Raw genomic sequence first — 144,179 nt, 5'->3', positions numbered from 1 at the left:
GGGGAAAAAGAATAAAAGTAAAGGAAAGATTGTATTCAGAATGAGACATTGGATAACTGAAGGATATAGATTTCATCATGAGACCCAAAGCAAGACAGCTTTTAAAAATTATCAGAGAAAGGTGATCAATGACCCTGCTTTAATCCACCCCAGTTAAACAGCATACTGAAAACCATCCACCTATATTCAAGGAAAGCTAAAGCAACCAGAGTTGATCCATGTATCAGAAAGAAGTCAGAAAAATAAAATGATTTTATTAGAGATAAGTTTAGTTATTTTTTGTATTTTCTGATGAATTTGTCCCATCAATATTTCAAATGAAATAAATATTCTTATTTTGTTTTATGTAACAAAATTAAGTGTACTATAATATTTGCAAGGTTAAAAAAAATCTTTAAATAGACAATTAGGTTGATTTTCTCAATGAGAATCTAATATTTTATTTGGTAGTGAGCTATGCTTTCCCACCTCGAGGGTGCCATTCAAACAAGCAAATCCATTCACAGAGGTCAAAAAGTGAAATATCTACACCAGCAATAAAAGCAACCATCTCCCACTTTATGTTTACAGGGTTTTTAAACCATAATGAAGTTTAAATCACCCTCTCCCCAAATACATGATTATGATGCCAAAGCACAGTGGCAAGGAAATAAACAATATGCCTAATTTGTTTCCTTGTACAGCTGATCTTGTGGAATGTTCTAGAATTGAAAATAATCTCTGCTACTTGCCTTCCTGCAAATACGCTACAGATTAAATAGTTCTCGTGAGCTTTTCATGAAAGATGGATTTTAATTATATTCACTTACTATGCAAATTAGGCTTGAATCCACCAGTTCATTAATATCATATCTGAGGTAGCAAAATAAATACACCACCTAAATTTTATTAAACATGCCTAGAGTCCTGAGATATTACAGAATGTGAATTTTTACTTTTGATACAAATTAACAGATTGTCTTATTACTTGATATAATATTTGTTGTTAGCTGATGTAAACACTTGCAAATATCGTGCATATGCAGGATTTCTTTCTTTTGTTGACATTAACAAGAAAAATCTCTTTATAAAGTTCATTTTCATTTACCATCTTAGATTAGTCCTGAGCGTTTTTTCCTCATTATGTGTGAATCATTAATCATATAAAATGAATGCAGCGTCACTTTTTGTTCTCCAGAATGATGTGCATTGTGATGAATACTTATTATCATAAATCTTTCTAAAAGAGCTCCTAATAGCATCCAGTAACTTGTAACATCAGTGAGTAAAATTTAAAGTATACTCTTTTCCACCAGCTTTTATATCTGAAGGCAGCATCATCAATTTTCACAAGGACAATTTAAACTACAAGCATGTAAAAACAAATATCCATACCATCAGTAATGTAAAACACATTTTCTACTGCTTTTCTCCGAACAGGATTTCACAACGCCTTTGCTTTTTGTTTTTGGCTTTGTCCCCTGCCCCACCCCACACACTTCTAAAGTCATTAGAGTCTGCTGCTCAGTGATTAATTCCTTTAGCCTTGGGAAAACAAAGTTTCAGTAATTTATTGTTGTTGTTGTTCAGATCTAGAGTATTTTCAAACATTGCCCACACCCAAAGTGAACCTGAACTAAACATTCTTGTGTCCTTGTGAGAGTGTCCCAATGAATATAGTAAATATTTGTAGATCAAAACACAAAAACAAATTTAAAACAAGACCAAAGGGAATATAAAAGCTATCTCACAAAATTTGATTACAGGGAGGGTGGGAGGGAGACACACAGGGAGGAGATATGGGGATATATGTATATGTATAGCTGATTCACTTTGTTATACAGCAGAAACTAACACAACATTGTAAAGCAGTTATACTCCAATAAAGATGTTAAAAAATTTTTTTGATAACAGTTATTAAGTGGCACTTTGAAGTCTTTAAAATGAAACTCCTCTTACAAATTACTAAATTTTGACCTTCCACTTTAAGGTCAGAATATTTTATACAAGGCATAATTTTCAGGAAACATTTAGATCATTTAAGGCACAATATGGAAGACATTTTCATATATATTTCATCTATTGATTTTTGTTGCTGTCTTTGTTTCAGCTTGAAGTAGTTTTAGAATCATCATAAAAAGATTAAAATGTCAGGTTCTAAAATTTTCTACAATTGAGACACTTAGACCGAAATAATTGTTGCATCTTCCACTGGTGAAAAAAAAAAAATCATGAATAGAAAGTTATTTAAAAATTTAAGCACTTCATAATTATTATAACAATTGTAATAATTTGCTGAGTTTCTGCAACTGTGATCTCAGGACTATTTCAAGCTTTAATTCCATTGATCTCATTGAGTCCAGAAAATAGCTTGTAAGGAAGGTTTTTATCGTCCTATTTTATAAATGAGAGAATGAGGCTCAGAAGGCTTATGTGGTCGCCCTCAGAACACTTTACTGGATAGGTGGCACAGGGCAAAATTAGAATGCAAAATTGTCTGTATTCAAACCCAGCTTCTTTCATCATACATCTTTTTATTGGTTATCTTCATTTGTCTTAGCTTTAAAATTACAGGTGTGGTTTTAGGTTCCTTCTACAAATAGACGTGAGAGTGTATACTCAGATACATAGTGTAGATATAGTAGTTCATATAGGTCTACAGCTGACCAGAAGACCCACATCACAAGGAATTTGCTATGTGTTTTATAAAAGTAACTTCTACCTTTATATAGAAACCAACTCTGAGAGAAATATATTGTTATTTCTAATGTCATCACTTTTTAATATTCTGGAAATATATAATATATAATAATAAGTAAAATTGATTTAAATATATTATTTAATGCTTACTATGTATTTTCAGGAGAATATTTACATTACCAAATAACTCAACTGGTCCTAAGATTTTCTATGGAACAGTGAATTGCTAATATTATTTTCTTAGCTATGAAAAAGTATACACTAAAATATAATTTGAATCTCTTAAAAACACATAAAATACAACCTATATAACATTACATATGTGTGTGTGTATACACATATATGCAGATATATAATTAATGCAAATTTTAGGAATTATAGAAACCTTTTGAGTGTTTAGCTCTACAGTTCAACTCATCCTTCCTAATACGTGCATAAATTGCATATGTATCTTTTAAATGGTTGAATTTATTAATTGTTTTTGGATATACAATGAACAAGGTATAATACTGATTTAGTTGAAGATATTGTCATGTTATAAAATCAAATCTAGAATTGATATCATCAACAATATCACCAGTGGTAATTATGGCATGCAATAAGGAAAAATAGAAACTTAATAAACATAAAAGTTTAGATTTTGAAATATCAGGAAGAAGAAGTTTTAAAGTATATTAGCTACACACTACTATGGTGATAACAATCTAGTACTAATCTCTAAGCAGGTGATTGTCACTCAGGGAATAAATGCTGTTATGAAAGCCATTATGTTCCTACTCTTAGGCAAGGTACTTGAGGCTGTATAAACATAGTAAGAATCTCTGTGTCAAAATGGAAGCAGAGTTTCCATCAGTTTCTCCCAGCTAAAATCACCTTGGCAAGGAATAGAATAGAGGATTTGTACACCTGCCTCTTTATTCCCATGAATAATAGAGAAATAGCCTTGGATGTATTTGTAATGTGCAATTCAGCTTAAGCTGCTTACTACGTATAAGTACCTGTATCAGCAGAGGAGGGTGGGCACTTATCTCTAGGACTTGGTAAATGGAGCCCCAAGAGACCCAGGAAACATAGTATTTCTGTGAAGCCTTAACATTTATCTAAAATTTCATACCATTCTGTATTTAGGTAAATAGAAACTATTTAATGTAAAAACAATTTTAAAATTTCCATTAAAGGCTTAATCTTCCCCAGTTTCACCACTGATACTTCATAAAGACACACTTATGAAAATCTATATGTGAGAGATATTATCTTAATATTTACTTTCAGATATCCTGAAGCTTTGTTTCAAGGTTTCCAATGTTTAATAATTCACTATGGTTTTCGTAATTTAATGTAAAAATGTAAAAGTTACAGTGTAAACATGGATATTTGCAAAATATAGACTACTCCCAAAGATTCTTTTTTTCTTTTGGTAAAATTTTATGACTACTTTGTTGAATAAGATGTTTGGCTTGTGTGGGTTTTATGCTGAATTACTTGATTGAAATCATTTCTTAACGTATCTAAACTTAGGAGAAAAATTATTAAAATACCTATGTAAGTAATTTACAAATGTAACCTACAGGCATGTCTGAAATCCACATAACTTAAAGTCAAATTAATTCTTTTTCTTTATGTTTTTGGATTTGAGTTAATCTTGATGCTATTATGAAAACACTTGAGGAGAAACAGCAGATTGTGAATCTGGAATTTTCCTCTTTTAATATTTATCAGTTTCCATTATATTTTCATTTTTGCAGGTCTTCATGATCTGTGTTGATAAAATATTCTCTTCAAAATATGTTTTATTGTGGGTACTAGTCAGTGGCAGATGATGTGGAGCTATGCTAGTGCTCACGTATAAGCCTTGTTTATCCCTTTTAAACCTTAAAAACAATAAAATGTAGATGTTCTCCATGTTTTTGTCAAACACTGTATTTTATATGTTAATAGGCTCCCTAAATCCATCAATAATTTTTGAATGCTCCCACCGTTATTCTAGCTAGTAGATTATTTAAATGAATTAAGCTGTTTAATCCCCTCTGTGTTTAAAATAGTAGACTATTTCACCATAACATAATTTTAATCTCTACTCTATCTTCTTCCATTGAAATAAATGTGTAATTAGACCACTCACAGAAGGCTGTAAATAGCCTTTTCTTAAAGGGCGTGTCTTTCATCTTTTCGGCTTTATAGTTCCTAGAATATGGGAGAGCCTTTTTCATTCATTTAGTCAGTGAACACCTGAAGGCTCTCTGCTAGGTCCTGGAGAGAGAGATTTTGAAAAGGAAAAACAGCAACAACGACAACAACCTTGTCTTAAGAAAAGAAGCAAGTCCCAGTCACAGAAGGTCACCTAACTCTAGCTCATCCTTGTTACTCTACACAAGTAACAAGCACCTTGTATGAGGTGGCACTAACTTGAGTCTCATGAAAGTTGGAGCCAAAAATCAGAGAAAAGCTGGCCCAGCATGCATGGCTCTTCACTGCTGTTGTACATACCAGCAGACAGTGGCCATGGAGGAAGGGCATTTCAGACAGAGGAAATGAAACCTAAGTTTTCTGCAGAAGTCCAAAGAAATGCATTGGCGTTTTGTTCTGGAGTAATGGGGCAAGTGACATATTATTTTCATTTTAGGAAAGTTACTTTGGCAACACTTGAAAATGGGTTGTAAGAAAGAAGCAGGAGCCAATGAAACCTGTTCAAAGCCTGTTATATTCTAAGCAGATAAAAGCACCTGAAAAAAGAAATGATAGTGGGAATGGAGAGGAGGGAATAATGAGGAGATATTCTAGAAAAGGATTTGATGGCCCACTGATGCAGGGAATAAGATAGAAAGAAGAATCTAGGGTAAGCATATGCATTTGGCTTGGATGAATGGCCAGCTGGTGGTTCTCTTCACTGAGCTGGGACAAAAACAGATTGAGGGTCTTGTAGGAAAGTAAATGATGAGTTTCATTTCAGTCATGTTGAACTTGAGTTATTCGTTGGAGAAGTCCAACAAGAGGCTGGATGTATTTATTGTAAAATCGAGAAGAAAAATGTGGTATGGGGGCATACATTAGATAGTTATAACAGTGATAATTGTAGCCAGTGACAGAGCTTAAATGATACAAGGGACATCAAATGAGAAAAAAGAGAGCAAATGGCAAAACCTTAGATGACACCCATATTTAAGAACCTGGCGAGGAAAGAAGCTGCTGTGAAAGAGAATGAAATGTATGGAAGCTCTTTTTTTTGCGCACACCAGACCCTGCTTCCCTGAACAAATGAACATTGTCAGCTACACAGAATTTCCTTGGAAAGATGTCCATTTATTTCAGTGATGCTGTCATTGCTCAAAGCATTTTATTAGGTTCTCTTTCATCTTCCCTCTGAACTAGCAGCATTTTCTTTTTAATATCATCAACGGTAGCAAAGCTTTATCCTTTGACAATAACTGTGTTTCTTTAGAAAGAGCTCAGGCATCAGCAAGATGTAACTATCCAGTAATGATACTTATTTTCCCTCAAATGCATTATAAACTGACTGTGAAGGCAATTTCAGTGTGAGAAGTTAAAAATTAAAAGTAAAAAGCTACATTTTAATCATCTTCAAAAAAGTATATATTCTCCCAAAGTAACTTTTCGGAAGATATTTTACTGGGTAAGTTTATTATATTATTTATAGAAATACAATCAAACCTTATATATTACTATGTTAAATAACCTGATCTTTAAGTAATATTACTGAATCTACACAAATTAATGTGGCTTCTGACTTTTATACAAACCTATCAACTGTCTTACTGAGATTAGTGATTCACTGTAAATGTAGACCCCATTTTCAAGTTTCATTAAAATTCTTAGACGCCCTTACATTTTTAGACATAACAGTCGGCCCTCCTCACCTTTGGGTTCTGCATCCTCAGATTCAACCAACTGCAAATTAAAGATTTTTGAAAAAATAATTCCAAATTCCAACAAGCGAAAATTGAACTTGCTATGCTCCAGCAAATTTTTACATGTCATTTACATTGTATTTAAAACTATTTACACAGCATTTACATTGTATTAGGTATTATAAGTAATCTAGAGATGATTTAAAGTACGTGAGAGGATGTGCATAAGTTATATGCAAATACTACATCATTTTATATAAGGAACTTGAGCATACACGGCTTTTGGTATCCGCGGGGGTCCTGGAACCAATCCCCTGTGGATGCTGAGGGAGGACTGTACTTTCTTGCTTGTGTACTACTGGCTAATTTGAATTTGTGTGAGTTGTCTGTCTTATCAAGACATTGACGAGCAGATATGCCCCAGTAGTTAACAGCTCCTGGCAATCTATCTTATTTCTTCCTTAAATTGTCTCCATGGCTATAGCTTAAATGCATTTCCAATACAATTAGTAGTCAATCTAAGAGATATTTATTTATTTCAGAAACACTAAGGTCCAGAGATTACATGTTATATACCAAGATATAAACAAATTGTGTTCCATGATAAGAGTAAAATAGAGTGAGTTATGGTTTTTGTCTTTGATCAGCTCATGTATGTTAGAAGCAACATTTGACTGTAAGTCCCCAAATCTGCAAATAAATGAATCGGACAACCAAGACTTTATTTTCCAATGTATCATGTTAAAGAGCTTCATAGTTGATATCTAAGATACCTAGACTTCCAAGTACAAGTTTAGAACAGGCTTACAATACTAATGCTCTAACTTTATACTCTTAGCATAGAGTATATACAAATCTATTACTATTATGAAAAGCCTTTAGACCCATACATTGGTCTTCTTAATCCTGGACTTTTGTCAAATTAATTTCCAGGGGGAAAAAAACATCTAATCCAATTTTGACTTTAGCTCTTATTTGTATTTTTGGCATGTAAACATTGATTGAATTCAGCTTATTAAACATTAAGAAACATTTCTTTTTAGTATGACTTCAAATAATATAATTAATGTATCTAGAACCTTCTTTGTATCAGAAAGAAGACTGCTAAATGGAAAAGGAAAATTTATTAAGGTTAATAAATTGCCTGGTGAGCATACCACAAAGCTGGGATATGATTTAGTCTCAAGTCAGCATTTAGAAATATTCAAATGAAGGCTGTTTGATCTTGCACAGAGATTCTTGATTGGTTAAAAGATTGAACTAGGTGAATGCTAAGGTTCCAACAAACTATGATGTTATGACTGCTCTCCACATAATTTAAACTGGAACTGTTAATACTCAGTTCAGCTTTTGCTTTTTTTCTAAAACTCTGTGCTAGGGTAGTCTTATACATTAATTTAACTGTCGTGCTTAAACTCTGTGAACTCCTAGACAATGCCTAATTCATCTTTTTAGCCCTGGTAGAGCATGGTCTTGTCAGTCCTTTTCCACAAAAAAAAAAGAAAAAAAAAAAGGAAAGGCAAGGAAATAATGAGGCTCTGGTGGCAGTTACTGGTGAGTTGTATTTTATCTCGATCATTGGATACTTGACTGTGACAAAACTTCAGGTTTCCACCCTTTCTACTGCAGACTTTCATATGTTTCTCTACCTGCCCTGCCTTGTGATTCCTCTTTTGGTTGTCCATACTCAAGTACTGGATGTTATTCCACAATTTTTGATACTCTAGTTTCCTAGAAGTTGGATAAGTTATCATTATATATTGCATAAAACATGCCACAAGCACACATTTTAATCACATGCACAGACTTTTCCTTGCATAGCCCTTCACTGACTGGATAGTCATCACAGTTGATTGCTAAGGTATATTAATAGTGTCAAAGCATCGGCATCCATATAGTCACTAATGAAATGCTTTGATTAAAAACACCCCGCAGATATCCATACAAATGCAACAACAAAGGAATAAAACTTTATGGGATGAAGAAAATGTTTGGTGCGTTTACTCTTCTAATATAAAAATTATAAAGTCATGCCTTGTTCACTACTGCATAATGAATGGATACAAAAGAATAATTCTGGATATAATAATCTACTGCATAATTCTTGGATACAAAAGCATAATTCATTTATGCTTGCATGTGAAGTACTTAATTATAGAAACACTAAGTTGCAGAAGTAAATCATTATATGGGTTGCATTTTTAAGGTTATTCAGTTCAAACAATCCCAACCATTTGCTAAATAAATAGCAAACACAGGATCTTATAAAGGAAGAAGGAAAAAGAAGATTCATAATGCAGGTAACATTTGTTGAGCTTAAGTTATATGCCAGACACCATGCTGGTCCCATCCCTGCATCTTAAAATGAGATTAGTATAATTAATGGTCCTGAGACACATGTATCAGTCATACCAGGGGGACCACACAGACTGCCAGTGGTTAGCTCAGGTCTCTCCCAGCTTACTGTTGTAGTGACTTTTCTTTGGGAACAAGAATTCCTGATTTTGTGTCCCTTGAGTTTGGGGACTATTGAATGTCAAGTTGCCACTCACCTTTCAGTGACCACTAGCTCTACTTTTCCTATAGCCCCACGTGAGAGACTCCCTACTCCAACCCCAATTCCATGAAACCCCATTAACAGCCTACACTCTGTTTGACTCATGCATCAGTTGGGATGGGATAGGTTATGCTTCAGTGACAACTTCCAAATTCTCAGCGGTTTGTCTCAGCAAGAGTTGTTTTCTCTCGCATAGTACAGGCCCAGCAGGAGTTGGTAGTGGGGCTGATAACCATGCAGGACCCTGCAGGATATGGAAGTTCTACCTCCATAGAAGCCTCCATAAACAGCGGAGCAGAGGGGGAGAGTGCTGTGGGTCTTATCCTGATAATTAAATGCACCCATTTAAAGCTACACACATTGCTTCTGCAAAAATCTCAATAGACAAGCCTGCCAATGGCTATGTCCTAGTTCTAGAGAGGAAGGGAGTGTAATCTTCCCATAACCCATAAGGAAGAGGAAAACTCAAATGTCGTGGACAGCCCTATCAACTGCTGGACCCAAGCACCCTGACAACCACTAAAACCACCAGCACTCCACACCTACATCCAGACACGCACGCTCTCTCTGCTCCTCCTTTCTCTCTTGACTAGGGGATAAGGGATCAGGTATATGTTACATATAATTGTCTCACCACTCACAACAGGTAGTGAGGTTAAGTATTAACAACCTGTGCTTCTGAAGTGAGAGAACTGAGACTTAGATGCAAGGCCTTGAATATAATCACACAGGTTATTGGGCTCAACGTTCAAACCCAGATATTTTTGGCCTAAAACCCCTACTGAGTATCCAATTTCCATAAGAAAAAAATCAAACTCTTCCCTATGGCTATGCTGAGTCCCTCAAGACTGGCTTCCTCATCACTCCGTGGAGTCATTTCTTACTGCTCTCAACCCTTACCCTCGACTGTACAGCCGTAAGAAACCCCTTATGGTTTCTTTGGGCATCATTTCAAGTGGCAACTCCATTTGTACCATTCTTCTCTCCTGTCCTCCTGACAAACACTAATCTACTTTAAAAACACAGTTCACAAGTCCATGCCCTAGATGAAGGCTTTTCTGGTCTTTACTTTTGCACAGAAGTCAAATAAGCTATCTGTTCTTTATGTTCCCATTGGATCCTGTGCATACTTTTATCAAACTAATTTCTGTTGCATTTACTGTCTTTGGTACCTGTTATTATTATACGCAGGGTACCTTGTGGATATCTCTCACTCATTTTTATAACTGAGTGTCTGTGTTGATGGCTAATACTTGAGCATTTATTGAATGCTGAGTGGATACAGAATAAACACGTAGCAGAGTGGTAAAGCATGGGCTCTGGAAACCCGACTTTCTCAAACAGAAAACTGCCTCCTTTCCTTCCATTGCCTGACATTGTCCAAATTAACCTCTTTGTATTTCCCTTTCTTCATCTGTAAAAGTAAGGTAATAATATCATCTCTCTATTGTTCTGTCAGGGTTATTGTGAAAATAAACAAGAAAATATGTGAAGGTTTTAAGGTAGTAATGATTGAAATTAGAGGTGGTCGTGGTGATAGTAGTTGTACTAATGCTACTAATAGAGATAATCTGTGACACCCCTCTCCACTAACTTGAAACTGTTATAAATCTATATCTTTAGATCAGACCTGTTCCAAATGGTAATAGATCAAAGTTACACAGAACTGGGTAAATAATTACAATTATATCACTCATGTATGCATTCAGAAGACACTACGTATGTCATGTGACAAACTTATACTAAAAAATATAACTTGGATGTCAAATTGGATGGGTTGGTTGGTTCAGATAATTTTTTCCTGATTTCCTATCTGCTCATGTAGAATAGAATTACCACCTCTTGTAACTTAATCCTGATGGATATGAAAGAGTTAAACCTAAACCCTCAAACCATAAGCTTAGAAACTTAGAATTTTCTCCCCATCCATTACAACTGCAGACAGGCAGGGAACAGCCGTAAAAGAAAGAAAAAGTGCTTGAGTGATGGAAGAAAGTTACTTAGCCTGGAAGATACCACTTTCTCCTATCTAACATTAGGGTGTTCTTTGAGAAAATGCTCCAAGGGAACTACATAAGCTTTCATAGATGATTTACAGGCATTCTAGGTCCCTTGAAGAAAGTCACTCTTGAGAGTTTACTTCTTGTGGTTTCTCTATTATGTGAGCTGTTTAATAGCAGTCAGGAACAGAAGTAGAAATAAAGAAAACACGTATAAACATATATATATATATATATCTAAGGCAGAAAGCCTGTTCTACAAGGACTCAATTTTGAATGAATAAAAAAGAATTTTCGGAGCAAGGTACAGGGGGTACAGACCATTGGAGGATTACAAAAGTAAAAAGAAAGCTTCACAAATGAGTGAAGAAATGAATAGGATAAGGAAAGATATGTCAACTCATCTTCCTGGCTAGTACTTCCCTGGTCTACAGGTGTGATGGCATCGGTGGTTAATATTAGAATGAGTATTATAGGCACGGCCGTTGCCTACATAACTAACATTATATTTCTCTACTATCCAGGACCCAATGATTTGTAACCCCATCACTTCAAATCAATAAACATAACCTATATAATTCATATTTACTCAAATTACTAATGGCCATGTAATAGCAATGTTAATATTAAAGCCTAAAGGTATATCCCTTCTGGAGTTTGCATTTTATTGTCTCATTCTCCTCAAATACGGTGATGGTTCTTGATATTCTTGAGTCACTGGAATGCTCTGGGAGATAGTTTCATCCATGTGCCCTTCTAAACCGTGAGAAAATGATCCAGATGAAAGAAATCCTCTTGACTGTGAGAAAATGGGACAATTAAGACAACAAAAATTTGTTTATTAGAAAAACTTTTTTCACTTTTTAAAAATATTTTTTAAGAGCAACTGCTCCCAAATACACCACATAAATTAAGTTCCTCTTAATTAAAAGAATTTTGTTATGATTATAGGAAAATTTTTAAGGTCACAAAATAAAGGAAAGTACCCAGCAATTTGCCTTTTCATTTTAAACTCTTAAGTTCAAGCAGTTGTTGAAATCAAGTTCAGTATATATTGCTCAAAATTTACCTTTTAAAAACCCTGGCCTTACTGGAGAATTTCCCAATGGTAATTTGGATTTCTACTCATTATATATCTATGCCTAAAGGCCCTCTAGTGAAATTTGCAATGAGGATCTGGAGAGAGACAAATTCATTTTATTATGAATTAACTGTTTCATGAGCTGTTCATGACTAAATTGAACTAAATCTTATCTAATTTTCACGTGTAATCAAACAAACTAGACTTTAACAAATGACCAAAATTTCTTGCTGAAGAATTTGAAGGGATAAAAACTGAAGGAAAGAAATTGATAAATGTTTTTAGCATCAAATCGAAAATCTCCATTTGGTGCCCCATTTTTCTAATACAAATATTATTGTGAAGCTTGTAATTTTCATGTGTACTGTTTATAACCCAGAAAGCAATTCTTTCCTAAGGGGCATAGAGTTTAACAAAAACTTTTGGAAAAAATCCATTTATGTCTGCAGCTTTGTAAGAATTCTGGAAATTATTTCTTTTATTTCATACGTTAGAGATATAGGTAGATTTTTTCTAATGAATTTTTTCTTTCTTCTCTGTTTAATGAAAGAGTCAGGAAAGCTAGAATGCGTGATGATGGAATCCTTCATTTGGAGGGAAAAAGCTAAATATAATAAATATGGTTTGATCTGTTTGAGGATTTCTTGGTGGAATTATAAATTGTTACATTAAAGAAACTTTGGATTTTATAGCTATATGCTCTTATATAATGAAAGGAACTATTTTAGGAAGGCTGATGTCAGATGCATTAAACCGTTTATGGATACTACTCATAAGAGGATGACTCAAATTTTTTTTTTAACATCTTTATTGGAGTATAATTGCTTTACAATGTTGTGTTAGTTTCTGCTTTATAACAAAGTGAATCAGCTATACATATACATATATCCCCATATCTCCTCCCTCTTGCGTCTGCCTCCCACCCTCCCTATCCCACCCCTCTAGGTGGTCACAAAGCACCAAGGAATCTAAAAAAATAAAAAAAGTTTATGAAGAACATAGGGGCAGGACAGGAATAGAGACGCAGATGTAGAGAATGGACTTGAGGATACCGGGAGGGGGAAGGGTAAGCTGAGACTAAGTGAGAGAGTGGCATGGACTTATATATACTACCAAATGTAAAATAGATAGCTAGTGGGAAGCAGCCGCATAGCACAGGGAGGCTCAAATATTTTTAAATCTAGATGTACCTAACAGTCCAATACCATGAATCAAATCTTAAATTTACAAACAATATTGCATTATAAGGCTTACCCATTTTCCTAGAAATTGGCAACATTTAACAATAGCAATTCCAATTATATATGAAGACTTTCTTGGTCCCTGAAATCATAAATGATCTCACGATCCTCTAATTTCCAGTAGGACATTGTATTTCTTTTGCATACCTCTCATTTAATGTTGTAATATACACTTAGGTGTGTACCTGTCTTATCGCTTCTATTGTATTGTACCTCCTTAAAGATGAGAAGTAGTATTCATCCTTTTTTATACCTCACAGCATGTGGCAGTGTCTTGCCTGCAGTGAACGCTCAATAACTGTTTCGGGCATCAAAGACTGAAGGAGAAAATCATCAAAATTCAGACTGCTGACCTGGAGAAAACTGAATGTAACTCCCTGGTAATAATCCTCTACATTCAGAGCAGGTTTTGAAGCAAAATAGCTTCTTGACTAGGAAGAATCCTAACAGACAGAAAAGTACTGCCACTGACCTTCAAAAGTGATGTTTCATTGTGCACACGTGTGTGTGTGTGTAGGGGTGTCAGAATCACCTGAGGAGCTTTTCCTTTTCAAAATACAAATAAACCATGCTCCCTACCCCACAGTTCTTTGTGTGTTGAGAGCATGGGGGGTAAGGCAAGTGGTGAAAAATCAGGATATTTTTGAAAAAATTCTTAGGATGATTTGAAAGCTCATTACTTCTTCCCTCTGTTTAGAATTAACTGCCCTAGAATTTTGGCTTAACTAATAAAGTCATATGGAGAATTAATTGAATGCAGATTATCTGGAAGTAATGCATTTTTTTCAAGGGTCTTTGTGACCTTGGTCAACAGTGTACACTTTCAATATACACTAGTAGAGTTAAATCACTGACACACCCATTGCTCTATAAATATACATTTTTAGAGTAGCATGTAGCATTTGTACTGTCAGTGTCATCTTGGCCATAAATTATATAGGGTAAGCCCAGTGGAGCAGGTATAGTAAGGCCTCACAGGAAAAGCACAAAATTAACATAATACTAATTATATCAAATTCAAAACATACAAATATTTTCATTGAAAACTAAAAATTGTAATAATGCAAAGAAAACTATATGACCCCCAAAGAGCAACATTAAAATAATGGCAATACAAACATGAATATGAATGACATTTTCATCATATCTTCTCATTAATTTACTTGAAAACTTAACCACTTTAGTGTTTAATTTCAAAACATTTTTTTCAATTTTTATGGCTGTAAAATATCTGTTCAAAACGGACTAGTCAAGTCAGTCAAAAAAATAGTCAAGAAAACTGAAGAGAATTCAAATATATTGAGTAACTACTACTCTTGAGAAACTATGATAGATTCGTTGAAATACTATGCCTCATGTAATTCTACCGACAGCCCTCCAGGATAAATATTGCAACCCCATTTTATAGGTGGGGAGTTGGTGAACTGATACACAAGTTCATTTATTTAATAGTGATAGACTCAAGATTGAAAACAAGTCTGAATACAACTCATATTCTTTCCACTGTTACTATACATCAGAGGTTTGCAAATGATAGCTCACAGGCCAAATCTAGACTGTTTTCTGCTCTTGTGAGCTAAGAATGACTTTACATTTTTAAAGGATTTTTTTAAAACACAAAAGAAAAGTAGTATTTCCTGACACATAAAAATTATATGAAATTCAGATTGCAGTATCCATAAATAAAGTTTTATTGGAACACAATCACATCCATTCATTGAACTATTGACTATGGCTGCTTTCATGCTACGGCATCAGGATGAGTAGTTACAGTAGAGATTATGTGGCCTGCAAAGCTGAAAGTGTTTTCTATCTGTCCCCTTACAGAAAAAGTGTGTAGATCTCAGCTATCTATTCTTGCTTCCTCATTAATGTATGTCTATGCCTAGAGCTTAAATAGAAAGTGGAACCATAGGAAAAATAAAGTGAAAAAAGTATTATTCCAAAGATACAGATAAGTAATATTTTTAGAGAGCAATAATGCACCAGATACAATCAATCACTCTGCATTTTCCTTTCCACACAATTTAGAGTCCATTGGTTTGAAAGCTTCTTTGAAGGGCTTGCAGCACTTAATTCGTGCATCCATTAAACCTCTCAAGTTTATTTGGCCTGAGTGTTGTGAAAGGCATCTTGGAGGCACTTTATTACATAAGAATTTGTCACTGATTAACTCTTTTTTAGATGTGTCATGGAGCAGAAAGATGAAGTCACAAGTGACAGTTTTGACAGTATTTCCACCAAGGAGTTGAGATTCTGCCAACTGGTGCTAAAAGGATTGTCTCACCACAGCATGTCATTTCCTGAGGCCCAAGCCCAAACTCCACCCCACCACCCCCACCCCCTCCCCACACAGAAACCAGGTTTTGTGGAGCCTGAAGCTTATAAAATTTGACGGGCCCTTTTTAAGAAAAAGAATACCAAATTGCAAACACAAAATTAGACATAAAGTCTTGGAAACAGCCCAGACAAGTGAGGGACCCTGAAAATTAACTTTCATTAGCTTTAAGAAAATCATCTTTTGCTTCAACAGAAAAGAGAGACTGGAGGCATCAAAGAGAGGGAGTGGCCATATTCATCAATATGCTTGCGATGCAAAAATACAAACATTAATAGATTCAATCATAAAGTGAATTTTCGAGATTTCAGTTGCATTCTGAATTATGAAAGTATCTTTTATATAACTTTAACTTCTTAAACAAGTAAGGTCCTGCTAGATCTCCCCATTTTCTCAGAAAAATATCCAGCTGTGGATACACTAAACTACACCACAGCAGAGGGTAACAGCTACACTACTGCACCAAAGAGATGCTTGCAGAAGTGTAATTCTGCCCCGTTGCACTTCAGTTCACTCCTGCTCTGCTTTCTTCCCGTTCTTTTTGAGGTTTCAACTCAGAACGGCAAACTAGGGCAGCCATGTGCTCTCTGCAGGGCTCACCGTGTGCCCGAAGCTGCAGAGCAGCAGCCCAGGCTCCCTGGCAGTTTCAACTCCACTGGCCCACTTCAGAAGTGCCAGCTCTTTCGGCGGACACTTGCTAGCCTCTTTACTTACTTCCAGTTTTTTCTTTCACACTCTTCACCTTTGATTCCAGATTTTTCCAAACCCAAGAAGATTTGTGTGTGTGTGTGTGTGTGTGTGTGTGTGTGTGTGTGAGGTGGTTGACTAGAGTCTAGGGACTGGAGCCAGAAAAAAAAAAAAAAAGGAAAGAAGTGGACCAGATGGTAGGAAAGTAAAGTGAGGACCAGGCCTGGGTTGAAGCCAGATCTGAAAAAGGAACAGACTTGGGAGGTCTGAAGTAAAAGGCCACAGTGACAATCCTGCTGACAGAAGTGGTCACTGCTACCGCCAGAAAAAACGATAAAGGGGTTTTGCTGCCTATTTTTCTTTAAGCTAAGCAAACACTTTCAAATGTCAAAGGGAAGCATGGTGTAAAGAAAAGAATGCAGGCTGAAGATATGATGAGAATTCAGCCTGAAGACCAGTCTCTCTACTTACCAGCTATTTAAGCTCTCAAAAATCAGGGTTTTTTGGTTTTTGGCTGTGTTTTGGTTTTTTTTGTTTTGTTTCTTTGGGTTGTTTTTTTTTTGCTCTCTTTCTTTTTTTAAAAATCTATACACATTGGTAATGATTCCTCCCAGAACTGGGTATTATCAATATGAAATAAGACAAAAGGTTAAAAGGGCCCAGTATTATTCCTGGCACGACCGTATTCAAGGCCAGTACGCACCATCGGTTTCAGAGTGTTACCTCTCCAAACAGAGTTACTTGGAATCTCCAAGTTTCTGGACATGCTTTTTGAGGCCAGTCCTAGGCACACTGCCCGAGGTTATCCTGGAGACCTTCCCAGCCTCTCTGGATTCAGATCTGTGCTGAGCATTCACCGTTTGCACCCTCCACTCAGATCCTTTCACGACCCCTCTCTGCTCTGCTGGGCGCTCTGCTGGCTGCATCACCCAGGGTCCCTGGCTTGTTGACGTCTGTTGAGTTGACCCCTACTTGGCATCGGCAGATCAGGGCGTAGGAGAGAGATACAGGGTACTTACTCTTACAGCTTGCTCCCTGCAAGGCCCCATCCCTCTACAACCAGAGCTCCTACTGGGCAACCCCTCTTCAGCTGCTGCATTGCGCTCTGGCCTCCAGGATGGACACTATCCTATCCTCCCTTTGCCCCTTCAACACCAAGGGAGGTGATGGCTTCCAAAGATGCTACTCCCTGGATGCTTCACTCAGGATTTACTTTTGTTCTTTTAAGTAGTCCCTTCATTATAGCCCATGATTCTTTTAAACAGTTTCTTCATTAAATTATCTTCATTCAAGCCATCGGAATTAAATTCCTCTAGTTGGGCCCCTGCCTAATACAGATTTCATGTCTAGAAGAGTTGGGGTTTTTTGTTTGTTCCTTGGTACTCTATAGTCAGCCAGACTGCATTTAGGTCAATGTATCCATAATGAAGTTACGTTGTAAATCACTGCCTATCAGGAGAAGTTCCTTTCTTTCTCCAAACTTAGATTTTAAACACATTTAACCAAGAAGGAGTCGTGAGGAAAGAAATAGGACATCCTTTTAAGGGGTCAAACCAACACTGACCATCACTGGGTCGTAGATGTTTCAGTCACACCCCACTGCCATTGAGCATTTTATCTTGCAGAAATAAGGGTTATATTTTATATTCAATGACATAATAACATATCACCTCTTTAATTATACATGATGTATGGAAAGTAATCTAGCCTACGCTGACTTCACTATATACATCGCTACATTTTAGACTTGTTAGCAAATTCAATTTATTTACCTTTCAACTTAATGAAGTTATTTCAAATTTCATAGATGTGGAAATAATGGAAATGCAGACATTAGAAATCTTATTTTAATGTCAAATCTCGTTTGAAACCTCATTTATATCTTATGGAAATGAGGACTCTGGTAACCATAATTCTTAGTATTCCCATAAATATAAAGAAATAAGAAATATTAAAAAGTAAAAAAAAAAAAAAAAAGGATGTGCTCACCAAACTATAGTTTATAATTTCAGGGGGTGAATCTAATACAACAAAAGAATCAAATATTCAGTCACATTCTTGTATCATCTCTCTCTCTCTCTCGTGATACTAATGCATGTCAAGTAATTTTAAATCCAAAAAAAAGTTACACTTCTAGAGCCCTAACTGATGAGCAGTCTGTTTGTAGCTGCTAGAAACACCAAAAATATTATTTCAAAATCTAGATATAGAAGAGCAGAAATGATTTTGAACTTGACATGTGTACTGATTTAGTCAGGTTTTCCGTTCAAATTCTTTCTTTGTCAACCTCCTCCAAAGTCTAATGTAAATTCACATTGACAGACTTCCCTCATGCTTTTAACGTGCATTTCAGATACTAGCAGGGGAGAAAGAGCCAATGTACACACAAAGCCACCAGTCTAGTGTCAAGTCAAAGAGGGAATACTTGGGACTTCCAGAGAAGGAGTCATGCTTCAGTTGAGGTCACTGCACCATCCCAGCGGCCACAATAGACATCGCAGGCCTGGATCTGAGAGTAGATTGATACAGGGTTCCCTGGTGTGCATCCTGGTAGAGATACAGGCTGTAGTACAATAGCGCTGGCCACCTAGTTGAGGAGATAATCATGTTATCAAGGATGTCAACACATTTTCTTGTACTTGGGGGTACGTCTGGTGAAATTAGAACCAGAGAAGATGAAAAAGGTTTTCTTCTTATGCATTACGTAGAACAAGCAGTAAAATAACATATAATGGGGCCTGTTTTTGCTCATGTGCAAATCTTTCCCTGGTGTTAAGACTATAACTACATTTGATACTCTCATATATAGAGTAAGCCCTACTAGTTGTCAATTGAATTGAACACTTCTGGTTGTAAAACTTCAGTAGTTTTCCTTGTTTCAGTATGTCCCTGTTTCTGGCTGTACAGTGTTTCAATACCTGCTGAATTAAGAATTATAGCCAAATGTTTTTGCTAATTTTCTAGATGTCTGATTAAACCAAATAGCTATCACTGTTGTTTACAAATCTTGGTATAAAACAGCCTTTTGATTGAGTTTGTACAATTTTAACAGTCAATCTTGATTTAAAAATTGAAGAATTTTACATAATCTAGGTTTTTGCATTTTTATAAAATCAGAAGATCTCACAACACAGGGTCTCTATTCCCGTGGACAATTAGCTTGAGATGGGGGCTAGCCACCACTCCATATTCTTGAAAGACTCTTTCTTTGCTTTAAGTAATGTCATACTTTGTTTTCTTCCTGATTCACTAACAGTTCTTCCCCCATTATTTTTTCATCCTCCTCTAATTTTAAATGTGGGAATTTCTCAGGACTCAGTTAGTTCTAAGTCCTGAAGAAGGTTCTGTGTTCTCATTCTAAGTGCTCTCCCTAGGCAAACTCATTCAGTTATTACATATATATCTATATCTATATCTAAATATCTATGTATCTGCCTATCTATCTATCTATCTATCTATCTATATCAGCAACCTACAAAGGTCTTTTTCCAAACCAGTCTGCTCCAGTCTGCTTTCACCAATCCCCCTATTCTTTTTTTTGTACACGTTTTCTTTATTTTATTCCTTGAATGTATCACAACACTTCTAGTTATCTAGCTTTTGCAAAACTAATTCCACTATCTGGAAGATTCTTCCTCTGCCCCTTTACCTGCTTCCTACCTATCTTTCAAGTTTCTCTTAGCTTATATCTTATTCTTCTAGAAAAACTTCCCTGAACTTCAGATAAGATTACATCTTCCTATTATCTTCTTTACAGTAGCTTGAATGCCCCTCTTTGTAGCACTTATCAGACCATAACACATTACTTGTGTAATTGCATGCTTAATTTTGATCTTAATATAGTCTGTAAAGTACATTCAAACAGGTCCTACTTGTATTTTTCACTATGTGTCTTTGCATCTATCACAGGCTTTGACACCTAATATGCTCCTAATAAATATTTATTGACTTTGACATAGGTGTTAGGGTAAAAGTTATATGAGATCCTTTAGCATCCTTCAAGAAATTAAAAAATCTCTCTTTCCTAATCAAACTTAAGGATAATCCAGATAATTTTAAACAGGTGGGCTAATTAAGCACTTTATGGACTGTAATGAATAGGTTATATTTCTCAGCACATTATTTTAGTCTGAAAAAGCTATGTTATCATGGAATTAAAAAACATTCAAAATCTTTGAACAATAATTGTAAAGCACTAGCCACTAACAGTTTCTTTTAAGTTAATAAGTATTTGTAAAATGATATTCTTCATAATAAAGAGAACAAGCCTATTTAGAATGAATATAACATCCACATTTGTATCTAGCCGTTTTTGGGTAATTCTCAAATGATTTTATTTCCTTTTTTTTAACATGAAATGAATTGAGCATGTTAAATGTTTTGTGTCATTATCTTAACAGTGCAACTGTTTCACCAAACACATGCATGGCCAGGTTATCAAGTGTCTGAAATTATTTATTTCAAGAAGTAGACTAAAAACAAAGTCATGCGTTCATGTAGTTGTTTGTTGATGACTGAGAACTAGAGATCTGGAGGCTTTGTAGAAAAACAAGGCACAGAGCAAAAAAGTTTTGCATCTTGAGATTATCTGTTGAGCAGAAAGCTGCCACCCCTTTTCTGCTTTTGCCTAAAGACCTGGAACATTCGCATGTTCACTTGGCCAGAGACAGATGGCTGCCCACACGTTCTCCCTAGGCTTAACACTTGTTCTCCCAATACCAACCACCAAGGAGTTTGGCCCACCATCTGTGGATCTGTGGCTTCCTCCTCGCTGTATGAATTTTATGACAAGAAGCTGAGTGGCTTTGGACTCTACATTCTGGGACGGTTCTTTTTTTAGTATATAACCATGCAGGTCACCACCTTTACTAGTCAGGATGGGCTAGGTCAGGCAGCAATAACAAACACCACCTTATTCTGGGTGGCTTAACACAACGAATGTTTACATCTCACTCATCCTAAATGTCCAAATGGAGCAGTGTAATATTCAGCCCCCGGAAGTCACTCAGAGCCCCAGGCTCACGGAGGCCCCCTCTCAGCTCTTGCTCCTGTGATCACTACCTGAGAAGTAGAAGTTTAAATCTGAGTGTCTACAATTAATTCCTCCTACAGGGAACTGACACGTTTCTCTTCTGCTCCTATTTCACTGGCCACAGCAGGTGAATGGCCATGCCGAGCTGAAGTGTGGGAGGTGGTAGGGAGAGGATGATGCAGTACAGTGCGACCACGCATCCAGGAGAAGAACTGGAATAGAGGTGGACGCCTCTCTGAGGAATACCGGGGGAGAGTAATGTTCTCTATCTTAATAATCAAACTTAGAAAAATTATGTATTATACTTCTTTCACCCTTTCAAGACAAAACATCTCTGTATCATATCCTTAAAGTTTCTTGCCTTTCTCACTATTTCAAAAAAGTTTTTCTTTAGGACAATTAACAGTAAGACTATCATGCAGCTCATCCAGATAGCTACGCACAGTCCGTAAAACCAAAAAGCCTGCCATTTCTACAGGTCTCTGCCAAATAAAGGTGGTTCTTGTTACCCAAAGATGTCATGCTCTTTGCCACGTGACCCTGAAAGCCAGATTATCCCTTAGCTGTAAGAGGTCATGACGTATGGTGTGATATATGATATGATCATATGTCATATGACATATCAGGGACATATGATAGGTGTGCACATGAAGAGCTATGATAAGCTCACACGAGAGTTACTTACGGGTTGGAGATAATAAGAGACATTCAGAGAATAGCACCTTTGAGGATACAACAAGAGTGGATCATTAGAACTGCTAATCCGTAAGTGATTTATCCAGTTTTCTATGAGAACAGCCGTGCATTGCTTTGAAAACAGTGGTTGAGGAGTTTCCTTTATTTAATACCATACTTTGTGTCCTTACGTCACCATCATAACCCAGTATCCCCCTTCTTTCTTCATCAACATCACCATCATTATTGTTGCTTCTTCCATTGGTGGAGTCCTGATTATGTGCCAGGGCTTGTATATGGAACTTAACTGCTTATCACATTTAACATTGTATTCAATATTTCAACTCAGAAAATCAAGAATTGTCACTTTCTTTTCACCTAAAATAAAGCATAATACACAGCCCTGGTTAAGGCATCCCCTTTTTTTTTTTTTTTTTTAATGAGTTTTGCTTAGCTGAGTTTCGCACTCCAGACATCAGAATTGAAATTGCAATTATCATTGAGATCTTCTTACTTGGTACAGAAAACAGCCAATAATGATAGTTGAAAGGACATAACAATAACTTTTATAAAGACAAAATTAATGATTCAGAATTACTAAATCCATTCTATACAATAACCACAATATAATGCTACTGTATAGAATAGCCTGAGTGACATGCTAAGATTTATTAAAAACCATGAGATAACATGCCACAGCTTCTTGAAATTTTATTATTAACCCAAAGTCCACAATTTAAACACAGTATATTAAAACTGCAAAATTGAACAGAAATACAGTGGCTTTCTACTGTCAAGTTAGCCAAGCTGGAACTACATTTCCCACATTTGTCTTCCATACAGATGAATATAGAAGGTTCTATATGAATATAGAATTGGCCACAAGTGGAATTTGCATATATCTTGAAAGATGGCAGGGCAGCAGCACCGACGTTTATCCTCAGAAGGGGAGTGTGAGTTTGGGAGCTGCTGTAGCTCATGCGCTTTGTCGCCCATCTGCTGGTTGATCTTGTTGCAGTAGCAGCCAGGCCTTTAAACTCCTCTAGTTCCTGCCATCTCCTCTTTCAGCTTCTCTAGCAACTGGACTGAGAATATGGTGTCATGGTCAAGGGCACCCACATATTTGTGGGGCACCTGCATCTAAGAACGGAGACTATGAGAAACATCTTTGTCAGTCAGTTGCTTTCCCCGTTTCTCCTCTATCTTTTCCTTCCCAGCTGACCATTCAGACCTAACCCAAGAAACAGAAACAACAGCCTTCAATAGACTGTTTAACAAATACCCACAAATGCTTATGGTCTCTCCCTCTAATAAATCCTTTATTTTATATTATTCACTGCGGTTCTGTTTCTGTACTCCTCTGATAAATGAATGTTCAAAATAAAACAGACTTCCTATAAATCCCCAACTGCTTAGTTTCCTCAGTGGAATCCCTGAGAAGGTACATTAACTCTCTTCTGCTTTAGGGGTGAGAAACACTGATAAATACATACAAATTCAATTGCCTGACATCGTTTTTAAAGGCTCACAGCATATTTGATTGAACGGGGTCTTGTCTCTTATCCTCCGCTGGAATAGTGCATGGTGTAGCCTTGTTCTCTGCCCTAACATGGTCACTACCCACCACTCTCAGATCTGCCCTGAGCCTCTGCTGGCCTCACTGAGACCCGTGCTCTGGGATTCTGGCACCTCTCTCCTCCTTAAATACAGTGCAGTTACAGTGGCCTCTGCAAAGACAGATGCAAAAAAGCTCATCCTTCTTTTACTGCCCCAACACAAAACTATTTTGAATGTAATAAGACTTCACTGGAGACTGGAGCAAGAGGGGATTACAGCATAGGACAAAGCAAATATGAGTTAAATAGTACAGTTGTCAGAGTATGAAGAAAAAAATATTTTTAATTGCACCAACCATATATAAACCTCACATGATCTGATCTTCATTCTTGCATTCTTGTGTCAAGATTCATCTTTCTCTCTTCTTTCTCCTCAAAGAGAGTGGTTCTTTCTCAACGTCTCATTTTGCAAATCTTTCACCTTTTTAAAGAAAAGTCCATTCCTAAATCACAGGTATTCGTTTCATTCATCCAGGGGAATACAAGGAATACAATAATTCACGGTGCTGCATTTTCCAAAGTCTGAGATAATGTGCCTAAAATAATATACCATGGGTTCCAGCAGAAACACTCAGGTGCTGTCTGGTGCAAGAGACTGGAAGGGGACTACCATGCGGTAGGTCCACATGAGGTTAGCTGTCTAACATGAGGTGAATAAAAGCTTTCCAGCTCTTCCTGTGGTCTTCCTGTCTCCTGAGGACAAGTTTTAGATGGAAAAAGAAAACCACACACACACGCACACACGCACACACACACAATGCACATGCACAGATTCAAAGTGTATATCCACATTGTGGAAAATAATCCTGAAGACGAAAAGAAAAATCTCTTAGATTTCCTTTATCACTGTCTATTATCATTGCACTCCCAGGGGATATGTTTTATTTTTTTATTCAAGCATGTTTGTATAAATTTGAAATGTTACCAAATATTATATATTGGAATTTTAAAGTTAACTTTTGATATTTTTAAAGCACTAAATTAGTTAATGATAATGTGTGTGGTTAGAATTCAATCCCAATTTCTCCCTCTAGTCTGGAGTTTGCATTATGCAGGCACCTCATGTTTTTGTAAATGACTTTCCCATTCTGTGTTATTTATAAATAATTATATCACGAATCAAGGCATTTATAAATAATTTAAGTGAAGTACTAGTATCTTGATCTGGGATTACTAACAACTCATATATTATTATCAATTAGATTTTAAAGTAAGTGTTATTTGCCTTCTCTTTGCTGTGCAAATGCTCACTACTAGACACTTACTACTCCCCAGGAGTTTGGTAACCAGCCTCCTTCTCTCTGACCTGGGAAGTCTGCTGATCCGTGGCCTGTGTAGGTAGCATTTGATCCACAGTGGAAGCCTCTCATGAATATTTCCAACATAATTCTATTAAAACTCCTATTTTATATCTTTTTTCCTTCTTTTTTGTACTTTTGTGTATGTACTTTTATATATTCACATGAAATCTCCTACATGTACTCAAATAAAACCACCTACATAACTTTTTGTGCTATAGATTGTCACAACAAACCAGGTGTTTAAATAATAGAGGTGTTTAAACAGAGCTTTAGATCATGTGCACACGTGTATATTCATGGTGTATTATTCACCCTACCATCCCACTTGGGGGTTTGAGAGAACTAAAAAGATGTAAAAGAGAAAAATGCCTAAGTAATCATTCAAAGTTACCAAAAAAATTGTGTATTATTTTTTTCTGAATCCCTGTTCTGTTTTCCCTCTCCCTTTTATTTCTGACCCTCACCCTTAGTCCAGTCATCCACAATTAACTTGATAGTGTACAACTTCAGATAAACCTTCTTTTTTTTTTTTTAACATCTTTATTGGAGTATAATTGCTTTACAATGTTGTGTTGGTTTCTGCTGTATAACAAAGTGAATCAGCTATACATATACATATATCCCCATATACCCTCCCTCTTGCGTCTCCCTCCCACCCTCCCTATCCCACCCCTCTAGGTGGCCACAAAGCACCGAGCTGATCTCCCTGTGCTATGTGGCTGCTTCCCACTAGCTATCTATTTTACATTTGGTAGTGTATATATGTCCATGCCACTCTCTCACTTTGTCCCAGCTTACCCTTCCCCCTCGCCATGTCCTCAAGTCCATTCTCTACATCTGCATCTTTATTCCTCTCCTGCCCCAGCTTCATCAGAACCATTTTTTTTTTAGATTCCATATATATGTGTTAGCATATGGTATTTGTTTTACTCTTTCTGACTTACTTCACTCTGTATGACAGACTCTAGGTCCAACCACCTCACTACAAATAACTCAATTTCGTTTCTTTTTATGGCTGAGTAATATTCCGCTGTATATATGTGCCACAACTTCTTTATCCATTCATTTGTCGATGGACACTTAGGTTGCTTCCATGTCCTGGCTTTTGTAAATAGTGCTGCAAAGAACATTGTGGTACATGTCTCTCTTTTTTTTTTTTTTTAAAGAAGTGTGGCTTGGTCATTCACATATATATATATTTTTTTTTAATTAATTAATTTATTTATTTATTTTTGGCTGTGTTGGGTCTTCGTTTCTGTGCGAGGGCTTTCTCTAGTTGCGGCGAGCGGGGGCCACTCTTCATCGCGGTGCGCGGGCCTCTCACTATCGCGGCCTCTCTTGTTGCGGAGCACAGGCTCCAGACGCGCAGGCTCAGTAGTTGTGGCTCACGGGCCTAGTTGCTCCGCGGCATGTGGGATCTTCCCAGACCAGGGCTCAAACCCGTGTCCCCTGCATTGGCAGGCAGATTCTCAACCACTGCGCCACCAGGGAAGCCCCCTACATGTCTCTTTTTGAATTACGGTTTTCTCAGGGTATATGCCCAGTAGTGGGATTGCTGAGTCATATGATAGTTCTATGTTTAGTTTTTTAAGGAACCTCCATACTGTTCTCCATAGTAGCTGTATCAATTTACATATCCACCAACAGTGCAAGAGTGTTCCCTTTTCTCCACACCCTCTGCAGCATTTATTGTTTGTAGATTTTTTGATGATGGCCATTCTGACCGATGTGAGGTGATACCTCATTGTTGTTTTCATTTGCATTTCTCTAATGATTAGTGATGTTGAGCATCCTTTCATGTGTTTGTTGGCAATCTGTATATCTTCTTTGGAGAAATGTGTATTTAGGTCTTCTGCCCATTTTTGGATTAGGTTGTTTGTTTTTTTGATATTGAGCTGCATGAGCTGCTTGTATATTTTGGAGATTAATCACTTGTCAGTTGCTTCATTTGCAAATATTTTCTCCCATTCTGAGGGTTGTCTTTTCGTCTTCTTTATGGCTTCCTTTGTTGTGCAAAAGCTTTTTAAGTTTCATTAGGTCCCATTTGTTTATTTTTGTTTTTATCTCCATTTCTCTAGCAGGTGGGTCAAAACGGATCTTTCTGTGATTTATGTCATAGAGTGTTCTGCCTATGTTTTCCTCTAAGAGTTTGATAGTGTCTGGCCTTACATTTAGGTTTTTAATCCATTTTCAGTTTATTTTTGTGTATGGTATTAGGGAGTGTTCTAATTTCATTCTTTTAAATGTAGCTGTCCAGTTGTCCCAGCACCACTTATTGAAGAGGCTGTCTTTTCTCCATTGTATATTCCTGCCTCCTTTATCAAAGATAAGGTGACCATATGTGTGTGGGTTTATCTCTGGGCTTTCTATCCTGTTCCATTTATCTATATTTCTGTTTTTGTGCCAGTATTATACTGTCTGGATTACTGTAACTTTGTAGTATAGTCTGAAGTCAGGGAGCCTGATTCCTCCAGCTCCGTTTTTCTTTCTTAGGATTGCTTTGGCTATTCGGGGTCTTTTGTGTTTCCATGCAAATTGTGAAGTTTTTTGCTCTAGTTCTGTGAAAAATGCCACTGCTAGTGTGAGAGGGATTGCATTGAAACTGTAGATTGCTTTGGGTAGTAGAGTCATTTTCACAATGTTGATTCTTCCAATCCAAGAACATGGTATATCTCTCCATCTGTTTGTATCATCTTTAATTTCTTTCATCAGTGTCTTATAGTTTTCTGCATACAGGTCTTTTGTCTCCTTAGGTAGGTTTATTCCTAGGTATTTTATACTTTTTGTTGCAATGGTATATGGGAGTGTTTCCTTAATTTCTCTTTCAGATTTTTCATCATTAGTGTATAGGAATGCAAGAGAGTTCTGTGCATTAATTTGTATCCTGCTACTTTACCAAATTCATTGATTAGCTCTAGTAGTTTTCTGGTAGCATATTTAGGATTCTCTATGTATAGTATCATGTCATCTGCAAACAATGACAGCTTTACTTCTTCTTTTCCAATTTGGATTCCTTTTATTTCTTTCTCTTCTCTGATTGCTGTCGCTAAAACTTCCAAAACTATGTTGAATAATAGTGGTGAGTGGATAACCTTATCTTGTTCCTGATCTTAGTGGAAATGGTTTCAGTTTTTCACCATTGAGAATGATGTTGGCTGTGGGTTTGTCATATATGGCCTTTATTATGTTGAGGTAAGTTCCCTCTATGCCTACTTTCTGGAGGGTTTTTATCATAAATGGGTGCTGAATTTTGTTGAAATCTTTTTCTGCATCTACTGAGATTATCATATGGTTTTTTTCCTTCAGTTTGTTAATATGGTGTATCACATTGATTGATTTGCATATATTGAAGAATCCTTGCATTCCTGGTATAAACCCCAATTGATCATGCTGTATGATTCTCTTAATGCGTTGTTGGATTCTGTTTGCTAGTATTTTGTTGAGGATTTTTGCATCTATGTTCATCAGTGTTATTGGCCTGTAGTTTTCTTTTTCTGGGACATCTTTGTCTGGTTCTGGTATCAGGGTGATGGTGGCCTCGTAGAATGAGTGTTCCTCCCTCTGCTATAATTTTGGAAGAGTTTGAGAAGGATAGATGTTAGCTCTTCTTTAAATGTTTGATAGAGTTCACCTGTGAAGCCATCTGGTCCTTGGCTTTTGTTTGCTGGAAGATTTTCAATCCCAATTTCAATTTCAGTGCTTGTGGTTAGTCTGTTTATATTTTCTATTTCTTCCTGGTTCAGTCTCGGAAGGTTATGCTTTTCTAAGAATTTATCCATTTCTTCCAGGTTGTCCATATTTTGGCATATCGTTGTTTGTAGTAATCTCTCATGATTCTTTGTATTTCTGCAGTGTCAGTTGTTATTTCTTCCTTTTCGTTTCTAATTCTGTTGATTTGAGTCTTCTCCTTTTTTCCTTGATGAGTCTGGCTAATGGTTTATCAATTTTGTTTATCTTCTCAAAGAACCAGCTTTTAGTTTATTGATCTTTGCTATTGTTTCCATCATTTCTTTTTCATTTATTTCTGATCTGATCTTTATGAGTTCTTTCCTTCTGCTAACTTTGGGGTCTTTTTGTTCTTTCTCTAATTGCTCTAGGTGTTAGGTTAGGTTGTTTATTTGAGATTTTTCTCGTTTCTTGAGGTAGGATTGTATTGCTATAAACTTCCCTCTTAGAACTGCTTTTGCTGCATCCTGTACGTTTTGGGCCGTCGTGTTTCCATTGTCATTTGTTTCTAGGTATTTTTTGGTTTCCTCTTTGATTTCTTCAGTGATCTCTTGGTTATTTAGTAGCGTATTGTTTAGCCTCCATGTGTTTGTATTTTTTACAGTTTTTTTCCTGTAATTGATATCTAGTCTTATAGCATTGTGGTTGGAAAAGATACTTGATACGATTTCAATTTTCTTAAATTTACCAAGGCTTGATTTGTGACCCAAGATATGATCTATCCTGGAGAATGTTCCATGAGCACTTGAGAAGAAAGTGTATTCTGTTGTTTTTGGATGGAATGTCCTATAAATATCAATTAAGTCCATCTTGTTTAATGTGTCATTTAAAGCTTGTGTTTCCTTATTTATTTTTGTTTTGGTTGATCTGTCCATTGGTGAAAGTGGGGTGTTAAAGTCCCCTACTATGATTGTGTTACTGTCGATTTCCCCTTTTATGGCTGTTAGTATTTGCCTTATGTATTGAGGTTCTCCTGTTAGGTGCATAAGTATTTACAATTGTTATATCTTCCTCTTGGATTGATCCCTTGATCATTATGTTGTGTCTTTCTTTGTCTCTTATAATAGTCTTTATTTTAAAGTCTATTTTGTCTGATATGAGAATTGCTACTCCAGCTTTCTTTTGATTTCCATTTGCATGGAATATCTTTTTCCATCCCCTCACTTTCAGTCTGTATGTGTCTCTAGGTCTGAAGTGGGTCTCTTATAGACAGCATATATACAAGTCTTGTTTTTGTTTCCATTGAGCCAGTCTATGTCTTTTGGTTGGAGCATTTAGTCCATTTATATTTAAGGTAATTATCGATTTGTATGTTCCTATTACCATTTTCTTAACTGTTTTGACTTTGTTATTGTAGGTCTTTTCCTTCTCTTGTGTTTCCTGCCTAGAGAAGTTCCTTTAGCATTTGTTGTAAAGCTGGTTTGGTGGTGCTGAATTCTCTTAGCTTTTGCTTGTCTGTAAAGGTTTTAATTGCTCCGTCAAATCTGAATGAGTTCCTTGCTGGGTAGAGTAATCTTGGTTGTAGGTTTTTCTCCTTCATCACTTGAAATATGTCCTGCCACTCCCTTCTGGCTTGCAGATTTTCTGCTGAAGGATCAGCTGTTAACCTTATGGGGATTCCCTTGTGTGTTATTTGTTGCTTGTTCCTTGCTGCTTTTAATATTTTTTCTTTGTATTTAATTTTTCATAGTTTGATTAATATATGTCTTGGCATGTTTTTCCTTGGATTTATCCGGTATGGGACTCTCTGTGCTTCCTGGACTTGATTGACTATTTCCTTTCCCTTATTAGGGAAGTTTTCAACTATAATCTCTTCAAATATTTCTCAGTCCCTTTCTTTTTCTCTTCTTCTTCTGGGACCTCTATAATTCGAATGTTGAGCGAATTATATATGCGCTTGATATATGCGTTTAATGTTGTCCCAGAGGTCTCTGAGACTGTCCTCAATTCTTTTCATTCTTTTATCTTTATTCTGCTATGCAGTAGTTATTTCCACTATTTTATCTTCCAGGTCACCTATCTGTTCTTCTGCCTCAGTTATTCTGCTATTGAGTCCTTCTAGAGAATTTTTAATTTCATTTATTGTGTTGTTCATCATTGTTTGTTTGCTCTTTAGTTCTTCTAGGTCCTTGTTAAACTTTTCTTGTATTTTCTCCATTCTATTTCCAAGATTTTGGATCATCTTTACTATCACTTCTCTGAATTCTTTTTCAGGTAAACTGCCTATTTTCTCTTCATTTGTTTGGTCTGGTGGGGTTTTACCTTGCTCCTTCATCTGCTGTGTTTTTCTCTGCCTTCTCATTTTGCTTAACTTACTGTGTTTGTGGTCTCCTTTTCACTGGCTGCAGGTTCATAGTTCCTTTTGTTTTTGGTATCTTCCCCCAGAGGGTAAGGTTGGTTAAGTGGTTTGTGTAGGCTTCATGGTGGAGGGGACTGGTGTCCGTGTTTCGTGGATGAGTTTGGATCTTGTGTTTCTGGTGGGCAGGGCTGTGTCCAGTGGTGTGTTTTGGTATGTCTGTGAACTTATTATGATTTTAGGCAGCCTCTCTGCTACTGGATGGGGTTGTGTTCCTGTCTTGCTAGTTGTTTGGCATGGGGTGTCCAGCACTGGAGTTTGCTGGTCGTTGATTTGAGCTGGGTCTTAGCGTTGAGACGGAGATCTCTGGGAGAGCTCTCACCTATTGATATTACATGGGGCCAGGAGTTCTCTGGTAGTCCAATGTCCTGAACTTGGCTCTCCCACCTCAGAGGCTCTGGCCTGACACCCAGCCTGACACTCAGGAGCACCAACACCTTTTCTCTTTTGGCACTGGACTCTGTGTGGACCACCACCCCATCCTCATCACAGAGGGATGCTTTCACGTAGGTAGATGCAGAAGGGATGAATCACACACTGGTGGAGAGGCAGGGGACTGGGAGATAAACCTTCTTGGTAGCATTATCAGCATACCGAGGAAAAGAAAGGGACTTTTGCATTAAAACAACAGCAACAATGAAAACTCTGTCCTTACAAGGTGCTAAAGGGGGTTTGATAGTATAAGACACCTGAAATTGTAATTAGGATTCTTGATATTTCAAAGACTTGTATTGCTTTCTAAAAATTCAACTTTTTAAAAAAAAATGTAGAAGCACAAGAAATTACAGAACCTTTTTATATGCACCTAAACGAATTTTCATGTTTTTACTTTACTTTAAAGATGCACACACATTTAAACACTTCAGACACTACCCTCTGTCTTCCTCCTCTGGGCAGCAATTATGTTGGTTGCCAACCACGTGGCCATCCACTTTCGTTACTAACAGAATCCCAGTTATGTCTAGGCAGCAAATAAGACCCAGCCCCAGGGGAGGAGGACCAATTGGCCTAATAAATCAGGGTCATTCATCACTTTTTGCCAGTGGTCAAGTGGTGGGCATAAGATGTTCATTCACCACATTCATTCAGCAAATATTTATTAAGTAAGTACTTACTCTGTGCCAAAGAATGTACACAGCAGTGGGCAACACCATCAAAATTCCAGTCTTCATGCAGTTCACATTCTAATGAAAGGAGAAAGGCAACAGAGAAGTAAATTTCATAGTGCATCAGATGATAGTAAATGCTATGAAAAAAAGTCATGAGAGAGGAAAAGAAGTACTAAGTAAGTGGGAAGGGAGGCAGAGGCAAAACTTGAAGTATGTGATGCAGCAGCTATGAGGATAGCTGAGAAAGAGAATTTCAGGAGAAGTAAGTAGCCAGTGTAAGAGCTCAGAGGCAAGAACATGCCTGGTGTGTGTTAGGAATTAGGAGCGTAGGAAAACCAGAATGGGTAAGAGGGTGAGTAGATGAAATAAGGATGAAGAAATGATAGATGCTAGATTTCATAGAGATTTTGGCTATTTCTCTGAGTGAGATGGAAATCCATTTGGAAGATTTTGGTAGAGAAGTAATATGGCTTGATTTGAATTCTTAAGGTTCGCTTTGTGGAGATGGGAATAGATTTAGGAGGCAAAGTAAAGATAGGTGGAAGAATATAAATTATGAGGCAATTCCAATTATCTGTTTTTAAGAGGAAAATAACTTGGACCAGGTAGTAGTAGAGGGGTAAAAAATATTCATAAAGTACAGCCAACATTATTTGTATATAGATTAGAGGTGTGAAAGAGAAGTCAGGAATGATTATAAAGTCTTCAATTTGATCAACTAGAACTAATTTGTTGATTTTTACTCAGATGGTTAAGTTTGGAAGGATGGTAATAACAGGTTTCAGTTGGGTTATATTTAATTGGAGATACTGGAAATGCCCACTAGACATCAATAAAGAGACATTGCAGAGGGCATCAGACGTACAAGTCTCAATTTCAGACAAAAGTTACTGGCTACATATAAATTTGGGAGTCATTAATGTATAGATGATATAAAAGGTAATAAGACTGAATGGGCTCACCAAAGGGATGAGTGTTAATACTGTCAAGAACTGAGTACAAGAACTGAGCACTGAAGCGCTCCAAAATTAATATATCAGAAGGATAAGGAGGAGCCAGAAAAAGAAATTGAGAAGCAACCAATAAAGGAGAATATGATGTCCACAAAGAAAGAAATTATTTTAAAAACATAATGACCAACTCTACCAAGTGCTGTTGAAAGCTGACATAAAATGATACCTAGTAATTATTGGATAATGTATCAAATCAACACACAGTATACCTAAAACTTACATGATATTATATGTCAATTATATCTTAAAAATTAGAAATTTTTAAAAATTAAAAATAAATTTAAAAATTTATTCAACCATATCTCAGTGTGTAGAGATGGGCAAAAGGAGCCAAAGAGATATTAAGTGTGTGGGCTAAGCATTGTGTAAATAGATGCTTTTATATAATCCTCATAACAACATTCACTGTAATAATTTGAGCAACTTAGTGAAATTAACCCACTGCTATGAAAATTGTAGGCATTTAAAAAGTAGCCATTAAGAAATAAACTGAAAAAAAGCAATTTGTGGAGAGATGCAGATAATAGGAGAAAAACAGGACTCCAGAATAAGCTGGAAGTTTGGAGTAGGAGGCCAGACAAGTCGTCCTGCTAAACAAGTCTTTGTCCCCTCCGCGTCTCAGTGGACAAAGCATTCCCTTCCCACGGGCAATTTGTTTTCATTTTTTAAACTTTATGTAGATGCAGAATAAGTTCTGAAGGAAGTTTATTAACTCTTTTATATTAGAGGGGTAGCATTTGCTGTATTTCTTTTTCAAAACAGATATTCTACAAAAACAAAAATATAATTAGATAATCATATTTTTATAATATTTTATTCTAGCCTAATACGAGGTCAAATTGCAGACTTTTCTTATAATACAATGCTCAGATGGACTTCGCATATACTTTTATTAGTGTACTGTTTTGAAGGTGGTATTAATCTTTAGAAGGAAGTTCAAAATATAAACACAAGTCCTCCCTGATTATTGCACTTGAGTAACTAACACACTGCAGGCATTATAACCCAACTGAACTGATTACATAAACCAATAATATCATGACCCAACTGAACTGATTACAAAGAGGCACTGATAAATGGGCTGTTTTAATAAGCATTTATTTATGAATATGTTATCAGAGTTTCTTCCATTAAAGCAAAATAATTAGGAGGCTGAATCAGATGAAGATGACAGGGCTGCCAAGCAACATCTTTAGAAGAGAACACAAGAGTGTTTGGAGAAAAGTGAGGCAATGTTCTGAAATGAACTCAAATTCCTTTTCAAATTATTCTGCTTCTCAAAGAAAGACTCTTATTTAATAAAAACTCTTTGCCATAAACATCAGTCACAGTCTCATTCCTTATATGCAAAAAGGCAATGAACAGGAGCTATTTCTACTTAGGCGTTAAGCACTTTTTGTCTTTAAGTAGAGGCTGTAAAGTGGAGAGGGTCATTTTGTTATAAGCACCCAAGTGAAAACTGTTATGTGATTACTATTTGTTAATGAGTCATATTAGAAGCTAAGCCGAAGACTGGAAAGGGAAATCCATAAAACCACTCCAAGTTCTCATATCTTTGAGGTCACCAGGACTCGGAGCCTCAAAGCTGTCCTATGACTGTGCACATGCATATTTCCCTGTCATGCCCAGGTGCCATGATGACAGACACTGTGGAGATACACAGATGACACTTCAATCTCACCATGATCTCTAGTTATCCTTCATCTATTTTCCTCTTCTAACCCATGATCCAGAACTCAGGTCAACATGCTTTCCATCTCCTGGGTGTTTTTGCAATTAGGATAAAGATTTTAATATCTGATCAGCATTCTGTTAGAAAATAATTATTTTAACTACTTTCAAATAAGTGAAAAAGTTATCCAGGTTTTTAAGTATGTATACAGTTTAATATTTTGATGCACCACATGTTTATAATAAAATTGAATCTACCTAAAAGACAGACATTTCAGTCTACATTAATTTACTATAAAATTATATATATATATGTATTCAAAAGATACCAGTCTAAACCCTCTCCACACTCTGCTTAAAGATAGAAATTTACTCATGTTTCAAAGATTTCATATGTAATTATGGCCACAGGAGTCACAAATCTTGGAACTTCTTATCTCATGACTCATTTCATTTAGAGTCAATGTATCCTCTGAATTAAATTTCTCTTCTGATAGTGCAATTAACCAACAGGATATACATGGACTTAATCTATTTCATTGCTTTCATGTTAAGATTAAAATCAAAATGTTTTTAAATTCAGACCTTATTTTATCTGTACTTTTCAACGTGTCCCACATGATCAACTCCTCAGTTGATGCCATTAAACATGTATGAATCTCAATCTGACTTTCTGATTCTGCATATTTAAAAGTGAACCATAGAACTGAAACTGATAATGATATTGAACTTTCATAATGAATAAGACTAGGTTTTAATATCAAATTTGAGACTTTTCCAACAACTGATATAACTGAAAAGTTACAGAATTTGACTAAGTTGTTGCAAAGAAATTGACTCATCAGTGAAAAGGGAGGCTTCAATGAGACACAGGTAGGGAACAGTTACTTCTTGACATTCCAGTGAGTTGGAATTCCTCAATAAACTGGCTGTAATTATATGAGCTGTAAAGATACAATGAGACTTTAGATTCTCAGAAGTTTTCTTAACACCATAGCCTATTGGAATCCTGGTTTAAATTATATTACGCAAATTAAGAGAGCAAAGAAAGGCCCCAAATCCTTAGAAAGAAATACAGGAAACAAAATGTCCATTTGTGTCACATTTCTAATGATTATCCTATTTTTGTATGTATATGTGTATGACAAATACAGTATACAGTTCTTTCACTATGTCTTTAAAGGTGAACAAGATTTCTTTGCTACACAGCAAAAACCTAAGCATATTTCTGTTTCATGTTGAGCCTTAGAATAGGAATCTCTTTGGAGACTGGTTGTCTGAAATTCTCTCTTGCATGACCATTCAGGCTTAACCGTAATCCAGCTAAAGCTGAGTCACTGATTGACACTAGGCACTGGGGCAGACAGATGAATTTCTCTGGTTCAAAGTTTAATGGAACAGATCTTTTGATCTCTGATTCTGTAAGGAATCTGAAGTTCATCTGTTTTGTCCAAGTTTCTTTGGTGTTAGTACATTGTCGCATACAGATCTCATTCTCATGATTAGAATGTAATGTAGTGAGGTCAACATTGCTAAACTAATACAGAGATTTATATTCATGCTTCATGGCAGGTTAACTTGATCATTATTATTTCCAAGGGTGCTTAGTGTATCTAATTCAAATGTGGCATAAGCTCTTTTAAGATCTCAGTTTGGGCATGATGTCTTATATGAATATAAACTACATAAGAATCCTGTAATTCAGCATTTGCTCTCCTATTTCTAAAATGGCCACAAAATTATTTTAATGTGACTAACAAAGCCTCAAAAATTTAAGAAAAAAGGAATTCAACTATTCCTTACTTCCTTATAGTCCTGTCTTTTTCTCCCTACATCAGCTTCTAAGACACCAAGCAATATCTGAATCAGTGGAGGAAGAGAAAATATAGCAAGCCACATCCCCTACAGTAGAGCTCATTTTTTATTTCTAGTCTAGTCTCATGGATGCAACTACAAGACCCATAAAACCTAACTGAAGTTTCTCTAATTCTGCATGTTTATCGAAGTCTTTTCTTGATTAGCCTAGAATAATGTGTGGGCGCACACACACTCACATGTCCATGCAGATACACAGATTTTTAGGTCCTTCCCAAGAAAACAGATTGTTTCGCTTTTTACAATAATCCAAGGTCCCCTCCAGTTCAAAGTGATGTAAAGTGGAAGACTTCCAAGGTGAAAAAAAAATACAAACAGCCAGTTGTTTTTTTTTTTTTTTTTTTTTACTGCATTTACTTCTATGTAGAATATTTTGATAAAGATCTATCCTCCCAGGTCTTTGCCAGCAAATTGAGAGACAAGGTACATTTGGGCACTTTTTCCAAATTTAAATCATATTCAAATAAGACAATGTTTAACAGAAAAAAAAGAACAAAATTGGCATAAAAATACCGTATAAAATTTCAAAACACCAGTTTCTCTGTAAGCATCATCTATTAGATTCCTTTTCTTAAAACATGTAGTAGTTTTAAACCAAATGTGATCATGTATTTGCTCTAACAGAGCTTTTGGAAGAGTGCAAACTGCTGATAAGGCCAATAAAGCTGAGATTTTAAACTTTTTGCATTTCAATTGCATAATCAAAACCTGATGATAGCACATCACACACTCCAAGAACGCCATGGGCACTGCACAGCAAATGAAAATTAGTTCTAAAAGCCTTTTCATTCTCTGTGGCAGAGGACGCTCCTCTCCTGGCTGTATATGAAAGAGGATCAGACACAAAATGGACAAAAAAATATTATGCCTGTGAGTGAAAGCAAAACCCAGAGAAAACGGAGAGCTTTGGGGGTTGAACTACAAGAGTGGGCAGCTGTAATTAGCTCCAATGCTGTGTGAGAATAAAAAACAAAACCACTTTAAAAAATATAAACAGGCAGAATGCCAGCTGAGATAGTGCCTAGTGCTATAGCAAACCTTGGTAAATAGTGAGCAATATGAAAGTAAATAGAGCTTGCAGACAAAAGTTTGACATCAATTCCTTTGGCTACATTTTTCATAAATTACCATCTGTAATAAAAGTCATTCTGCCATATTGCTTTTTAAGTAAGACAACATTTAATACCAAAGGTTGTTTAAAATAAAGGCAGAATATCATCACATATCCTCCACTAAACAGACACATAAGGCAATTTTAATTACCTTCTGTTTGGGGTAGAGTGAAATTTCCTGTGTTTATAGATATATTCATTTTAAGAAAGTAGTGCAAGGTTAATCAAGGTAGTGAAAGGGCCTTCTCTCCAGCACTCAGCATTGATTTCTGTCCTGCTTGAAACATGGTTTCCTTATTCATTCATATTCCTTATTAAGCAAACTGACCTTGCAAAAAGTGTTAAATTAAATCAAAACTTGCTTATGCATTTATTTGCACATGCTGAAGGCTATAAGTCTTCCAACACGGAACCATGAATTATTGTAGAAGGTTTCATATTTGTTCATTCCACTGAGTTTAGATGAAAATATGCTCAAGCCATGTCAGTAGGAGGCACATGTGTGTTGTGTTAATATGGTCCTTAATACATTTAAGGCAACCAAATCCTTAAAATAAAATAACTTGATCTTCTTCCTGATCTGTTTAAGACAGACATAGAGAAAAAGATATCTTGGGACTGGCACTGTATTTCCTTGTATTTCCTCAGTTTTATTTCTCTACCCACAGCTTCTACAAAATTTTAAAATTTTGCAGAAAGGGCTAATTCTTCTCCTGTATAAACTACATGAATAGAGTCATACGTTCTAAGGAGTGTGTTCTATAAGAAAGGGCGAGGCCAAGAAGTGACTCCATTCTCCAATGGCATTTTGCACTTTTTCAATAATTCTTGAAATAAGCCTGTGGCCATGCTTGAGTCTGATGCAAAGATGGAACACTGGTAAATAAGAGAAGAAAAAGCATCCCTGGGGCTTCCCTGGAGACACAGTGGTTAAGAGTCCGCCTGCCAATGCAGGGGACACGGGTTCGAGCCCTGGTCCAGGAAGATCCCGCATGCTGCGGAGCAGCTAAGCCCGTGCTGTACAACTACTGAGCCTGCGAGCCACAACTACTGAAGCCCGCGTGCCTAGAGCCCGTGCTCCGCAACGAGAAGCCACCGCAATGAGAAGCCCGCGCACCGCAATGAAGAGTAGCCCCCGCTCGCCACAACTAGAGAAAGCCCGCACGCAGCAATGAAGACCCAACGCAGCCAAAAATAAATGATAATAAATAAAATAAACATAAAAAGAAAAAAGAAAAAGCATCCCCTTTTAAGTTGGGGACTATGAATCCCTTAGATATCCCCATTCTTTCCTATTTTTCTTCTTTAACTCATCACCACTTGATATACATTTGTTTCCCTGTTAGAATATAAGAAGCATGAGAGAAAGAATTTTTGTCCACTGCTATATCCCCAACTCCTAAAGCTCATTGGAGGTGCTCCACAAATATGTTGTGAATGACTGAATGGAGAGAAACCAAAACTGATAACCTGTCAGGCCTGAATTATGCATGTACTCCCCCTTATTCTTCACTTTCTGAAACCTGCACCTGTAGAATCCTACAGGTACCTCATAACCGTACGTTAGGATGGCTGGCTGCCAGTCCTTACTTTGTCCATCTTTCTGTTGTACCTTAGAAAACTACCAACTTTTCTTTTTAAGACTTTTTTAGATTCAGTAATACTCTATCTCTTTTAGTCCCTTTAATTTTTTGAAAACTCATTCCCTTGTCCTATTCTGGATTCTTTATGGGATTAATTGTGGGCATGCCCTAATCATAGCCTTTGCTATATGACTCTTCTCATCTTGTATGGAGTCCGTAAGAAGCCTGCCCACTCTCTTGGCTTCAACTTTCATAGCTGTACTGATGACTACAAATATTTTCCTTCAGCAATGATGTAGCTCTAAAATTTCTTTCCTTGTAAGAAACAATATGGTGGGAATTTCCATTTGTATTGCCCTTTCCAGTTCTCTCTCCAGACCTGTGTATTTTCATTCATGGAGTCATTACTTTTCTTGGTATTGTTCCTAAGACCAACAATATCTAATCACTTTCCAAATTTTTTTCATTTTATACAAATAGATCTAATTAAAAATCCCTTGCCCCCAGTCCCCTTAGCTTGAGATGTGGTGCCTGGACACTTAACAGCATCTTTATGGTCTTCTTACTTCACTGCTCTCCTCTGCAATCTTTCTAGAACTATTAGAGCACTGCTTCAATCATACAACTCCCTCGCTTATTGTGAGACTCGTGATATCGATGGTTATTAGAGTCTACATTCCTGGCACAGGTTTCAATGCCCATTACAAACAGGGTCCCAACCTCCCTTAATAGTTTTTCTCATAACTGTCTTTCATGAATTGTCATCTGTAGCCTACCAAGTCAGCTCAATTGTGTTTTCCTATTTATATGTTTACTAATACTCCTCCGTGGAAAAGTTTCCCACTCATTTACATCTATTCAAATCTTACTCATTCTTCAAGAGACAGTTCAAATATAATTGCCTTCAAGACCTCCATTAAAAGTCTCCTGACTAACAGAGCTGGAAATACTCTTTCTGAGTGCCTTAGCATGATTTTATTACTCACTGAAAGTCTGTAATTTACTATTTGGAATAGTGCTCCATCCTTTCCTGAGTGTCTGCTTTCTTTCTTCTACTAGATTAAAATTCCTTGAGAGCAGATCCTGTGCATTCCTCACGTGTTTATTTCACTCAGTGCCTTGCACATAGTAGGTATGTGTTCAATTAATATAAAATATTTTTATTAAGTTGAAATAAAAGTCTATTTTCATGTTTAATTCAATGATAGATAATTAAGTTATTCACTTAGTATTTAGGCGTCAAAAATGAGTTGTATACCTTTACATAGGAAACCAAGACTCCAACCTCTAAGGCAGTCAATCAATCCAGAGGAATAAAATTATGTAACTTCTTATTCTTTTGTCCTATGCATCATCATATGATTCCCATTCCAGTTCTTTGCTCTTTGGCAATTTTTAAAAGTCAGATTTCTGAGCAGTTGCTCAAGAAGTTATACCTAGGGCTTTCGATTTTGTAACATTCCAGATGGAACTGAACTATTATTAACTTCTAGGATTTTTTAAATTATTCATATACTTAATTTTTTTCTAAATTAATTGCTTTTTTAATTTCCTGGTATAACTTAGTGACATTTACTGTATACAAGGAATATCATCCCCTATAAATCATCTCTGCTGGGGCAAATTTACCCAGTATAAATGGAAGCATCTAGGAGCAAGGCAGATGATCTATAGAAGGTGATGCCTTCAAGTCCTATCCTAATCCCGAGCAGGAACTTAAATAATGACTCAGGCAGAAAAACTGGATTTCATTTATCTTTTCCAGCTGTCAAGGCTGAATTTTCAACATGTTTAGCTCAGTCAAATTCTCCTCCACTAGCATTAGAAATCTAAAAGCTGTACTTTCCTTCATATAAGTAGGAGGTCTCTTGCTATGCACCTTCTCTCATCAAAATATCACCTACAAGGAAAGAAAGGTCATAGAATTTTATCTACATGTAACTTTGAGCAAACAAGTGCCTTCTTCAAGATGATAGATTATTGATTTTTGGAAGAGGAGTTAATATATTTTACAAGGTTTTAGTGCATATAATATACAGAAAAATTAGAAAAATTTTTAATGTTATTATACAAACATGTTACTCTCTAAATGTAATATGCAAAATTGTACTAATAGTCTAGATTGCATATGAAAATTAAACATTTGACAAAAATCTCCCATAATTTCAAGATCCAGTAAACAAGCATTTAATTAGTTCTTACTCTTCACCCCTCCATTTACTCCCTGCCTTATGCCCACCTCTCCCTTTGTGTTAGTGGCTGCATTACAAGTTGGCACTGTCACAGGTATTCCTTTGTGTCTGGCAATGGTCTGACTTCACATTCTCTTTTATTTCACTTCAAAACATTTGTTTGTGTCTCTTTCATCCATCAGATGACAAATATCTCAAGAACTGCAACTGTGTCTTATTTGTCTTTGAACTTCAACACCTAGAAATATTAGAATATGGTTAGTGTCAAGTATAAGATTGCCAAATTGAACCGAGTAAGTTTTAGAGGGAAAGGGAGCAATCCTGTCCCAGAACTTCCCAAGAATCTGTATTCTACAGTTTGCTCCTGACTTAAGCAAATCCTTGATTCAGCAATTCCAGAAGCTTCTTCTGCCAGCTCCGGATCCTTGCTCTGCTTCCGCCTTTATCTGTTAAGTTAACAGCATAACCAAATTCCATTGTTACTGGCACAGAGAAAGGTTGGGGCTTATCACCTGTCTTCCCTTGAAGGCTCTAATTATCTATATCCACTTTTACCTTAGAATAAAAATAAACCTTCCATTATTACCAAACCTAGGGTATCAAGGTCTTTCCCAGATTTTTCAACAATATTGGCCCATATCAAACATGATATATAGGCACAAAGAAATCCCATGACTTGAAGAAAAAAATGAGAACAAATATTTTATTTAAAATCCATTGTGCACTCTGCTGTGTGCTACACATATCATCTATAATGTGGTGAAACCAGAGCCAATACACCACATAAGAATCTATAATTATGTAAGGATCTGTAATTATGTTTCAGCAATGGGACTTCAGAATGTAAACAGACTTTCTACATAAAACTTATACTTTAAAAAGAATATTTCATAATGTTAAAACAGTTAATTCAGCAGGCAGATGTCACAACTCTAAATTTGTATAAATTTAATCACATGGGCTAAAAATAAATGAAGCAAAAGATGGACAGAGACTGTATTAGTAGATACATCTACATATGTACTTAGAAATTTTAACATATGTCTCTTAGGCTGACAGAACACACCACATGCACACACACACAAAAACAAACAGAAAAATATGGATTTGAACAGCACAAGTTAAAAAAAATCAATAATAAAATCAATAATAAAATAACTTTAAAAAGCTCAAATATTTGGTAATTAAGTAACATATTTCTAAATAACCCAAAATGGAAATTAGAAAATTTTATTTATTTATTTATTTATGGCTCTGTTGGGTCTTCGTTTCTGTGCGAGGGCTTTCTCTAGTTGCGGCACGTGGGGGCCACTCTTCATCGCAGTGCGCGGGCCTCTCATTATCGCGGCCTCTCTTGTTGTGGAGCACAGGCTCCAGATGCGCAGGCTCAGCAATTGTGGCTCATGGGCCTAGCCGCTCCGCGGCATGTGGGATCTTCCCAGACCAGGGCTCGAACCCGTGTGCCCTGCATTGGCAGACAGATTCTCAACCACTGCGCCACCAGGGAAGCCCCGAAAATATTTTTAACTTCAACGGTAATGAAAATAAAACACATTAAAAGATTTGGAATATAGATAAAATACTGCTTAGAACAAAATTTAAAATAATAGAAGCATATAACAGAGAAATTCAGCAAAGCCAAAAGTTGGTGTTTTAAAATGACTAATACAATTGATAAACTCCTACTAATACCAATTATGAAAAAAGAGAGAGTACTCGCTGTCAACAACGGAAATAAAAAGGGGACACACTACAAATCCTATAGAAATTTAAAAGACAACAGAAGTTTATTGCAAACAAATTCAGGCCAATACGTGTGAAAAATAATATGAAATGTACAAATTTCTCAAAAACACAAATTTAAAAACATAAGAAAAAAATATATTTTCAATATATTTATAATTAGAAATCTTCTCATGAAAATCTCCTTCCAAAAAGAGATCAACATCTTTTATCAAATCAAACCCTCCCCCCATACCAAAACATGACATGGATTTTATAAGAATAGAAAATTACATGCCAAACTCTTCCATGATTGTAGAAGCAAAAATCCTGTCCAAGATTATAGTAAACTGAATCTGTCAGAATGGAAAGCACTGATGCTGCGAGACACAGTAGCGTTTATTTTATGAATGGAAATTTGGTTTAATATTTGAAAATCAATCAATGCAATTCACTATATTAACAGGAAAAAAAAGAAAAATAATATTATCACAACAGATGCAGAAAAAAAGTATTTGGTAAATTCAAAATTGATTCATGAAAATGTTGTTGTTGTACAGTAGAGTAATATAATAGAACTTCCTAATTCTGATAATGGGTATCCTCTTCCCCTCAAAAAAGCAAAAATAATTGCCATAGCCATAGCAGTCACTGCAGTCCTTGGATGGATTGTTATTATTAATATTATTTTTTAACATCTTTATTGGAGTATAATTGTTTACATTGTTGTGTTAGTTGCTGCTGTATAACAGAGTGAATCAGCTATACATATACATATATCCCCATATCTCCTCCCTCTTGATCTCCCTCCCATCCTCCCTATCACACCCTTCTAGGTGGTCACAAAGCACCGAGCTGATCGCCCTGTGCTATGCGGCTGCTTCCCACTAGCTATCTATTTTACATTTGGTAGTGTATATATGTCCATGCCACTCTCTCACTTCGTACCAGCTTACCCTTACCCCTCCACCTGTCCTCAAGTCCATTCTCTAGTAGGTCTGCGTCTTTATTCCTGTCCTGTCCCTAGGTTCATCAGAACCATTTTGTTTTTTTAGATTCCATATATATGTGTTAGCATACAGTATTTGTTTTTCTCTTTCTGGCTTACTTCACTCTGTATGACAGACTCTAGGTCCATCCACCTCACTACAAATAACTCAATTTTGTTTCTTTTTATGGCTGAATAATATTCCATTGCATATATGTGCCACATCTTCTTTATCCATTCATCTGTCGATGGACATTTAGGTTGCTTCCATGTCTTGGCTATTATAAATAGTGCTGCAATGAACGTTGTGGTACATGACTCTTTTTGAATTATGGTTTTCTCAGGGTATATACCCAGTAGTGGGATTGCTGGGTCGTATGGTAGTTCTATTTTTAGTTTTAAGGAACCTCCATACTGTTCTCCATAGTGGCTGTATCCATTTACATACCCACCAACAGTGCAAGAGGGTTCCCTTTTCTCCACACCCTCTGCAGCATTTATTGTTTCTAGATTTTTTGATGATGGCCATTCTGACTGGTGTGAGATGATACCTCATTGTAGTTTTGATTTGCATTTCTCTAATGATTAGTGATGTTGAGCATCCTTTCATGTGTTTGTTGGCAATCTGTATATCTTCTTTGGAGAAATGTCTATTTAGGTCTTCTGATCATTTTTGGATTGGGTTGTTTGTTTTTCTGATATTGAGCTGCATGAGCTGCTTGTATATTTTGGAGATTAATCCTTTGTCAGTTGCTTCATTTGCAAATATTTTCTCCCATTCTGAGGGTTGTCTTTCCATCTTGTTTATGGCTTCCTTTGTTGCGCAAAAGCTTTTAAGTTTCATTAGGTCCCATTTGTTTATTTTTGTTTTTATATCCATTTCTCTAGGAGATGGGTCAAAAAGGATCTTGCTGTGATTTATGTCATAGAGTGTTCTGCCTATGTTTTCCTCTAAGAGTTTGATAGTGTCTGGCCTTACATTTAGGTCTTTAATCCATTTTGAGTTTATTTTTGTGTATGGTGTTAGGGAGTGTTCTAATTTCATTCTTTTACATGTAGCTGTCCAGTTGTCCCAGCACCACTTATTAAAGAGGCTGTCTTTTCGCCATTGTATATTTCTGCCTCTTTTATTAAAGATAAGGTGACCATATGTGCATGGGTCTATCTCTGGGCTTTCTATCCTGTTCCAATGATCTATATTTTTGTTTTTGTGCCAGTACCATACTGTCTTCATTACTGTAGCTTTGTAGTATAGTCTGAAGTCAGGGAGCCTGATTCCTCCAGCTCCATTTTTTTCCTCAGGATTGCTTTGGCTATTCAGGGTCTTTTGTGTTTCCATGCAAATTGTGAAATTTTTTTGTTCTAGTTCTGTGAAAAATGCCGCTGGTATTTTGAGAGGGATTGCAGTGAATCTTTAGATTGCTTTGCGTAGTATAGTCATTTTCACAATGTTGATTCTTCCAATCCAAGAACATGGTATATCTTTCCATCTGTTTGTATCATCTTTAATTTCTTTCATCAGTGTCTTATAGTTTTCTGCATACAGGTCTTCTGTCTCCTTAGGTAGGTTTATTCCTAGATATTTTATTCTTTTTGTTGCAGTGGTAAATGGGAGTGTTTCCTTAATTTCTCCTTCAGATTTTTCATCATTAGTGTATAGGAATGCAAGAGATTTCTGTGCATTAATTTTGTATCCTGTTACTTTACCAAATTCATTGATTAGCTCTAGTAGTTTTCTGGTAGCATCTTTAGGATTCTCTATGTATCATATCATGTCATCTGCAAACAGTGACAGTTTTACTTCTTCTTTTCTGATTTGGATTCCTTTTATTTCTTTTTCTTCTCTGACTGCTGTGGCTAAAACATCCAAAACTATGTTGAATAATAGTGGTGAGACTGGGCAACCTTGTCTTGTTCCTGGTCTTAGTGGAAATGGTTTCAGTTTTTCACAATTGAGAACGATGTTAGCTCTGGGTTTGTCATATACAGCCTTTATTATGTTGAGGTAAGTTCCCTCTATGCCTACTTTCTGGAGGGTTTTTATCATAAATGGGTGTTGAATTTTATTGAAAGCTTTTTCTGCATCTATTGAGATGATCATATGGATTTTATCCTTCAGTTTGTTAATATGGTGTATCACATTGATTGATTTGTGTATATTGAAGAATCCTTGCATTCCTGGGATAAACCCCACTTGATCATGGTGTATGATCCTTTTAATGTGCTGTTGGATTCTGTCTGCTAGTATTTTGTTGAGGATTTTCACATCTATGTTCATCAGTGATATTGGCCAGCAGTTTTCTTTTTTTGTGACATCTTTGCCTGGTTTTGGTATCAGGGTGATGGTGGCCTTGTAGAATGAGTTTGGGAGTGTTCCTCCTCTGCTATATTTTGGAAGAGTTTTGGAAGGTAGGTGTTAGCTCTTCTCTAAATGTTTCATAGAATTTGCCTGTGAAGCCATCTGGTCCTGGGCTTTTGTTTGTTGGAAGATTATATATCACAGTTTCAATTTAAGTGCTTGTGGTGGGTCTGTTTATATTTTCTACTTCTTCCTGGTTCAGTCTTGGAAGGTTGTGCTTTTCTAAGAATTTGTCCATTTCTTGCAGTTTGTCCATTTTATTGGCCTATAGTTGCTAGTCGCTTGTAGTAGTCTCTCATGATCCTTTGTATTTCTGCAGTGTCAGTTGTTACTTCTCCTTTTTCATTCCTAATTCTGTTGATTTGAGTCTTCCTTTTTTGCTTGATAAGTCTGGCTAATGGTTTATCAATATTGTTTATCTTCTCAAAGAACCAGCTTTTAGTTTTATTGATCTTTACTATCGTTTTCTTCATTTCTTTTTCATTTATTTCTGATCTTTATGAGTTCTTCTGCTAAATTTGGGGGGTTTTTTTCTTCTTTCTTTAATTGCTTTAGGTGTAAGGTTAGGTTGTTTATATGAGATTTTTCTTGTTTCTTGAGGTAGGATTGTATTGCTATAAATTTCCCTCTTAGAACTGCTTTTGCTGCATCCTATAGGTTTTGGGTTGTCATGTTTTCATTGTCATTTGTTTCTAGGTATTTTTTGATTTCCTCTTTGATTTCTTCATTGATCTCTTGGTTATTTAGTAGCGTATTGTTTAGCCTCCATATGTTTGTTTTTTTTACAGTTTTTTTTCCTGTAATTGATATCTAGTCTCACAGCATTGTGGTTGGAAAAGATACTTGATACGATTTCAATTTTCTTAAATTTACCAAGGCTTGATTTGTGACCCAAGATATGATCTATCCTGGAGAATGTTCCATGAGCACTTGAGAAGAAAGTGTATCTGTTGTTTTTGGATGGAATGTCCTATAAATATCAATTATGTCCATCGTGTTTAATGTGTCATTTAAAGCTTGTGTTTACTTATTTATTTCATTTTGGTTGATCTGTCCATTGGTGAAAGTGGGGTGTTAAAGTCCCCTACTATTATTGTGTTACTGTCGATTTCACCTTTTATGGCTGTTAGCATTTGCCTTATGTATTGAGGTGCTCCTATGTTGGGTGCTTGTATATTTATAATTGTTATATCTTCCTCTTGGATTGATACCTTGATCATTATGTAGTGTCCTTCTTTGTCTTTTGTAATAGTCTTTATTTTAAAGTCCATTTTGTCTGATATGAGAATTGCTACTCCAGCTTTCTTTTGATTTCCATTTGCATGGAATATCTTTTTCCATCCCCTCACTTTCAGTCTGTATGTGTCCCTAAGTCTGAAAAGGGTCTCTTGTAGACAGCATATATATGGTCTTGTTTTTGTATCCATTCAGCCAGTCTATGTCTTTTGGTTGGAGCATTTATTCCATTTACATTTAAGGTAGTCATTCATATGTATGTTTCTATTACCATTTTCTTAATTGTTTTGGGTTTGTTATTGTAGGTCTTTTCCTTCTCTTGTGTTTCCTGCCTAGAGAAGCATTTGTTGTAAAGCTGGTTTGGTGGTGCTGAATTCTCTTAGCTCTTGCTTGTCTGTAAAGGTTTTAATTTTTCCATTGAATCTGAATGAGATCCTTGCTGGGTAGAGTTATCTTGGTTGTAGGTTTTTCCCTTTCATCACTTGAAATGTGCCCTGCCACTCTCTTCTGGCTTGCAGAGTTTCTGCTGAAAGATCAGCTGTTAACCTTATGGGGATTCCCTTGTATGTTATTTGTTGCTTTTCCCTTGCTGCTTTTAATAATTTTTCTCTATATTTAATTTTTGATAGTTTGATTAATATGTGTCTTGGCCTGTTTCTCCTTGGATTTATCCTGTATGGGACTCACTGCCTTTCCTGGACTTGATTGACTATTTCCTTTCCCATATTAGGGAAGTTTTCAACTATAATCTCTTCAAATATTTTCTTAGTCCCTTTCTTTTTCTCTTCTTCTTCTGGGACACCTGTAATTCAAATGTTGGTGCATTTAATGTTGTCCCAGAGGTCTCTGAGACTGTCCTCAATTCTTATCATTCTTTTATCTTTATTCTGCTCTGCGGTAGTTATTTCCACTGTTTTATCTTCCAGGTCACTTATCCGTTCTTCTGCGTCAGTTATTCTGCTGTTGATTCCTTCTAGAGAATTTTTAATTTCATTTATTATGTTGTTCTCCATTTTTTGTTTGCTCTTTAGTTTTTCTAGGTCCTTGTTAAAAGTTTCTTGTATTTTCTCTATTCTATTTCCAAGATTTTGCATCATCTTTATTATCATTATGCTGAATTCTTTTTCAGTTAGACTGCCTATTTCCTCTTCATTTGTTTGGTCTGGTGGGTTTTTACCTTGCTCCTTTTCTGCTACATATTTCTCTGTCTTCTCATTTTGCTTAACTTACTGTGTTTGGGGTCTGCTTTTCACTGGCTGCAAGTTCGTAGTTCCTGTTGTTTTTGGTGTCTGCCCCCAATGGATAAAGTTGGTTCAGTGGGTTTGTAGGCTCCCTGTTGGAGGGGACTGGTGCCTGTGTTCTGGTGAATGAGGCTGGATCTTGTCTTTCTGATGGGCAGGACCATGTCTGGTGGTGTGTTTTGGTGTGTCTGTGAACTTAGTGTGATTTTAGGCAGCCTCTCTGCTAATGGGTGGGGTTCCTGTCTTGCTAGTTGTTTGGCATGGGGTGTCTATCACTGGAGCTTGCTGGTCATTGAGTGGAGTTGGGTCTTAGCATTGAGATGGAGATCTCTGGGAGAGCTCTTGCTGATTGATATTACGTGAGGCCAGGAGGCCTCTGGTGGTCCAATGTCCTGAACTCGGCTCTGCCACTTCAGAGGCTCAGGCCTGACACCTGGTCAGAGCACGAAGACCCTGTCAACCACATGGCTCTGTTTTGAAGAGCTAGACGTTCAGGGGCGTAATTCATTGGCACTGATAGGTATGCACTGATTTGGGCACAATTCGTCTTCCCTGTCTAACTCCACAGAGTTCCCTTCAGACTCTCCTCATGTGCACAAGAGCAAATGCTTACTCCAAGACATCAGAACAAATCAGCGGATGTTGGTGAGTTTGCTGCCTCCAAACTCTGGAACTCCACACTCCAGAGGCCCTCCTTTGAACTTGCTGCCTCTCCCCTTCCGAGCAGGTGCTAATGTTTTAGGAATAATCCTTTGAAGAGCTAATTTATTGTGATACTAGCCTCAGGGCAGCCAGGCCAGGGCTCTCAAACTTGTCCGCTGTCTCTCCCTTCACCCTGTGTTTTCTACACCCCAGGCCTCCAATCACAGCAGCAGATACTCCAGACAAACCCCACTTTTGCCATCTGGATTGTTATTATTAAGAAGATGTTCAGTAGAAGACATATTTAGGCTTAGATATTTTGCTAAATAATTTATATAAAAATGTATAAAGTATCTACAAATAGAGCAAGGATGATATTCTTTTTCCATGAAAACAAGTTATATACAATTTATAACATTCTATATCATTGCATTTTTAAAGATATTTTTGTAATAGTCTGTTTTCTGAAAAAGTTGTATAAGTCTAAAAAGCTTTAAGGTATTTACTTTAGAAAAGAATGAGTTATTAACACTCCTTGATTTTACTCTACAAATAATGTGCTTATTTTTCCACATTTCCTATTATTTTAATGGCTTAAACATAAACATTACACTGTTTGGTATATTTCCTCTTTTCTGCAACTTGTATTTAATTTCAATTACTTTCATATAAATACTTCTAGTTCTTTGAAAGACTAGCTAAGTTAAACTAACATTTATACCACTTTAAAAACTTATTCATCACTATAATATTGTGTGATATTATATTACAAAGTCCTTAGAAACTTAAATTTCCCATCCATTACTGATTCAAGTTTTGCTTAAATAAGGCTACAGACTCACTAAAATAAAGAAACTGAAAACATATTACATTAGGAACCAATTTTACCCTCAATTGTGTTACCCAAACCCAAATGACTTTTCAGAGCCTCCTACAGAAAGTATATGCCTCCTTGCCACAGTGGTATTGGGTTTGATTTATTCAAATTGTCCCAACATCATTTATTCATTGATCATTTTTTTCATTGATTGAAAGTATTGACTTTATATTATAGTCTTCCACTAAACTATTTAATAAATTAATAATTACTAAATAATTAATAATTTAATATTTGTTGGGAAAATAAGTGAATGAAGGAATCATATACAAAATTCTGACGTATGCTTATGTTTGCAACTGATCTTTTTAGTTTCTTCTATGATTCACTATGTACTAAATACTTATTTTGACATAAATCCAAAAAAAAGATAAATAAATCTTTCTGTTTTCAGAGAGATTATAATTTAGTTGCTCATTACAACTAATACTCCAAGGAAATGTTACAAATTTGTATCTATTGCTGAGTTTAATCCATGGCAATTTATTTATGAATAAATAAACAAATAACCAATATAGCTACTGCCTTTTTGGGAATAGGTGTTTGCCTTCTTGGAAAACCTGTACACACTTTGGATACTTTAGCATTGGCTGGGTTTAAAGTAAAATAATGATCCTCCTTTGAATGTACTATAACAACACAAATGCCAAGAAAAAGACATAGACAGCCAGAGGTGAGAGTATGAAGATGCAATGTACTTCTTCACTAAAGAACAAAGTGCAGGGTCAAGTACTGATCTTCTCAGAGTGGAATCCTTACCAGGCATCCAACTAAAGGCTGGGCAGAAGTTAGAGAGGAAATCAATATTTCACCACTATTTTTAGAGTGTAAAATTATAGGACACAGAAGGCTCTGACAGAGAGCAAGTGAATGGTGCACAGTGTGTGTGTCTGAAATGTCTAAAAATACTCCACTTGACAAAGCAGTGGAAGAGGTTATTCAGAGTACCCAGCTTTGATAACTGTTTTTAATTTGTCTTTCCTCAGATTTGAACACAGAGACAAAATGTTATGTCCTGTGTGGACACTATCTACTGAAAATTATGGGCGTGCCTGGCTCCATTTTTTTTTTTTTTTTTTTTTTAATTGAAGGCAAGCTTTTTTTTTTTTTTTTTTTTTAATTTTATTTTTATTTATGGCTGTGTTGGGTCCTCGTTTCTGTGTGAGGGCTTTCTCTAGTTGTGGCAAGCGGGGGCCACTCTTCATCGCGGTGCACGGGCCTCTCACTATCATGGCCTCTCTTGTTGCGGAGCACAAGCTCCAGACGTGCAGGCTCAGTAATTGTGGCTCACGGGCCCAGTTGCTCTGCGGCATGTGGGATCTTCCCAGACCAGGGCTCGAACCCGTGTCCCCTGCATTGGCAGGCAGACTCTCAACCACTGCGCCACCAGGGAAGCCCCTGGCTCCATTTTTTAAAAATAATTTTTAATTGCCTGTAATGTCTGTTACCTATAAACTAATTAGAAAAATGCAAACTGGTTCAAAGAAAAAGTTGTCCATTATTCAAATAACCAGAAATAATCACAGGTAGTATAATGGGTACATTGATTCATTCAAGTGTTTCACTTCACAAAACATACTGAGAGTCTCAACTCACTTTACTTATTTCATAAACGGAATTTCACACTGTGATTTTAATGGCATTATAATATTTTAATACATGGGGGTGCTATAACTTATTTCAATAATTCCCAACAATTCCATGGGATATTGAGAAGATATCCAGTGTGGTGCTTTTATAAGCCACGCTGTGATGAATGTCCTTGTGGTAACTTTTTTTTTTTTTTTAAACATCTTTATTGAAGTATAATTGCTTTACAATGGTGTGTTAGTTTCTGCTTTATAACAAAGTGAATCAGTTATACATATACATATGTTCCCCTATCTCTTCCCTCTTGCATCTCCCTCCCTCCCACCCTCCCTATCCCACCCCTCTAGGTGGTCACAAAGCACCAAGCTGATCTCCCTGTGCTATGCGGCTGCTTCCCACTAGCTATCTGTTTTACATTTGGTAGTGTATATATGTCCATGACACTCTCTCACCCTGTCACATCTCACCCCTCCCCCTCCCCATATCCTCAAGTCCATTCTATAGTGGGTCTGTGTCTTTATTCCCGTCTTGCCACTAGGTTCTTCATGACCTTTTTTTTTTTTCCCCTTAGATTCCATATATATGTGTTAGCATACTGTATTTGTTTTTCTCTTTCTGACTTACTTCACTCTGTATGACAGACTCTAACTCCATCCACCTCATTACAAATACCTCCATTTCATTTCTTTTTATGGCTGAGTAGTATTCCATCGTATATATGTGCCACATCTTCTTTATCCATTCATCTGTTGATGGACACTTAGGTTGCTTCCATGTCCTAGCTATTGTAAATAGAGCTGCAATGAACATTTTGGTACATGACTCTTTTTGAATTATGGTTTTCTCAGGGTATATGCCCAGTAGTGGGATTGCTGGGTCGTATGGTAGTTCTATTTTTAGTTTTTTAAGGAACCTCCATACTGTTCTCCATAGTGGCTGTATCAATTTACATTCCCACCAACAGTGCAAGAGTGTTCCCTTTTCTCCACACCCTCTCCAGCATTTATTGTTTCTAGATTTTTTGATGATGGCCATTCTGACCAGTGTGAGATGATACCTCATTGTAGTTTTGATTTGCATTTCTCTAATGATTAATGATGTTGAGCATTCTTTCATGTGTCTGTTGGCAATCTGTATATCTTCTTTGGAGAAATGTCCATTTAGGTCTTCTGCCCATTTTTGGATTGGGTTGTTTGTTTTTTTGTTATTGAGCTGCATGAGCTGCTTGTAAATCTTGGAGATTAATCCTTTGTCAGTTGCTTCATTTGCAAATATTTTCTCCCATTCTGAGGGTTGCCTTTTGGTCTTGTTTATGGTTTCTTTTGCTGTGCAAAAGCTTTTAAGTTTCATTAGGTCCCATTTGTTTATTTGTGTTTTTATTTCCATTTCTCTAGGAGCTGGGTCAAAAAGGATCTTGCTGTGATTTACGTTATAGAGTGTTCTGCCTATGTTTTCCTCTAAGAGTTTGACAGTGTCTGGCCTTACACTTAGGTCTTTAATCCATTTTGAGTTTATTTTTGTGTATGGTGTCAGGGAGTGTTCTAATTTCATACTTTTACATGTACCTGTCCAATTTTCCCAGCAAAACTTATTGAAGAGGCTGTCCTTTCTCCACTGTATATGCTTGCCTCCTTTATCAAAGATAAGGTGACCATATGTGCGCGGGTTTATCTCGGGGCTTTCTATCCTGTTCCATTGATCTATATTTCTGTTTCTGTGCCAGTACCAAACTGTCTTGATTACTGTAGCTTTGTAATATAGTCTGAAGTCAGGGAGCCTGATTCCTCCAGCTCCATTTTTCGTTCTCAAGATTGCTTTGGCTATTCGGGGTCTTTTGTGTTTCCATACAAATTGTGAAATTTTTTGTTCTAGTTCTGTGAAAAATGCCAGTGGTAGTTTGATAGGGATTGCATTGAATCTGTAGATTGCTTTGGGTAGTAGAGTCATTTTCACAATGTTGATTCTTCCAATCCAAGAACATGGTATATCTCTCCATCTGTTTGTATCATCTTTAATTTCTTTCATCACTGTCCTATAATTTTCTGCATACAGGTCTTTTGTCTCCTTAGGTAGGTTTATTCCTAGATATTTTATTCTTTTTGTTGCAATGGTAAACGGGAGTGTTTTCTTAATTTCACTTTCAGATTTTTCGTCATTAGTGTATAGAAATGCAAGAGATTTCTGTGCATTAATTTTGTATCCTGCTACTTTACCAAATTCATTGATTAGCTCTAGTAGTTTTCTGGTAGCATCTTTAGGATTATCTATGTATAGTATCATGTCATCTGCAAACAGTGACAGCTTTACTTATTCTTTTCCGATTTGGATTCCTTTTATTTCTTTTTCTTCTCTGATTGCTGTCTAACACTTCCAAAACTATGTTGAATAATAGTGGTGAGAGTGGGCAACCTTGTCTTGTTCCTGATCTTAGTGGAAATGGTTTCAGTTTTTCACCATTGAGGACCATGTTGGCTGTGGGTTTGTCATATATGGCCTTTATTATGTTGAGGAAAGTTCCCTCTATGCCTACTTTCTGCAGGGCTTTTATCATAAATGGGTGTTGAATTTTGTCGAAAGCTTTCTCTGCATCTATTGAGATGATCATATGGTTTTTCTCCTTCAATTTGTTAATATGATGTATCACGTTGATTGATTTGCATATATTGAAGAATCCTTGCATTCCTGGAATAAACCCCACTTGATCATGGTGTATAATCCTTTTAATGTGCTGTTGGATTCTGTTTGCTAGTATTTGGTTGAGGATTTTTCCATCTATGTTCATCAGTGATATTGGCCTGTAGTTTTCTTTCTTTGTGACATCTTTGTCTGGTTTTGGTATCAGGGTGATGGTGGCCTCGTAGAATGAGTTTGGGAGTGTTCCTCCCTCTGCAATATTTTGGAAGAGTTTGAGAAGGATAGGTGTTAGCTCTTCTCTAAATGTTTGATAGAATTTGCCTGTGAAGCCATCTGGTCCTGGGCTTTTGTTTGTTGGAAGATTTTTAATCACAGTTTCAATTTCAGTGCTTGTGATTGGTCTGTTCATATTTTCTATTTCTTCCTGGTTCAGTCTCGGCAGGTTGTGCATTTCTAAGAATCTGTCCATTTCTTCCAGGTTGTCCATTTTATTGGCATAGAGTTGCTTGGTAACTTTTTAAAGTTTATTGTATTATATTCTTAAGTTCTAATCAAGATGAAATGCTGGGAGTAAAAGTCCTGATCTCTAAGGTCAAATTATCATCTGAGAAGTTAAAACAACGTTTTCCCATCTGCACCGGAAATTACCATTGTATTATTAATTTGCATATTTTCCTACCTAGGCTGAAAATGTGTATGTTGCTGTTCATGCTTTTGTAAATTGTCTGTATCTCTGGAGATAGATTATGTCTTGTTCCCACATATTTGCTCCCCTTCTCTGCATGTGGGTTATACCCTCTCACACCTAATGCTGTATAATTTTTCAGGGCCTCCTGCAGAATGTATATGCATCCCTGCCTCCTTGGCATTGAGATTGGTTTATCCACTGTGCATTGTATATATGTTTAATTTTCTATATATTATGATGTTTTGACACCTTAAAAAACCTTTCTGGCTGGGAAATGACTGCCCCTCCTGGGGCTAGTTAATTTTTTTTTGGAGGTGGGGGAGGCTTAAACAATAAACATTGCTCTGGGAAAATTTATTCTGAAATACCGCCCTCTCTACATTGGTGTATATCAGGCAGGATATGTTAGGGCATGCTAATGATTCCAAAATCTGGGCACCTCATAATAAGTATGTATGTATGTATGTATTTAATCTCACACTGCATGTCCTGTACATGTTGTCCAGAGGTTTTGCTCCATGTCTTCTCTCTCTGGAATCCAGGCTGATGGAGTAACCATTGTCTGAGAAAAAGGAGAAGGAAAGAGATAAAGGATAAATCACACAGTGGCTCTTACATATTTCACCCAGAAAAAGCACATTATCTCCACTAGCATTTCATGGACCAAAAACAATGCATGTGACCACAACTAACTCTAAGGGGAAATGAAGTACAATCCTGTAAGGGACTGGAAGAAATATCTTAAATATTTGTGGAACAATTCTAATGAGCACCACTTGTGACATCACCTGAATATTAGACTTCCTAGTCACGGGCTAGATGGAGAATGCAGGGATCCTGGTATAGAAAGAGTAATAAAATGCGTGAGAGAAAAGGGAAGAAAGATTCTTAGGAACCTGAAACCACTTAGTCCTCTGTGCCAGCACCGCACCTCTAGCTTAACCACAATTCCCGTGAGTGATTTCTAGAAACGCTCTCAGGACTTATGTGTACTAATTTGTTAGGTTTTGTTTGTTTGCTTTTGTTAAGCTTGTTAGACCCACAGTTTTTCTTCCTTTCAGTTTCTGAGGAGAAAAAAATCCGTGCATGCAAAACTCTACCTATAAGCAAGAAAGTTTTATTCACTGTCTTGAAAAAGCTAGTTCCTAAGTAAAATTTGTTTTCTTTACTAGGTCAGCTAAAGGTTTAAGACATAGTAGTAGCAATGTATTATTATCTTGGCAGCCTGTAAGCGTGGTGAGAGTGAAGTAATTGGCCAGCCATAAATTGGGGATAGAACTATTATTTAATTTCTTCCCATGAACAAAGGATCTTACAATTTCAAATATAAAACTTGAAAATGAGTCCTACTCTCTTTCTCTTTTAACCCAATACACAGTAAACTAATGAAAAAAAAAGTCTTTCATCTTGAAAAGATAATCACTTAAGAAATGAAAATGTCATAAGAAAAGAAAATGAAGATTCTAACCTAAATTCCAATAAATGTCTTCTCTGGTTGATTCAGTGTCATTCACTAAATAATGTGAGTATATCAGAGTCATCACAATTGCCAAGAGTCTGCAATCATCCTTGCCTTGTGTCATAGGATGAAAATGAAAGAACTTAGAAATACGTATTATGTACAAGACTGTAGGCACTACTTCAGAGTCTGACCTCAATAAACATTACAAGAATATATATGATTAAGATAGTTAAAATGTGTACTTTTCTAAAATAATATGTATACTTAACACATAGCCAACAAATATAAAAAGGCACAATAAATAATTTCAAGTACAGTGGATAATTTGGTGGGAAACAATGAATAGTAGTTTCTTCTATCTGGCAAATATTTGATCCTATTGCATTTGAGGAAATAGAAACATCCCCAAATCCTACCTGTAGTCTTCTCCATGAATTGTAATATATTTCTTAACTACCATGAGACACATGGGTACTCAGAAAGTACCTTAGTTCTGTAAGTAAAGGCCTACTTGATTAGTTTTACGCTGGCATTTCCCCACCTCCTATAGAGATAAGCATTGTGCTTTGTAGGTCTCATGCCTGATCTCCACAGTTCTGAGCAATCAACTGATGATACCCCAGGAAAATTCGGTTCTATACTTTGCTTCAAGGAGGTAGTGCTCCTGTATGGAGGCGTAGAAAACAGTAGTATTTTGTTTTGTGATTCAAGAGTCCACCTGATGTAAAAGCCCACCTGAAATGGGCTTGCTATGAGTTACAGCATGATAAAGCAAATTACACTGTAACAATGTGTTTAGAGCTTGTATCTCTAAAAGCCAGGGGAAAGGTAACCACTGCCCAGCAAACACGGAAGCCCACAAGGCTAAGGGAATGGGTAGGTCCATATCTCAAGTCACAATTGTTCTGGGTTGTGAGAAAGGTTAAGAAAAGCTTGCTGTCATCATTTCTCTACTTGATGTCTTACACCTAGATATTTATCCTACACCCTAAATTGATTGAAAATATGATCACTTTCTTGCATAATTATGGATATTACGTAGGGATTGGCTCCATGTGACTTGGAAATTTCCAGCAGCCCCACTTTTTGTGCCTAAAATACCAAATAAAATCCACAGACCTGTGTGTTTTTTCCTCAGCTTAGTGGGCGCCAATTTTCCTTGAAATAACTTGTGAAATGATAGTCTAGGAACAAAGAGGAAATGATAACAGGGGAAGATGTACAACAAATTGCCACTCCCTTCCTAGTACCCAACTGCTAGGCTCACAGAGGTTAGCAAACTACTACAAAGAAAGGAAAACTGTGACATAGGCAAGTACAGTCCCTTCCTTTCTCTAAAGAGAAAAATGACAGTCTCATTGACCTTGGCTCACCTGTTAGCACATCTCAGACTTACATCAGCGTACCAAAGGTGCAAAGATCCAGAAGTTACACTAGTTCTCTATTTCTCTGAATAGAAAAAAAAAAACCACACAGGTTTTAGAAGATGCAAGCAGGAGAGCAGGAAACAATGTGCTATGTCTATTACTCCCCAAAGGCCTGAATCTGTCTCAGAAATAAAGCTGCTGAGGTTGAGAGTTCTGTCCCTTCATTTTTAAAAGATAGATATAAAGGAGGTTTTTTTCACTCTTATCCTTTTATCTTTAGTATCATAGTCCAAACTGGGACTTGATTTTTGACTCATAGCAAGTTAGAGACCTCTTTTCTTGTTAGTCCATCTCATTGCCACATTAATGTTCTTCATATTCATAAAAGGAAATGAGTGAAAGTATTTTTCTTGTCTGTTAGAAATAAGTCATGACCTTATACATTGAAGTATGAAATATACAAAGTAAATTGCACTATGGTAGTGATTTGGCAGAATTGACTTTGTTATTCTTCTCTTCCTGCATACGTGACCATAAAGAGCTTTTCTGCAATAGTGACTCTTTCTCATAAATCTTAGATCTGGGAGGTGTTCCATAATGTTTTTAAATGAACTCATAGATGTGTATGACAGTCATATCCCAACATGATATTTCCATAGAAGTATATTTCAGACAATGTTATGATATGAAGACAATAAGAAGATATTAGTCAGAGTTCAGGGAATCCTTAATGGATATTGAGGAAAGATGTGGTGAACATATTAAATTTTCCTCAGAAGATGCAATTTGTAGTAATTCTGTGAAAAGCATTAATGATTAAAACGCTATGTGTCAGAGGCTGCTGATTAGAAAATGATTTCCTCTTCTTCCTGGGCCTACATTCTTTAGGCACTCATTGAAATTAGATATGGCCTTGTGACTGACTTCTATTCAGTAGGATGTGAGTGGAAATGAAGTGTGCTACCTCCCAAACTGCCCATCGAAGCATCAGGTGTGCGGTGCTCCATACTCTTTCTCCATTTATTGCTCCTGAGAAGAGCAGACTCTCAAGACAGAAGGAACTGAGACATGGAGGAACGACATGGATGGAATCACAATTTAAGATTTCATGTGAGCAATAAATAAACTTCTATTGTTTGGGAATAATAAAAAAGACCTATAGAATATTATGTTTAGTGAAATAAGTCAGATGGAGAAAGACAAATACTGTATGATATCACTTACATGTGGAATCTGAAAAATAACACAAACAAATGTATACAGCAAAACAGAAACAGACTCACAGATATAGAAAACAGACTGGTGTTTGGAAGAGGGGAGAGGGAATGGGGGGCAAGTTAGGGGTACGGGATTAAGAGATACAAACCACTATATATAAAATAGATAAGCAACAAGGATATATTGTACAGCACAGGGAATTATGTATATTACATTTAATAGAGTATAATCTGGAAAAATACTAAATCACTATGCTGTACACCTGAAACTAATATAATATTGTAAATCAACTATACTTCAATTAAAAATAAATAAATAATTAAATTTAAAAAGAAGTTTCAGATCTGATATGATGGACTAAGCTTCTACCAGAACATCCTTCCCATAGATAAAAAACTATAAACTTCTGACAAAATGCAACAAACCACTGTCTAAAGACCCTGGAGAGTGAACAAAACAGGCAAATTCTGTAAGGGAGTCAACTACTCAATTAGCAAACAACATGAGACAACATGCTCTAACTTGACACTGTATTATAGCTGATGCTGTTCATGGTAGCTAAAATTCTCATAGAAAATCCCCATCTTTCTAACCTGAAAATAACAGATTACAGAATTTTGGAAAGTGAGAGGGGAGTCTTGGAAGAAAGGGAGACTGAGATGGGGAGCTACAAATTCTGTGTAAATGTCTGTGGCTGACCCTTGAATTATGCATGCACATGGCAGATTCAAAACAGTCCGGGTAAGAATAAAATAACTGAGCTGAGAACTGAATTACAACCCAAGAGATTGTTTTTGTCTATGAAGTTAATTGTCTGCTAAACAAGAAATTAACACTCTTTGGAAGACTAACAGAATCCAGAGCCTCCAAAACATAACATTCATGGTGTTCAGTGTACAATCTAAACTTCTTCAGCATAGAAAAGAGAGAAGAAAACTGTGACCCACCTAGAGAGGGAATAACAATGGAAGAACAGCAAGATTATGTTAAAAATAATAATGAATGTAAAACAGGTTAATGCCATCTACTAACCTCAGTAATTAATATTAGCTTAATGAATACCCATTATACCTATTCATAAAGACTAAAAATTTCTTTGTAGACAGACAAATGAGATGGATTCATCAAAAAGATTTCTTATAAACTAAGCTCAAAAATTAGAAACAAAGAAAGCAATCAACAAAATGAAAAGGCAACCTTTGGATTAGGAGAAAATATTTGCAAACCATATATCTGATAAGGGATTCATTTCCAAAATATATAAGGAACTCCTACAATTCAATAGTTAAAAAATTAATTAACCATATCACAAAATGGGCAAAGGACTTGAATACAGTCTCTTAAAAGAAGACATACAAATGACTAACAGGTAAATGAAAAGATGCTCAACATCACTAATCAGCAGGAAAATGCAAATCAGTGAGATCACCTCACTCCTATTAGAATGGCTATCATCAATAATACAAGAGCTAACAAGTGTTGGCTAAATGTGCAGAAAAAGGAACTTTTGTGCACTATTGATGGGAATGTAAGTTGGTGCAGCCATTATGGAAAACAGTATGAAGTGTCCTCAAAAGGTTAAAAAGAGAACTACCATATGATACAGCAATCTCATTCCTGGGTATACATCCAAAAGAACTGAAATTAGGATCCCATAGAGATATCTACAATCCCTTGTTCATTGCAGCATTATTCACAATAGCAAAGATATGGGAACAACCCAAATGTCCATTGACACATAAATGGATAAAGGAAATGTGGTATATACATATAATGGAATATTATTCAGCCTTAAAAAAAGAAAATCCTACCATCTGTGACAACATGAATGGACCTGGAAGACATTACGCTAAGTAAAATAAATCTATCACAGAAGGATAAAAACTACACGATTCTACTTATATGAGGTATATAAATAGTCCAATTCATAGAAACCGAGAATATAATGGTGGTTGCCAGGGGGTAGAGGGTGAGGGAAATAGAGAATTGTCTTAAAAAACTCTTGTACTAAGCTCAAAAAATGACAAAAGCTCACTTCTAACATGCCTGAAACAAATAAAGAAGACCAAAAATGAGACTGACAATATAATTTTTTATGCAAGAAGAGCTGGATTATATCATATTAAAACTATCACTTGTTGAAGGTCTAATATATTCCAATCACTGTTAAGTGGTTTGGGCAGGCAATAGAATATTATAACTTAAAAAAATTCAGTCAGTGAATGTGTCTATAAGATTTACTAATTTTATCACTATCTCATACGTATAATAGCATGAAAAAAACACAATGTCTTTTAGGGTTCAATGGAGGAAAACAGAAATTCCTCTAAGTATTTACATACTGAAAGAGATTAATTATGAGGAATTTGATGCTTACAAACTTATTAGAAGTGTTAGATGAACAAAATTCATAGGGTTGCTGTTAGATTTCAACTCATGCCACTGCAGTTGTGAAAGATTATAAAACTGCTGCTGTTACCCAGAGGTGAGAAAGCCTCCTGACATAACTGCCAACTTCCCAACTGCCCACAGCCCTAAATCTGGGAACCATGTAGTGCAACCCTGAGTTCAGCTCCTGTCAAATTTGTCTGTGGAAGTCTACGTATAAGCTACCACCACTGAAGGAGGAAAAACCACTCCTGCATCCCTTCACCTTTCCAGTCTTGCATAAGTAAATCTCAGTGGCCAAACCTAAACCATACCCAAGACCTGGCAGCAAGAGAGTCAGAGTCTGGGGAATATAGTTTCAAGACTTCTAGCCCCCATAAAAAAGATGAAAATGCAGAATGATTGAGAAAGGATTGAGAATTCAGTACACAGACAAAACCTAGCACTAAAACTAATTCACAGGACTATTGTAAACACAAAATGGGATGAAACATAGGACAAGGCCATCAAAAATACTAGCTCTCTTTCCCTTCTCATAACTACAAATATCTGGGTTCCCAGATGAATCTTACAGTCTAGCTTTAAAATCTGGTTTTATCTACAGAATTCATGGGACGATGTTCCTATCTAATAGGAGAAAAAGTTCTTGTGAGGAACCTGGAAGGAGGACCAAGTTCTTCTGAAAAACCTGGAAGGTGAGGAAGGAGTAAGACTATATGAACTTTATCCTCCAGACAGGTAGTAGATTTGATTCACTGGGCTAAGAACTGAAATGAAAAGGACAGTTTTGGGAAATGGGCAACATTCAAGGAGCAAGTACTTGGCAAAGCTTTGGGATCTTTGGACAACTTTATTCTCATTGTTTGGGGAAAGAGTTATTTTCTGTATTGCTACTGAGATTGACCCTAACACAATAAAAATAAAGGAATGTACAGCATTTGGCAACTCAAAGGTTCTACATCTTGGGTAGCATCAGGAGGCAGGGAACCTGGAGCCTCATGGAACATCCTTGTAAAAAGCAGAGCCACTGCAAGATGCTTTGTAGCAAAAGCACTGCAAGATGAGGCAGGAAATATCAACAAGTTATTTGACATGATAGAGGAACATAAGGTGCTGGCCATGGATACATGAAAACCCCCAGAGACAGTCATAAGGAAATTTTAGGGGAGGAGAGCAGCCAAGACCCTACTTTTGTTCAGATGGCAGGTAATGAGACAGCAATATAAAGACATTCGTTGTAACATGATTATTCTCCATGAGTCATATAAACTCAAGATCTTTGGAAATCTGGACTACACCTCAATTTCTGTCTTTTCTCTTACCTGATATTGAGCACATATCCTTCTGTACACATTTGGGACCAAGTTCTTGTGGTATGACCTAGAGTTACAGCATCAAACCTTTCTTAAACTCTTGCTGGAGAATTAGACAAATTTCTTTAGCTTCTGAGGAGAAAATATCCTTTCCCAGTGAGCTTAGGAAGAAAGCCCAAAAGAAGGTGCAGTAAAATAATAATTTCTATTTAAATATGTGAAAGAAGAAATAGACATAAAGTTCTGGAGGGGAGTCAAAGGCTACGACCACTAATAAGCAGTATTTCCTCTGTGTCCCCTATTCTTCTGGAAGGGCTTTGTTGTTCTGATTTAAAGTCAAGCCAATAGTTTCCTTTGCCATGGCATTTAGTGTGAGTAGTAATTCTCTGATTCAGTTTTACTGTCTTTGAGGTAGTTACTCTTATAATCCACATTTTACAAGTGAGGAAATGGTCTCAGAAAGGTTAAGTAGCTTGTCCAAGTACTCTATGCATGTTACAAATTACATTCTTCCCAGAAGCATTGAACTGAATATATAAGCTCTTCTGACTCCTAAATTATAGGAAAATGTACTTAATATCAGATATGATTCTTTTCTAGAAAATTTATCTAGATATTAAATGCAGAGGATTTTAATCTGCATTGCTTTATTATTACCATTATAATTATTATTAGATAATAATCATAATCTATCAAGTTGATATATGTAGAAGGTGAAATTACTTCATAACTCTAATCCTGAAGCAAAAACCATTCAACAAATTGATATATATCCTTCTGGGTAAATGTATATGTTTTAATTGTCTTTATAGCTATGCCATTTCCCCCCTTAACCAACCTCCTTATGAGTTGAATTGTTTCTAGTTTTTTGCTCTTTCAAATGATGCTGCAATTGATTTTGAAATTTCCTCTAAGGAATCAATTTATGTATGAAATACTTATTGCATCTTCAATTACTGTGTATTCATAAAAGGGCATATCTCTTCCCTAAACTCCAGGAATAAGAGTAAAATACTGGTTATTTAGTAACCAGGAGTTTTCCTGCAAATAACCAATAAGTAGACCCACAAATTACTACTTACCTTAATGACTGAAATAAGGCAAAAATCCCTGGATGACCTACAGAAAAAGGAAAAATTGGAGAGTGAAAGTACTGAAAAAAGCACTTGTGTGATTGATTCCTATGTCTCTAATGGACCAAAATCCTTTAATTAAATTTGTTATAAATAGATTTAAATTATTGTTTCTACTGAAATTCAACTTCTCTAGTTGTATGAATAATTTTATAAAGGTTCCAATGATGCAGCAACATCATGGTCAGTTCCCCCCTATCTGGCAATTAAGTTTAACACGTTTCCTAGAATTAAATTCTTATAACAATTGCAGAGGTAGAAGAAAAGATGAGATCCAGTAAAACAGATCTACTAGGTGAAAGCATTTTCTAGAATAGACTAATAATAATAAAATAATATTATATATTCCCAAAGAGTTTTTCTATATCAATTTTTCTATCACACCTAACAGATTATAAAAGTTTCTGTCTTCTTTGGGAGAATCACTTTCAGGGTCTATGTATACCTACAAGATATACAAGTCTCAAAAACCACATGACCAAAGGCACACTGGAGCTAATCTAACTACTCTGTGAATTGTCAAAGTAAGAGGATCAGATATGAGAGAGAGAATACAAGGACAAGTAAATGCATAGTTGGATGAATAAATGAGATAGATGGATAGCTAGGATAGATATTTTACATTGAATGTTTATATATTCTGTGCAATATAATAAGGGCTTTACATAAATTATCCTTCTTAACCTTTATAAGAATCCTAAGAATTAGGCATCTTGATTGAGATGTGGAAGTTGAGGCTTAAAGCTGAATTGCCCATGATCTTGCTCTTAAGAAAAGTCACTCCCAGTATTCAACCTTGAAATTTGAAAACACACTCATTCATTCATTCAATATAGTTGGGTGACTATGAGATGCCAGCTCCATTCTAGGCATCACAGATCAAGCAGGGAACAAAACAGACCGAATCTCTGCTCTCATACCGTTTATATTCTACTCAGGAGAAGAGACAGAAATGTACGTGTGTAATGTATCAGGAGCTAATAAACAGGATGAAAAAAGTAAAACCAAGGTGAGGGAAGAGATCATGAAGGCAGGGAGTCTAAGATAATTTTTGATAGGAAAGGGAAACATTTGAGCAGAGGCTGGAATGAAGTGCCGCACTGCCATCCGTCAAGCAGGTGGGTGTTTGCTGGATGTGTGAAGAAAACTGCAAGGAGATCAGTTCTGACTAAAGAGGAGTGAGCTGGGGGTGTTACTGGAGCAGGGGTGTTAGGAGGGGAAGCAGAGAAGTTATCAGGGAAAGAGCACACAGCCCTTCATCTGGCGTTTTATTCTACATGACACGGAAGCCATTGGAGAACTCTTCCAAAAGAGGTGGCAGGGTCCAGGGTTGTAGGATAACTGACAGCCGTGGGAAGAACTGACGGTAGGGAGGCAAAGAAGAAGAAACCAGTAGGAGAGTGATTCTCAACCCTATCAAGCCCAGTGCATTTTTTTACATAAAAAATATTAATAGTTCCCTCTTTACAATTCTAAATAAATCTAACCTACCAATACAACTGATTACCAAAAGAAATCAACACTTAGAATAATACAGAATTTCAAAAGCCCTATTTTTAATACCAAACATCAATAAATGAAAAATAATTTATTGTAAAAATTATGTATTTCAATGTGTCTTTTCCTGCAAGAAGACACTAGAAAACAGCGACTAAGGATCAGATTTTGACACCCATTTGTATGCCTGCTGTAAATGTGAAAGCTAAAAGAGCTGACCAGTGATTTATACTGGCAACTCAAAGACCAAGAACAGCATAGCCAATGACGATGTCATTTTCTGAGATGATGAAAAAATCCTACTAGTTTTAAACAATACTAAATATAACATTCCTTCAATTTACACAACAGGCACATTCCTGGAAAATTCCTATACATTAAAACAAAAACAAAAACCCACTTTGTATTTATAAATAAAATGGAATTAGATTCTAGGCTCAGGAATGTGAGGATGGAGGATAATTCATTTTTTCTGGAGGACTGTTCTGTGTGTTGAAGGGCATCTAGCATCACTGGCCCCTGCCCATTAAAGGCCTATTGTCTTCTTCAACCCCTCTGACTAAGGAACATGGCTCTACATGTTTTGAAAATGCTTCAAAATATTTTGATAATACTCACATTGGTTATCACTGACTCTGGAGACTAAAGCAAAAGGCAGGTGAAAAAAGACAGTGCAAGTGGTTAAAAGTAGCAGATTCAGGATGTGAAGTTAGACATTACAGGATTTGCCAATGATTGGATGTGGGGTGTGAGGGAAACAGAGGAGTCGAGGATGATTCCAGGTATTCCAGCTTGAGAAACTTGGAGAATGCAGTTGCCACATCCAGAGACAAAAGCTGTCAATCGCTATGATTACATCATCTCTTCACGTGTGATCACTATGAGACTACTGGGAAGGCCTCTTGTGACCAAAATACTTATTCACCAATACTTAGTGACTGGAAATATAGGGGCCTTGTTAATTATGACAAACGGCTTCTAAAACTAGAGTAAATTAGATTAAAAATTTCCACAATAACATTCCTGTAATATTTAGTAGAAGTAAGAGCATCAAGGGGATGCATATTTTAATGGGAAAGAGTTAAAAGGGCTGGATGTGTACTTCCAAAGGAAAACCAACCAGTCTGGTTAAGGTGTGCGTGAGGACTACAAATAGAAACTGAAAGTGGGGCTGAAAATGTGCAAAGGAATGTAGAAAGGAGAAGTGGCTGGAGGGTGATGACAAATTTTGTTGGCTTCATTATTTTGCCTGAGACTGACCATAGTCAATAATGGCCATAGGGCTTCCCTGGCGGCGCAGTGGTTGAGAGTCTGCCTGCCGGTGCAGGGGACACGGGTTCGAGCCCTGGTCTGGGAGGATCCCACATGCCGCGGAGCAACTGGGCCCGTGAGCCACAACTGCTGAGCCTGCGCGTCTGGAGCCTGTGCTCCGCAACAAGAGAGGCCGCGATAGTGAGAGGCCCACGCACCGCGATGAAGAGTGGCCCCCGCTTGCCGCAACTAGAGAAAACCCTCGCACAGAAACGAAGACCCAACACAGCCCAAAATAAATATAAAAATAAATTTTAAAAAAAAAGGAAGGTAATTTATAATAAAAAAATAAAATTAAAAAATAATGGCCATAGTCATGGCCATCTGCCATATGACAGCCAAGTTTCACTGAGCACCAACCCATCTCCAATGCAAGAAAAATAACTAGGTTGACTTCAAATCAAGAAAAACAAGGAAACATATCTCAGTTTCCCCCATGAGCCTGAGAACAGACAGGACTACCATCCACCTCATAAGGGCAGCAGGATATAGTCACAGGCTGCTGTAAATCATGACATATTTGCCCATGAATCCACAGTGGGTATCTTTCCCCTTTAGATCAAAGGAGTTTACTAAATTATTTCCTTGACCTGCCCACCTTCCCTGACCAAACTACTAACATACCAAAGGAAAGAAGATAAGCCCAGGAAAGTCTTTCTGGGTCATTATCATACCCCATCCCCCATCCCCCAAAGTCATATTTCTCAATGTAAATTTGAATAAGAGAGAAGAACAGAAGTCAATGTTTTAATTTCAATATGTTATCTCAGTCCTTCCACGTACAGAATACTCTCCAATAATCCATGGTATTATTTCTCAGAACACTTGAAAGCAAAATCTGCTTTCCTTTCATTTTCACTGGGTCAGTGTGATTTACACAACAATATTGGTTGCAAAAAGGGGAATGGTTGGTGAGACAACCCTGGGCTTGAATCAGCTAAAATGAAAAACAGAAAAAAATGTATGATATTACCCTCTATCACACACGGAAAATGTGTGATTTTGCAAGGGTCTACATCCTGCACTACCGTTTGACAAGCTTGATGTTGAACTGCATTAAATATTAATTTGTATAATGCAGTAGTCATATAAACTCGGCTTAAAACACAGCAGGGGAAATTGCAATTTCTTACTGTTAAGACTGTTGTTACAGTCTTCTGTTACCTCACGCTGTCATCCTACTTAGCAGATTGATGTTTATTTTCCCAGCACACATTGACTGTCATCAATAGCATTACTATCTTGTCTCCTGTTATGTTGCCCTCAGAAGTAGTAAATCTTGCCAACCAAGAAAGGGTCTTTAGATTCAAGAGATACTCGTAATCTCCTGACATGAATTTAGTCAAAATTCAGAAATGACATGTGAACGCCTGTTTCTGGCAAACAGTTTATGTTAAACCTCAGCACAGCTTTGGTCTTGATCTATAACTCATTTTATGATGTAGGTCCTGGGATAACTTAACTTCAAATGTTATTTTCCTTTGTTTTCACGTGTGCAGTCTGTACCAATGAATGTGTCAGCTCTCTCCTAAGTCTCACTAAAGAAGGGTATTTGCCAAAAAGGCCCATTCACCCTTTCCCTGAGGCATTCCCGGTTTACTCTTTAATCTTCTTGTTCTTGTCATAAGTCGGGAAACTATTAGTTTGATTCCATTTTTCCAGAACACCCACAACATCGTTCTATAAAAACTACAGCCATTGCAAACATATTATTTAAAGGCAATTTCTTTCCTCCTTTTTTGTTTTGTTCCACGCCTGTCTCCTTTATTCTTGGCGCTCAATATATATGCACATCCATACAGATACCTCTCACTACACACCCTCTCCAGAGACTTGCCTCAGGCATGCTTCCGTGAAAGCTCATCTGTAGACCTTCAACTGAAGAATAGCAAGAAAATGTCACCCAGAAGGAGATGGTTACAAAGTTGACAGGACATCGTGTGCTGTCCTATTTCTCCACCTTCTCCCATATATCTGCCCTGGCCAAATGTAGCCTTTTTTGATCTTCACTTCTATTTTAGAAGTAATCTCAAAGTCTGGGGCTCAGTTCTAACTCAGACTTAAGCAAAGAGGAAGAACAGAGAACAAGTAGAGAATTCCAGAAATTTTTTCAGAGAAAAGAGGTTACCTGATGTCCTTGTTTAAAACCATATTCATTTTGCATAGATAGGAAAGGAGAGGAGCAGGAAGGGAATTCTGGAATTAAGGATATTGAAAATGTGTAATGAGTGAGAAACTCCTCATGAATTGCCTAATTCCACCTGGATTTAGAAGGATCAGAGGTATGCTCTCTCTTTTTTTGGCAAAGTTAAACCTTAAAGTTACCAGATAACTACAATAACTCCTCCTTTCAATTTCCCTAGAGGAAAAAAAAATCTGCTTTATTCCACCTGTCATTCACATTCTCACCTAGAGTTTTGCACTGATTAAAGATAACGTATTTTGCTTACTCATCCCATTTCTGCAAATGCCTGACTGTCCCACAGAAATATTATATGATGCTGAGCAATGGGTCTGAGCCGCTGTGCACTCCTGAGCAAGAGACACTCTAAAGACTGAAGGTTGAGGTAGCGCCTCCTTTCTAAAAGCTCCCTGGAGATGTTGATAGTCATTTATATCTTCTGTTCAAAATTACTAATACAAATGTTTTTGTGTTGTACAGATTCAAAAATTTAAAATTAGATTAAATATTTCTGCATCTCTTGCCATTTTATTGCACTCTTTTTATAGTAACAAAATTCCCCAAATACTAAGACTCTTATTTATTTGAAATAATTCGCTATCATTTTTCCCTCAAAAAAAAAATTGCCTATTTTGATGTCATCTCAAACAAATTCCTCCCAGATGTAAAACTGGTGTTAGAAATTCAAAAGCTACATTGGAAGTTTTAATCATCTTAACCGAGGAATCTAGAGTTGACTGGTAAATCTTCCCATGATAGCCTGTGACATATACTAATCACAGACCACTGGCTCAGTGGACATTCAATAAATAACAATTGATGAAGTCGAAAATGTGTTGCTCTAAGTTGACTCTCTAGCTTTAAATAATCACTTTCAAAACTGCACCTTAAAAATGTCATGAGCATAAAGAATATTTATGAGTGACGGGTCTCTTCATCCCTTCCAAACAAGTGATTTAGTTCCAGCAGACAACTGTGGGTCTCTGTATCTGGGTTTTCATTTTCAAAGTCCAATATAAGAATAAGAAAATGCCTTATATATGCATTACTACTGTCAATCAGAAGATTGAGTTAAAATTTAAATAATAAAAATAATTACACCTATATTGGAAAAGACTAAAAGAAAATAAATCAAGAAACGTGAGCTGGCGAAATAATTTAAATAAAGGAATAAAGTTAGAAATACTGATATTACAGACATAGACAAATGGAAAATGCTTTGTGAGAGTGGCAACAAAGGAGTGGATAGTCATAGCATATTCACACTGGTATCTGAATTAAGGACTGCAACTCATAAATATTAATCGGAAAAGGAAGTTTGGGTTACAGTACAGGAAAAATTACCTAATTTTAGCCTTAATAAAACACTCGGACAATTTACAAAATTAAGCTATGAAATCTTATTAAAAATACCTTAAGGATACATTTAAGAATGATTACAATAGTTCAGCCAGTTTGCTATAAATATAGGCAGAGCCTCCGATTTCAAAATCTGAATTTCTAGGCCTTCTCCTGCTCTGGAACTGCTTGTCAGCTGGCCTTCTTTAAAATCAAGTAAGGCCTCCATTTCTTTATTCTACTAGCAAATTAGTATATTTTTTTAACATCAAAATAAGATTTAGAAATAGTTTTTTCCCTGAAATCGCTGAGAATGTTAATAAATGATTAGATGTGTTATGTGTCTATTCCACAACTCACTTCTACGATTATCACAATGATTGCATTAGAAAATAACCAGCCTAGTATTATATAAGAGGAGAAAAGGAAATAAATATTAAATGCCTACTGATCAACAGTAAAATCATTTAGTTTCTCTTCTACTCCACAGTGGTTTCTAAATTAAATGGTATTCTTGATGATCTCTGATGTTCTAGATGATGATACATTTTTAGACTAATAGAGTTTTTCTATGAAATTCAACATCTAGATTATGTCAATTATTCCCTTTTTGGCATTCCAATATGGACTGTGGAAGAAATTGTTTCCTCCACATTGACACTGACTGTACAAAACAGGTAGTGGCCTCTACTTCAGGTATAAAAAAGAAGTACATATACAGAACGTCTAACAGTGCAGTAGCAACAATGATTATGTCAAAAGATTTAAGCACCTGAAGATTCAGTATCCAAACATTATTCAGAAGAGACTGAAAATGTGTATGAAAATGAAAGAGGTATTATTTAGGAAAAATTGAAATCATTAGGAAATAAACCTATAGCAATCAACAGCACAGAAAATGGAAGGAGTGCATGGAAACTCATTTGAAAACTACAACGTTTGTTAGCTGGGCAACAGCATTCCCTTAGGTTAGGAAATAGATTATTAACAAAAATCCAAAGCAGAGCTCTAAAAAAAAATCCCATGATCAGTGTTGTCTTTTGGGTTCAAGATACCAATTTTAAAAACTGTTCTAATAATTTAAACAATTTCTGTGTTGTATTGGAAGATTTTTAATAATATAGTGTTATTATTATGAGATCTTATTATGGTGCTAACAATATTTCTTTTGAAAACAAAAGATTACCTAATTAAATGTCTTTCTAGGAAACTACTTTCTGAAACCTCAGAAAATTTTTATATTGATAAATCACATACTGTGTTTCATATTAAGGCATTCTACTACACACACACACACACACACACACATCACAGAAAACAGGGCTTCTACCACGTTATTTGTGCTTTACAATGTCCCTTCCCTGTTCCTCCAATGCCATGCTCTTATTTGTTAACTGTGCAAATAACTGAAATACTCTTTTCCCCACTCCTTGTCCACTTGGTAAAGTCACAGGCATCCTTCAAAATTCAGCTGAAGTGATTCTTTCTCTATGAAGCAAAACCTAAACGCTTTACAACCACGGGCAGGATCGTGGACACCCCAATCCCCCTCCCTTGGTTTCCGGTACTCCTGTGACGTTTCCTGTAGGGTACTGAAATGTGTCATAGGAGAAGGCATGTAGAGAAAAGGGCAAAGATGGTTATCAGTTAGAATTCCAGATGTATGGCTTATGAATTATTAGCAGTGTAACTTTAATCAAAATATTTAATCTTCAGAGCCTCAGTTTCTTCCTCTTAAAGTGGAGCCTACCTTACAGGTTACACTCATGGTTAAGTGAGTTCATACATATAAAGCCCATCACACAGCATCTGTCCTGAAAAAACAAGAAAGGACAGTTATCATGACAATGATGAGGATGAAGATGAGGATGCTGACATACCCTCACTAGACTGTGGGGTCTTTGAATCTTTGACGATTTGAGGTAAACATAGGGATCTTATTATCTCCAGAGCCTAGGAACTACTACACTACGATTATCAACAAATCTTTGTTAAATTTTAAAACTATAAGTAGCTGCTCAGGATATGATGTGTAGCAAATATGAAAAAAAGTATAAGAGGACAAATAATTAAATACTACATATGGAAAGTAAACTTGATTTGACCTAGTGGTCGATAGGTAACCACTGACATGTTTAAAACATGGAAATGGCATGATAAGTATTACCATTTTAGAAATATAGGCAGCAGGCTGAAAAACAGATTGAACATATTTTTATTCTATGTATATAAATGGAAATATATATTAGTTTCAGCCATGAGTTCTCATGTCTGTTACTGTAGACTATAGAAAAATTATGAAATTTTAATTATTATTTTAAAGGACATTTTGTTTGTATTCTTCTATTTCTTAACTACTGTTATATCTAGGATTTGCATCTTTTTACCTTGTATATTTTAAATCTCTGCCATATGTATATTTTTGTGAAGGTAAAAGATGAGGGAAATGTATGTGAGGTTGAAAGTCCACTAAAATGCTTGTAACCAAATGTTAAAAGCTAAGTAATTTTTTTTAAAAAGCTGAGTAATTATAGAAAAATAATATAGAATTATAATAATTTTTTAGTTGCTCTTCACAGGGTAAGAAAACGTGACAAGAATAGAAAGGTGCCTTGGTAGATTAGTAGGGCATTAAACAATTCATTCACTTTTCTGCATTAGAAGATAAGAGTTATTAACTTTCATGCTTTTTGATGCTTTTAATACTCTGTAGAACTATCCTTGAGCCTCAGAGGCTATTTACCTTTCTTCACAATGTACACATGTGTCAATCTTTAAAGACTCAGAAAATCTGAACAACAAATCCTCTAAAGCAAACGACATAGTATTAAGTGTATCAGTTTGCTAACATGTATTTAATCTTTCTTATTACCATTATTTCTGCAATAAAAGCAAAATGTCAACTGTGAGTTGGGCTTTAAGTAATCTTTATAAATAGAAAAGCTAGTCATTCTTATAGAAAAATACCATTTTTATTAAAATATTAAGCATGAAATGTTTGATTGCAATCCACTGAGGTTGAATGATATCACTTTATCTAATTAACAATATTTCAATTAAACATGAAATCAAATAAAATTTATCTTATAAGCAAGTCTTTTGTTGATGTACATTTTAATGATTCTCAATTATATAGCTTTCTTTGAAAAATAAGTGGTTAAAAAGCAATCTTGAGAAAGAAAAACGGAGCTGGAGGAATCAGGCTCCCTGACTTCAGACTATACTACAAAGCTACAGTAATCAAGACAGTATGGTGCTGGCACAAAAACAGAAATATAGATCAATGGAACAGGATAGAAAGCCCAGAGATAAACCCATGCACATATGGTCACCTTATCTTTGATGAAGGAGGCAAGAATATACAGTGGAGAAAAGAGAGCCTCTTCAATAAGTGGTACTGGGAAAACTGGACAGCTACATATAAAGGAGTGAAATTAGAACACTCTCTAACACCATACACAAAAATAAACTCAAAATGGATTAAAGACCTAAATGTAAGGCCAGACACCATCAAACTCTTAGAGGAAAACATAGGCAGAACACTCTATGACATAAATCACAGCAAGATCCTTTTTGACCCACCTCCTACAGAAATGGAAATAAAAACAAAAATAAACAAATGGGACCTAATGAAACTTAAAAGCTTTTGCACAGCAAAGGAAACCATAAACAAGACCAAAAGACAACCCTCAGAATGGGAGAAAATATTTGCAAATGAAGCAACTGACAAAGGATTAATCTCCAAAACATACAAGCAACTCATGCAGCTCAATATCAAAAAAACAAACAACCCAATCCAAAAATGGGCAGAAGACCTAAATAGACATTTCTCCAAAGAAGACATACAGATTGCCAAAAAACACATGAAAGAATGCTCAACATCATTAATCATTAGAGAAATGCAATTCAGAACTACAATGAGATATCATCTCACACCGGTCAGAGTGGCCATCATCAAAAACTCTAGAAACAATAAATGCTGGAGAGGGTGTGGAGAAAAGGGAACCCTCTTGCACTGTTGGTGGGGATGTAAATTGATACAGCCACTATGGAGAACAGTATGGAGGTTCCTTAAAAAACTAAAAATAGAACTACCATACGACCCAGCAATCCCACTACTGGGCATATACCCTGAGAAAACCATAATTCAAAAAGAGTCATGTACCAAAATGTTCATTGCAGCTCTATTTACAATAGCCAGGACATGGTAGCAACCTAAGTGCCCATCAACAGATGAATGGATAAAGAAGATGTGGCACATATATACAATGGAATATTACTCAGCCATAAAAAGGAACGGACCTGAGTTATTTGTAGTGAGGTGGATGGAGTTAGAGTCTGTCATACAGAGTGAAGTAAGTCAGAAAGAGAAAAACAAATACCATATGCTAACACATATATATGGAATCTAAAAAAATAAAAAATAAAAAATAAAGAAAATGGTCAGAAGAACCTAGGGGCAAGACGGGAATAAAGATGCAGACCTACTAGAGAATGGACTTGAGGCTATGGGGAGGGGGAAGGGTAAACTGGGACAAAGTGAGAGAGTGGCATGGACATATATACACTACCAAAAGTAAAATAGATAGCTAGTGGGAAGCAGCCGCATAGCACAGGGAGATCAGCTCAGTGCTTTGTGACCACCTAGAGGGGTGGGATAAGGAGGGTGGGAGGGAGGGAGATGCAAGAGATGCAAGAGGGAAGAGATATGGGGACATATGAATATGTATAACTGATTCACTTTGTTATAAAGCAGAAACTGATACACCATTGTAAAGCAATTATACTCTAATAAAGATGTTAAAAAAAAATAGGTGGTTAAGATCAAGAAAATGTGTCCTTACATAGCTATAATGTGACCATAATAATAAAATAATTATTTTATTATAGTTTCTTAGGAGCTACGAGGTGGCTCCACCAAGAATGTAGAAATCAAAGAAATAGATTACTCTCTAGGTGTCAATGAAAAGAGGAAGATGGATCAAGTGTGCAGGACTAGAATCCTACATATTTAACTATATAAACACATTGTGTCAATTAGGAGTACTTGTTAACCATAGGACCAGAAGGAAATAGTCAACAAGGCAAATGTGGTGAATGCCCATGTCACCACTGTATAGGAGAAAGAAGATTGAAGTGGCCTAGAACCACCAATAGAGATAAATGTAGGTGGTTATGTCCAATGGATTTTAAATATTCTGATCCCCAAAATAAAAAATATAATAAAAATTGATAACTTATGCTCTTCAAAAGTTAATGTTTAAAAAAATGAAAAGACATGTCATAGACTGGGAGGAAATACGTGCAAAATATATATGTAACAAAGGTTGTCATCAAGAATATATGAAGAATTCTTATAGCTCAATAATAAGAAGATAAACAATCCAATTTAGAAAAGGCCAAATAGACATTTCTCCGAAGAAGATATATAAATGAAAATATGCACATGAAAAGAAGTTTAACATCATTAGTAATTAGGAAAATGCAAAATAAAAATACAAAGAGATACCACTACACACCCACTAGAATGGATAAAATCAAAAAGACTGACAATACACATTGTGGGCAAAGATGTGGGAAAAGTGTAACCCTCATGTATTGCTGATGAGAACATGAAATAGTAAAACCTCTTTGATAAACAGTTTAGCAGCCTCTTAAATATTAAACATACACTTACCATATGGCCTACAAGTAATGAAAATAAGTGTTTGCACAAAGACATACATGAAAGTTTACAGCATCTTTATTCATAGCCAAAAACTAGAAGCAACAAAAATAGATAAGCAACTGCTCAATAGAAAAATACATAATAATCATCCATATATTGGAATAGTACTCAGAGATATAAAGGAAAAAACTCCTGATGTATGCAACAGTATAAATGAATCACAAAGGTATTATATGCTAAATTAAAAACATCAGACACACACACACACAAAAACTGATTTGACTTATAAGAAATTTCTAGAAAATGTAAAAATGGAAACATAGAGCAAATCAGAAGTTATTAGGGACGAGGGATGGAAGTGAGGATGGGCAAATTGGCAGGAAGAAGCTTTTTAGGGATGATGAAAATGTTCTAAAATTAGATTTTAGTGATGGTTGCACAACTGTATAAATTCAGTAAAACTCATCAAAATGTACATTTAAAATGGGGGAACTCGGAAGCTATAAATTAAACTATGAGACACCACTGAATTAGTTGAGATAATGTATGCTAAAAAATTAATTAATCCTAAATTTAAAACAAGGAAGTTAAATAAATTCTGGTGATACCTGGAAGGAACTTTTAGATGATATGGCAAAGATTTAACAGCAACAGTCACCTAAAGGAAATATATGTTAAGAATCACCTGTTACAGCTCTGAATCATGTTTCTAATCATGGTATCAATCACAGCTTAAAATATATAAATCAGAGTCCAATTTAACCCAAAGGGGCTGACATCTGCCATGATAAGTCATGATAATTCATAGTAAAATGATGTAGACAGGAAAGTACATTGCCACCTCCCAATATATATTATCTAGCAGTGAGAATTTGAACTAATTGAGAATTGATATATCCATTTCTCAAACTGATCTACACTCTCACAGGATTCTACTACTTCACGAAACTATCTACACCACTTATAGGAATCCAGGAACGTGTCAACCACTTTGCTGGGAGACAGTTCTCCAGAGGTCTCTCAGGTTTTTCTTGCAGGAAGGCACTGCTGTCCTTTGGTTACAGATTATCTTCTCAAGTATGTTTGGATCGTGAATAGCCTTAGAAGATGAAGATAGTGTCTTTTTGGAGCAAAAGCTGGGTTTGTTTACTGCCCATAAGAAAGATTAAAGATCCAGGCTCAGGGCTCTCTCTTGTAACACAACCTGCTAGGTGTGCAGACAATACCTGTGCCTCTTTGTGTCACCAGGTGGGATCAGGGACTTGGAGAATTGGAGTAAATGCTGATACTATGTCTACTCCTTTGTCTCTGTCACAGGAGTCTTGTGACTTCTGCCAGCATCCATGAAACTGTAGTGGGTCAGCTTATTAGCTTGCAAGTCAGGTACAGTCTCAAGACTCCTCAGAGTTCTTAACAAAGTCCACTTTAAACCTTCCTTTTTTGTTTGTCAACCCTATTCCAGAGCAGAAAAGGCTAAACTTATTTTGTAGATAGTTAAAACTGTGCAATACTATATAATTCAACCATTTGAAAAAAACAGGACCTAGTAAATTTGTACTCAATAATTTTTACTTGCTTTACTATTTTGGTATTATTTCCTAAAATAAAAGTTCAGCATGGAAAATATCAGTGAATTAAAAAAAAACTAGACAATTAATATAAAACATTAAAGATAAAAATACACAAAAAAATCAGTGAGATTGTGTATTTACTCCAAATTTTTCAATCTTTTTACACTACTAGATTAATTTCTTAATTGCATAATTTGAAAATCAAATGCATACATTTTTCTAAACATTCAGAATACACACTCCAGCCTAAAATCTAAGAAAAAAGCTAATGTTCATTAAACTAATATTCATCGTCATAATGGTACAAATTTAAAGATATGCCAACAAGGAATGTTAGAAATAATGTAACAAAATTACCACAATTTATCTTTTGCCAATTTAAATAAATATTTTGATAAGCAAAAAGTCTTTAGGGCTAAGTCTTACGCAAAGGAGTCAATGCAGGTACAGGCTACTCATTTGAAGACTACTGGTTCAGGGACTTTACTGTGACACGTACTTAGTAAAGCAGTCATTATTAAATCCGGTTTCTGGGTTAAATCAATAGTCATTGATAAAATGCCTTCAAAAGAACATGTATCATTTTGTGCAATTTTGAAAGTGCTACTTGCGATAATGTAACATTGTCCTTAACCTTTTTGGAGGAAAAACTAAGTACATTATTGTCCCCATAATGACAGGAATGGCAATCATTAAACTGTATTTCTGAGAGGCTAAATCTATTTTTTTCCATTGACAGCTCAATATCAACACAATTACTTTGCTTTGGAGAAAATAAAAGTTGACTTCACAATGTCAAAGCCTGGAAATAATTAATCTCTAAAGGCAAGGGCTCTTTCCTTCAAGACTTAATTTCAAAACTAGTTTGGAGTATTTTAAAGAATCTTCTCACACATTACACACACACACACACACACACACACACACACAGAGAAAGGATCTCATTTATAGATATAGATTTGCTGGTTAAACATACTAATAATCAAAGACATAAATGATAATGGACAAACGCAGCTGAAAGGTATTAAGCTTCATATTAACAACTATATGTGTAACCAATACCTTTTTTAAGCTTTTTAATAAACACATAGGTGCTATAGGATGAAACAAAAGAGTAAAGAAAACATATCCAAATACCTTTTTTAATAAACACATAGGTGCTATAGGATGAAACAAAAGAGTAAAGACAAATCAGAAATTCTTAATCATAGTAGTTTAAAATTTTGTATGTTACACAAAAATAAACTCAAAATGGATTAAAGACCTAAGTGTAAGGCCAGACACTATCAAACTCTTAGAGGAAAACATAGGCAGAACACTCTATGACATAAATCACAGCAAGATCCTTTTTGACCCAGGTCCTAGAGAAATGGAAATAAAAACACAAATAAACAAATGGGACCTAATGAAACTTAAAAGCTTTTGCACAGCAAAGGAAACCATAAACAAGACCAAAAGACAACCCTCAGAATGGGAGAAAATATTTGCAAATGAAGCAACTGACAAAGGATTAATCTCCAAGATTTACAAGCAGCTCATGCAGCTCAATAACAAAAAAACAAACAACCCAATCCAAAAATGGGCAGAAGACCTAAATAGACATTTCTCCAAAGAAGATATACAGATTGCCAACAGACACATGAAAGAATGCTCAACATCATTAATCATTAGAGAAATGCAAGTCAAAACTACAATGAGGTATCATCTCATACCGGTCAGAATGGCCATCATCAAAAAATCTAGAAACAATAAATGCTGGAGAGGGTGTGGAGAAAAGGGAACCCTCTTGCACTGTTGGTGGGAATGTAAATTGATACAGCCACTATGGAGAACAGCATGGAGGTTCCTTAATAAACTAAAAATAGAACTACCATATGACCCAGCAATCCCACTACTGGGCATATACCCTGAGAAAACCATAATTCAAAAAGAGTCATGTACCAAAATGTTCATTGCAGCTCTATTTACAATAGCCAGGACATGGAAGCAACCTAAGTGTCCATCATCGGATGAATGGATAAAGAAGATGTGGCACATATATACAATGGAATATTACTCAGCCATAAAAAGAAATGAAATGGAGGTATTTGTAGTGAGGTGGATGGAGTTAGAGTCTGTCATACAGAGTGAACTAAGTCAGAAAGAGAAAAACAAATACAGTATGCTAACACATATATATGGAATCTAAGGGAAAAAAAAAAAAAGGTCATGAAGAACCTAGTGGCAAGACGGGAATAAAGACACAGACCTACTATAGAATGGACTTGAGGATATGGGGAGGGGGAGGGGTAAGATGTGACAGGGTGAGAGAGTGGCATGGACATATATACACTACCAAATGTAAAATAGATAGCTAGTGGGAAGCAGCCGCATAGCACAGGGAGATCAGCTTGGTGCTTTGTGACCACCTAGAGGGGTGGGATAGGGAGGGTGGGAGGGAGGGAGACGCAAGAGGGAAGAGATAGGGGAACATATGTATATGTATAACTGATTCACTTTGTTATAAAGCAGAAACTAACACACCATTGTAAAGCAATTATACTCCAATAAAGATGTTTAAAAAAAAAATTTTTGTATGTTGTTTTGTACTGGAAACTTTTCTGATAACAGAAAACATATCCAAAGAAATTTAAAAGTCAATTTATCACTCCTTTTATGTGTAAATATATAAATATGTGTGTACGCATATACATAATTGTGAGGTTTAATATATAAAATCATTTGGGGAAGGGAGACTTAGAAAAATATTAGCCTGAGTTTTATCACAAGAAGTTCAAGACAAATTATGTTAAAGACCCGCACTTAATGTTAATCCTTTCCTTTCCATGTTATTATTTTTTTTAAAAGCTCTATTCTTTTTTCTTTTTTTTTTTTTTAATTAATTAATTAATTTTTATTTTTGGCTGTGTTGGGTCTTCGTTTCTGTGCGAGAGCTTTCTCTAGTTGCGGCAAGCAGGGGCCACTCTTCATCGCGGTGCGCGGGCCTCTCACTATCGTGGCCTCTCTCGTTGCGGAGCACAGGCTCCAGACGCGCAGGCTCAGTAGTTGTGGCTCACGGGCCTAGTTGCTCCGCGGCATGTGGGATCTTCCCAGACCAGGGCTCGAACCCGTGTCCCCTGCATTGGCAGGCGGATTCTCAACCACTGCACCACCAGGGAAGCCCTCCATGTTATTTTTGACACTGAGCATTCATGACCTAAATGCACAGGCCCTTGATCTGATTTCTTTGTAGTTTAGGAATCTTACTGGATTTTTTCTTTATCCCATTTGCTCAAATTTATTTATAAACAAAATGCAGCTGAATTCAATACAGAGCTGATGTGAAAGCAACTGACAAACCAACCAGGAAAAGCAAAGTTTTCCTCGGTCTCAAAGTAATAAGTTTGATAATTAGCTACAAGAATTATTCAAGAATTAGAATTTTCTGTCTTCAACTAAGAGCTTTCCAATCAGTCCTAGCTAGGAGAGAAAGAGCTAACATATACATTAAATATAAGCACGACCTTATTTTTAAGAAGGCGATATGGTGGAAAAGTTACAATTTGGTATGAGGCTCTGATGTCTAAAAAACAGAAGTGGATCTGAATCTGAGCTTTGGCACTCATTATCTATGTGAGCTGGAAGTTACTTAATTTCTCTGAGTTTCAGGGAAAAAAGAAACTATTTAGAATCAAAACTGCCTCTTGGCCCTTCCGTCATTAGGAAGTTGTCAGGCTAAGAGTAGGAGGCATCATTCATATGAAAGGGAAAATAAAATTTTAAACGGCTCCATTCAACCTACCTGTGGCTAAGAGGGAATGGGATAAGAAAAGACTAACCTTCTCAAAATCTTGGCCAGTTTTCTAATGTGCCTGGGTGACTCCAAGTGTAGATGACTGTGTCTTTGACAAGAACATAAATACATTTGGGGATATGCAGGTGTTACTCCAGAGTCTCGTTAGAGGAAGTAAGTTAGATTGTTCTGGCTGATAATATCAGGATATTTAATTTCATAAGAAAGCCCAATGGCAGGTACCCAAAAGAGAGAGAAGCATGAGGTGTGAAGTGAGTTAAGGGATGAGGCAGCAGGTTTTTGAAGAGTTTGGAGCCTACAAATTAAGATGTCCTGCAAGAAATTTGGGATAGTGAAAAGCCCTTTAGAAATAGTGCGGTCTAATATTCAATTTTAAGTTGATGTCCTAAGTTTCTGCAGTATAAACCTTCTCTAAAATGGGGATAGATCCATTCTGTAAACGTGCCCTGTGGATACCTGCTGGTTGATTTTCTCATGCTCCATCCGCCCACTTCCAATTTCAAGCACATCTGTGGAGAACATTTCTGAGCGAGCCTAGACATACACAGATCGATGCCCCCTGCATGCTTGCGCCCCCTTCTTGGGGCATCCTGCCCCAGATCCTTCTCACATGCCACAGGAGCTATTCATCCAAATACAGTCCAGCCCAGGAGGCAGGTAAGTATGCATGACCATGTCAACCTTCAGCCACAGGGGGCAGGAGATGGCAAATAACTGCTCAGCCCCTGCCCATGGAGGGAGGCATCCCGCATGGTTCTCGGGGGGCTCCTGTGGGATGGAGCCTTCACTGCTCACGATAGCAACACCAATGGCACACCTCACGCAGCTTTTCCTCCATCCCTGCCTTACACCTCCCCCGGCTTCCCTCGCTCTGGCTGCCCGGGAACATCTTCCCAATAGACTCCCAAGGCCTTACCCATCCATGACTCTACTTTCAATAGACTCCAGACCTAGATGCTTTGTGGAAACTGTTTTAGTGGACAAACAGAGGGAAAGAGGCTGAGTTCCCTACCTGAGCCAGTGCAGAGCTGAGAGGGCCAGCAGGCTGGGGGAGAGAGAAGACCAGGGAGTAACAAGGATTCTAAGCAGGGGTCTTGAGGGGCCCTGACATTTCTGTGGAAAGGGCGACAAGAGAATTGAGTTGATCTTATTTTTATCTCAAATGACAGGGCAACCTTAACTAACTTCTAGTTACAGAGTAGGCTCACGATAAGTAGAAGAAAATGAATTTAATAAAGCTGATGGTAAGAGTTTTGCATCCTGAACCAGTTTATTGCTGTCAAGATCTTCAGTTTCAGATTCTGCTGATCTGTTATCAGGTCTAACTTTGAGTGAGATATTCATCAATTAGCAGGTGGCACATTTTGAATCTCAGGGCCATTCTATGAGTTGGGGACAATCTATCTTTCAAAACTTATTATTTCCTGAAACTCCCATTCATGTATAATATTTGAGCCAAATTATTACCTATGTATACCTTACATCTTGACATTCCCTATACTTGGAATATTCTTTATTATCATCTGCTTTTTTTCCCCCTAAACCTAGCCATCTTTCCAGGCCTGCCTGAAATAGTATGTCATCCATAAAAACTTGCCAAACCATACCAGAATGTATGACTATGTTTCATGGTAGTCACCTACCTCTTGGTATTTATGTTTTTTGCTTTCTCCTATTCTCACAGGACAACATTTAAGTTCCATTCACCTTTTACTTACATATATGGGATCCCTGCATAGAGCTGCAGTTTAGATTTGATCAGCTTCTTCGTCTTCATTAATATGCTGGGTAAGTTTTTACTACAGAGGATGTTGCTACCAGCCTTTCTTATTGGCTTCCAAATTTCCATGTGTCCCATTCCATAGTCCACCATTTCACACATCCTATTCTGAAGCCTCATTCTGACCCTTGTTCCTTAAATAAATACCTACCTGTCACAACATTTTGCTTTCACTCGGATTCTCTTATCTCCTCTAACTCACAGGGTAGACATACAAACCGGTTTGCCTAGAACATCTCCAGTTTAAGCCTGTCGTACAAGTGTAATTGTAGCATCCCTTTTTACTCCCAAACGTTTCCAGGTTTTGGAGGATAAATTATATAGTCACCTTATTTTATGCAGCTTTTGTGCTTTGTTGCTTTTCCTTCTTTTCTGTGCTTCACCTATTCCCACACTGCATTGCACGTTATACATCCACTGTTGCAGAATATACAGTATTTTTAAAGTGAGGGAAATTGTCATGTAAAATGATGTAACATGATCAGTTTGCTCTGGGTATACGGAAGACTTTCCTGTGACCAACATTATAAACGTCTGAGCACTATTAAGTCTGAAAAGCAGACACAAACCAGAATGGGTGGGAAGAGAGACTGCGTTTGGCATAGCTTCAAGAACATCATTTCAGGAAGAAAAATCCAATTCAGTTTTCAGAATGACTGGTTAACCAATCCATGACACGTCTACGTAATCAATATCTACTGCCACTTACCTTGGCAGCATTCCTGGAGAGATCATTTTCCAAAATTGTCCTCTTCTCAGCCACTTTCCATTGTGTTTTATGTAAATTATTTTGGCTTGTCTACTGTATCCCATTATTTTTTTTTTTTTTTGGCCTCTACTACAATAAAGAACTTAACCCATGTATTGCATTAAGTATGAAAGAATAGATACTTTCCAACCCCTGTATGCAGTTTATTTCTTTGAGTAGTCAGTTTTAAAATTCTTTTCAAAGTTATAAAAGACAGCTCAAAATATTTTCCCATTTTCAGAGTTCTTGTAGATAATCCTAACCCAACACTAACACCAAGCATTTCTATCTCTGTTATCTATCCCACTTTTACAAATTGCCACGCAAGGTTCTGCCCTACCACAGCAGGAGCAGCTTTTGACCTTTCCCTTGAAGGAATTAGTGTTTTTCTGGTCAGCAAAACCTTTGTCAGCAGACATAGTCGTTGGTTAAGGAACTCTTGGTATTCTCCCTGATAAGTTCCCTCTGTCAAAGGATAAGCATCCTTAATTTGTGCCTACTAAAGAGAAATGGATAAGCAACAAGGATTTACTGTATAGCACAGGGAACTCTGCTCAATATTCTGTAACAACCTAATTGGGAAAAGAAATTGAAAAAGAATAGATGCATGTATATGTGTAACTGAATCACTTTGTTATACACCTGAAACTAACACAACATTGTTAATCAGCTATGCTCCAATATAAAATAAAAATTAAAAAATAAATAAAGAGAAATGGATCAAGAACTGCTTTACTTCCCCACTTAAATACCCCTCAAAACCCTCAGCAGCTTCCCATTGCACTGAGAACAAACCTAGAACTCTGGCCAAGTCAGCGCATGGTCTGGCTGCCACTCTCCCCACCGAGCCCCATTTCAGCCACTCTCTCCTGCGTTGGCCACCATGTTCCAGCCACACTGCCCTCCTTTCTTTGGCTGAAAGAGCACACCAATCCCTTTCCCCTCTCTGCCCAGAAGGCACTTCTATCAGCACTTCAGGTAACAGGCTCGTTCTCTCGCTCCAGTTCTCAGCTCATGCGATGCCTCCCCCAGAGAAGCCTCCCGTGACTGCACCATATACGAATTCCCCCAGTTAGTTTCCTTCGTTGCCCTCTTAATCTCTCCATAGTTCTAGAGTTAATTTTCTTATGTGTTTGCTCACTTAGTTGTTGTCTGTCTACCCATTAGAGACTGTGCCTATGTTTTTTTTACCCTTAACATCCCCAGCGTCTAGCACATAATGGGTGATCAATGAATGTTTGTTACATGAATGACAGCACTAAATAAGACTGATACAGGCAGTGTTTCTCCTGGTATCATTTTGTCTGGCTCCATTTCTGCTAGTAGCTAGCAGCTCTCCAGCAAGCTATTAATTCCCTCTAAATCTCGACCTTGGTTGCTGGGAGCAAAGAATGAAAGCAGCCAACCTCTGATCCATGGGGGAAGGGGGAGGGATGACGGAGGAAAGGGGCAGCCTGGGGGAATGAAAAGAAAGCAGATGACTTTGTTTAATCCTTATGTCAACTGGACCGCCAGATAAATGGACCAATAGTACTTAATAGGAAGAACAGACTTTTTCTCTGAAATGCCCTTAGTAGCCATCCCTGGTTGACAATTACTTATAGTAAAAGGAAAGTAGCATCTATAAGCCATGAATAATGCTACACGTGCTTTATCACATATAAAATAGATCTGCTTAATAATTCGAATGCTTCACCACGGGAGGTGATTCCTACAAATCTTACACACAAGTCTCAATCTATTATTCTGGGTAAAAAGTGCATGTCTATCGATGGAAGATAGGACCTGCGGATTCATTCTGAAGTCCCCATACCTCTCTTTGCTCCATCCGAGCTGAGTAGGATCTCTGATTTATGAGAATCTGATTTGACTATCCAATCGTGTGTGTTAGCTTAGCTGTGAATTAGAATTCCATGGGAAGTTTAAAAATACTAGTATCCAAAAATTCAATGGTGAGGGAGAAAGGAAAAGAGTCTGTCGAAGTTTTTTTTCTATGATTTAATCCTGGCCCGGGGAAGTAAAAATGTAACCAAAGAGCGTCGGGTGATACCAGTTGCAGTGGATTGAAGGGTGGCCCCCAAAGATATGTCTACATCCTGGCTCTTGAAACCTGTTGTCTTTGTCAGCTCGGGCTGCCATAACATATCAACATCAACTGGGTGGCTTAAACAACAGACATTTATTTTCTCACAGTCCTGGGGGCTAGAACTCTTTAAAGAAGGTGCCAGCAGATTCAGTTCCTGAGGAGAACCCTCCTTCTGGTTTGAAGATCGTTGCGTTCTTGCTGTTGATCGTTGTCGTCACATGGCAAAGAAAGAAAGAGGGAGCGAGCTCTCTGGGGGGGCGGGTCTCGGCTTATAAGGGCACTAAATGCATCAGGAGGACCCGACTCTCAGTACCTCATCTAAGCTTAATCACCTCCCAAAGGCCCAGTCTCCAAACACCATCACGTTAGAGGTTAAGCCTTCAACATATGAATTTTATGGGGGATGCAATTCGGTTCACAGTCCCTGTGAATGTAACCTTATATGGAAAAAAGGTCTTTGTAGATATTAAGGACCTTGAGGAGAGATCTTCTAGGATTACCCAGGTGGGCCATAAATCCAATGACAGGTGTCTTTAGAAGAGAAAGGCAGAGGGAGATTAAGCACATGGAGGAAAAGGCAAGCAAACTCCAAGGCAGAGAGTGGAATTATAGAGTCTCAAGCCAAGGAACACCTGTAGCCAACAGAGCTGGAAGAGGCAAGGACTGGCTCTCCCTTTAGTGCCATCAGAGGCAGCACAGCCCTGCTGGCACTTTGATTTTGGACTTCTGGCATCCTGAGCTGTGAGACAATAAATTTCTGTTTTAAGCCAAGAAAATAAACGCCAGTGCTCAAATTCCACGCCTATCCAATTAAATCAATACCTTCTGGAAGTGAAGTCCTGGCACTTTGCTGTTGTTTAAAGCCCCTGGGGTAGTCGTAACTCTGCATGTCATTCAGGTTGAGAAGCTCAAACTTAAAGTGTCTCCCCTTCCAGAGTTATTATCATTTTAGTGAGGGTTTCTTTATTCTGAAAGACCAAAAACATTCTTGACCTTCTGAAAAATTAATGCCTGGTGGCAAATTATTTGTACCAGGGAATGTATTGGAAACTAAGAATAGTGACAATATATATTAGAGACTTCTGGATCCTTTAAAAATCTGCCATCACTTCTATTATGACTGGAAAGTAATATTTTAAAAGAAATTTGAAAATAGGCTGAAGGGCATTATGAAACAATGAAGCATTTTTATTCCTTGATATTGCACTAAAAGTAATCATTCTAAATTAGCCTGTAGAGTAACATCCAAAGGTGGGGTGTTTTACTTCTTTTATGTTATAAATTCCCATAGTTTTTCTTTCCCAATCTATCACCCTGATCAAGAGTAAATAAATCTACTATACCAAGTGAACTAAAGAGGCAAAATAATCACAGTCTTACAGGGAAATACAGATAGTTCATCTAACCCCAATCCTTCCATTTTAACCTGCCATCAGAAGGCTGGGCAGAAGGTCACCTCTTCATCTCTATTTCTCAAGAAAAGAATTAGTCATACATATTGTTAAATTGGCTTCATCCCCAAAGAATAAATGAGAGATGAACTGCACTGAACAAAGAGACATCACTACACTCAGAAAGCCATTTGCTTGCAACAGGAAATCGATATAAAGCAGTCTTACAACATTGCATGACATTAAATGTCTATAATCACTTTATTCTGCTTAACTTGTATAGATGTGTTCTGTCAGCATTCTCTCTCTATAATCTCTCCCTAGGAAAACTCATCTCCTTTCCGCAGGGATCACTTATAAACTAATAGCTCTCAAATCCCCATCTCTAACTCAACATCCCTTCTAAGCCCTAGAGGCAGTATGGTGCAGTGGCTAAGGATGTATATACAGGCTTTAGAGCCAGTCTGTGTTCAACTCCCAGCCACCACTCATTGGTCGAATTATTTATCTTCAATAAGCCTCACTTTCATCATCTCTAAATTGAGAAAAATGCATGCAGCCCAGTGCCTATTAAGAAGTAAGGATTTGAGAAATGTTGTATTTACTGTAATTATTATCATTAGGCCTATCCATGCAGATGTCCCAGGAATACATCAAATACAAAACTGTCCAAGGTTGAATTCATTATTTCCCCCCAGTAAATGATTCATCTCCGTGAGCTCTACCGTATTGAATAAAGCCATCATCCTACCAATATGCGGCCCCCAGGGAATCCTTTTGTTATTCTTCCTTCTCCCTCATTTCCCACTTACTTTTCGTGGCCACATCTTGCTCTCTCTCTACAGTGACTCATTAATCCACCTTCATATGTCCCCATTGACATGACCTGAATTCAGGTCATTGCCTCTTCGATGACTACAACTTCCTTGTAAGTAGTTTCCTAGGCTCCAATCTCTTGCCCTCACACTGCTGCCTGACGTCCTCCAGCAACACAGATCCGAACTGGAAATGACCCTCCAATGTGCTCAAATGCTTTACTTAATATGTCATTCAAAGACTTCCAAAATCAGGCCCCAACCAACCTATCTAGCCTCATCTACCCTACAGTCAACTAAGGAGGATCTCAGTCCCTACTCTACTAATAAGACTCACCCACGGGGGCTTCCCTGGTGGCGCAGTGGTTAGGAATCCGCCTGCCAATGCAGGGCACACGGGTTCGTGCCCGGGTCCGGTAAGATCCCACATGCCGCGGAGCGGTAGGCCCGTGCGCCACAACTACTGAGCCTGCGCGTCTGGAGCCTGTGCTCCGCAACGGGAGAGGCCGCGACAGTGAGAGGCCCGCGCACCGCGATGAAGAGTGGCCCCCGCTCGCCGCAACTGGAGAAAGCCCTCGCACGGAAACGAAGACCCAACACAGCCATAAATAAATAAATAAATAAATTAAAAAAAAAAAAAGAGTCACCCACTCCCATGGGCATTCTCAGAGGGAAATGTAATTACCCAGACACTGACTGTAAATCTATCCCTCAAGCAAACAGGACAGATTGCAAGTGAGAGCACAGTTATATATATATATAAAAATAAAATCTTAATGTGATTCTAATTTATATCTTTTAAAGCAAATTATGTGTAAACTTTGGCACCTTATAATTAGCTTTAAAAGGATTACTAGATTTTTATCTCATTTAATCTCAATAAGCTTTGGGGGGACTATATTATGGATGAATAACGCTAGCCAACAACCTAAAATTCAGATTACTGTAAGCCTAAAAGTTTATTGTGACACCTCTTAGTACACTCTTTTCCTTTAACCCTGTTCCCCAAACACCTTATACCACAACCCTTGACCTCCCAGCTCTTGAAAACCTAAGCATATAGTGTTCCCTATGCCTCCCTAGCTTTATTTGACCTTCCTCATCCTTACTTATTTACACTTTTTCATCCTCCCTCTCTCGGCTTAATTAGTATCCTCTCTTGAATGTTTTTCTTTTATCAAATTTAATATTATTATTTATTTAACATTTCAAATCTATTTAAGTTATTCAGTAAGGCTACCTTTTAATGGGCAGCAGCATACTTCTACTGAATACAGATTACCGTCTTGGTTCTGTAACCATTCAGTCCGCAGCTGTGAGGACCACCGGCTCTCCCCTTCCCTCGCCCCCCTCCTTTGGGGTGCCTGCCAACAGGGACAGGTTCTGCTCCTGTCCACATAGCAGCACAGAAAGTGGCTCCATGTGTTGCATTACTTGTCTTTTCACTCTTTTTTCTTTGGTGCTTCTGATATTAAAAAGTTAATTTTAATATAAACAAATGTGTTAATTTCTTTTTCTCTATGGTTTGTAATTTTTATATTTTGTTTAAGAAACCCTTTGTTACCCTGAAATAATAAAAATATTATCCTATATTATCTTCTGAAAACTTTTTGGTTTTCCCTTTTACACTTATGTCTTCTATCCACCATGAATTAATTTTTGTTTTTGGTGTAACAACTATTAGAAAACGATAATGATTTTTAATACCATTAATAATAGCAACAAAAAATATCAAATATCTAGTAATAAATCTCATGAAATATGTCCAAGATGTCTACAGGAAACCTGCAAAACTTTGTTGAGAGAAATTTTAAAATCAAAATAAATGAAGAGATCCATGGATTTTAGGATTAAGAAAATGACTATTGTTAAGATATCAATTCTTTGAATGTTCTCTGACTCCCTGGAGAGTAGGTGCCCATAACTCCAGGTATCTGAACTCCAGACTGTGTTGAAATTCTAAGGTACAAGTCTAGGCTCAGGTTAGACTGATCCCTAAACTACAAATTGCCACATTCAGGTTAATCCAAGAGCAAGAGCCTAGGAAAGAAACTGATACTGAAAATCAGAAAAACATACAACTGAAGTGACTGTAGAGAGAGAGAGAGAGTCTAGGTATAAAACACCTGGACAGAAATCACAATTTCAACTCAGAGACCGTATTGAGCAGAATATACGTACGAAGAATTATCCTTAGATTATCTAAGGAGCTGAACTGTAGCCACCAGCTCTTCCTACAGGCCACGGAGGCTCTCATCCAAGAATGGAGAAAAAGCTCTGAGAGGCCACTCAGGCACACCAGTGCGATTCATACATTCCCTATTGTATGGGAACTTGTGATATTTTTTCTGAGACAAACTGATGATGAGGGAGGAAAAACTCGTTCTAAGTGAAGGAATTAAGTGTAAATGTATAAACAGAGAAAAGAAAGAACTTCATGTTAATCCACTGGTAGAGAAAAAAATGGGGAGACACAAATATATGGTATATCTTTAATTACTGATATAATCTGGGCTTGTTAATATATGCAAATTTCAAACCAGAATCAGGGACCACCTAGTACTTCTAGGCTGAGTCCAGAAATCATTGCTCCTAAACTTTTCTAGGTAGAAAATGGATCATCCTATTATAAACATTGTCCAATTTTTCCTTGGTAATTCAAAATAGAGTTAAAGTAAAAATTTTAAATCCAGCGTACAATGAGGCAGTTTCAAATTAAAAAACCAAAAAGGCAATTCTGATTCCCCTGGCAAAAATTTCCTTGCATTGAAAAGTAAAATTTCAAGCAAATTTTCATTGATTTTTTTTTTTGTGAACATCTTTATTTATTTAATTTTTATACAGCAGGTTCTTATTAGTTATCTTTCATTGATTTTAAATGTAACAATCTCTGTTGAAGTTATTCTTTGTAATATTTTAAATACATTTTAAAGGTTAATATAAAACATATTGCTGTCAAGTAAATAATATCAACCTCATCAGAAAAGATAAAGAAGAAATTAGAACCTGATGTGCATAGATCAATAGATACTTAGATACATAGATATAAATAGACGATAGCTAGATAGATGATAGCTAGCTAGATGACGATGATGATGATGATAGATATTTACTTACCAATTTTAGTTGGTTTTTAAAAAATATTTCAATTCATCATATTCATGTCTCAGTTGATCCTCTGATTAAAAGGAATTTGTGCTTCTAGCAGGTACAAAGGCAGCACACAGCCTGAAATCTATCTGAGCTTCCCTAGCCAAGTCACATGCCCTAGCTCAGGCTATATCCTGGAGGAAGCAGCATCTTTATTTCTAATTTACACCAAAGCTGGTAGGAGATTTTATAGTTCTATAAAAACTCAAGGGCTTCCCTGGTAGCGCAGTGGTTGAGAATCTGCCTGCTAATGCAGGGCACACGGGTTCGAGTCCTGGTCTGGGAAGATCCCACATGCCACGGAGCAACTAGGCCCGTGAGCCACAACTACTGAGCCTGCGCGTCTGGAGCCTGTGCTCCGCAACAAGAGAGGCCGCGATAGTGAGAGGCCCACGCACCGCGATGAAGAGTGGCCCCCGCTTGCCGCAACCAGAGAAAGCCCTCGCACAGAAACGAAGACCCAACACAGCCAAAAAAATAAAATATACACATAAATAAATAAATAAAAGATTACTATAAAAAAAAGAAAAAGAAAAACTCAAGTGTCTGTATCATTTTTAATTCAAAATCAAAGTTATCACATAACATCTGACATGTGATACCCCCTTACACTGAGAGGAAATATTCATTCATGCATGCATGCTTACCCAGAGGGAAACAGAACCCAGAGGAAAACTGAAAGAAATCCCTCTTCCCATGAAGCTAATATTCTAGTGAGGAGAGACAGACTCTAAATCGGACTCTACATTATAATAAATTAATAAAACATAAAGCATCAATAAAACATAAAGCAGTAGAAGAAGTGCTAAGGAGAAATATAAGGAGATACATAAATGATATGAAAAAAATAAAGCAAGGAAAGGGAATAAAGAGTATGGGGAAGTTGGGGAAGGCATTACAATTTTAGAGAGTGTGGCCAGCAAAGGCCTACATCAAAGACAGCATTCGAGTAAAAACCTAAAGGAAATGAAGAATGAGTCATGCACTTATCTGGGGGAAAGAGTGGTCCAGGTAGAACATGGAGCATGTGCAAAGGCCCTGAGGTGGGATTATGCCTGGTGAGTTGGAGAGTTAGTACTACCAGATATATATAGCACTTAAATACGCAAGGCAGTGTGCTAATCATTTTACATAGAAATACCCATTTAGTCTTCACAGCAACCCTTTGATACAGGGGCTACTATTATTCCCATTTTATAGATGAGTAAAGTGAGGCAAAGGTTGTTAGGTAACTTGCTCAAGATCACAAAACTATCAGTGAAAAATTCAGACCTAGGCAGTTTGACCCCAGGGTTGATGCCCATAACCACTCTACTATAGTATGTCTTAGTAATTTAGTAATTTTAATCATCAGTGGATTCTGATTATGATTATCTCTACATTTTAACAATAGAAAGAAGAAAAAATTTTAAGAATCCAGTGAAGTTGATCAATCCAATGAACCAACCCAGAAAATCCGAATCTAGCAAAGTAGATATCCATTCATTAATTCCTGGGTGATAAACATTGCTCCTTGTATAGCATAAAGCTTTCTCATTGGTTCAACCCTTATAAATGATGTAAAGTTTAAAAAAAAGACACCTTAACAAATCATCAAATTTTGATTATTATGACTGAGACAAAGCTAAATTAATTGCCTACTTTTTAAAAAAATCAGGTAAATAACAGAATAGTTAATAGGTATTCTACAACCAAGTTTTCTAAGTGTGAATCACAGCTCCATTATGTATTATCTGTGATGTTAACAAGCTGCTTAGCCTCTCTGGGTCTCAGAGTCTCAAGAAGTGTGGGTAATAATAGTACGTACCTCACAGGGTTTTGTGACAATTAGTTGTGTCAGCCGTGCCTGTTGTAGGGAAGTTGTAGGGAGATAAGTGTTAGTTTTAGTATTACTTTAGTGGCAGTGTAGTATATTATGTAAGTAAGGGACCATAGTGGGAGGCTGTATGGATTGGAATCCCAGATTAACCACTTATCAGCTTTGTGACTCCGGCAATTTACTTAACCCCTCATTTTCTCAGCTTCTCACCTGTAAAATGGGAATAATAATACTAATGACTTCACAGTGTTGTTGGAAGGATTAAATGAGTTACTATATGTAAGATGTTTAGACTGGCACCTGGCCCTTAATAAGTATTATATTTTTACTGATAGTAACATTAACATTACGCATCATTTAGATTTATTAAGGAAGTTACTTCCTCTTCCGTTTTGGTTCAAGAAGACATGATCAAACCATGACTTCTCTTTAAATATCTTTCGTTATAATTTGCTTCTCTCTGTCACTCAGAGGTAATCCAACAAATTGAAAAGTGTACACTAAGAGTTTAGGCCTTTTACTTAAAACAGTCAACATGTTGAGTATTGTGCTAAATTATTTAGCCACTTTCCTGAAAACTGTGTTTCTGCAAACTCCCTTCCCTCTACTCATTACTAACATGAAAATTCAGGTAGATTTAATTTTGTATTCCCCATCTGTAATTACCATCATTTTACTGAGTGTTTTCAGCATTCACTCATATTTGACAGTAAAACCCTGATAACATATAAAGATCTATGACATGTGTCATTTTTTTCTTTATTATAGGATAGTTTAGGGCCTCATTTAATTACCTGTAAGGGAAAAGAAATTGAAACGTAGCTGCAGTTAGATATACTGATGACAATTACTATTTGCAGTGAACATGTCCTTACCAAGCTTGCATCTCCGTGCCTCAACATCTAAACTGCCATGACATTGCCTTAGAGCTCTTCAGCCAGATTAGGCAAGGTGTTATTTACAGAGAACATCACCTTTGGTCTTACTCAAATGGCAGAAAAATCTGCCAAAAACCTGAATCGCTGTGTGATCAGCTTGGTTTGGCACACTCCAGAGTTGGCAAGACAGAACAAATGTTATTACAAATAGTCACTCTTGATGCTGCCCTATAAAGGAAAGCATGTTGTCTCTATTCCATACTTAGTAGAAGCCTAGCGGGGAGAAGTTCCATGCAGAAAATACCTGATATGTGCAGAGTACCTTGAAATGTCACTATAAGCCTATTATGGTAAGGAATTCTGAATATAGAAATTCCATCTCAGACCTCATAACAGTTTAAGTTACCATAATGATCTCATTATGAGTGCTTTTACCAAAAAGTAATTCTACTATACAAATCCAAAGCTCATGTGGTTATTTTGCTCATTTTGAAAGTTTCAATAAAGATTGTCATTTCCTATCTCTACAGATACCTTTTAAAATATGAAATTCAACTATTCTAAGTTAAAGAGTGAAGCAGGAATTACCAGTTGACATTATCATCTAAAATAATATGGACAGCACTTGATAAAAGGATCAAAGTACAAAATCTCTTTCAGGTTTTGAAAGGGAAGATTCTTTTTTTATAACCAGGATAGCACAAATTTTCATAAGTTATCACAACTTGTTTCCGATCAAAGTTTCTCAGCATTTTCCAATTTGTATTCTCCTGAGGGACTCTACAAATGTTCTGCAGAAACTATTTAGAGCAATTGGTACTTAACTTCTTTGGTCTTTCAAAACTTCAGGAATCTTAAAACTATAAAACTAAGGTATGGATAATACACATACAGAAAGACTATGCATCTGATAAGAGGAGTTGATTCCAGATATCAGAAAAAAATAATTTTTTACTCTAGGAGTCATGGACTTTCCTTTCTCTAGTCAATATCTTAAAAACGTTATGCTGAAGACATTTTCTGGTGGTTTCCATTTTGTTATATAATGGTTCCCAAAAGTGATGTGTTTGACCACAACTCATAACAGTGACTGGATCACCTTACCACCTCTGAAGTTCCACTGATTACAATAAGACATCATCTGACATTTAATTTGTTTAGAGTTAGAGATTCACTGTGACAGTTCTATCATGGCAAAAGTTTGGAGGTTTCCAAAACCATTCTGGAAAGACAGCTAAACTTTTCTCAGTTCATTACCTTTGTTTTCATCTCTAGTAACTGTTACCAGGAAATTAACAGCTTAGCATTCCAAGAAGGGGCCCAAAATACAGCATTTCTGAAGGCAGGGAAAACTGCCCAAATTCAGAAGACACACCATATTCCAGGCCCCAATATATTTAATATAGAAATACACTCATTTATTTAAAAATTGATAAAGGACATAATTAATTTTAATTGTAAGCCTGAAATGTCATATCATGCAGAGTTGAGCAGAAGAAATTTTCAATTTCAAATTTCTACCATAGTTTAGGAAATTCTATAAGAATAATCACTCCCAGTGGTCTGTATAGAAGTTGGAATACAATTCTTGTCTGCTCATGGATCTCCAAATTTATTGGGAAAACTGATAGTGTCCAGCTCCCCAGAGATTCAGTTTTAGGAGAGTCCAAGGCCAGGGCCCTCTCAGAAACACTCACCTATTTTTAATTCTTACTCTCTTTTCCACTTCTTTTCCTTTGAGGTTTGGTCAAACCATTACCTTGTTCAGTCTGAAAAACTGCAGTTTTTCAATGAAAAACTTCCCATTGATTCCTGCAAATATCCTAAAACTCTTGATTCCTCTAGACTCTGGATCTTGATATTTGTAGAATAGACTTGAGAAATCAAGAGCCTTTTTCTCTCCAATCTGATCCTTTCAAATGAAACTCTGACTTTCAGGAGTCATTCTTTCTGCTTTACTCTTTAAACATGGTGTGGTATAATTTAACAACATATTTGGTCTTTGTCCTGAGTTCCTGGTACAGAGCTCCAAAAACACTAGAAATTTCCTGAGCAAAAAGAGTGTCTTTTGTTATTGACAACTAGCGCCTTTGGATCACATATGAGTTTATGATAATGAGGTGACTTAGGGTGAGCCCCCTATTTAGCCTCAGTTTGGAGGTCACAAGAAAGACCAAGTGATTAGCAAGTTGGAACTTTCAGCCCCACCCCTGACTTGTAGGGAGTAAAGGGGGCTGGAGATTGAACTCTGTAATACCTCTGAACAATGAGATTCTTCAAAGAACTTCCTTGTTCATAAACACATCAAGGTGCTAAGAGGGAGGATGGTTCACCCAGAGAAGGTATAGAAGCTCCACACACCTCCTCCCCTATACCTTGAACGATGCACCTCTTCAATTTGGTTGTTCCTGTATTGTATCCTTTATAACAAACCAATAAATATAAGTAAAGTATGTTCCTGAGTTCTGTGAGCTATTCTACCAAATTGTTGAAACTGAGGAGTGGTTGGTAGAGACCCCTGATTTATAGCTAGCTGTCAGAAGGTGGCCCAGGACTTGCGACTGGCACCTGAAGTGCAGGAAGTCTTGTGGGATTGTATCCTTAACCTGTGGGGTCTGTGCTAACTCCAGATAGTTAGTATCAGAATTGAATTAAATTGTTGGACGCCAGTAGGTGTCTGGAGAATCAGCGAACTGATTGTTGGTGTCAGGAAACACCTCACAACATGGTGATTTTGAAAGTCTAAACTAAGCAAAACTAAGCAATGCCTTCAATGGTTTTTTGCCGTATTACCACTGCACCCTTCTCCCATTCCTATCCCAAGCATGCATGCTTCAGTATCGATGAATGCAGCACTGTGAAAACAGTGAGTATTACTTGATGTGGAAAATAAATCTGTGTTATGGACCAAATAGTATTCCCCTAAAATTCATATGTTGAAGCCTGAACTTCCAGTGTGACTGTAATTGGAGATAAGGCCTTTAGGGAAGTAATTAAAGTTAAATGAGGTCATAGGATGGGATCCTAATTTCGTAAAGCTAGTGTCCTTATGAGAAGAGGAAGAGACATGAAAGATCTCTCTCCCTCTCTACACATACACACAGAGGAAAGGCCATGTGAGAACACAGCAAGAAGGCTACTATCTGCAAGGCAAGAAAAGTTCTCGCCAAAAACCAAATTTGCTGCCACCTTGATTTCGGACTTGTAGCCTTCAGAACTGTGAAAAAATAAATTTCTTTTGTTTAAGCTACCCAGTCTTGGTATTCTGTTATGGCAGCCTGAGCTAACTAATGTAATCTGATAGAATGTTTAAAATATTAAAACGTTCTAAATCTTTTTTAGCTTCAAGACCGACATTTTTTCCAACAGATTGTAATACCAGGGACGGGGCAGGTGATTCAATTATTTCAATTCAAGCACTCTGTTAACTGGTTGCTAAAATAATTCTAGAAAGCTAATTTTAGAAAGTCTGATGTTTTTACTTTAAGCCATTACACTGTAAACTAGAGTTTTCAAATCAAAATTCAATCATTCGTTCTTATTTCTATATATATATATATATATATTACTATTCAAACTGAAAAGTATAGTTCCTGCTTTCAAGTGTTTACAGTTTTGTGAGAGGACAGATATTAACCAAATAACCACACAATTCCCAGAGGTTCAAGTGAGCTTAGCAACCCAAGCACATTATTCCACATTTGCTCGTATCTGGTTGATGCAGGAAGACAAGTAGAAGATTCCCATGAGAGGTCCCTTTTTTTTTCATAAAATGCACAGAAGTATACTTAATCTTGTCATACATGTTACATTTCAGAAATGCGTTGAGATTATATAGTTTTATAGTTAGCATTTTATATGAGAAATCAAGAATGAGTAATGAAAAGGCCGATAGAACCAGAAGGACTGATTTATGAAGAAAGATTGAAAAGAGTAAATGCCTAGAGCTTGACCAACTCACAACTGAAAGAGAATATGGCATTAGAAATAACTCAAATCGTTTAGAAAATACAGATATTTCAATAATGTGATAAAAGGAAATTATTTTTACATTATAGAAAATGAGCCATATTTATTATTAAATTAGACATCCAGTTAAAGGTCTTTAAAATGATACATGAGCTCAGAATTGGGGGAAAAAAAATCCCAAGTGACTTTGGTCACTAAAAACAAGGTAGCCACAGGAAATTTTATCCACTCATGGTTATCACCACTCAAAGTATTTATGGTGATAGGAATATTGGAAGAGTTTTCTAATAGTTCAGGAAATAATTTATGGGGAAAAAGATCAAGGAAAGTTAGACTAAGAATACTCAAAGTCAAGGAGTATGTATTCCTGCACTGACTTGTCATCCTTTTTTAGAGAATTCAGAGCAAGATGAAGTATTTGCTTTCTGTTGTGAGGATCAAACTCAGGACCATATTAATGATGGTACCAGTGAATGTAATGATAATGAAACCCTTATGTTGCATGTAAAGCAGTCTTCTTGGTAGTTGATACAGGGAAAGGTAAAGAGCCATGTTTTTCCATGGAGCTCTAATAAATACGTCACTGAAGAGTCCCCAATGCACTTACCATCCTCAACAAATAAAGTGGATTTACCTAGAATTAAGAACTGTTCAGGTGAATTATAATAGTCCCCCATTTCAAAATTTTTTAATTACATGATTTTAAATTAAGCCTATAGGTCTATTGGATCATTGAAGAAAACCAAAGACCTTTTAAAATTACACTTAAGAAATAAAAATATTCTAATAAATATTTTAAACCCCACTCAAATATTAATAGTACAGTGTAATGTTTGCTTCTCCCTGAAATAAGCTCATTTTTAAAGATGCTTCAAAGGGAAAAGGAAATGGAAGAAGCCAGGCAAGCACACTGTTCTAGCCCAAAGCTAACCCAGGGCTTAATGCCTAAGGCAAACAGCAAAGGTAAGATAGCGACCTTTTGGCCAGACTTACAAAGGAAGTTCCTGAGAATAAGAATTAGTACATTTAAGTAAAATATGTATTATTAATGTCAAAGTTATTTCCTGATGTCTTCAAATACCAAGATAAACATTGCAACCGTGAACTCTAAGATACAGCTTTTCCATATCCTCCTGAAGTCTCTATGATAGCTACATTTGTCCAAATGGGATGTCCCTTGGATTTTAAAATTCCCCCACCACACCATCTCTGCCTCTTAAGCAGGAAGACCACACGAAAGAAGGCTTTGATCTAAAACTAATGCAGTACTTTAAAAAATTGAAGAATAAGCAACATCAATGATCAATGTGGAAGCCCTTTGACCCTTGTGAATTAGTCCCTGTGGGATATCCAGAAAATAGGAGCTAGGGTCCGAGTATTCAGTGATAAGGAAATATGCAAGAATTTAGATGCATAGATGCCTCAAACTTCATAATTCTGTGATGTCCTTTTCTCCACTGTGAATTCCTAAATTAATTTGGGAATTCTTTTAGTTTAGTAAACTGTTCTGAGTTGTCATTAAACTAGAGAATTTTGTATTATAATTTGGAGAGAAAATTTCCTTCCACCATCGTTAATCACTTATCAATTTTGAATCAAAAGTATTTATTTTAATAAAGGATTATTCAGGGCTTCCCTGGTGGCGCAGTGGTTGAGAATCCGCCTGCCAATGCAGGGGACATGGGTTCGAGCCCTGGTCTGGGAAGATCCCACGTGCCGCAGAGCAACTAGGTCCGTGAGCCACAACTACTGAGCCTGCGCGTCTGGAGCCTGTGCTCCGCAACAAGGGAGGCCGCGATAGTGAGAGGCCTGCGCATCGCGATGAAGAGTGGCCCCCGCTTGCCGCAACTAGAGAAAGCCCTCGCACAGAAACAAAGACCCAACACAGCCAAAAAATTAATTAATTAATTAATTAAAACATCACCCTTGTGTCTGATACTGAAAAATGACAGTAGCTCAAGATTTAAAAAAAAAAAAAAGTCAACTCTTGTTCTAGAATTAAAAAAAAAAAAAAAAAGGATTATTCAAAATAAACAGTAGTCCCAGAAAATTCTGTATACTGTAAGCAGCAATAAATATCCAGAATTGGTAGAAATAAAGACAAAAGTTGTTGGTTGATTTTTCTTTAAGGGATTGCTAGAAATGCATAGATTGGTCTTGGTTATTTTTAACTTATGTTAGAAACAGTGGTTAAAATTTTGGACTCTGCAGTGGTTTTTAAACCATGTTCCAAGAAACCATTGGGTGGAGTTCCACAGAGAATCATGGATTCTGCAAAGGTTGGATTTTAATTAAAATTTAAAATCTACATTAAACTATTTTTAAACCAAACACACACACACACACACACACACACACACACACACATTCCAAAAGAAATTGAATGGAGGCAGATAGACAGGTTCAAATTCTGACTTTACTAGCTGCTCGAAATTGAGTATTAATACTTAAACGTTCACATTCTCAATTTTCCAATCTAGAAATGGAGATAATGATAATATAGTCATATCTCAGAGTTTTTGACAGGAATAAATGAGATGCTGCAGAGAGGCAATACAGCATAGTGCTTCAGAGCACAGGTCCTATAACAATGGGGTCTCAAGGATGGTACCTAGACCAGAAGCATCAGCTTCTGCTGGGAACATGTTAGAAATGCAAATTTCTAGGACCTGCTCCACACCTGCTCAGGGTGGGACTAGCAGTTTGTGTTTTAACAAGTCCTACAGGTGGTTCTGATGCACAACACAGGTGAGAACCACAACCCTAGACTTGGTCTCCTTGGGTTCGAATCCTAGGTTGGCCATTTAATAGCTACATATCCACAGGCAAGTTACTAAATTTCTATAGTCCATGTGAAGTGTATGTAACAGAATAATAATTGTTAGCTGTTATTAAAATACTTGGGATAGTGCTGGACTATATTAAGCATCTCAGTAAACAGCCACTAGTATGATAATTATTATTATTTTAATTATCGCTATTATTATTATTACATGTCATTGTGAAACAGGATCAAGTAATAATATGCTTCAATATGTTCGAGTTCAATAAAATGCTTAAATTACATTCAAGTTCAAGGTAAAATAAAAGAAATCGAAAGCTTATGGCTACATATGGTGACTTCTATGTATTTTTTAAAGTGAGACCCATAGAAAGGTGCCCAATATACTTATTTTTAAGTTCCAAAAACTCAGGTTGCCTTTTCTTCATAAAATCAAACTTGTTGGAAGCAGACATACTAAAAATAAAATCGATTCACTGTGATCATTCCTGCAGCTTTAAAATTCAAAGATTAGAAGACACAATGTTCCTTCTAATGTGCTGATTTTATTCCTTCTGTAATCCAAATGTCCACACAGTGCCTGGCTTGAACGCCAAGTATGACACGTCAGTATTTTTTTCATTCTTTGTATCTTATAAAGGTTCAAAGAAAGGCAAACGTGCCAGTATGCATATGGCCTGACATTTAGCTCTTTAATGCTGTGACAAAGAATGATTGAGGATTAGGATGCTGAGAATGGAGATGTTCATGCTTGAGTGAGATGGTCATGAAAACGATAGCAAGCATCTGCTTCTTTACAGCCCGAGGCCCTGGAACTTCACAGCAATCTGATGATACCATCTGTAAGCATGGGAAATGCTTTTTAAGAGTCTTAATTTGCAGTTTATCATATTTACTATGTTTTGCCATTATTATCTTTTTCTATAATAATAGCACATTAAAGTCCATAGAGCCTGGATCTTTCTGTGTGAGATTTCTGACGACTAGTTCCGGCTCCCTCTTTCTTTGATCCGCTAAGCTCTACCGTTTGTAAGACCTTGCCCGTTTCACCTAAATTTTCAAATGTGTTGGCCCAAAGGTTGTTCATAAATTCTTCACATTACCTTTTTAAAATCTCTGTAACATCTGTAATTAGGTCTCTTTTTTCATTCTGGTATTAGTTATTTGTGCCTTATACTTTATTGAACTGTATCATTAATCAAATTTTGTCTATTTTATTACTTTTCCAAATAACAACATTTTGGCTTTTTTCAAACTTCCTAGTGTTTATTTCTATGACATTAATTTCTTCTTTCATCTACATTATTGTTACGTCCTTTTTATTTGCATTTGTTCTGGATTTCTTCTTAAAACAGGAGATATATGTTTAGCTCATTAATTTTCAACACCGGTTCTAAATAAGAAATGTTTAGGCTGTTTTCTAATAATTTAAGACATAGCAGTATTTTTCTTATAATTTTCTTCATTTTCCATCACTTTCTATACCTGTGAGGATGTATTCCTTAACACATGGATTCTTTTAGCTAATTTCTTAATTTCCAAGATATGGAAATATTCTACTTAATTTCATTATTGATTGCTAATTGAATTCTAGGTTAACTACACAGTTACGATAGCAATCTTTTGAAATGTTTGAAAATGTTCATTATGGTCAAGTTTCAAATGGTCAGCTTTTGTAAATGTCCTATGTGTGCCTGAAAAGAAGGTATATTCTAGAGTTATATGATATGGTATTCTATTTGTATCCATTAGGTCATATTTGTTAATCACATCCTATAAACCTTCCATATTCTTTACTGATTTTGTTTGCTTCCTATCAATTACTGAGAGATATTTGTTAAATTCTACTACTATGATTGTGAATTTGTCAATGTCCCCTTATTTCTGTATTTTCTTTGTATATTTTGGGACTATGTTTTTAGATACATACATACATTTAGAATATTTTATGTTCCTGGGAAATTGAAACTGTTAGTATTATTAAATGACTATTCTTATCTCTAGTAATGCTATGGACCTTAAGTTCTATTTTGTCCAATATCAAATAGACATACCAGCTTTGTTTTAGATTTTATTTGCATGGTTACCTTCTTCATCTTTTGCATTTAACTTTTTATATAGCCTTATAGCTTAGATGTGTCTTTCATAATGTTTTTCATTCAGAGGATTTTTTTTTTTTTTGGTCTCAGAAAATTTATTCATTCAATAAAAGTTTACTGAGCATCTACTATGTGCAGGGTATTCTACTAGGTGCTGCAGTTTTTGAAATGACAAAACTGTATATGTAGGATCAGAGCTAGTCCTTGATAGTTTTCCTGATTTGACAGAGAAAGACAGACTGCCCCTACCAGGCTCATTTAGGGAGCTAAGAACATGGATGAGGTCTACTTTCTGTCCTTCTATCAGCCCAGCATAAACTTTTGCCTTCCTCAAATCAGTTGTAAGTCAAAACAAATAAGGCACATTAAAAAAATTTCCTAGCAAATTGACCAAATTAAAGACATGACATTTCATTTGGTAACCTGCTCAAAATTATAAAACTCATTCCATTTGGCCCAGCTCATACTGCCCAGGGCAAAACTTCCAGACAATTCTAATCCCACTGTGCTCTGTTCTTATAAACTGCATATTTTAAAAAAAGTCTTCAGCGTCCTAAATGTGACATGCTCAGTGATTTTATTTATCAATATTTTTGTCTAAATTGGGTCAATTAGACAATTTACATTTAATGTAATTACTGATATATCTAATATTTAAGCCTATCATCTTATTTTGGGCTTTCTAATTAGCCTGTTTCTTAAATGTTTCTTTTTCAATCTGTCCTTTTTCTGGAAGGATGATTAATAATAATGTCATAGTGGATTAAAATGATAAGCATTAAAACACATGACAACAATAATGCATAGATTGGGGATGAGATAATGTGAAGTCAAGTCCTTGTATTATTCAGGAAGTGGCAAATTTTATTAATATTAGAAAAATTCAAGATGCATGTGAAAATTTATATGTAAACTGCTAAAAGGAATAAAGTACATAGCTTCCAAACTATTGGAGGGAAAACATGGAAGGATGAAACATATTCATCAATCTACCTTTATTGTGCTTCATGTCTTTCTAGAACTCATACTATTGTTCTGCTTCCTTTAGTAAAAAATCTACTGATGGAAAATCCTCTGTTTTTCTTTATCTGAAAACATTTTTTTCTTGCCGGTGTTGGGTACTACTGGATTAGGAGAGTTTTCTTTCCTTCAGTATACCAAAACTGTCAGCCCCCTCTCTCTGGCTGCCATTATTGCTGATGACAAGAGAGCCACATCGGTCTAATTAAAAATCTTTTGAAGGGAACATTCCTTTTTTTTTCTTTTTTTTGCTCTGGTGAATTCTAAGATTTTTCCTTGTTTTTTGACGTTCTTCAATTTCATTATAACGTGCCTAAACGTAACGGTCTTTGTACTTATACTGGTTAAGATTCACTGAACTATTTGAATCTATGGGTTGGTGTCTTTCACCAGTCCTGGAAAGACAACAACCCTCCATGCCATTCATTCTTTCTTCTAATCATGATCCAATGAAACCTCCCATACCACTTAACCTGTCTCTCTGAAAAGTGTGTTCTGGGTAATTTCTTCTGATCTTTCTTCTACCTAATTTCTCTTCCGCTGTATGTAATCATTTGTTAAACCCATTCATTGACTTTTCAATATTTGTTATTGTCATTTTTATTTCTAGAAGTTATATTTCATGATTTTTCAAATTTGCTTGGTTATTTTTTATACTTTTGTTACCTTCAGATATATACAAACTTGTCGTTTCCTTCTCTGAACATAAAAATAATAGCTGTTTTCTAACCTGGCCTGATATTTACAATTTATTAAATGTTTTGAAGTCTATTTCAGCTTTCATTTTTTTTTCTGCCAATTCTCTCTTTGTGCCTCTTTTCTATGTATGTATGTTTACTTTTGACTAGTGCTGCTTAATGTGCTTCAAAAGATTATTTGTGGGGAATCTTTGATACCTAGAACAAAAGTGACATTTTTCAGATAAGGTTTCTATTTATTTCTGCTGGAAGCCTAGGGAAACTACAAGTCTGGGTCTTTTTCAGTATACTTTCATGGCTCCACTCCAAGATATTTGATGTGAATTCGGGCTGCAAAACTGCCTAAGAACCATCTAATTGTGATTACTTCTCAGGGACTTATTTTCACCCCTGACCTGTTCAACACCAAGGTAACATTTTTTGTAAGCTCACAGGTGCTGGGTGTGGGGTGTTATTGCTGTCTAACTCTTCCTGAAAACCTATGGATAGTTCAGTCTAGAGGGTCAAAGATCAGCAAACACTTCTGTCCATGAACCAACTGGCTTCAACAGTAATAAGGGTGACATTTTAATTTCTTATCCTCCTAATGAGTTATTTCTCATTTGGCCCTCAACTTGGACAGGAAACAAAGTGTATACTTGATGTTTTGTTTTATTTGTTCCTTTTTGTTTTTTAAATGAGCTGTCCTTAAAATTTAAGACAATGAGATTTTTTTACAGATGTGGAATGTAGGCACACAACTTCTTTGTTTAGTAAGATTTCGTCATCATTATTTGACATGAAAATAAGTCTAACTCACATCATTTCTGCCCTGTATTAACATTATCCGTGTACTCATTCAATTAATGTTTATTGAGTGTCTGCTCTCTGCCATTACTACTCAAAGTGTGGCTTGTATCACTTAGGAACCTAGAAATATTGAGCAATTAGGTCACTTTCAAATTTCTTAAAAATCAAAATGGACATTAAAGTGTAATTACATCACAGTGAATGTGATCTAAAATTCAGGATATGTTATCAAATAATGAAAAGAATAAAAGTATTATACTGAATTTTGTAGGAATCTAATGTGAATGTCTTAGATTTTTTTTTTAGACTGTTCAAAGTTATTTTGTTTTGAAAAGAAAAAACATTAAAAAGAAGACACTCAAATCAAAGTTGAGTTCTAGCAAGGACATCTAAAATTACTATGTGATAACAAATGAAATATTCACATTAGTATTTAAAAGTGGCACATTTTTGTGCCTTAGACCTCAGTATTAGTTTGTGACAGAAGTAATATCAAGAGTACATATAAAGATTTCCTCAAAACTTATTTTTAAAGCATATGGAGAACTTCATAAACTTTTGGATAAATGGCAAACTCAGTGACCAAAAGGTTATCTAAACATAAACTCTACTGAAAACACCTGTAGGACCTAATTTCAAAGCATTCTGTAACATAATTGAAACAGTAATTACCTGACTTCAGGAAGGACAATAGGAGGCATTCTTTTTCTTTTTTCCAGCATATCACATAATTTTTACCTAAGAAAATAGTCCCTTTACATTTCTAACAACAGTTTTGATAGATAGGAACAAGAAGCATTGGCACTATAATTTTTCAGTGCATTATAATAAAGTGAATGTTTTCTAAATGTCATAGTTTAAATTTCATGGGGCGTGAAATCTCCTTTGAAATGAAATTTAAAGCCTTTTTCAAATAAGAAGACTAATCTTACAGTCAAAAGCATTTTACATTCCCAGACATTATTAACCTTGGAGAACTGCTTGCAAAACGATAATACTTTCTGACATATTAAGATTAAATTTGTCTTTATATAATTATGTTAAAGAATACATTTAAACTAGATCAGATTGCAAGAGATGTGCTAAGTGTGTGCAATAGTAAGATTTCCATTTACTAATACTAAATGTAACTACTCATCATTTATATGGTAATGCTAACACATATTTGAACAGATGATTTCTAAAGAAAACTATTCTTGGAATAAGCATGGTGCTTAATGTCAAAAATGGTAACGTTGCACAATAACCTAAAAAAGAGTTGGCATTAACTTTCTATACTACTTTTAAATATGAAAAAGCAGATAATTATTTTCTATTGATAAAGTGCAAAATCCTTTTCCTAAAATCAAATGCTATTTTAGCACATCCCAAAATGTTTTAAAATGTGGTTTAAAATACATTAGTTATACTTTTGAACAGCTTGTTTTCAGTTTGTTTTTAATTACAACTAGATGTACATGAAATTTTTTGCAAAAAGAATGCATGGTGATTGCCCATTTTTCTCAGACATGGGCTGTCAATGCCAAAAACCATTTCAAATATGAAAGGCAACGATGTAATCATATTTTTTATCTGCTTCAAGTCCTTGAAATCTTAATGGCAATGGAAAGTATTATGTATCTTTTACAATTTTTATTCTTTCATGATAGGACTAATACAATTTCCATTTTCATGATCTTAATGTTTTAAAACACAACCAAAGGTAACAAATTAGACAGATGAAAAATAATTATAATAATAATAAAGGCAGGTCCATCAACCTCATACTCGTCTATGAGGGAGAAAACTCAGCCTCTTCTAGGGTAATAAATATTCCACTCAAATTACTGACTTTCACCTTTTTCCTCAGGGCTTTTTCACCCTAAATGCTCTTCTCTGCACAATTACCAGTTCTTCTGGGCCTTGGGCTCCACCTGCTGGCTGGTTATGAGAGTTGATGACCAGATGCTCCTAAATTTCTCTCAGAAATCAATGTTTAGGCATAGCTTCTTTCACTTTCTTTGTTTCTTCTTGTTTGATACGCGTTGTCCATAATGCACTTACTTTCAACACAGTGAATATCTGTGTTGCCCAGAGCTACAGCTACTGTAGGTCCCATTGTTCTTCTTGCTTTCTCTGTGCTGCCCCCATTGCCTCATGAAAAGTCTCTTTCCCTCTCATCTTTCAATCTCATCAGCAATTTCTCATCATCAATCTCTCAATCCTTCTAATTTTAACGTGAGAACCAAAAACAACATGGCTGATAAAACATAATATTACTAACTACCTGAATCAAGAAAAAGAAAAACCATAGAGTATATTTTAAGCCCTCCAAGGAATTGAAAATTTCCCCCTCATTGCTCACAAAACTGTCCAACTGCCTCTTCTAAATAAACTAATATTCCTCAGCACCAGGATTCAAGATGCACAGAAATCTTTTCTATTTTTTTTTCCCATTGTATATGTTTACTTCTTCAGTTATATTCAGGCAAAATTTTGTGTAGGGTGTGTGTGTGTGTGTGTGTGTGTGTACTGGCTTTATTCTCTTACTTAATATTTAGAGAACTTAAACCAACTTAAATAACCTATGTTTATATTGGATACTGCTTATATTAAAGCCTTTTATCTTTATTCTCAGTTTAATTTCTCCCCAGTAAGAGAACATTTTCTTTAATACTCCAAGCACAAGGACACAAGTAGCAATTTGCAATAAAAGTGTTTATGCTAACTTACTTCTCCCAAAGAGCCACTTGTGCATTTTTAACGTTTTACTATGTATTAAAAGTACTGATTCTTCCCAGAGCAATTAATATTATATCACAGACCACCTTTGTTCAGGCCAAATAAGACCCATGTACAAGAGGTATTTCTATCCTTTAAAATAAGTTTATGTAACTGGCAACTGCACTTAAGGCTACCATTATTACAATATCATTCTCATTTTAATCATTTGAAAAGCGAACTATAGGTCCAGCTGAATCCTTGAACAGAAGAAAAAACTCTTGACTTTAATCGTCTAAACTTAAGTGAGCATTTTTAATTTCCTTCCTTAGGAATGCTTCATAGAACATTCCATTAGGATTCTCAAATGACTGCTGAAACAACCAAATATCCTGGGCTGGAAAGGAATCAATTCAGATACTTGCCCTGCTATTTAAGTTTTTAGCGTAGCGGGAACTGTTTTTACTAATTATAGGCACAGAACGCTCTGCTTTACTTTGTTCCAAGAGAAGGATCTCTAAACTAAGGGGAAGAAGCTTTTATTGTTTGAGGGGTTTGTTCAGCACTTTACAGTTTATGAAGTGCTTTACTTTATTTTATTTCATTAAACATATTTCTGAGTTCAGCTTCTCTAATGGACTCAAATACATCTGTAAAACTTCTTTTTAATTTCAGTCTCTAAATCTGTAAATCTATAAATCAGGATAATGAAAAATGTTTTTGATTCTAAAAAGAGCACGAATTTGTACTATGTTGGAAACTATCTTTACTTTTTTCTTTTTTTGGTTGACCCTACTCAAATACATTGCCACCTAGTATTGATGTAGAAATACAACTTTATTGTAGAAAATTAAAATTGCCCTATATAGAAAAATGAATATCCAGGAGTCTGAAACTGTTGCTATTTTCAAATTGTTCATCCTGGAACCTTATTATGTTATCATGTAGAATTTTAACCAAAAATATTTTTGTAGGAAGAATTATCACCATTATCAAATAACATCTCTTCAAAATTGTTAAAATAATTGTTGTTTCTTCATTAGTTATATAGTTATATAAAACCTTGATAGAAGAAGCTAACGTAGCACAGTTTGAGAGCCATGATTTATTTAGAGGGCTATTTATAAATGTTGAAATATACAGTGCAAAGTTAATATTTGACAGCCATTTGAAAGCACGTCACAGAAACACTGACTTTTGTTTTAAATAAAGATAAGCTGATTTTAATATTTGCAACATGTTATATGACTTAGATGGAACTGTAGGAAAGTTATCATAGTCACTTGAATGCTTCAAAAAATTTACAAAGCTCTATTACATTTACTAGCTCTTGAAAAATACCATTTTTCAAGATGAGAAGGAAAGAAAAGGAAAGATGAGAAGGAAAGAGAAGGAAAGATGAGAAGGAAAGAGACTTTTCATGAGGCAATGGGGGCAGACATGACCTATAGTCACATGTGTCTACCACATATTTATCACTCATATGCTTTATGCTCAGCCAAATTTAAAAGTAAAATATGTCATTGGAGCATAAAGACTCTGAGTCAGACTTTTAAACTCTGAGCCATTCAAGATGAGCTGGTTTTATTTTTGAGGACATCTTCCCCACAAAATCAAATAGAAACATTCTCTTTATCACTGCCTATCAAATAGCTATTAACTCTTCTAAAAGAATTAGCATGTTTCTGTCTATTTAGATTACAAAGCTTGTATTAGTTCCTTGGGCTGCTATAACAAAATATCATAGACAGGGTAGCTTAAACAACAGATATTTATTTCTCAGTTCCTGAGACTGGAAGGCCAAGGTCAAGATGCTGGCTGATTTTGTTCTTGATGAGGTCTCTCCTCCTGGCTTCTTGCTATGCTCTTTTTTTTTTTTTTCTTTTAACATCTTTATTGGAGTATAATTGCTTTACAACTTGCTGTGTTCTTACATGGTGGAGAGAGGATGAGACTGAAAGAGGGAGAGACTAAGACAGCTCTCTTGAGTCTCTTCTCATAAAGACACTAATCCCATTACGAGGGCTCCACCCTCATGACCTAATTACCTCCCAAGGCCCCATTTCCACATTGGGTGTTAAGGCTCCCACATATGAAATTTAGGGGGACATTAATTCAGTCCATAACAAAGCTTGTTCTTAATTATGACACATCACCCAAGGAATTGATAAAATTCATTAATACCTATAGAGTTTTTCCATCCCTCACCACCCTTCCCAAATATACCCAAAATGTGCATATTGAACCTTTAAGACAATTATTTTTTCATTTCTAGTAAAGCCATTAAAGAAAAAAAACGTTAATAGGACTTTCTTGTGAAGTTACTAAATGCCTGTAACACATGTTCTCTACCTTATCAGAATAGAAAAGGCTGTTTCACTAATACTTAAGCCTCTCTAGCCTATGAATAGTGTAAAAACCAAACAGGATGTCAAGAACATCTCTAAATTTTCTACTTAATATGATATCTATTTTAGGCTTTTGAAAATATACATACTAATTAATGGAACCAAGTAACAGACCTAGGAGATGTTTAGAAGCCTATGACAGCCAAACGTGATTGGGACCTCATTAAGATTAAGATTATGCACTGACGACTGAAGTCACCAGCAATGGCATGCAATTTCAGTTCTACTGGAAGTAACATACACTTCTAAGGAATTACTTGGGTAACATCTCTTTGCACAAAGTAATTACCTTTTTATGTTTTGACAAGGATGACACTTGTTAATGGCAAAGTCTTAAGGTGTTACAAATGCATAAATCACTGTCAAACAGTCTCAATTACATAATGTGGGGTATTTTTATACTAACATCATCATCGTCAAAAAAGTACTTAAGTAACCTCTGCTAACAGTATTACATAAACGCCTTTTAGTAAGGAGGGCTTCCATATTGAAAATAGTAACACACTTGTACAAACACAGAGAAGGGACCTAAGTACAGCATAAAATAAGGTACAAAGTCAAGAGGATATTGAAGAGTAAGTCAGAATTAAGTGTATTTTGAAACTGAGAGTGATATGTCTTGTCGATAAGGTGAAGTTGTGGTGAAGTTCAATGATAGAGAAGAGCTGTATTTAGTCCCACACGTACATATCTGAGTATGATATCTCAGGTGGATGCTGTTATATTGGGTTTATGCTCATATATTGACCTGGTCCACCAATGTGTATGAGCAGAAAATAGAATGGCTTATATACACTAATGACTGGAAACATGGTGCAGGTACCAAAATATATATGTTGAATTTGAAAGGCACTCTTATTACAAGGAGAAGACGATTACTTTCCTAATTATATTTTAATATGAGTTGGCATTTCCAGAACATACACTGCTTATTGAAAAGGAAGATGCTTTAGAGATATGCTAATGCCATGCAAATATGAAAGACACAATGGGATTTTGTCATACACACACACACACACACACACATGCACACGCACACCCCACACAAACATCTGGAGAATCTGGATCTTGAATCCACTCCCCTTTCACTGAGGCTTCATGTCAAAGAATACACTTACACATTTCCTTCGAAACTACTTGCTCTGAACTCTGCCTATAGCAACCTGTCACTGTGATTTGCAAGAACAAGCAGTTCAGTTCAGTATTTCACTGTTTCCTGTGTAATTAACCATCACTTTCCTCTCACATCCCAGAGAAATAGCTTGCCGGGGTTAAAACTTTGTTACTCGTGATCTGGTCATGGCATTGGAAGCTTAATGGGCCTCCTATTCTCTGATAAACTGTGCCCCCAAGTTTGAAGGGGCACCAAAGCCGCTGGTGGGCAGGGAGTCAGCACTGGGAAGTCAAAGATAAAAGAGAGATGTAAAACGAAAAACGTAAAGTGGAGATGACAGAATAGGAAGAAAAAGGAAGCAGAAAGTAGGGACCTAGAGAGGAAGAAGGCAAAAGAAAAGGAAGCAGGAGAAATGTGCATTGTGCACATTTTAGAACGTTTTCTTTTGTGCTAGGAGGTGGAAAAAACAGCTTTCACAGTCTGCGCAGAGAGCTCAGATGGCGGGTGTTGCTGTAAGAAAGCTGAGGAAAAGTGCTTTCCCTGCAAAACGATGCAGCAACAATGTACAGCAATGAAGGCTACCACCACCCGAGTGCCGACTGTATACTGGGGGCAGTATACACACATGCTTTCTAGTTTCCGGTCGTTAAACAAAACTATAATGTGGTTATTTATGCTCACTTTACAGATAGAGATAGAAAGGATCAGATCGTTTAAGGGACTCGCCAGAAGCAGCAGAGCTCTTAAGCGGAAAACTCTAAGACTCCCACTTCCTCCACTACACCATTTTGGCAGATTTATTTACAATATTCTACATTTGCAGTATTTCTGATACATTAAGGCAGCACTTGGCAGTTGCTTTCAGGATACAGATCCCCTGTGAAGGTGCTTCTAGTTGATTAATCTGCATAAGATAGCAGAGTCCACTTTGGGGGGAACTGCTTTTCTTCCTCTCCAACCACGGAGGACTGGTAAGGGTAGACGAGTGTGTGCAATCACAGACTCTCTAAGCCACAGTGATTAATGCAGAGATGTCCTATGGCCCAGCGTGGTTCAGACAGTGGTTTTTCCTATTATTTCTCAAATGGGAACTGGTAGGAGGGGGCTGTTGATTATGAGACTGTAAGTCTGGATTATGAGACTATAAACCCTGGAGTTGCCTGGTTAAGGGTCTGTGACTTAACCAAGGAGAATAAAGCCTTCAGGCACTCGATGAGATATGGAAAGAAACAGATTCCTGGCAGCATTCGGATCTCTAACTCCAAGCATCTCTAAGACTGAGAATGCCATGTTTGCCAATAGTTTCTCTATTTACCTGTTAGCAGTAGTGATTTTTAGTCATTTAAAATAAGAAGAATCCTGACTTACATGTAAGTGAACTCCTGATTTAAAAAAATACATACAAAAATTTTTAAATGAAAAAAAAATCATTTCATGGCATAGGTCATTGATTCATTTACCTAGAACATAAAATATATATTCATTTTTTAAATATATATTGCTTTTCATAGAAAAAATGAATAATATACATTTCTTATGAAAATAGATAAAGTGAGAAAGGAAAAGGAAAAGAGGAGGAGGAAAGGAAGGAAGATTCAAATCAGCCAAATAAAGTAATATTACACATGAATTCTGTTTTTTAATATGCTGTGAGTAAACATCAAATGTCAATTCTAAATTTTTTATTGGTGGAAATAAGTTCTGTTATCCCCGACCCACAAGGTAGATAAAAGAAATTGTACTCAAATCTGCCCTTCTGCTTTTTTCCAGATGAGAATAAGCTTGTTTAAAGGAATAGCACAGTTCTGCAGTACTCTCAAGATTGAATTCTGCTCACATCTCTCTTTGGCCCCTCAGTCAATGAGGTCATCCTCGGCTGGATCTGTACCTTGATACTGATATGTTATATCACCATGAAAAAGACCAGAAATCCACATTTCATTTAAGTTAAGGGGCATGGACTCCTGCCTGTTTTTATTTGAACTTCCACCTTATTGTTCATCCTCAATCCACCTTCTTGAGGCAAATACAAGGATATCAAGGAAACGAATTGAAAATCACTGACTGGGAAGATGGGTGCTGTGTCCAATGTAGAACCTTACACAGAGGAGTACACTTCTAATATTAAATCTCAAGGAAGAATATGCACCAAGCAATAGTTTGGTGTATGCAAAACATAAGTATGTTTATTTAAAGACAATATGTATACTAAAGAGATGAGGTCTCTTAAGTAGGAGTGGCCTGTGGAAATATCGTACAATGAGATTCCATTACCTTTAGTAATGTGAGCTGACCATTGCTAAATACATGAAGATTTTGACAAATTTATTTGGAGTATTAGAATTAAAATTGGTGAGCATTTAAAAACTTTAAGTATACCATATTCAAATTATGCTTTGTCATGTTTATTTTGAGAAGTCCAGGTTGTTCTAATTATTTAGTGTAATATTTCAATTTACACTACTTCAGTTTATGTGAACAATTATGTCGTCATATAAGGATGGATTATAAAAGGATAAAATAAAATAATAATATTATGTCATATCAAAAAAAAATAATAAAGAATGGATGATAGCCACGTAAAGTTAAATTCTACCCAGAAGTTGAAGACACAATCATTTGTTCAAGAAAAACACCAAAATTTGCAAATTGCTTAAAAAAAAGTTTATCCTTCAGAGGACATTTTGCTTTCTTATAAGCTTTCTTTTTATAGATTATAAAGAAATTAAATTATTGTCATGAATAAACTATTGATGGACTGGCGCTTAAAGCCTACTTGGCTGTTTGTGATTGGCTGTCCTTAAGTTGTTCCCCCAGGTCAAGACACTCTGCGCTAAATGCAAAATCTAGTGCTGGCCCTGGCACAGACACGGCGACTGTGCTGAGGCCTTCAAAGCCTTTCACACTGCAGCTGCTGCTGACACTGTGGATTCCTCCCAAAGAAGGATCAATGACTCTGCTGAAAGTGTTTTTCTGAAGGAGGGAAAGAATTTTCCCTCACCTTCCTACTAGGCTCAGATAATGAGTTGAAAACTGCTTCCTTGAGCCTCTCACTGAGATTCTGAATGAAAAATATTCATCAGTGTAAACAGATAGATACAGCTTGTTTATTTTTCACACATGATAACTTTCCATATATCTGAAGTTGGGCATAATCCCATGGCGAGCTGAGCTGTGAAACAAATGATCTGAATGACACAAATCATGCAATGCTCAGAAGCATAGCTCTCTTGAGTCATTTAGTATAAAAGAAAATATCTTTATCTAGCTCACCATCTCCTGAGAGTATAACGGGATTACCGTTCACTATGTTGGTTCCTCTCATAATTTTAAGGTACTAAAAGGGTACAGTTCCTTTTTCAAACTTTAATTCAAAATGGTTTTAATAAACTAAAGTCTTGGAGCTTAAAACAATGAGCTTTCATAAGTAGGAAATCAGTCACACGGAACACCTCTTTCACTGAAGATTCTGGATAATGAGGCATCAGTAGAAAACAGGAACACTATGATATTTATTTTCACAATGTTCTCCACAAATTAGAAATCCAATGTTCAATTGATTTCTGAATTTGGAGGTGGGATATGAGTTCAATCCAAATAACTGAGGGGAAAATAAATATATGCAGTAGATCTATGACTATAACAAACCATCTCTACTCAAGCTATGAATAGTATAATAGGAATTATTCCATGGACAGACCCTAGATACTGAGGGATATTGGAAAGAAAGAAGCAAGCACTTCCATAGGAAAAGTAAGTCCTTCTTACAGATGGGATAGACTGGAATTGTTCTGTGGTGTGATTCACCAGCTATTATGCCCCTGTGAGAGGGCAATGAAAAAGCTTAGTTTTGCCCAGAAATGCTTTTTTTCCTAAGACCCTACGATTGATACATGATGGCTTGAGGGGGCAGAAAAGAAAAAAAGAAGCCAGCAAACTACGGCCAGTGAGCCACATCCTGCGCGTGGACTGTGTTTCTGTAGAGAAAGTTTAATTGGAATAGAGCCACACCTATTCATTTGCATGTTGCCTGTGGCTGCAACAAGAGGAGGTGATTAATTGCCAAAGACACTGTAGGGTCTTTTACAGAAAGTGTTTGCCAGTCCCTGCCTTAGGATATCAAGTACAAGTGTGAAACCTGCATCATCCATGAAAGACTTAACTGGAAACTTCCGAACTAACAAGACTTAAAAGGTCACTCGGTACAGATCTTGACCTTCGAACCAGACAACTAGACTTTGGGTAATTAAATTCCCAGGTGACTTCACTCTAGATCCAAGCCTATGTACCAGAAAGTTTCTTTGCCTTCCTTTCTACTGTACATCAAGTATTTCTTGTTATGTGCTGTTTCCTATTCAAATCTGTGCAGATTAAGGAAGTGACTATTGTTCTGGAAATTATTTCCATTGAATGTACTGAATACACTGAACTTGAGCATTCTCTGCAAAAGATAATAGCTGCAAAAGTTAAAATGTACAGCATCTTAGATCAGGCTGCCATAACACCATCAACTGGTGGCTTAAACAACAGAAATTTATTTCTCACAGTCCTGGAGTCCTAAAATTTCAATATCAAAGTGCTGGTCAATTCAGGACCTGGCGAGGGCTCTTGTTCTGGTTTGTACCCATCTGCCTTCTCACTGTGTACTCACATAACCTCTTCTGTGTGTGCACGCATGGAAAGAGAAAACCAGCAAGCTCTCTGGTGTCTCTTCTTTTAAGGCCTTAATCTCATCATGAGGGCATCACCTTCCTGACCTTAGAAATGGCCTTTGTAGAACTTCTTCACAAATCAGATAAAATTGTAGTTCAAGCTTGCTATGAAGAGCAAATAGTACAAAGTTTATTTTCTCCCTTCTTTAAAGTTGTTGATAGTTAGTGATTATTACTTTGATTGGTAGATATTCGGTACTAACTTAGGTCCCTATCATTATTTATTAACAGATTTCTTCTTAAATTGAGCACTTGAATTTATTCCAGATGTAAAAAAGAGAGGTTGCAATTGTCAAAGCACTTCTTGCCGTATATTAAAAATATATTTTATTTATTGTATCAAGGTTCTACTTTCGAGATAGTTTTAGAACACTTTGTTTTAAGAAAATTTCTACGTGCAGAATTTTAGCTTAATTTGCTTCTAAAAATAGCTTAACCTAATCTAACCTTTTGGGAGGGGTGGCTCTCAGAAAAAAAAATTTCCTGCAAATGTGATGAAATCTTTTTAATAGCTGAAAGTGTGGCCAACTTTCTCCTGCAGCCCCCCATGAATGACAACAGGTGGATCAGGAATTCCTACCCCTCTCCTGAATTTAATCCAAGAGACACAAAGATGGAATCAATGAACCGTGGAGAACCAAGTGAAAGAGCAAAGCTAAGTGAACATCATGGGGAACAAAAACACGCCAGACTTAACAAATAAAGGCCTAGAGGAGACCATTTTGCCCAAAGGATACTGAAGGAACAAACATGGTTCCAGACAGACGCCTTGTTTCCAATGGCAGTTCCCAATAGACCTGGCTGTATTTATCCAAACCTATATAATAAGCTTCCCTTTCTGTTTAAGGAATCTTGAGCAGGTTTCAGTTCCTTGCAACCAATAACCCCTGTCTAGAATAGAAACTGATGCCAAAGGACAGCATAGCAAGATAGGGATTTGCCTATATGGCTTTGAGAAATGGGATGTTTCTCAGGTAGGGGAGGAGAAAGGTAGGTAGGGCTAGGATATTATCTGTAGGGTGCATTGGGGACACATGTAATTAATTTATTTACTGTAACCTGGTGGGAACTAGATCATACCACCGAAAGAAAATTTGGGGGGACTAAGTTGCAGAATATAAGGTAAATACACATATTCCTTATGCCACTAAATCAAGTTTTAGTAAGGAAAAGATTTGCTCTGGTTCCAGGTGATCCTGCCGAGTGTAGACAGTGAAAAGCAAGGTGCTTGTACTAGTGTAGTAGCATGTAGGATTGTCATTAGGAGAAAACCAAGGGGCACAAGAGTAAGTCTGGGGAGAAGATTTAGTATTGTGTCCTATGAGAAAATAATTCTTAGAGATCCCCAGAAGAATCAGAAACTTAGAAAGTCAAGTAGTCAAAGGGATCAGAGGGTCAGAGGAAAAAAAAACATTTAAAAAGCAAATCTGGGGCTTCCCTGGTGGCACAATGGTTGAGAATCTGCCTGCCGATGCAGGGGACACGGGTTCGAGCCCTGGTCTGGGAAGATCCCACATGCCGCGGAGCAACTAGGCCCGTGAGCCACAACTACTGAGCCTGCGCGTCTGGAGCCTGTTCTCCGCAACAAGAGAGGCCGCGATAGTGAGAGGCCCGCGCACCGCGATGAAGAGTGGCCCCCACTCGCCGCAACTGGAGAAAGCCCTCGCACAGAAACGAAGACCCAACACAGCCAAAAATAAAATAATAAATAAATAAATAAAAATTAAAAAAAAAAAAAAGAACACTTTTTATTAAAAAAAAAAAAAAAAAAAAAGCAAATCTGGGGGAACTCCCTGATGGCTCAGTGGTTAGGATTCCAAATTTTCGCTGCCGTGGCCCGGGTTCAATCCCTGGTAGGGGAACTGAGATCCCACAAGCCAAGTAGCGTGGCCAAAAAAAAAAAAAAAAAAAGCAAATCTGGTTCACATTACAAAACTGGATATAGCTACAAAGAGGACATTCTAAGACTTCTTGTGTATTTATTACATACTCGTCATTTGTTAACTTTGGTAATCCATATTTGCCTTCTTATAAATATTAAGTTCTTTAAAAATAAAAAGGGAGTTAAGTACTTTAAAGAAAAGAAATAGGGATTAGAAATCCTATGCTCTATTCCACAGTGTCTTGGAGAAGAGAACAAAATCACAGGGAAGATTAACTGACATAAATTGGAAAAGTAGGTCAAAATTTGGGGTATGTAAGAGGAAAAGAAAATGAGAAGGATATAGGATTAGACGGTGTACATAACCCTGAGACATTATCTGGCAAGAAACTCCTCTTTTCCCTGCAAGAAGACTGTAGCAGAAAGCAAAGGGATGAGGGGTGGGAGAAGAAGAGTTAAGGGGGCAATAAAATTATATTAAAGCAACCAGAAGATAGAACTATGAGGCAAAGCAGTATTCATTAATTTCCAAACTATGCTTTTAGAAAGCACCGTTCTCTACTTTGGGCCAATTCTAAATATCTGACATCTGAGGGAAACACCTACACTGTTTGAAACTGCTTTTCAGTCTTTCACTAAAGTGAAATATGAAAGAAATAACTTTTTTCTCCTCTGGAAATTCAAGTAAAATGATTACAGACTATTCACATACTTTGTAATAACAAAATCTATCTTCAAAAGTTTAGGATTTTTCTATTCTCTTCATTGTATAAGATAATCTCTCAGTTCACAGTTCTTAAATTGGGTCAGAAGAAAAACTTTGTCAAAGGAAAGGAAAGTACTTTTATTTAGGCTCTGACATAATTCATTATATTTGCAACTATACATAAAAAGGAAGACAGATGAAACCCCAGCCTATAAATGCACTTTTATATGGCTGTCAAGAAACACAAATACAGCCACTATTTATCTGATGACACTGGAGAGAAAAGTAGTTCCCAAATGATGTGAGGTTAAATCGGCAAAGAATTGTAAAGGGAAGCATTTAACTGGTGAAACCAATCAGCACAGACAAGCAATTAAGGAGGCATTGTCACTTTTTCTTCCTCACTAAAAGGTTTATACTGTTAGGCTTTGGGGACAAAGTGTCTTAATAATTACATCAGATGTTTACTTCATTGTGCCTGTCTACAAATCACTAGGTCACTATTTGACATAAATCTGATTGTTCTAAGCAATCTCACCTTAAATCTTCACTTCCCTTTGTACTTACTACACCGTATTGCTCATTTGCTGTCTTCCCCACCTGGCTGTAAACTCACTGAGGACAAGGGTAAATCGAATGCAGTGGTTCTCAAAGTGTGGTTCTGGGACCAGCAGCATTGGCACCAGCGTTACCTGGGAAATGGTTAGAAATGCAAATCTTGGGCCCCACCCCAGGTCTGGAGCCTGGGATTCTGCTCTAAGGAGTCCTCCTGGTGATCCAGATACTCACTAATGGTTTTGAGAACCACTAATGGTGAACCACATTCAGGCACTGAGCACAATATACCCAGCAGAGTGTCAAATCTAGAAGGAAAATTACACCTATGGGGAAATCTATCTCGTGCGGCTTCCAGCAGCCTCATTATATTCAGCGTCTCATTGTCTAGATCCCAATTATCATACAGAAAATGAAGTATTTACTTGTTCACACTATGGAACCATATTACTTTTTTTCTGGGATATTTTAAATGTTAAAAGAAAAACGTTAGAGATATTAACACCTATTGTCTTGTGAAGGATTCATTTCAAGTCAACTTCCTTTTAGACCAGGGCATCAGGAAAAGCTTCTGATTTAGGTAACGGTTCTTTGTACTATCATAACACCCTGAACGCAATAGGGAATATTCTAGACTTTCTCCTCTCTTTCACTGTGTGCTCCTGAATGGCAATTACTGTGCTCATTTCTTAGACCTCAATAGCCTAGAACCATAAGTAGCAAGTAGTAAATATTCAGTATATATTAAATGAATGAATGAATTCACCTTATAGAAAATCAGCCTTCCATTTACAATTACCTAGTATTGAAATTTATAATTTATAATACTTCAATAATAAGTTCCATCTTCAGGATTTCCCTACACTGATGCAGGTTCGAAAACATTAAACCCATTCACATCAGATACTGTTATTACCAAAGTGTTGTCTCTCTTTGCTGAGAAGACACAACATTCTGGGGTTCTGGGGATTAAAAGTATTTTAATAACAGAGTTATTATTCATAATGCCCATTCTCTTCAAAATAATCCACTACTGGAGAGCAATCAGTCAAAAATCAGAAAGCAACACATAACTAACAGAATTATAATTTTACTGCCAATGTTCTTAGGTCACCAAGAAACAAGACGGGTTACCCAGAGACAGCCAGGTGGCTATTTATTTATTGCAAATTGAAGTGAAATTGCCCACATTAGCTCCACCAACTAGTTGGTTACATGTGGCCAACCACAGCAATGCCAGTAGTTATTAACAACGCACTGCTGTAACTCTTCCTATCCTCCCACCTACTCACACTCAAAGGGATAGAGAAGGACTTCAAAGGCCTGGACACACTCTTCTCAAAACCACTCTTCTATGTTGCAAAACATAGAAAATATTCACTCCCATAGAAAATTCATGGGTCTACAGCTTCATTGAGCATAATTTCAGAACACAGTCTTGCAAATTTGTACAAATAGTTCTGATTATTCACCTTCACTCTAAATACAGTTTTACTTTTTTACTATCTAGAGAGCATTTTTCTTATTTCACAGCACATAAAATAAAACCTATGTAAAACCATGTCTTTCCAATTACAAGCATTATTCTCCACTATTGATGAATTCAGTATTTTCCAGCCTCGTGTCTATGAATTTTCTCAGTTGCTATAGAAAATGGACTCTGCAGAGATCTTTTAAAGCCAAACCACTTCCCAGACCCTACCCATTCTACCTGTAATTATATCTCAATCCATCCTGTAAGGAAATGACTCCTGCTCTGAAGGAGTTTAAACTGTAAGAAAAGTCAAATTCCTTTTCCCAAGCTGCTTTTCTTTCTCTGCAAGATGAAAGTAACCTAATTTATTCTTTAAGTAACCTAATTTGTGACACTGCTTCCCCTTTTATCGATAGCCTCTTCTGATCTAATCCATGGCTGTAGGTACCATCGATATGCAGATGATCCACAAACATATACTTCATCCCTCCTCAGCTCCAGACCCATATAATCCACTTACCATTGGACGTCTCAATGTAGCTTTCAAAACACTTAATTCAGTATCTCTAAAACTTAACTCATAATCTCAACTCCCAAAAGCCATTCCTGCTACTCCAGTCTTTCCATATATAGTTTCCAAAGCAAAACTTCAGAAATACATTCTCAAATCTGACTGCCCTCTTACCTCACCACCAAACCATTTCCCAAATCTTGCCCATTCCAACTAATTAGATCTCAAATCCATCTACTTGACTCTAACTCCACAGCCACCGCCCTAGTCCAAGCCACTTTTCTCTCCAACCCGGCTCACTGCAATTGTCCTTGAACTGCTCCCATTACCCACACTTCTATGTTGCAATCCAGCAGCCTGACATCTATAACGACAGATCTGATCACGTCATTCCCAAACTGTAACCTGCCCACAGTCTCCTATAATCTTCATGATGAGGTCTGCATATCTTTAACATGATGTGTAGGGCCTTGCTTGAAGTCTGAACTCTTTGCCAAGACCTATACGGCCCTACCTCTCCAGGTTTATCTCCTGCCAATCACCTGTTCACTCTCTATGACCCAGCTAAACTGGCTCTCGTTTTCTCAGTTAAGTCACTTGTTTGTCCCACCTCAGGATCCTTACTCAGACAGCTTCCTCTGACCATAATGTCTTTCCATATTTATTCCCTTGCAAACAGCATCAACTTAAGTATCACTTTCTCAAAGAGACTCTGTCAGAGTGTATTTTTCGGAAAACGTTTATAGCAGACCAATATTTCTTATCTTATATGCTTTCCCAGAGTTCTGTCCCTTGTCCAGTAAGAGCTAAAGTCTGTTTCCCCTCCCCTTGAACTTAGGCTGGCTTGTGACTTCTCCAACCAGTAAAGTAAGGCAGAAGTGATACTGTGTGACTTCTCGGACTAGGTCATAAAAGGGATACAGCTTCTGCCTGCCTTTTTCTTGCAATAGCTTTGGAACTCTCCATAATTCTGTGAGGAAGCCCAAGCTCGTGGCCTTATGAGTTGTTCTGGCCAGTAGTCATAGCTAAGCTTTTAGCCAACAGCCATCGTCAAGTACCAGACATAGGACTGAATGTCCTTCAGACAATTCCGGCCTCTTTGCTCTGAGTCCTCCAACTGAGTCCCCAGATATCAAGAAGCAGAGACCAGCCATCATACTGTAGTCTGTTTAAATGCTTGACTCACTGAATATGTACACATAATGGTGCTGGTTTGATGCACTAGGTTTGAAATTAATATGTTATGTTTTCCTAGTAATTGGAAGAGATGCCTCCCTGGTCCTTCTCTGAGACTTGGTCTTGCTGTCGTCAACATCCATAGCTCTCACGTTACTTTAACTATGTCTTTAATATCTGTCATTTCTTTTACCTTGGAAGTTTGATAAGGATATGACTTCTATCAGCTCTGTTCACTACTGTATTCACAGTATAGATATTCAGTAAATATTATTGAATACAATTGTAAAATTATTAAATGCAGTTCTGTTAGAGAGAGTTAAAGAAAGAGGACCTTGGCATTCAGAAATTGGAAAAAAGAAGCTAAAATGAGTAGCAGAGAAATAATGAGTGACTTTTCAATAAATCCTTTAGAAACAAGTGAAAATAAAAGACTACAATGCTGTGCTTTGGAATTACACGTTGGTGGTGTTTGTATTTGTGCGATGGGGAAGCTAAGACATAAGTAAGATGGGTTGACAGTGTATATTTTCACATAAAGCCTAGCTGAAAGCGTAAAACCCTGGGAATTGGGAAGAGGTGAAAAATACCTTAGTACGTTAAAAAAAAGTCACCCAAAGTTGACTTTTTGACTTCTAAAAAAGTCAAAAAGTTTTTTAAAAGTCAAATACCCAAGCAATGATGTCACTAGAAAAGTGAGAAAAGGGATAAAAGGACATGGAAGTAGGAACCAGTATAAGAACCCTGTTGTCAGCAGCTCTAAGTAACAAAATCACAAAAGTATTCACAATTAGATTGCTGCAGCCAAGACACAGAAACCAGCATCAAAGAGCTTCTCTGCCTGAAAGCTCTCTCCAACAAAGAAAACAAACTATAAATACATCATTGGAACTAATGTGGATAGAGACCCTAACAATTTCCTCCACATCATATACAGTAAATAAAAATATTACTTTATTAATAATAAAGCTGTCTTTTCTAATAATGTCAGATGTGAAAACCATATAGGTAAGTTCTCTAATGCCATTTTCACTGTAAGGTCTTAAGTTCTTCGAACCTGATTTTTCCTTTTGTTGATTTTTTCAAGATTCTGATTTTCAAGATATCCTTATTTTCAGCTAATTTGTGTTGTGATAAACAATGATACATTTGCAAAATTGATTTCATACTGTATCTAGAATGAAGGAAAATATGCATGTAGAAATGAAATGGATAGATATACACACTTTATGTTATCAAGAAAACCTTGAGTAAAACTACTTTCATGGTTATTTAAAAATCTCCATGGGACTGAAAAATGGATAAACAAACAGTGTAGATATGTAAAAATCTATAAAGGGAAATCAACACACTTCTGGAGAAAAAAAGGGAACAATAAGGCTCTCCAAGGATTAGTGCTAAAATAGATTCAAGTTTTAACTACTGTAGACTACAAGCCACAATAAATTCTCTAAAACTGTACTTCAAAGCCAAGCACTTTGAGATAATAAAATGTCCAGTCAAATGGGTTGTCTTGAAAGATGTCTACAGTGGATAGAAAAATGCCAGCTAAGCTTTACTCTAAGCGTATATAAAAAGTATTTAAGTAAAAAGTAATCCAAATCCCATTTACAATCTAATTGGGTCTGAGCTATCAGCGAAAGCAGGGAACAGTTGGAGAGGACTCTGTAGATTGACAATTCCTAAAGACATCGATGTAACGCCTTCCTTTTAGCTAATGCCTTTAAACAGAGAGTCTTCCAAAACGCCACACGGAAAAAGCAGCCACGCATTACAGCCTCTATTCAGAAACTAATTCCTGAACTGCCCAATTCGATCTCACAGCTCCTCCAGTCTTGCTCTCATTTCCCAGCTACGAACTTCAGAATTCATTTCCCTTTAGGCTGCCGCTCCAAGCCCTCAGATTTGACAACCTGAGCTAGCTCCAGCTAAAAGCCTGCCCACCTGCTCACTGAAAGCATCACCAGCAAACCTCCTGATACCTCTCCTGGCTCGACGTGGCCTTTCCCCATGGGGAGCCCCTTACCAAGGGTAGGATGCCTCACAGGAAGGACTCGACATGATATTCTGCTGAGGCCAGAAGAACAAGTACAGCAATGGGCATTATTATCAAGATATATTACGGAGATTTCTTCCTCTCTCTCTTTCTCTCTCTCTTCTTTCTTTCTTTTGTGAGAATGCATCTCATTTTATATAATGAAAACAAACAGAAAACCAAGCTTTACTTCACTGCATTTTGGTTGTGTGCATTCTTTCCAGATAGCATCAATACCAGAAAAATTATCTGAATTTTGTCTAATTCATGTTTATTTTGCATGAATATAAATTTTGCCGTCCTTATCTCTCAGTGGTTACAATCACATAGCTGCATAATGTTCTTGGTTTAAATTACAGTATTGTCAAATTAGCAAGAACATAGACAAGAATAGCAATGGAATTGTCATGCGTATATGCTTTCTAAATTACAATATGTGCAATACTATGTACACTCTAAAAAATACTGGTATTCCATAACTGAAAACCAGCATTTGAATGCAAATGTCTTATGTCTTTCTGTCTTTTAACTCCCACTGCAGAACACTAGCTAAATAACGGATCTTCTTGGCTTATAATTACAAAGTGCCATATGCCTTTCTTTTAATTAAAATGATTTCCATATTATATCCAGTTTGTTTTATTAAAATAAATCAAAAAGAAAAAAGAAAAATAAAAAAGCCTGGTTGAATTAACTACAAGATTAACACGCAGGCATGACTTAATTCGCTTGAGATCACTCGTTCCTATGAACTATTTTTTGTCTTTAATTCTGTAGAATTTCAGCAAAACCTGTCTGCTTCAGTGGTGTACGTGATGGAATGCTACAATTCCCTTCACATCCACGGTGTCCCAAACACAACAAGGGCAGATTTTTAAAACAGGTTGAGACCATTTGTTCATGCCTTCAATATACAAGTTTCAAACTTATTCCAACTTGGTGCATAGTATGCTTTTGCCATCTGCTGGAACGATGATAGACTGCAGGTGTAATAATCTGCAGCAAGAGGAGATGAAACAATGGTGATTAAATTGGATTAACCAGACACTTTAAAGATGATTTCTCAGGGCTCTAATACATATATAAGCAGAGTAATCAGTCTCTTTCAAGATTTTTAGGAAAGAGATCTTCCAAAATTAGAGACCTTCAGGGAAGCCTGAGAACCTTTCCTTTGTCTATGATTACTATCTTTGCAAAGGTTCCTTTAAGATGCAAGTGTGTCTATTTAGAATATGCAATGCTGTAGCAAAACAAGAGAAAAAAGTCTGGATTTCCAAAAGCTGGAGGCTTAAATAATAGAGGGAAAAATGCAGAGTCATACTAAATCATTTTCATTTTCAGCAAACATTAATTTTTGCTGAAAATTAATTATTTTTCCATAAATATGATCAATTTCTCCATTATTTGACAGGAGAAGTTTTCCGTGGTCTTCTTACATTTAGGGACCACAACATGCATTCCATAGCATTTTGAACTTATGATAGCATTTTAATTTTGCAGTTCTCTGAGTTTGGTAGATTCAACATTATTACCATCATCTGAGTGGTTTGGTAACTGAAATATAGAGAACTGGAGCAGGTAGACTCTAAAATGACCCCTAATGATCCCGCCTCCTGGTATTCATACCCTTGTGTAATTTTCTATCCTTTGGACTGTGTTCTGGACTTGGAGACTTGCCTATTACAAATAGAATACAGCAAAAGTAATGGAATGCCACTTCTGAGATTAGGTTATAAAAGACTTGACCTCCATCTCTCTCTCTCTTTCTCTTTCTCCTCTCTCTGTCTCCCTCCTTCTCCCTCTGACTCTTCTCACTTGCTGAGTCTGATGAAGCAAACAGCCATGTTGTGAGTTGCCCCATGGAGAAGACACAAGGAATAGGGGGAGTTCTCTGACAAACAGCCAGTGAGAAAAATGATGCCCTCAGTCCAACAACCCGCAGGAAACCGAATCCTGCCAAAATCACATGAGTGAGCTTGGAAGGAGATCTTTCCTCAGCTGACCTTTGAGGTGACTGCAGCCCTGGCACTATCTTCACCGCAGTATCACACGTGACCCTAAGCCAAAGCACCCATCTAAGCCACACACGCATATCTCAGGCACAGAAACCATTAACTCATAAATAGGTGTTTAGCTTGAAGCTAATACGTTTTAGGGTAGCTTGGTATGCAGCAGTAAGTAACTAATACCAGCAGAGTCAGTGATTTCCCATAGATACCAGCCTGGCTAATGATGTTGCCTTTAGGCAACAAACACGTTTAGCTTATCTCAGTAAGTCAAGAGAAACTCTTATGCCAGCAAATTTAAAAATTATGCAGAAGCAAGAGAAGAAACAAGTGATGCAATGCAACGAAAATTCTATGAGCACCTAATCTTTGAAAGGCCTAGATTAGGTAAACAAGAAAAAAAGTTCAATATTGAATGGGAAATGCCATAGACTGAATGCTTGTGTACCCCTAAAATTCATATGTTGAAACTTAATCCCCAATGTGATGGTATTTGAATGTAGGGTCTTTGGGAAGTGATTAGGTCATGAATGAAATTAGTGCCCTTATGAAAAAGAACACAGGGAGCTCCCTTACCGCTTCCACCATATGAGATTATAGTGAAAAGACAGCCTTCTATGAACCAGGAAGCAGGCTCTCACCAGGCACTGAATCTGTCCTTGATCTTGGACTTCCCAACCTGCAGAACTCTAAGAAATAAATTTTTGTTGTTTATAAGCCACCCACTACATGGTATTTTTGTTATAGCTGCCTAAACAGACTAAGACAGGAAGTAATACAGGTAAAGATGAGTTAATAGAGGAAGATTAGATTGAAGGATAGTAATAATGATGCTAACGTTAGTATGACTCGAGGAAGAACATCCCCCCATGTAAAAATTGGGATAGACACCAGTGGGCAGACAGCTTTTGAAACAGGCCTTGTAAGGAAGCCTAGGATTTCAAAAAAGGAAGAAAATTCTGAGTAATGGTTAAAACGTGAAAATGTACAGTAGTAAGAAAATGAGGCATATTTAAGTAAGAGTGAGTGAGTGGTTCACACACAAAAGATACTGGGGAATAAATCTGCATCAGTCACATGAGCAAAAGTCCTGAATGCCAGGTCCAGGTCCAAGAAGTCTGCACTTAATTAATTCTGCAAGGATCCAATGAAATTTCCCGGAAAGGAGAAAGCTGAGACCAAATTAGCATCTTAAAAGAATTATTTTGCAACAAAATGAAGGACGGGTCCAGATGGTACGAGGAAAAATGTGAAAGACTTTGAAATGGACCAAAAAGGTTATTGGATGACTTTAATCCTAAACTACAGGTGTTGAGAGCAGGAGTCAGGTGTACTAGGACCACGGGCCAAATCGGGCCAGTGGTCTGTTTTTGAACAGTATTGGAGCTGTGAATGGTTTTTATATTTTTTGAAAGGTTATAAAACAAAACAGAACAAAGCCAAGGTGAATATGTGACAAGAACCGTATGTGGACCACAGAGCCTAAAATATTTACTATCTGGTCCCTTATAGAAAAAATTTGCTAACCTCTGTTCTAAAGAACATTCTTCCAGGTTCTGAATCTAAGGGATTTGTACCTTTCTTGGTCTTTTGAGCTATTTTAGAATTCTGTAAATTGTAGATAACTGATAGCACTGCAAAGGGCTCTTGTCGGTTAGCGTGCAAAACAATCCTGTCTGATGGAGAGACATTTCATTTCTCCTCCCTAACCCCACCTGCCCGCCCCATCCCTATGAAAAAGAGTTGGTTTTGCTTCCGTCTATAAAATCATTTCATGGCCTCTATCTCTGCTCTTTGATTTATTTTTTGAACTGGTTGTTAACATCTAACTGGTTACCTCATAAATTCATGAGTTAAATAAAATCTTTGACATGTGTTGATCTTATGATTTTTATGAGAGTCAGGATTTGGCCTTTTTAGAAATGCATATTTTAACGATAGGAAAAGAAAAAGATGATAAATTAGAGATGATCAAAGCTGTCTCTAAGACTTACGTATGTTCCAGTGTATCATTAAACATCATGGAGTTCTGGGTGTCTCTGGTTATTACGTTCAGCAATTCCCCAAGTATATATGGAGGTTAGAGACTAAGCAGGCACATCAGCCCTCTATTGATCCTAAGGATGTTCTGGGTGTTAAGATGAGGACCAAACCAAGCAAAGTCCAACAGAGCAGCATCACTCCTACTGGATAGTCACCCAATGAGGGTCTAGATGAAGGGAAAACCCCATCCAGTAAAAATAATGGCATAAAACCTCAATGTGGCAAGGAGAGGCACAGTATGGGAGTCAAATCTTGTACCTGAGCCCTGAGCATGTCAGCAATGCCCCCTCACAGTGGGTTCTTTTCCAAGTCTCCCCAGAGGGCAAATATTGGTCTCTTCTTCTGGAAAGCCCTCTTTTCTCTCCTCTCTCATCCTCTAATCTCCTTTTTAGACTAGGACATGACTTCCTCCCTCAAATGTTTTACTTTCCTTCTTGCTTTTTCAAGCACTTTTTCCTCCCTTCTAACTGCTATGCAAAAATCCTCTCCACTAGTTCTTTCTTAATTGACTCTGATGGTCCATTAGAACCAATTCAGCAAATAACTATTTATCTTTGCTCTACAGCAAGAAGGGTTTAATCTTGAAACTCTGAGTGAGTTGATATTTGTGTGTTTGGGGATGGTGGTAGTGAGATATTTAAATTCTAAAAGGTGGAAGAAGTTCGTTTTTCCTATTAGAAAAAATCTGAATTAACTTAACTTACACTTCCACAAGGGTAATGGCAATGAATATGGGGAAAATAAGGTGGATTAAGAAGGTGTTAGGTAGGTAGAATATTCAAAAATTGGCATTTTATGGAATATAGAGGATGAAACTTAAGAATTGTTATAAAAGGTATTCCAGTATGTCAAGGGTGGTCCATTGGTAATGAGGTTAACAGTTATGGGGAATTCAGGTCAAGGAATTGGTTTAGGAGGTTGTTGGGGGGATTATGATGTGACTTTTCTCAATATAAAGGGCAATTATAGTTGTAATAGTCATTACAGAAAAATTCAACATAGTGACTAGGCCTTGGAGAATGAATAGTGTAAAAGTAATTCCTGTCTATACCACAGATAAATCATATGGTTTGGGTACTTATTTTGTCTTTTTTACCTAATTCTAGAGTACTTTTCCATGACCTCATAGAACTTTTCCATGACCTCATAGAACTTTTCTATTATTTTATCCCTGGATTTGAAGAAGAAGTACAACAATAAAAACTGTCTGTTCTTATACTTACTATGTTTGGAATGCAATTATGGGATATTCCCTATTTTTAAAAAGCTTCCCCATATAGCAAAATATGATTATGATCTATTAATCTCTGAAAACTATAATACCATCATTAATCTTTATCAACTGAGTCCATGGATTTTACATCTCTGCAAGATCAGTCAGCAATTCAAGAAGATTTTTATCAGTGGCAACTAACATCTGGAATGGAATAAGTCATATTTCATTTACTTTATCAGACTAAGTTTATATTTTACTATTTTGATTCACACATTGAAAAGAGACAAGACCTCATGATTTCTAAGTATTTTTTCTATATACGTGGTTTTGTTTTTTTGTTGTTGTTGTTTCTTTCCATCTGGCCAGAAAAGGGTGTTCAGAGTCCTAAATTTTCCAATACCTCCAAAAATAAATAAGTTAAAAAAAAAATCAAGCCCATTTAAAAGCCTGATTCTATGTAGTTTAATGTGTAAAAAATGTTTCAAAGTCAAACATTCTTTACTTCCCCATTTTCCCTCATTATTTTGTACAAAACACAACTTCATTTGTAAAAGAGAGGTATTACATTTTTTGAGAAAATGGATTGTATTCTGAGCCTTGGCAAATCTATGGAAATCAACACTCAGTCAAATGAATAATATGAATCCTAGTTTCAGGACTTGCTTTAGGCAAAATATGTCATATAGACAATCTTTTCTTGCCTCCGTGGAGACCACGGTGAGAATCTGACAGAGTAGAAACCAGAAAACACATTACCCTCAAACTGAAATATTGTTTAGGCCCCAGACATTTCCTATTCACTTTAAGAAAACTAAGACCCACATACCACATGACAGTTAGTTCCTTTCAAATAAATTTGTTTTTGTACAGATCCAGTGGTGAAAAAAGATTAATCTTCAAGTAAAATACCAAGAAAAAGCATAAGAGTGTTTTTTTCTACCTGTTCTAATGAATTAAACATTCTTTTTTGAGGTAAAACAAAGGCTTAACTGCTTTTGAATGTCCTAGAGCTAGTATAGTGACGTACACTCAAATTTTTTTTCATAGAACTGATTTACTATAGTCCTTCAGCATGACCAAGAGCCCACTCCAAACTAAATCATTTCACTACTGTCAAAACTAGAATTTACCAAACAGTATTTAAAATGCAACACAGTATTCACAATGAATCCTTAATGAGTTATTATACTTTTTTTTTTTTAACAAAAACTTTGTACACTGAGGCAAAGTACTGAGGATCTCTTAGAGGTGTTACATGCAATTAATCATAAAGATTTTTTTCTGGGAAAATAAATCTATGTAGATTTTTAAATTACAGTATTAGTAGTCTTTTTATCATGTGCATGGTAATTAAAATTTATAAGTAGAACACACAAATCTTTTATATACTAAATCTTTCTACTTCACATGTAGCTACACAGATCAATGCCTTCTAAATTTTTATGCTGGCAAATTTTCACTAACCCTGCTGAATTCCCTCCCCTATGCAAAATAATTTTTTATACTCCAGGGACAACTACTGTAGTGTATCAGAGGAATTCCTTACCTCCAAATCAAACTTAGATTAAGCATGGGGTTTAAATTATCTGCAGTTATTTAATATGGCCTGACATTATCAAAATGGTTTAAGGAACATATTTTAATCTACAATTTATCTCCCTTTTTGAAAAAATTCTTCTGGTTACTCAGGCAAATAAAAACGTCTAATTTACTTAAGAAATGATTATCTCTTAGGGATAAGATTTGTAAATACAAACATTTTGAGATTACAGAAATTGTAGACATTTGTTTGTGAGAGAGGATTGTTGGGAGAATAGAAAAAGCATGAACTTTGGTTTAAGAACACTATTCAAATTTGAGCTCTGTCATTACTGGCAATTGATCGCCCTGAGTCTCAACGTTCTCATCTGTCAAATGGGACAATAATATAGACTTTGCAGATTTGATAGGCTTAAAAGAGCTGGGCAGTAAAGGAACAAGCACATGCTATTCAATGAATAATGATTCCTTTTTCGTCAATACCTATACCAGGAAAATTTGACAAGAAATGACTTGGATCCACATACTTTTATCTGAGAGAAAGATTTCTTCTGGTTTCCGACTTAAATTCTTGGGAATACAATAATTTATCAGTAGGGCTGGGAACATTCTAACTTTGTTTCATTATTTTTGTTTAGACAAACTCTTAATTACAAAATTCTGATGCATTCAAGTCCAGTCATCTTGTATTGCCTGACACCGGCCGGCATGGCCCAAGACAAATCCGCTTACCAAATAAATAATTCTAAGCAAATGAACCTGGCTGTGAGTCAGCAGTCATCAGTTACTGTAACAGCAAAAGCTAGAATTATAAGCTCACCTCTCACAACTCCCTACAACTATGGGTAGAAAAAAAAAGTCAAACAACCCTATGATTTGACATGCCAGAATTAATATACATAACCGCATATCCCCAACTTCTCTGACATAAACAGTCACTAAGTTTAGTTGAGTTATAAATAGAGAGGCATAGTGGGTTAGCAGAGAAATCATTGTGCCAAAAGGCCAAAGACTGGGTTTTCAACCCATCCTCCAGCTCCTAGAGTCTGGATATGTCATTCAGAGTCTTTACTTTGCAATTTCTTTATACAATACCAACAATGCTACCTACCCTGTCTATCTTACACAGTTATTAAGAAGATAAAGCATGAAAGCACTTTTAAAGTTCCAAATTGCTAAACAGAAATGTACAGCAGTTGATTTCAGTGAACTCAGTGAAAATTTACTATAGAAAATATGTGCATCTATTTTCCTTCTACAAGAAAGAACAATATGATACTTGGCCTACATGGCCCAAATACCAGAAAGAACTCTATTTTGCCAAAAAGACAAATTTGCATAGGAATAAAATGAATATCTCCTTGTATGCATTGCCTAGTGAATTTATGCTTTAGAATAAACATGTTTAATCACAATGAAAGTAAGAATAAGGCAAAATAAACCTGTTTGAAAAAGAGCATAAGGTTTGCTACCAAAAAAGAATAAAGTACAAAATGAACCAAAACTGAAACAAATTTTGCCTTTTGCCAGGGACTGACTGTGGTTATTAGCACATCAAATCAGGAATATTTGATTCTTGAAAAGTACTCACCATAGTTTGCCTTGCCAGCAGTATCTAGGCTTTAGCTACACGGTTTTAGGTATGATAATCCAGACCATTTTGCTAGTAGCAAAATCAAAGACTTGATGCTGACAAAAAAAAAACAAAAAACAAAAGCTTAAACTTCAAAATCTGAGAAGCATTATACCTAAGAGTGAATTTATAACAATGTATTCATCCCATAAATGTAGAAATTCTGTAAATATACTTCTCAAATTGAAGAATAGCACTGTTAAAGGGAAAAACCACAGACCTAAAATGGTGTCAATTGTGCTAAAGCCCATGATGCCAAACCTAGATTTAATACCTTACCCAATTGTAGTTTCAACCTTCACCAGAAATGTAATCTTAATTACCCAATCTGGAATTTTCTGGGCAGCACCAGTAAGGTAATCTGTCACATGGGCCCTCTCTATCTCCCCCCAGAGGAAGAAGAGGCAATCTGCATGATAAAACGCTTGCCCTTGGGTTCCCCTGAAAAGATTTCTTGCCCAAAATAACTTTTTTTTTTTGGTAATAGTGACTTCCTGCCCCACCCTCCTTTCTATAAATTCATTTTGTATAACCCCTCAGAGCTCGCTTCTGGTTGTTACATGGAATGCTGCCTGATTCATAAATCACTGAATAAAGTTAATTAGATCTTCAAATTTATTCAGTAGAATTTTGTTTTTTAACATCACTAATAGCTGTCCAGGAATAAATTTGATTTATAGTAAGGGAACTTTAAAAAGACATCCATTTCTACCCAAATTTACATCCAGTGAATTATTCTTAGTTTCTCATATAGGCTAAATATAATAAAAGTAATTTTCCATAATTGAGTCCTTATATAAAGAGAATCTAAAAAAAAAGAGTAGCCTTTAAATGTCTATAAATAAAAGCCAGATCTCAGAGTATATTTAGGAAATTGAGAAAAAGGAAGAAGCTAAAATTTTTTGATCATTTGCTATGTGCCTGGCGCACTGCTTTGGATTTGGTAAACATTTCATCATTTCATTTAACCCTACCCCACGACCCCCCACCAAAAAAAAAAAACCAAAAAACTCTACAATCAACAAAGATCAGTAGTTGCCAAGGTTGTGGTTAGATGGAGGGATGAATAGGCAGAGCACAGAGGATTTTTAGGGCAATGAAAACACCCTGTGTGATGCTACAGTAATAGATATACGTCATTATACATTTGTCCGATACCATAGATTGTACAACACCAAGAGCAAACCCTAAGGTAAACTATTGTCGACCAAGAAGAAACACAGAAGGCTACAAATAAGGAAAGAGTTTACTGTGGGGTCTTAGGAATTGCACTTTGGGAGACACAAATTCTGGTAAAACCAAAAGAATGTTCCAGGGAAGAGAAAGAGTATTTTGTAAAAATAAGTATGAAACATATTAGAACTTACAAGATTCAGCAAAACTAATGTTTTACTCTGTGAAAATTCACAGCCTTAATAAATTGTATTACTAAAAATGAAAATATTAATATGATAGTAGATATCCCCATCTTAGTAGAAATATTTTTTAAGTTTTACCATTAAACATGATGCTGTCTCCTGATTTGGTATATGTTTGTTCTGTTTCACTTCCATCACAACTGGATGTACTGCAATACAATTCTAACCCTAACTACCAGGAGTTAGCATCAGACACGACAAGTTTAAGGGCTTAACCCTTCTCAGGACTGTGCTTGCATCAGATGCCAGCTGCATTTTAGGGGGTTGCCAGGCAACCTGGACTTCCAACTAACTGACTGTAAGTTGGAGGGTTCCCATAACCCCCTCAGCTTTGATAATTCACTAGAATGACTCACAGAATTCAGGAGAGTTCTATACTTAGAATTACAGCTTTGTTAAAAAGGATACTCATAGGGTGAAGTACTGGAAGGGAATGCAGAGTCCCCATGCCACCTCCACATGGAGTCAGGGCATGTCACCCACCAGGCACATTAATGTACTCTCCAGTCAGGAAGTTCCACAGAGCTTCTAATCAGGGTTTCATAACTTAGGCATGAATGATTAAGTCATTGACCATGTGATTGAACTCAATCTCCAGCCCCTCTCTGCTTCCTACATGTCAGGCTACCTCAAAGTCCCCAACCCTTTAATCATGTGCCTGGTCTTTTGGGGACCAGACCCCATCCTGTAGCTACCTAGGGACCCACCATGAGTCACTCCATTAGCATAACAAAGACACTCCTATCACTCAGGCAATTCCAAGGGTTTTTGCAGCTCTGTGCCAGGAACCTCAGACAAAAGACCAGATACATTCCTTCTTTGTCTGTTTACTTTATTGATATACCACAATGTTTGATCATGTTAAGGAAGTTTCCCATATGAACCAATCAAGGTCACAGAAGGAAACAGATGGCATACTGAAATTAGGGTAATTTTATTTTAACAAAGGGACTATTTATTAAGGTGAGGCTGGAGTATCAAGGAACCTCAAAGCCTATTTCAATAAAACTGGGATTATTCCAAGGATAGAAGGGACAAGGAATTGAAGCACTGTCCAGAACTCAGAGGGAGAAAGTCATATAGAAAAGCCAACTTCGGGGTAGCAGGGACATTTTTCTGAGGCACACAATTAGCTGGACGCATTGCTTCAGAGAGGAAAACAGGAACTAAATACTCTGACCTCAATCTCTTCTCACTCCATGAGCTCCTCCTGAACCCAGCTAGACCCCAGAGACTGAAACAGTCCTTTGATGGAATCCATACAGGCCAGCCTCCTGGGGCACAGAGCAGAGTGAAGAATGATCTGGAAGGGCAATTATAATATATCCAGCACACCGTGAAGAATGGGTGTAGAGTTTTATATAAAGCTATCTCAATATCCAGGGACAATGATCTTTTGGATTCACATTTGGTCTATTAATACGGTCAAAGCTGCCTAAAACTGAACCATCCTTAGATTTCTGGAAAGAAGCCCACTTGGTAATGATGTACTGTTTTTTCATGTGCTGCTGGATGCTACTAGGTAACTTTAAGATTTTTGCATCAATATGTGTAAAAAACAAAAACTTTGCATTTTTCTTATTGTTTCTAATACCTTCTATTTGCATAAATGAGGACTCATTAAAGTGTTTCCCAAACATGAATACAAAAAATATCAAAGAGGTGTAAACCCTAGTGTCCACCTTTAGCCATATAAAGAACCAAATCCTGGAAGCTTTTAAAACTCAGATTTTCCTTCCCCACCAACCATCCCTTTATGGGAAATGGTAAAGGGAGAGAGAGATTCTATAGGGACCACGGCTTTTTAAAATCATTCTCCTTACACTTATACACTTAATAATAAGGACCATTTAATAAGTAAATGGACAAGGACATGTATTGATATAAAACCAGTTAAAATAGTGCAGCCTGTTTCTCACTTAAAACCACTGCCATGTATACTTCTTCATTCTCTTTAAATGTACTTGCCCACCCTTTACTTTGGTGCATTATCAGGAATGTTAAAAAATACAACTAGCTTATAGATCAACATCAACTCTCTTAAATGTTCTGAGACTCTTCTTCCAAAAGACATGCACACACAGCAAAAGCCTAGGTGCTTATAATTCACTATAGTTCAAATGACAGGCTATATATTCTTGGTGTTAGTCAAACACCATGGAAATATTTAATGGTAAAGATAAACCAAGCATTTCTAGCCAGTCACTTCCAACTGAGATCAATACAGTGTAATGATGATTTAAGATGCTTCTGAGTTTAACTTAAGTAATTTTCCCTTCTCTCCTCTGAGATTGTAAATCTGACTAATTGCTTCACACTCTCTAGAACTGCTTCTTCTTGCTAAGTATAATTGCTATGTCTGGATTCTCCTACGCCCCAAGTAATTTTATGGAGGGCTTGCCTACTGATCTCATTATACTTCCAACTCTGATGCATCAGGCTCCATGCTGTTATTTACCTACGTCAGTATACTTGATAAATTAAATCCAGGCCTTGTTAAATTTACCCCTTTAAGACACAAATATCACAATTTAATATGGATTAAATTAAACCAATAGGCATTTTGCTTCCTCCACCATGGAATATACATTAGTTGATTTCAGTTTCACCACTGAAACACCAATACCAATAATCAGGCTATTTGTAAAATAGACAATTGGGGAAAAAAGCATTCTAGAATAATTTTTGAAGTGAAAAAGTAAAAGTAGTCTACCATGGCTTAATCAGCTCCTAAATATAAAAGTGTAACGCATGGCAGATAAAAAGGAACACAAGAAGGACCCGAGGAGTAAAGAAGTAAAGAATAACTGCCACGCAGAGCTAACATCCAATGTAAAGCCAGTTATTTTGATACCACAAAAGTCTGCCCTTTTAAATTCAGCCCTAACGAAGAAAGTCTATTTTTTCACTTAGACCACATTATTTCAGTCCCGTTAAGAAAAGCAATTCAATTTGATAAACTTGGGAATTCCCTGGTGGCGCAGTGGTTAAGAATCCGCCTGCCAATTCAGGGGACACGGGTTTGAGCCCAGGTCCGGGAAGATCCCACATGCCGCGGAGCAACTAAGCCCGTGCGTCACAACTACTGCGCCTGTGCTCTAGAGCCCGCGAGCCACAACTACTGAGCCCGCGTGCCGCAACTACTGACGCCCACGCGCCTAGAGCCCGTGCTCCGGAACAAGAGAAGCCACCGCAATGAGAAGCCCGCACACCGCAACGAAGAGTAGCCCCATCTCGCCACAACTAGAGAAAGCCCGCACGCAGCAACGAAGACCCAACACAGGCAAAAATAAATAAATAAAATAAATAAATTTAAAAAACTTTTTTGATAAACTTTTCTGTTGCTTTGTTCCTATGCTCACAGCTGGAGGGGGGGACAAGCCATTTCTTTAAAGTTTCTTAAGGTTATAACCCCCATTAAGGGTTGATCTTTTGACTGTTCTCTCTGAATAAAGCCTCTGAGCAAATTCACTTGCATCCACACTGAGGCTTCACTCACCTGGAAGAGTCTAAGAACAAGTGTCCTCATCTTTCTTACTTTATCTTTGGAACATTTCTCTGCAGAAAATGTGTTGATCTAGCTGCTGGATACCCTCTAGAATATGGAGTGGAAAAGGGCTAAGTCAGCTCTGAGATGTGAATGTTGACTACAACACAGCCTTTTCCAGAGGAAATTACCCCTTCAATCAATGCTTTAGGATACAGCATGGACATTTCGTTTTTTCTGAAAAGAATTCTTAGATACTAACAAAAGTGGACATTTCTATCTTGGGTTGGTGTCCTTTTATAGGGGAATATAAGCAGAAGATTTTGTAAGGATTTACATAAATATAAAAAATTCTGTCAGGGCTTCCCTGGTGGCGCAGTGGTTGAGAATCTGCCTGCCAATGCAGGGGACATGGGTTCGAGCCCTGGTCTGGGAAGATCCCACATGCCGCGGAGCAACTAGGCCCGTGAGCCACAATTACTGAGCCTGCGTGTCTGGAGCCTGTGCTCCGCAACAAGAGAGGCCGCGATAGTGAGAGGCCCGCGCACCGCGATGAAGAGTGGCCCCCGCTTGCCACAACTAGAGAAAGCCCTCGCACAGAAACGAAGACCCAACACAGCCATAAATAAATAAATAAATAAATAAATAAATAAATAAATAAATAAATAAATAAATAAATAAATAAATAAATAAATAAATAAATAAATAAATAAATAAATAAGTAAGTAAGTAAGTAAGTAAGTAAGTAAGTAAGTAAATAAATAAATAAATAAATAAATAAATAAATAAATAAATAATAAAAATTCTGTCAGAAACAGTTTCCCGTAATGCACAGTAGGCAGGTTCCTTGATCGATGTGAAATCAGACAATAAAGCACTTCATATCTATATTAATTCTCTATTACTGAGTAACAAGTTACCCCTAAACTTAGTAACTTAAAGTAAAAAAATTTATGGATCTTACAGTTTTGGGGGCTCAGGAATTCGGGAGAGGCTCAGCTGAGTGGTCTGGCTCTGCTTCTCTCAGGGGGTTATACTGGCTGGGGCTGCAGAAATCTCACAGCTCGACCGGGGCTCAAGAATCCTCTTCTGAAATGGCTGACTCACGTGGCTGTCCGCGGAGGGCTGGCTCTCATATAGCTGTTGGCAGAAACCTTTTTCTGGTTTTCGACAGGGTTCCTCAGTTCCTTGCCACATGGACCACTCCTCCGGCCTGCTTTAATGTCCTTGTGACATGACAGCTGGTTTACCCCAGAGTGAGTCATCGAAGAAAGAGAGCAAAGAGAAGATCACAATGCCTTTTGTCTCAGAAGTCACACACCATCACTTCCACCATCTTCTAGTTTATTAGAAATAAATTACCAAGTCCAGTCCAGATTCAAGGGAGTAGAGTAAAAGGAGAGAATACTTTTTTGAACATTAGACAGATTTTAAACCACTATAGTGTCCTTCTCACCTACTAATATTTTGACAGCTAAAACAGTTATTGTACTGGTGGTGGACAGGTTTTAAGGTGGCTTCCATGACCCCACCTTCAGGTCTTCATGCTTTTGTATAATCCTCTTCCCTGAGCGTGGGCAAAACAGTGATTTGCTTCTAATCAGCTGAACGTGCGAAAGGCGTTGGTAAATACATGATTACAAAAGAGTGTAGCACCTCTCTTGCCAGGGTCTCTCACTGACTATTCCTGGTCAAAGAAGCAAGCTGACCTGAATTTTACTGCCATAAAGAGATGAATTTTGCCATAATCTGAGTGATCCTGAAAGTAGACCGTTCTCCAGTTGAGCCTCCAGATGAGAATGAAGCCTTGGACAACACCTTAATTGCAGCCTTGCAGAGGACCCAGCTAAGCCATTCCCGAACTTCTGTCCCACAGACACTTTGAGATAATGTGTGTTGCTTTAAGCCACTAGGTCTGTGGCAATTTGTTGTATAGGAAACCTAATCGAGTACTGAAGCCAGGAAACCCAAGTCTAACCAATATGTTTGTAGTGTAGAAATAAGTCACTCCACATCTCAGGGTCTCATTTTCCTCATCTGTTAAAAAAATAGAGAGAATAATTTTAGTAAAATCAAAGATGCTCCAACCATTTTATGTCATGAAACATTACATGAGAGGCCAATAGACAAAACAGCTAAAATAGATCTCTTCTTATCAAGTAGGAGAAGGGTCCTAAAATATCTACCCTACCACTTTATAATCCAAGATTATATGGATTATATAATCCATATATATGAGGAACAGAGATTGAATATTTTTGGACTGGATCACTTTTAAAGTGTCTGGATTCTTCTAGCTTAATCATGCCATGTTTTATGACAGCCTCAAAAGAGAAAGAAAAGTGGGGAAGAATTATACACACTTATTGACCAAGTGGACAAGGGAAATTCCAGGCATATAGTATAAAATTTATTTTACCACTAGATGCATAGCCCCTACCACTGCCCACCCTTTCCTGATTATGCCTCTCTCTCTGAAGTATGTAGCAAACAAAAATATGGGAGTTCAATGTCATCATCTTTCATGATTTTGAATTTCATATTCATTTAAAAACAAGTTGGGACTTTCCTGGTGGCGCAGTGGTTAAAAATCCACCTGCCAATGCAGGGGACATGGGTTGGAGCCCTGGTCCGGGAAGATCCCACATGCCGTGGAGCAACTAAGCCCGTGTGCCACAACTACTGAGCCTGTGCTCTAGAGCCCGGGAGCCACAACTACTGAGCCCACAGGCCTAGAGCCCATGCTCCACAACAAGAGAAGCTGCTGCAATAAGAAGCCCGCACACCGCAACTAGAGAAAAGCCCACGCACACCAACGAAGACCCAACGCAGCCAAATAAATAAATTAATTAAAAATAAGTAAATAAATAAAATTTTTAAAGTACAAAATAAAAACATGTAAATCAAAAATCCACCCAAACTTAGCGGTAAGACATTAGTCAGGTAGGGGTGTGTGTGTGTGTGTGTGTGTGTATTGTTTGGCAAGCGGGATTGATAGCACAGTTAACTTACTTACTAAATCACAGTTACTTACTTACTAAATCTCACCATTGGCCCCAATTCTTCACACTTCCCTGTATCTGCATCCTTTGCTTAGGGAGTTTGCAATTCTTCTAAAAGTGGTGTATATTCACCTGTCCCTTACGTTTGAGCTTGGCCACGTAACTTGCTTACCTAATGCCATATGAGCAGAAGGGACAGTGTGCCAGTTCCAAGACTAGACCTTACGATAACTCACATCTTTTCTCTTCTTCTCTTGTGCCTCTGCCATTTCCATGTGAAAAACCTGCTCTAACTAGCCAATTGTTCCAAGGGAAATGAAAGACATGTGAGCAGAGCCACACCAGACAACCTACAGACCAGTGTTTAGAGGCAAAATTACTCAAGCTGTTCCAGCCCAGAAAAGAGCTGCTCACCTGAGCCAGACTAAATCAGCCAAGCCTACTGACCCACAGATCTTTGCCAACAGCTGATTGCTGTTTTAAGTCATCAAGTGTTGGCGTAGTTTGTTACATAGCATTATTGGTGTATAACTCAGTATACACTGAGCAAAGTTGTTAGGGAAAAGTCTGACTCTCTCTCTCATAAAGCTTCTCAAAATACACTATATACTTTCCATTACATGTGCTAATTTAAACCTCTTAACAGCTTTACTACTGAAAGTGTCTATCTGCCTAACTGGTGACTCTATAACAGAGAAGAAAGGGTTGATAAAGTTGTTCTGTAATGGAAAAATGTCAATTTTTAAAACCATGAAAGGCCAAAGAAAACATAAAATTGTTATTATAAATATATAGAATTAATTATCAGTAAGATATTCTAAACAGCTATCTTTAATTGTACAAATATATTGTTATCAAACAGGTTTTAAGGATATGAAGCTTGTTGTTGTTATGATACACATTTATCATTGTCATGCTTTCTTGGTGGGTTGACCCTTTTATCATTATGTAAAGTTCCTCTCTGTCTCTGGAAATTTTCTTTGCTCTGAAGTCTATTTTATCTGATATTAATATAGCTACTCCTGCTTTCTTTTGATTAATGTTTGCATGATATATATTTTCCCATTGTTTTACATTCAATTTACCTATCTCATTATATTTGAAGAGAATTTCTTGTAGACAAAATATAGTTTGATAATTTTTTACTTACTCTGACAAATTCTGTTTTTTAACGTGTATTTAGACCATTTATATTTAGTGAAATTATTGATACATTAGGGTTTATTATTCCATTTTGTTTTATTTTTTGATTTTCTGTTTATTTTCTCTTTTCTTTTTCCTGCCTTCCTGTGTCTTACCTGAACATATTTTAGAATTCCACGTTGATTTATCTATAGTGTTTTTTAACGTACCTGCCACATTCTTTTTAACAGCTGCATAAAAATTCCATTGTATGGATGAACCTTAATTTATTTAATCAGCTCCTGGTTCATTCATCCTTCACAAACATAGCCTCTTTGAATTGATCTGATATCTCTAACTCTAGACCTTTTTCAACTATGATACTCATTATATCAAGGAGTTTTTTTCTAAAATAGTATTTACAGCTTATTTTTACCAATAAGAGTAATGATATTATTGAAAAAGTTACCACCTCCTTGGGCTTCATTTTCTCGTGTGCAACATAACATGTACAAATACACGTGTATTATCTCAGGCTATACTGGTTGTAAAATCAAAATAAAATAATATTAATAGAGTACAGATTGTTTTGTCCCTGACAACAGCCTCTATAATGGGACTTCTGAAACACTCCCCACACATATTTTTCTCAGTGGCCCTGAGCATACCTCTTGTGTCCTTTAACACAGCCTTATCTACAATATTGTGGCGGAACTATTTTTGTCTTGCATTTTAGCTCAAGTTTCCTGAATTGATGTGGCAGATATATCTGATGCCCATTGGGTGATTTGAAGGAGTCTTAATACTGCTAGTGCAATTTCTCCTAAAGAGATTTTTCTGTGCAATGTTATCACACTGTGTTGGAGATTTTTTGGTATTAGAAATAGAATTACTATGTTCTGGTTGAGGAATTGGTTTTATGTTTTTGAGGATGTCTATGGAATACAAAATTTAGCAGACAATTTTTTGTTACCAAGCTCACTTGAAAAGTATAGACCTCAAATGGTTTATGATTCACCAATTAATCAATTTAACTATCATAGTTTCTATATCTTAAACTATGTGTCGGATGGTCACAATTAAAATTTCCCATGCCATTGTTGTTATTCAATATAGCAGGCCTATGAGAATCAGATACATAATTGGCCAAATCAATCAATTAGTCAGCAATCATCAGCTAAGATATTTAGAAAATATTGACTCATTCAAATAGCAGTGGATTCAATGGTCCTGTATTACAGTTTGATTCTATCATCAAAAAAGCAGCAGATGCATTATTACATTTCCTTTAAATTGGTGAGAAGTCAATATTCAAACCATTAAATAAGGTGTTAACACTCTAACTCAAAATTCTTCAGCTTTAGGGCATTGAATTGATTCTTCTAACAGTGTAAAAGATTTTTTCCAGGTAATTTTCTATTCCATTACCATATGTGATGCACAAGAGTACAGCTACACATCAAGTTTTGGGCTGATAGGTTTTTTACT

At 36.6% G+C, this 144,179-nt stretch overlaps 1 long non-coding RNA gene across 2 annotated transcripts; it reads right to left on the bottom strand.

Annotated features, from left to right (window-relative positions):
- Nucleotides 1-55,966: 55,966 nt before the first annotated feature.
- LOC133076566 (uncharacterized) lies at nucleotides 55,967-139,691 on the bottom strand. Of its 2 annotated transcripts, none has more exons than XR_009697554.1 (4): nucleotides 139,532-139,691; nucleotides 133,621-133,718; nucleotides 64,518-64,554; nucleotides 55,967-56,249 (listed from the first exon to the last, which is right to left on the bottom strand). It is a non-coding gene; the product is annotated as an uncharacterized LOC133076566 (long non-coding RNA). The 2 variants fall into 2 exon arrangements; XR_009697553.1 differs by lacking the exon at nucleotides 55,967-56,249 and adding an exon at nucleotides 58,527-58,598.
- Nucleotides 139,692-144,179: the final 4,488 nt, after the last annotated feature.

This window comes from Eubalaena glacialis, chromosome 16 (assembly GCF_028564815.1).
Source record: "Eubalaena glacialis isolate mEubGla1 chromosome 16, mEubGla1.1.hap2.+ XY, whole genome shotgun sequence".
Lineage (NCBI taxonomy): Eukaryota > Metazoa > Chordata > Mammalia > Artiodactyla > Balaenidae > Eubalaena > Eubalaena glacialis.
Note: the sequence above shows the minus strand (reverse complement) of the source record. Positions and strands in the feature narration are given on the sequence as shown.